General features: G+C 41.2%; 6 protein-coding genes across 14 annotated transcripts; 2 read left to right on the forward strand and 4 right to left on the reverse strand.

The window, feature by feature from the left end:
• Nucleotides 1–2,177: 2,177 nt before the first annotated feature.
• foxj3 (forkhead box J3) lies at nt 2,178–74,845 on the reverse strand. Of its 4 annotated transcripts, XM_069690830.1 has the most exons (13): nt 74,544–74,845; nt 52,566–52,678; nt 44,230–44,724; nt 21,650–21,724; nt 18,369–18,452; nt 16,769–16,870; nt 12,695–12,823; nt 10,442–10,616; nt 7,824–8,318; nt 7,132–7,233; nt 6,366–6,557; nt 5,687–5,785; nt 2,178–5,547 (listed from the first exon to the last, which is right to left on the reverse strand). In XM_069690830.1, exons 3-13 carry the CDS (start codon nt 44,548–44,550, stop codon nt 5,435–5,437), a joined length of 1,887 nt encoding a protein of 628 aa, XP_069546931.1. In that variant the 5' UTR covers nt 44,551–44,724; nt 52,566–52,678; nt 74,544–74,845; the 3' UTR covers nt 2,178–5,434. The 4 variants fall into 4 exon arrangements, with proteins under 4 accessions (XP_069546931.1, XP_069546930.1, XP_069546934.1 ...); XM_069690829.1 differs by lacking the exon at nt 52,566–52,678; XM_069690833.1 differs by lacking the exons at nt 12,695–12,823; nt 52,566–52,678.
• Nucleotides 73,597–82,062, forward strand: ppcs (phosphopantothenoylcysteine synthetase). 2 transcript variants are annotated; one of them, XM_069690836.1, is made up of 4 exons: nt 73,597–73,773; nt 79,790–80,327; nt 80,416–80,519; nt 81,089–82,062. In XM_069690836.1, the coding sequence occupies exons 2-4, from the start codon at nt 79,793–79,795 to the stop codon at nt 81,407–81,409; spliced, it is 960 nt and encodes a 319-aa protein (XP_069546937.1). In that variant the 5' UTR covers nt 73,597–73,773; nt 79,790–79,792; the 3' UTR covers nt 81,410–82,062. The 2 variants fall into 2 exon arrangements, with proteins under 2 accessions (XP_069546937.1, XP_069546936.1); XM_069690835.1 differs by lacking the exon at nt 73,597–73,773 and adding an exon at nt 77,809–77,888.
• Nucleotides 81,862–87,895, reverse strand: utp3 (UTP3 small subunit processome component). Its single transcript, XM_069690834.1, has 16 exons — nt 87,706–87,895; nt 87,329–87,416; nt 86,535–86,591; nt 86,390–86,446; nt 86,187–86,304; nt 86,032–86,100; nt 85,803–85,924; nt 85,527–85,682; nt 85,331–85,402; nt 83,836–83,876; nt 83,653–83,749; nt 83,252–83,389; nt 82,997–83,133; nt 82,852–82,918; nt 82,077–82,184; nt 81,862–81,951 (listed from the first exon to the last, which is right to left on the reverse strand). Exons 1-16 carry the CDS (start codon nt 87,720–87,722, stop codon nt 81,862–81,864), a joined length of 1,434 nt encoding a protein of 477 aa, XP_069546935.1. The 5' UTR covers nt 87,723–87,895.
• Nucleotides 87,896–89,197: 1,302 nt separating this feature from the next.
• fam83e (family with sequence similarity 83 member E) lies at nt 89,198–95,133 on the reverse strand. Of its 2 annotated transcripts, XM_069690582.1 has the most exons (10): nt 94,637–95,133; nt 93,921–94,067; nt 91,980–92,104; nt 91,764–91,900; nt 91,478–91,631; nt 91,106–91,165; nt 90,934–90,984; nt 90,614–90,839; nt 90,321–90,524; nt 89,198–89,636 (listed from the first exon to the last, which is right to left on the reverse strand). In XM_069690582.1, exons 1-10 carry the CDS (start codon nt 95,102–95,104, stop codon nt 89,454–89,456), a joined length of 1,755 nt encoding a protein of 584 aa, XP_069546683.1. In that variant the 5' UTR covers nt 95,105–95,133; the 3' UTR covers nt 89,198–89,453. The 2 variants fall into 2 exon arrangements, with proteins under 2 accessions (XP_069546683.1, XP_069546682.1); XM_069690581.1 differs by having other exon boundaries at nt 91,478–91,900.
• Nucleotides 95,134–96,342: 1,209 nt separating this feature from the next.
• Nucleotides 96,343–104,147, reverse strand: emp3a (epithelial membrane protein 3a (MAM blood group)). Its single transcript, XM_069690841.1, has 6 exons — nt 104,093–104,147; nt 100,487–100,585; nt 98,488–98,616; nt 98,084–98,186; nt 97,794–97,934; nt 96,343–96,958 (listed from the first exon to the last, which is right to left on the reverse strand). Exons 3-6 carry the CDS (start codon nt 98,563–98,565, stop codon nt 96,783–96,785), a joined length of 498 nt encoding a protein of 165 aa, XP_069546942.1. The 5' UTR covers nt 98,566–98,616; nt 100,487–100,585; nt 104,093–104,147; the 3' UTR covers nt 96,343–96,782.
• LOC138616495 (coiled-coil domain-containing protein 30) lies at nt 102,136–114,526 on the forward strand. Of its 4 annotated transcripts, XM_069690839.1 has the most exons (19): nt 102,136–102,567; nt 103,191–103,364; nt 103,463–103,583; nt 104,004–104,191; nt 104,410–104,505; nt 104,926–105,091; nt 105,419–105,490; nt 106,107–106,222; nt 107,563–107,670; nt 107,970–108,068; nt 108,820–108,921; nt 111,512–111,603; nt 111,703–111,829; nt 112,020–112,123; nt 112,366–112,507; nt 112,958–113,094; nt 113,275–113,392; nt 114,090–114,145; nt 114,237–114,526. In XM_069690839.1, exons 1-19 carry the CDS (start codon nt 102,553–102,555, stop codon nt 114,448–114,450), a joined length of 2,247 nt encoding a protein of 748 aa, XP_069546940.1. In that variant the 5' UTR covers nt 102,136–102,552; the 3' UTR covers nt 114,451–114,526. The 4 variants fall into 4 exon arrangements, with proteins under 4 accessions (XP_069546940.1, XP_069546938.1, XP_069546941.1 ...); XM_069690837.1 differs by having other exon boundaries at nt 103,191–103,583; XM_069690838.1 differs by lacking the exon at nt 102,136–102,567 and having other exon boundaries at nt 103,155–103,364.
• Nucleotides 114,527–115,471: the final 945 nt, after the last annotated feature.

Raw genomic sequence — 115,471 nt, forward strand, 5'->3', positions numbered from 1 at the left:
ACACACACACACACACACAGATGGACATAATGTAAAACTGTGGTTGTCATCCAGTCATTGTCTTCACCTTTTTTTTCTTCTTTTTTTTTTCCCTTTTAGCCACATCCATTTGCTCCAATCTTTTGTTTTCCCTGTGGGCTGATGTGCTCATACAGTAGCTTGTGTGTTCACGGCCTTCACCCGGAAGAGCCGAAATGCTTCACCTTCACACCAACCAAGGACTCGCAGGATGTTGTCTTATTTCAGGTCCATAGAGTCCTAATGAATACGCACGATTTTCCTTTTCGCTGCTGTCTTCAGTTGCAGTCCTTTGGCCCACACTCACCCAAAAGAGTCTCGATTTGGTTACCTCAGCTGACTAAGTATCCTGTCTGATTATGAAATCCTGGCAGTTGCATAAAACCTTTTAAAAAAAAAAAAAAAAAAAAAAAAGTAATTGTTGACATCCACAGGTGAGGCAATCTTCCACATACAGTGGACACTTGATAAACAGAGAGACAAAAACATGGCAAGAAAGAAGCAGAAGCGGACAAGTATGATTGGCAGGAAAAATTAAACAAAACTATTAGCTGAAAATATAAAAATGAACGGCAGTATCATCGGTTCAAAGAAGAGAACTTGACTTCTTCTGCACAGTGCAGCTCTGGACAGTTTAACACAAGGTTTACAGTATAAAACTGGGCTGGTTGAATAACTTCCACAATGTCCGATAAAACGACCGTGTGAGACTTGAAAGTGCCTTTTCTCAAAATAACACAACATTATTATGTAATATTATAAAATCATAAGAAAGAATCCATGATTGTCATCCAAATATGAAATAAAAACTACACCTACTAAAGCCCATAGAAGCTAAATTGTCTTCACGGAATTGTTTGAACTCTTGGGTTGGTATGAAATCTCTTTTGCTTCCTCGCTGAGAGTTGGATGAGAAAATTGAAGTTTCTTTCATGTCTTTAAGGTGAATGCGAAGCCACAGCTGGGAGAATGTTAGCTTAGCATAAGTGCTGAAATCTGTAGGGTAAAAATATTTCATGGAACAGCTGCAGCGAGGAACTGACAACATGTAGCTCACTTACGTTTTTTTTTTATTTTTTTTTTATTCAACAAATATAAATGGATACAGTCTTTTTTTTTTCCTTTCTTGAAGTTAGTTGTCGATGCGTAATAGAATTTATATTGTAAAAAGGGTCGGAAACAACAAACTGCAGCTTCAGCCGACTCTTTTTCTTTTTCAAGTCTTTCTTGCTTCTTACTTTACTGTTTTAGTAAACTCAACAAAAGATTTAATCACTGACCAATGGCGCCTACTCGCGGGAGACCCGGGAGAGGCCGAAGACGAATGGTCAGCGTGAAGGTTTGGTGGCGTGAGAGTGCACTGGACAACTGAAATGAAGGAGAAACTGATCGAACTGCGGCAGAAGAAATGTCTCCGCATCATGTCAGTGAACCTTCCACTGGAGGACTGATACGGAGGGATTTTTTTTTTTTTTTTTTTTTTTCCACCTCTCTTAGCGCAAATTGCACTGCATATAAACAGTGCAAGCTGGCCGTCGCCTTCCATGTTTGTTTTTGTACGAGAGCATGTGACAATTATGCCACAATACAAACCGAGCGTCAAGGCTTCACATAAATTGAGAATATATTGTGTTAATAGGGGAGCTGTTCAGGGTCTGCCGTGCAGGTTTTGGACACAGAAAGGCTCGTTGTTTCCGGTCTTTATGCTGAGCTGTGCTGACTGGCTGCTCGCCGCAGCTTCGCGTTCACCGTGCAGACATGAGAGTGGAATCAATTTCTCACTTAACGCCGTCTGAAAGCCAATATTTCCCAAAATGTTGAACTATTCCTTTAAACAAAGACGCACAGTGACGTAAAAGCAGCGCACTGTATACAGTTCAGCAATATTGCGGAGAGGAATCATGTTTATTGTCAACTGTGGCCAATGTTCCAGCTGTCAGATAGTTTGAGTGAAATGATGAATAAGTGAATAAATGACTGAATTAATGTGTGAGATTAGCTTTCTAGATCCAGGAGGTGCTTTGCATCTTAAGATGGGTAAGTAAACAAAAAGTGTGCAAAGGGCCTTTTTTTTGTGTGTGTGTGTGTGTTTTTTTGTTGTTTCAACAAAGTGTCTCTAAAGTTCAGCACCTGTCTGACTGAGGAGCCACTTGTTCCAGAACCACTGATCTCCCTGCTCTGTGCTTGAGAAACCCTTTCACGAAAACGCCCGTCTCGAATCGAGTCTTTAATCACTGTGTGCATCTGCTTTTGTGCTCATAGATAGCAAAGAGATGATTGCAGCCATCAATCATAGCCTTAAAATTACAATAAAACCAAAACACACACACACACACACACACACACACACACACATGTTCAACCAACACACATACACTCTTTATGTACTGTATAAGGAGTCACATTTCTCATTCTGTTGTGATTGTATAATAGCAAAATCTTACACTATAATGACAAAAAAACACATCGGGCAGTTAGAATCTGATCTCAATAATTTAAATGTCAGAAGTGATAATAAACTGCTGCGGCATCAAAAACGCACTTGGATGTATCTGGATGCAACTCACTCAAATCAGAGACACTTGTGCCTTCTTGACGGAACTAAAGTTCAATAAGTGTATGTATGTATTGTATATTCTATTGATCGTGAATCAGCATTAATTTGTATTAATTATCATGATTATGACTTTCTTATCTAGTTGCATTGTTTTAAAGTCAGTGAGATTTCAAACTGTTCCATATGGACTCTTTATATTTTACTTTATCAGAGTAATTGTTTAAAGGACTAGTTCCACAATCTGAGAGATTTGCGCTTTATTGCTAGAATTAGATCAGAAGATTGAAATGAAGTTACTCCCCCGCAGCTCGTTAGCTTAGCTTCAAATTAAGAGAATTAAAACAAGAGGAAGAGTTAACCTGTCTCTGTCCACAAGTAACAAAATCTATCTTTCTGCATCTGTAAAATTCACTGATTCACGTGTTACATTTCTAGAAAATCACTGTGTAGTAGTCTTGACACAAAACCCCTGTAAAAACAGAACTTGCTGTTTTTACAGCACAACCGTTAAACACATTAAATGAATGTTATGTAATGTGTTAATTATGGACGTTTAGAGGCTCAGGCAGGCAGATTCTGTTCCTTTAGGACAGAGCTGGGCAAACTTTTCTCTCTGTTTCTAGTCTTCGTGTTAAGATAAGCCAAGAGTTTCTGGTTGCAGGCTCTTATTTCCAATATTCTCAACTAAGTTGCAGCATCAAAGGAAGAAGCACATTTCCTAAAATGTCTTAACTATCCATTTATTAAAACAAACCTCACTGACTTAAACAAAGCCTCTGTTGCAAACTGGAGCCCAAACCAATGTTAGAGTTCTCAGGTCAATAATTAGCTTTTGTACTGATGTATTGTTTACATGAACAACATTAATGGATATTTCCCTCTTTTATTTGTTTATTAAAGAATTAAGATTATAAGATGCTGAACGGGACACTGGAGAGTTTATAATTTACCAATCAGTGACCTGTGGTCCAAAAACGGTGTAAAAGGTCAGGTTTCTTAATGATCCCAAACACGTCTTTAAAGCGGTATTTCAGATTGTTTGAAGTGCGGTTGCATAAGGTGCTTATCCAGTACCAGTACCTGCAGTAGATGAGGGTCGGCAAGTTCCCAGTTTGGAGAAGCATGCAGCTGTGCCGGCACAGAAGGTTCGACTTTGGCATTGGTTCGGATCCAAACTAACGTGGTGAAACACAACCAAAGTCACACAATAACACAGGACAAACTCATCGAGGCTGCAGTAGACCAGCGACTCCTGTGTTCTGCAAGGTAAAATAGCTGGTTTTGTCAAAGGAGTCTTGTGGCTTTGACGAGAGCATAGATGGATATACCAGCTCAAGTTCCTCGTCAGAAAAGGCTATCTGATAGCAAAAGTAAAACAGTGAAAGTGTTCTAAATATAACGTACACTTAAACTGATGGCTGATTTTTGTCAAGGTGAATTAAATATGTTTTGTTCCCGACCCCATCTACAGCAGTATATTGCTCAGCTTCTGTGTCAGTACTTCTACAAACTGGGGACGTGCCGACCCGCATCTACGGCAGGTATATACACTGACTGTGGATAAGTACCTCATACAACCCGACTTAAAACAAAATGAAGAATCAATTTAACATTCCAGTGCTGCAGCTTCCTGTTGCTGATTGGCCGACACATACGCCAATACCGATACCGATAATAATCGGTAATTAGCTATGATCAGCCAGTAATATCCTCTTGCCTATACATCGATCAGTCTCTGGCAGATTACTTTAATAATTTTGAAAGATGATGTCTTGTTTAATGATCAATAGGCTGTTTATCGAAAAATGATGAACTTTACCATTAAATGTGAATTTGTCTTTAACATTACAACAGCTTGTGATTGGTGGAGCAAGTATCGATCAACATGATGCACACAGAGGACCTGAACCTCACGTTACTTTGGGTTGAATGAATTTGAAAAAGATTCAAATGTCAGACTTCCCTACTTTCATCTTCTGATTACTCTCATCCAATTCATTCATCTTGAAGTGCTTGAGACAGAGAAATAGGAAAGAAAATCGCTGCACTCCCATAAGTACTCTATTGCAGTGAGCATGATCACATTGGTTGGCTATAATGACAGATCACGATACGTTCTGTGATCTCACTTTCTTTCTGTCTCCTGGTTTGTTTAATATCAAGCCTGCTTAAACATTTAACACCCTGTTCAAAACCTCAGTTTTTGTAAACCTAACTTTACCACCAATTCAGCCACAGTGGCGCCCACTTCCTCCCAAAAGTGACCAACGAGCACCATCACATTACTCACAGAGACGGCCTGTGTTTCTTAAAAACAAAAATGTCAGAAACAAACAAAACAAAGTTTAAAATAAAAAAAAAAAAAAAAAAAAAGAGAGAGAGAGAGATAAACTCATCCAAGAGGCAGCGGAGGCCAATGTCAACACGAGAAGAATTACAAGCTGAACACGTCGCTCAAATCACATAACAGTTACGGAGCAGGGGGTCGGGAGGGAGAGGGGTTCGGACTTTGGAAGGCTGCTCGCTAGGGACGGGGAGAGGGCTGTCTGAGGAGCTGAGGAGCATGTGGTTTAGACGTGAATGAGTTCTACTCGTCTCTGGACAAGTTTGTAAGCAATCACTTTAACATGTCCGACTAAATATGATTGTCTTCAAAGTAACATTTTTTTTAGCAACGTTTTGCTTCTGTAAAATTGTCAGGACTCTGAAGTCTGTGTTTCTCCAAAGCTTGTCAAATGTTCTTCCGCATCCCACCCACAGTGGCCTCCTCCACCTGCGGCCTTTCGGCTCAGCCCGGTTTCCTCTGGCTTCCACCTCCTCTCCTCGCTCCCGCCTGTTTGCAAAAAGGAGGCCTCGGGGCTAGACAATGGAGTCCCAATCAAAATCATCCTGGATGTCGTCGGCTGGCATGCGATGCATCTGGAAGTTTCTGGTAGGTATCATGTGCTGCTGGTTCATCTGTGCATGGTGTCCTGAAGAGAGACGGAGAGAAAGCAGAGGAGAGGGAGAAGACAAGAAGAATTTGGTGAGTGAGTGCATAAAAGAAATTGCACAAGAGTTGTCATTATGGTGATCGTTTTTAGTCATGTTTCTTCTGTGTCTACATGTCACCTGTCATTGTGGGTCCTGTGCCGCTCATGGGGGGCATGTGGGGATATCCTGGAGGACCCATCATGGACATGCTCTGTCTGGAGTCCATGTAGAGATTTCCTGATGAGAAAATCAAAGCTTCATTCAGCCATAATTAAACAATTACCTGTTCAGACGCAGTAAGTAAGTTATTCATCTAAACATAATTAGTCTTTAGAGGGAGGAGGACCTGCTGTGTAATTTAGTATGCAGTGTCACTTAACAGCAAAGAATCTGTTAAGTGTCTCAAACTGCCAAAAACAACATGTAAATTTAAACAGTTGCGATGTGTTTCAGGTCTGGGTACAGAAGTTTGTTCATTTTATAGCAAGACCGAATTGCTTCTCTACAATTTAGTACGTCTCGTTATTTAGATACCACATTTTTGATACCTGGACTCTGAAACCTCTCAGATAAACACATATCTGTTCGCAAACAAAAATACATCATGAACACACTGACATTTTACAATTTAACATTTATATATTTTACGACTACATAAAAAAGGAAACCAAACCAGACAACACGGCAACAGAGCCTTCATGCCAACAAATTTCCAGAGACATTACGTCGATGAATGTATTCCCAACAGAGGTAAAGATTTGAGTTCTGTCTCTTCATAATAATATATCACTTAAGTGATGAGAAGCGGCTGTTCTACCTGTGGTGAGGTGCTGGCTGGGTTTGTTGGTGTGCATGGAGCCGTGGCAGACAGAGGGCTGCACTGCCCCCTGTGGCTGGATTACACCGGTGCGGGCAAAAAACTGGTTGATGGACGAGCAGAGGTCCGCGATCTGGGTGGGTTCCAGAGACCAGTTGTTCAACTCCGCTTGTCTCATGCTCTCTCTCAATCCTTGGGAACATAAAACACACATTTAAGCATACAAACACCAGAGTAACGATGAGACGACTTCTCTGCTCTAAAATGCCTTTGTGACAATGAAATGTATGAAACTGCACCACGTAATATAAATTTAGTTAATGAGAAACTAATTTACAAACATGAAGCAAAAACTTGGCTGTAATATATATTCATTATGTCAGTAACCTTCAGTGTGATATTTAAAAAAACATCCTACCTTGCAATCCTAGACTGTAATTGGATAAACTGACCTGCTGAGCTCAGTGTTTTGGTAATTAAACTTGAAGGCAGTGTTATTTAATTGAAGAGCTCAGTTTAATTAAACTCGTAATCAACTCCACAGTGTCAACACTTCAGCACTCAATCAAAAGCTGGGGCAGTCCTGTACCATCAGCTCCCAGCTTTAAATGTTTGCTTCTTCTAATCGTATATGAGAAGACATGAAGTAAATCTGACAGACAAAGCTGGAATCTTGTAAAATCTTAATCTTAGATAAATACGATTATTTCAGTACAATTTCCAATTGCAAGTGCTATGAGATCTACTTGTAGTGTCCAAACCGCACCTTGGAAAGGTGAAAGGTCGACATCAGCCCAGTTATAGCTGCTAGCAATACGACAGCTTTCTTTCAGTGCATCCAGATTTGGGTACCAGTCAGACAGTAAACCTGCAACACACACACACAGCACACTATCGGTAACATTACAACATAAGAGATGAAACTCAGGTAATTTCGGTTCCAAGTTCATTTCTGGAGCAAATGCAGATTTAGTCCTAATTGCATCTTTCAATAACTACTTTAAGTGTTTTTTATTGTGGGAAAGGCTGTAAAGTCAGATGATTCCTTTTTTATTGTAGTCACAGTTTTATAGCTGTGCAGCCAGTCTTGCAGTGCCAAATGAATGAGAAGGTAACACCAAATAAAAAAAGAGTTTACAAGCAGTTAAAAGTACTGTGGTGTGGCCACTAGGAGGAGCCAGACGACTCTGTAAAGCCTGCAGGAGTCGCAGGCTTCGGCATTGCTTTGTTCTCAACAGCACAGATAATAAATCAGGTGCTGGTTTTCTGTTTGGCATCTAACACACTTCCTCGAAGCTTAATGTCTCCAAAAAAAATAGAGGAAACCAGATGATTCAGCAGTAAACAAGTTGTCTTTGCTCCAGCTGACATGCGTCTGTGTGATGAACAGGATGAAGAGAAACCGACAGGCGACAACGCTGGTTCACGTGAAGGCAGTGACAGACAAGAGGGTCTTACCTGTGTTGCAGGCCATCTGTTGCTGGGTAGGATGGGGCTGGTGGGAGAGGCTCTGGTGCTGCTGTCCGTGTTGAGAAGGGTGCTGGCTGTGCTGCGTGTGTTGGGAGGGGTGTGGCGTGTGTTGCTGCGGGTGCTGGGCGTGGGACGGGTGCTGCGATGGGTGCTGCCCGTGCTGGGAGTGCGCAGCGTGCTGGGGGTGCTGTTGGTGCTGTGGGTGCTGACTGTGTTGGCTGTGCTGGGCGTGTTGGCTGTGTTGGTTGTGGGGGCCACCGTGCTGCGAGAGGTGCTGTGCGTGGGGCGAGCCGTGGCCAGGGTGGGCTTGGGCAGGATGGGACAGGGGCACTTGGCCACTGTTGGCGGAGTGGCTGTTGGGGTGGCTGTTGGGTTGGTTGTTTGACAGGCTGTTTTGAGTGCTAATGGTGCCGCTGGGGGAGTGCTGATAGGAGCAGGAGGTGTGGGTCTGCTGGGAGGAATCTGACGGTATGCCCATCAAACCTACGAGACAAAACACATCAACACAAGGCCGTAAGAGAGCTGAGATGAAGAGTCAATCACGGATTCATCAGTCAACAAGTAATTAAGCAAAAATGTTTGATAGGGATACAAATTGTGATTATTGACATCAAATTATTCTACATATTATTTTCTCAATCAATCAATTATGTATTTGTTTATAAAACGTCAGAAAACATTTCCCAAAGCCCAGAGGGACATTATAAAAAGTTTAGTGTTGTCTAACCAACAGTTCAAACCACCAAATATTCAATACACAATCAAAGAGAAAAAAAGAAATCGGCAAATATTCACACTGAAAAGGCTGAAAGAAGGAAATGCTTTGGCTTGAAAAATAGCTTAAACAGTTAATTAATTGTCGAAATTAATTGTGAAATTTTATTTGAATAAACTTGTTCCCGTTTCTAAATTGTATTTGTTTCTATCCTCAGTTTCTTATTCATGTAAATTGAATATATTTGGGTTTTTGGAACATTAGTTATTACAGAACAATTAAATTATTGATGTCACCTACCTTGGGCCCCAAAAATTACTTAATCGAAAAAAATAATCAACAAATGAGTTGACAGTGAAAATATCTTTCACTGCAGCCCCAGCTGAATGAATGAAACCACTAATTCCAACACACGCACACAAACATGGTTTCTGAATGAGCTGAAAAAGTACAAAGCATTTCAGCAGAAACACAAGCATCATGTAAAAAAACAAGCTACTTAAGGCAATCTATCTTAACATCTTACAGTAATGGGATGTGGGCCTCACATGTTTAAGTAGTTCTACACTTGAGACCAACCAGCTGCCATTTTGTCATATCCGGGAATGACTCAGCATTGGTAGTGATTCTGACGTTCATAAGCTTGCGTTTACATCGTCTTTCTCTATGGCTGCAAAGCACTGGATTGTCTTTTACAAATTCATCGCGCTGCCGCACAGCTCTTGAACAGACATGACTGGAGCACGAACATCTGCACACCCAACTGCAATCATCTGAGAGGCGGGGAGTGGTCTTAAGAGGCACTGTCCTTCACAGCTTTGGCACAGTAAACCTATTTCACTGGAGTGCTTTTAGAGCTGACTGTGGCCCTGCACCTCAACAATCGCCACGTAACACTCACTGCAGGGGTGACAAAGGTGCATCTCTTATCGGCACAGAAAGCCCATTGTCCAACTAGGGAAATACAGAAAGCAATTAACGTGGCACCAGAATAATAATGCGAGCTCATTACCTATTATCAAAGCCAGTGAATTAGCTCACTGTCTACAGCGGCAGAGTGTGAAATCCTCTAGCTCGATTATTTACGCTTTTTAATTGCAAGAGCTTGTCTGACTAAGAGATTTCACTTTTATGCGCATAAAAAAAGGTAACAACTTTCAACTAATGAAACATAGATGATAGATTAAAGGAAAGGAACTCTTTGAAAACATTAGCATGAAATGCATTTGATTTGTAAAAGTAGGTTATGCACAGAAAGCTCAGTCTACTTTGCTCACCACTCACTTGTCAAGTGTTCTATGTTTATCAGTCAATCAGATTACGAGCAAAACCGCTTTTTGTTCTGCAGGGACTCAGCCTTTTGGAAAGCTGTGCTTTATCCACCAATATGTATTATATGATACAACTTCCCCCATTCATTATGACAAATGAACCTCAAATCCAACAGATTTACTGAGGACTTGGGCTGCCTGTAACCTCTTCCACCCTCCTGGTGAAACATTGCAGACACGAAAAAAAACCTTTCAGACGTGACAAGATGTCAATACGGTAACTTTCATGTAGTGTGAAAAATTATAAGTAGACTATTATCCATAAAATAAAGGCAGTAACATTTATTTACATCCTTCAATAAAATATTAAGACATGAACCGTTAGACTCCGTTTTTGAGTTTTAAATGGGGTCTTTTCTACATTTCTTAGGCAAAGATTATGAAAATACAAGTCAGCCTGTTAAATACCTGCTCACTTCTTAATGAACCTCATTAGCGCCAGCTGTTTAGAACAAACTGTAGAAAACAGTAGGAAAATCGTTCTGAGATCCCGGTCTGTGATAAGTGAAGCTTTGGCTCTCTATCAAGGCTCTACTTGATGCTCCGGCGAGGCCACTCACCTTGTTGGCTGAAGGACTGCTCAAAGACAGACTTGTAAAGGCTGCGGAAGGAGGCACTGAGATCTTCAAATTCTGAGAACAGGAGCTGCTTGTCCCTGTCTGGCATGTTGTACTGGGACTGGGGGGGCTGCTGGAGGCTCATAGACTGGGACACCGGCTCTGGGTGACTGGTCACCTGATGAAAGGAAGAGATAGACAACGCTAAAGAGTTAGCAAAGGGAGTGAAATGAGATCGTGTTTAATGTTTAATTTGTGAAAGACCACACTCGCTAAGGCTCTGCTACAAGTACAAGTACACCACAGACTACAAGGACTACCAATGCTAAAAGAAGCGCACTATAGTGTTTGAAAATACACATCAATTATGCATACTTTTCAAATGTACCTGCCGTGCTCGTCTGGTCATGGAGCCACAAAAACAGAAAGCAGAAAACCGCTAGAATATTTAGCGCAAAGCGGTTGTCAAACACAAGTCAAATATATTCGGGACGGTTTGATTCTTCTGAGGAGCAACTGTAACAGTGTTTACTTCTGTTTGAAGAGGTGTCAGTCACAAAACATATAAAGAACAATTACACAAACCCTATTAATCTAGGTCAGTGCTTACCGCCTTGGCTCACACGGCATTAAGAGAGCAACTCAAATGGACACAAAGCCAATACTCAGGTGGCTAAGCAAAATGTATTTAAAACAAAATCAATAGCAATACCTTGTACAAATAAGCAGCCGTTTTATCCATGTACTTGTGTGGGCAGTCAATGTTATGCACTGCCCCTGGGTGTAACACAGCAAGAAGTGTTCCCTCCAGCAACGAGCTTGTCTACGAGATTCACCACAGCAAGGGCAGCGATACAAAAACGTCGCTACTTCACAAAGTAGGACCTGACCTGTGCCCACTGTGGGAAAATATTACAAGAGAGGTCATGTGCAATTTTTGATCATCTTCTCTTTCCAATATGTGGGCAGGCTGATGAAGTGCATTGCTCACAGGCTGGCTTGGGTAAGAGTGAAGAGGTGATAATAAAGCCAGAGTGTTTACTGCGAGCCGCTTCTTTGGCTGTGTGCGTGAGAGAGCGAGAGAGAGCACATCCATCAGGCTGAGCCGATCGATGCCCAGCGCCTGGAGCAGGGAGCACTCTAGGATGCAGGAGGACCACACCAAAGAGGGGGCATCTCTGGTGGGAGGACATCAGAGGAAGCGCTTCTCTTTGTCTGGCTTCCAGGAGCGTGCACATTTTTCTCTGTGTCTCTTAACCCCCTTCCTGATGTTGTACTCAAGCTCATGTCCACCCTGAACCTCGGTCTATTGCTGTCTACAGCTGGCTCCTCTGAAGAAAGCCTCCTGGGGCTCTATGATCAGATGAAATATGGATACGGTTCACTTTCTGAGTCTGGCAGTGTCTCATTTTCATTCATTTTGTAACCGTGGCGCCCCCACAGCTTAGAAGATGTGGATAAAATGGGAATTCATCACTTGGCTTAAGTGTTTAGTGCTTAAAACAATATCAATAACACAAAATGTATATAAATATCCTGTTACAAATATCCAAGTAAGAAATGGTTATGAACTGGAACATCTCCAGAAACCAAAAATACTATCGCTGTATACTCTTTACTCTCAAACAGAACGGCAGGAGCCTCGGTTATTTGGCAACCAAGATGCTGCGCTGGCACCTGTGTTACTTTGTCTGATACAGATTAATAGGTGCAAATACACCAGAGCTGATCCATTCAGTTCAGCATAACCAAGACACAAGCCAGCACAAAGTTACATTCGGTTTAATGGGGTCAGTTAGGGCTCCATTGCTGCAGGTCTTAGGTCTTTGTGTCAGTGTGTCAGCTCTGATCGTGTGTAGCATCACAATCTCTGCAGAAGAATTTGATTTTTTTTTTTTTTATACGACAGAGTGTTTGACCGATACATATATTCCTCTGGTTTTTCCAACAACAAGCATCTGTTTGGCGACTCATTATGCTGCTGCAGGTGGACTGTAGGTGTTCTCCCTTGTTTTAGGTCTGTTTGAGTCGACCAGATCCTGTCTAATTATCCCTTGGTCTTTTTGGGCTGAGGCTCTGGGCCCTTCTGGATTGGGTGTTTTTCTTCAAAGCTAATTTATGCATGTGCGATTCATGGCTGATTTTCCAAGGGTACATTTCTTAAAAATTTCCAGGGTTTTGGAGCTGTGAAGACCTCTAAAATATACTCATCACTGTAGTATTACGTCCAATGAAAGATCTGTCTTTTATTCTTACCGGTGTATAGCTGTGCACACTGCCCACACTGTTGAGATTGACGGAGGCCAGACTCTGATCAGACAGGCTGTTGTTAAGGCTGCTTCTTGGACTATCGCTCCCTTCCTGGTCTGTGTTGTACAACGCCACCTGAAACACATACATGTGCATTAACTTTCATGTCTTGCATACACACACTAATTACTGTTATCAGTGTCACCTCAGCTCCTGTAGAAGGAAGGCGGAGCATGTCATCATTCCTGGGAGCCAATGGGTATAGAGGATAATGTTGGTGTATATTTAAACAATATAATTTCACATGGAAATGTAAAGGCTGAGGATGTGTACTGTATGTGCTGCATGCAATGACATGTCACGATAGCAAAGTACTATTTCATTTTATTGAGTGTCTGTGGGAGACACAGGGTGCTGCTCAACACCCTCCACAGTCACTAAGAGGTTCCATCTGATTGTGTAAAGATTTCTGGAGACAGCTGAGACATTCCCATCACTAAAGGTCACACTACTGGCGATGTCAGCCACATCTGCTCACCAAGCGCAAATCCGTTTGGGACAGCTAACAAAGGATTTTAGTGAAGCTGAGACACTGACCTTTCAATGTTGGAGCGAAACTAGCCGAAGCACTTCAGGACGACAATCTTAATTATCGTCTAACAAGGTTTAAGTCCTCCCATCATTCCACATAAAGTGCGCCGTCAGACAATTAGGACAATAGTAAGAAGAGCAATCCTGATAATGAATTTAATGATACCCACAGAGAATAGCCCACGTGCTGAGTTTTCTTTTGTGAGAGAGGAATGGCAGCAATGCACTGATGGTGTTTCAGTGGAAGAAGGCCTGTCATTCTAAGACTGGTGTGTGCTCATGTGTGTGTGTGTGTGTGTCCTTCCATGACTGAGTGCAGCATGGTGGCTCCTGCTCATCACCCTGAGTGGAACAGAGTGGGCTCTGTGCTCAGCACAATGAGACAGCAGTTGCAGTAGCCTTCAGGCAGGCAGACGGTCCCAGCCCTGCCCTGCCCAGCACCCTTCCTCTCAGCAGCAGTGGACTGAAGCCTCTTGTCTTTCTGCTGAGCCGCAGCATGCTACCACGGAGGCTGCAAGGAGGTGAGGAAACTCAGGCAGCCCTGACTGCTATCTCAGCTCTGACTGATTGGTCGGCTGACTAACATGCTGGTTTGAATCCAGGATACAGAGAGAGTACATCTGATCATATTAAGCCCTTAATATGGAGCCTGGCTCCTATACTGGGAGAATGAGATAGAAACACAGTGATCTTAAAAAAGTGAGAGCGCAAAACCCAAAACCAGGCAACATTGCTCAAGACAGAAGGGTGAGGTGAGGGGGGGATCAGGATGGTAGTAAGAGAAGCTCATTAGGCAACTCTAGCCTTCCTCCACTCAGTGTGGGCTTGGCTCCAGTGTTCATTAGCGTGAAGGGGAACTCATTGTGCAGCTAAGTTTGAAGGCTTAAGCATGTCTACAAAAGCACCTCTACAATGCTAATCAAAAACAGAAATATAAATGTTATGTGTAATGGAGTCATAAAACAGGCTTTTAGCATCAAGTCTCTCACCAAAATCTATTTTTACTCAACCGAGCCATAAAGAGTGATGATTTAAAAACCTTACTGCTCTGGTTTACCCAGACCCCCGAGTCCCCTGAGTGAAGACGCCCACTTGAACAGGCACAGTCACAGACTAACACCCAATCACATCTCACCCACATACACAGAAGCATGAGGCAACACTATACAAACACACACATTTCTACAGCTATGGATGTGTGCGCAGGTAGATTAACACACAGGAATACACACAGACAGTGGCAAGCATGCTCATACAGGCAGCAGCTCCACAGTAAATACTGCATGTGGCCAGCAGGCAAGCCAGTCAGAGTTCTATTCTTAGCAGTGAATTAAGTAAAAAGCCAGAGGTGTCTTTTACATGGGGGCCTAATCTGGAGCATGAGACATGGATTATGAAATCAAAGCAAGATTGGGCCAGGTGTCTCCAACAATGACAGCCAATGTTCAGCACAATCCCTGTATGCCGGATTGAAGAGACAGTGATAGAGAGAGGAAGGAGACAGAAGGGGTCTGAAAGACAGAGAACGAAGGAGACAAAAAAAAAAAAAAAAAAAAAAAGTCCAATGATTCATTAGCAAGCATAATTCCAACAATCCCTTCTTTCCCTCCATCATCACACTTAAATGCCAAAGTTTCATCACATTCAGGGCTGTGTCCAGGACTGCCTCAGAAAACAGCCTTTGGTGGGGGAGAGGACAAAAAGTCTGAGTCAATGTGAGAGAGAGAGAGAGAGAGAGAGAGAGAGAGAGAGAGAGAGAGAGAGAGAGAGAGAGAGAGAGAGAGAGAGAGAGAAAAGGAGAGGGGGACTACAATGAGGAATGTCTGACAGAAGAGAGAAAGAGAGAGTCTTGCTGGTTCAGTAGCCTTCCTGCCAGCTTCTCCCATTGGTCTATTGGAGAAGGCGGGAATGAGGGAGAGAGACTGGAATAGAAAGAGAGAGAGAGAGAAAAACAGAGAGAGGGAATTCCTGTGGCTTGGCACACTGCACCGAAAGAGGCGTGGCCTGTCCTGTGTTTACAGTGTAAGACAGTGAGAAACAAGCTCTCTCAGAGGAGTTAAGGCCTCAGATCTGTTGCTATCTCACTTTGTCTTCTGTTCACTTCAAGTCTCTTCCGAAACAGTTTTTGTCACAATCAAACGGAACAAAAAGAGACAAGTCAAAACTACCTTTCATCAGCTCTGAACTCACACAGTAGACACCTTTCGTGCTGTTTTAATGTTTTCTGCTTGTTGCTCTTCTGAGTTATTTGACTGGAGGTATTCGTTGGCAGGAGTCCAGATTTAACTGTCAGCTCTTAACATTAGGGCTTTATTATGCAGTCACTGTTGGTGGAGATTGGTGCTGTAGAAAGTGCTTGTTTGTAGCAATCAGAGAAAAAAGGGTCATCTTTCTCCACACTTAAAGCACATGAATCTGTCTGCCATAGAAACATGAAAAATTGCTGTTTCTGTTCCCCACAGAAACAGCCTCTAGCTATGTGTCACGGATACATTTGTCAAAACAAGCAGAAACACTCTGTAACATACTCTACCACACATGAGCACGCAAGTTATAACACAAGCAGACATATGCTGCTCAGACTTTTGCCTCATACTCAGAGCATAAGAGACCCCGTCTCTCTCTCTCTCTCACACACACACACACACACACACACACACACACACACACACACACACACACACACACACACACACACACACACACACACACAAACTCATCTTTCCTATGAACACCCCTGTTCACGGTAAACCGTTTTTGTAATGCTTGCGGCAAATGAATAAGCGACTCTTGTAGGCTTTTTAAAAGTACTCCTGAGAGCTGCCCCCACTGGGCCCAGAGGATGAGAGCTTAAGGTTAAAAAGCCTATTTAAATTTCAGAGTGAGCGGCACACTCACAGCTAACAGCTAGCAGTCCCTGTAGCTTTGCTCTATGATGTACAAGTGTTTCCAAGCTTTTACAGATATAAAAAAAATAAAAAAGTACTGAGAGCAGACGGAGCCAACAGCAGGGGCGGTCACCTGTAGTGTGACCACAGAATGAGAAACACGACTCTGGGCATCAACCTCTACTTCAGGTGTGGTACAGAAACCACATGCAGCATGTCTGGTATTCTATTGCAAGTGTTCAAAACACTGTGTAAGGTCTATCGGGTTGCCAATGCTAAGTATCAGTGTGAGCATCATATTTCCGCACTGAAGATAACAAAAGCCTGCTGCCTGTTGTTGTAGAGGAAAAAAGGTACAGCAGGGCAGATAGTTGTGTATTTTGGTGTGGGTTGCAATGAAGAGAAGCTTTAGGCACATGAGCATATGCTTGTGTGGTGTACGAGTGCTTGTATGTGTGTGCCTGTATCTCCCCTCAACAAGAGTGCTCCTCTCTCTGTGGGGAATAGTGCTGTAGGTGGTTGGAGAAGTGGGTGGGGTCAGGGTGCAGCCGTGTAGCCAGGTGTGTGTTGGAGCTGGAGGCTGGATGGCTGGCTGTAGTACCTTGTTAGTCACAGTGTTGATTGCCAGCGTTGGAGAGGCACTTCCAGAGATCATACACTCCATCCCCAAAGACTCTGACTCCAGGCTGTACGGCGTGGAAGCCTGTGGGGGTTGGGGGCGGGGTGTGGAGGCAGAACAACAACAACAACAAAAAGTCAACATAATCCAATTATTAAACACACGAGATCCCACTACTGCAGGTTGCATGGAACGACCTGTAGTGGGTTTCTGACAAATCTTCTGCATCATACCAAATACACATCCATCTGCAAGATCCCCCAAAATAAAGCCAAACTGCTGTCATATGGCAGAACAACACCTTTATTTAGGTCACATTTGAACTGTGCTTTCGGAAAAGATGGAGACAGCCCCATCCCCATCCTCACCTCCCACCCAAACACTCATACAGCAGGCGCACATGCATGCCCTCTTCTTGCAGTATAGGCACACTGTTGTGAGAGATAACTCTACCATGCCTGTCTCCCAAAACTGCTTACTGTAAGAGGATTGGCTGCCAACAATACCATTTTTAATTCATGATAAACATAAATGAGATTTCACAAACTCTCAATTTCAATGTCTGAGACTCTTAATGGAATGCCTTGCAGGCAGACAGAGTCTCAGGGGGGGAGGGGTTCAGCACGGAGCATGTGTCCTACAGACAACAGTGTCCTCACTTGGTGCTTTCTTTTGTGTCACACTCAAATCAACAGAGCCGCATCAGTAGAGCTTTAGTTAAAACTGCTGGTACAGCTGCTCAATAAAAACAATGCACTTTTCCTGTACCTCTACATTTGCTGTAGGTAAAATCTCACACCAGCAACGAAGCAGTTTGTTGAATGGATGTGATAGTATTTCGATGCTGTAGGGCGACTACAGTAACAGCATTAAGTTTCATGCCGTCTCTCTGTGCGCTGGTGTATGTGTGTGGTGGTAGAGACAATGGTGTGTGCTTTGCATGAGGGCACGAGTCTCCCTCGCCAGCTTAAGAGAATCTCTCCTCACCGTAGCCTCTGGTCAGCCACATTGTGGGGAAGGAGGAGACAAGAGCCCATTGTGTTGGGATGCCCAAGGGCCAGGTCAATCTGAGCGCCTCACTAAAAACCTGTGCCGCTGTACATAACGCTGGACGAAACTCATGCATAATTAAAGACAAAAGCTTCCCACTCAGAATAGCCGGCGCACACAGTTCTGCATTAATTGATGTTTGTTAAAAAAAAAAAAAGTGAGTGCAAAATGTAATGTATGTAATGGCTGCCTGGGGCATCGTTTATTAATAAGGAGCCCACTTCATGACAGGCTAGCGAAGCAGCATGGAGAGGCAGTTACATAAAGTCTGGATATGAACTCCTGCTGAGTCTGTGTGCGTGTGTTTGCATGAGTGTGTCTGCATGTGGTAGAGAAAGAGTAAAGGGAAAGTGGGAGAGAAAGGAGGGGAAAAAGGAAAATAAAACTGAGGCAGAAATAAATAGATGGAGATAGATAGGCAGTTACTTTATTAACCCCGCAAGGGGACATTTTTTCACTAGCGAGGTAAAGGCACAGAAAAAAAAATTCAGAACCAAGTAGAGATGAAGGTGGAAGCTTCGTCAAGACTCACCCGCTCTCCAGACCGCGGCCTCTTCTTTGGCCGCGTAGGCAAGGCGTCCTCCTTTGGGTTGGTGTCGATGGCCCAGTAAGAGCCCTGCAGACAGAAGAGAGACCTGTGAGCTGATAAGAAAAAAAGATTTCTCACATGACATCACTTGGAAGTTTGCGCTGGATCGTATTTGTTCCTGAATGGCTACAGCACATGACACATAACTGTAATTTCGATGGTTTGACTCCAGCCTGGGACCTCTGTTACATGTCCTCGCCCACCACCCCGCCTCCCTTTCTTTCCTGTTTGCTTATCAACTGTAAACTGTCCAATAAAGACAAGAAATTGGCAAATTCGAAATCCGGAGGAAAAAAAAAAAAAAAAAAAATCAGGATTGAAACATTTCCACCCTGATATCACCCGGACAAAAATCCCATCTTTCTTTGGCACTAACATATATCTGCAAGTAGAACATATTTAAAACTCAGGGGCCTCATCTGCTCTGCTGAAGTCTATCGTATCAGACAAAGCATTTATTTGAGTTGATAGCTGTGTTTAGAGTTTGTGTGATGTGTGGGTGGGCTTTGTTAGCAAGAAAGATTTGGCTCTTCCTCCTCTGCGGCTGCTCCTCAATGAGAGTCTGGTGAGGGCAGCTGGTGGTGGTGAAATGCTAAGCCTTTCCTGGAGCCTCAGGTACAGAAGTCAGAGCACTGTTGCCAAGGGTGAAGGATCCACAGTCTCAGCCCAGCAATCGAGGCAGCACTAGCCCTGCTGTGTTGCTTTCTTTCTAAGGTCTGCGCAAGGCTAATCGAGGAGAGAACAGTTGGGGCTGGCTCTGGGGCTGCAGCTCGTAATTCCACAGCCAGGCTGCATTATTTATCTTTGCATTCGGCCCCATTTAATTTATTTTTCAATGGTGTTCCTCCTCGAAGCCAACAGGAACGCAGCTTACAGTTGTTAAAAATGAGATTTTTTTTTTTTTTTTTACCCTAAGGCCCTGCAAGTTCTGAATTTATTTTTAATATTTCATATGACCCACGATAAAATCTCAATTGTCAAGAGAAAGTGAGATCAGGACCTTTAAAATTACTTCCTTAGCAGAGAGAATAATTGATATGTTCATAAGAAATTCTCTGAACAACTGGAGAGGCCGTAGAAAAAGCTGTATCTCAAGTATCTATACAATAACTGCTGCATACACAATGACCTGCTCTCGTTAAATGTAGGAAATCTGTTATTTTCACAGCTCTCATAAACCACTAAAGCAATTGTTACAATGAAAATCCAGGGTTGGCCTATATTCGTCAGGGGGTTATAAAATTATAACTTTTAATATGCGTGAGGCTTTGGGGTCAATTAACATTTTCCTCAGAGGGAGGAATAATTCACAGCACGCTCAACATAAGATGTTGAAACATCACATATTGATGTAGGCTACAGTCAAATGCAGCAGAAACCTCATTATATACCCATGTTTTCGATGCGCTTTCGCCCAAGAATATATGTAAAGGTGAGACACGTTGTCTCTACATGTGATCTACCTCCTTTAAATGCAGGGGGTAAATGCAGGGGTACAGATAGAGATGTTACAAAATGAAGTGTCACACAGACAAAGCCGGGCTGGGTGGTGTTTCTTTTAATTAGCGGGGGGAAGAACACTTTAAGCTAACTCTCATGGGATGGGAATTTCTGCATTTCCCTACACCCATCCCCAGAGATTTGGCAGGAAAAAAGAAAAACATATAAAGAGTCATTAAATTATTCACAAATATACTGCAACATAGTGAAGCAATGCCAGGCGCAGTGTATCCTTGGAGTCTGGAGCAACAACAGAGCAAAGCTACAATATTCTCTGCAGTCATAAAACAAAGGCCACGGTACAGAATTCTTAAAAAAAAAAAAAAAAAACAGATCCTGATAGCAGATATACACTACCTGCTCTCTTCCCCTAAATGACGCAGCTCATTTTAATACATCACCATAAATTATGTCATCTGCTTTCCCTTTTGTATGTAAATGTGGGGACGATAAACAAAAAAGTACAGCAGTTATCCTTGCAACGCCAGGCCGAGACATACGACCAATTAAAATGAAGATTATTAACAGTAGTCTTCACAGGCAGCATGTCCTGCCTCTGAGGTAGACAAGGTGTGTGTGTGTATGTGTGTGCACAATACCAACTGTCATCTCTTACACCATCTCGGAGAGAGAGACAGACAGAGAGCGACATGACTCCCCTATCTCATCCAACCAGCAGTTCTCATATTCCTGCCACATTACAATATTGATGCAACATATCAAGAGCGGCTAGCGCCTCTTTGAAGTTGTCTTCGGGGGGGAAGGGAGTGAGGAAAATTCCAAATTAAACATTAAGGATGCGAGCATGTTGGCCATGCATTTGGAATGGGATCCATACAGCAATAGATTATTTTGTATTTAGTGGAGCAGCTCCCAGGAGTGTCAATATCAGAGGATTACAGCAAAACATGAAATTAGCATTCAGTCCCCATCCTCTACACAGCTAGGCGTAGCTCTTCATGCATGTGTTGGTGTGTATATTCCTGTTTGTGTGTAATTATTTGTGCGGTTCCCTAAGCATATGTACCATGTGCTCTGACAGTGCCGTGATGATATGTGGGTGAGGCTACATATGGCCAGACCTATGCACACCATCAGAGTAAATATAGGCCAATATAGGCCCTTTCTTCATGAGCAACACGGGCCAACGGGGGGAGGCAGCTCATCAGGTTGATGTCGCTAGAGATCGGGAAGCAAATCGGGCTGAAGCAGCAAATGTAGGAGGTCCTACTGAGATTCAAATGTCAAATTAACATGCACTATACATCTTTTTACAGAGAAGAAAAATGGGAACTGAGCAGGAAGCAAATGAGGTCTGATTTTCGATTTAAATACTTCTGGGATGCCAGATTCTGGAAATGACCTGACATTTACCCGGTTATGGCCCCATCTCCAGTATTTCACTTTTTTTCCCCTTCAACCATATCTGCTGGTTCAGAAAACTAGTGTCTCCTACATTTGTGATGCAGTTTTGTGAGGGTGGGAGGTTCATAATAGATTACGAGCATTCCATGCATTTCCAGACTGTCGGAGTCCTGGCAGCCGTTCAAAAGTAACATTTTTCTACCAGAGATAGCATGACACTCACCACAAGAATGTTGTAACAGTGAACTCTGCCAGCTGAGGGTGCTTTAACATATTACATTAGTATTTTCCTTCTTTTTTTTTTTTTTTTTACAATTGCAAGCAAACTTATCTGCTTCAATGATGTTTTAAAGTCTCACCTTTCCTGGGTCATCTTTGGAGCGAGGCACTTTGAGAAAACACTTGTTCAATGACAGATTGTGCCGTATTGAGTTCTGTGGGAGAAAACGGAGAGAGAGAGAGAGAGAGAAAGGTGGCGACGTGAGTGAAAATATATTAAAAATCACATTACACAAACAAGTCTGTAACTCTGGAGAGCAACACTGCCAGCAGCGGCTCGGTCGCTCGACTTTTTGGCATGCAACATTTAGCCGCAGCTCCTGTCATATGGGTCAGCTTGTTTCACTGACATCAGGTCTTGCTTACAATTGTATTAAGATTTCACTCTGTGCACAAATATAGGAGCTTAATTTTTGTACAACGCCACCAGGAAGCAATATCTTTCATCAATGTCCAACAAACTGCATTCTGGTTGCACAACATATTGAATTCCACGGGTACCAAAAATAGGAGCCAGAAGGAATCCCACACTGGGATGGCTGCTGATAGCAGGGCCTGATATTAATTAATGCTTCAGCGGGCTCCTGTGAGGGCAGGAAATAAATTATGTAGATCATTCTGAAAGTTAACTCATTACAGTGTTACAAGCTACTCCACAGCAGTGAAGAGGGAGGTTCATCCAGCTGCCTGATAGGGGAGGCAGGGTGGGCTGAAGTAGCCACAAGGGGTGGAGAGCGATGCTCCAGGCCAGGGTTAACCAGCAACAGCAAGGCCCTCAGAACCAGCTGGAGCCAGACCAGCTGAGGGCTTAACAAGAGCCAATGGATGCACACATTTCTCCACTTCACTTTATGGAGTGGTATTGACAGATGGACACACTAAAAAGCAGCAGGATTCTCTGATGAGTTTAACGGATGCAAGAGGTAAGTAGAGACACAGAGTGAAAGACCCCCAAGTGCAAAAGATGGGAGCTCCTTGTTTAATATTTTAGACAATAATACCACAAGAGGGACGATAATAACAGCCTGGTTTTAGTGTTGTCAATCTGTCGGGTTGACTCATTCTAAAATACCAGTGCAATTCATAAGAAGTCAAACACTGTTCTCCAAAGAAAGTACACAGGAGGAAACTGGTGTCATGGCCAAAATAATTCTGTTCTTGTGCCAGAAGGGAACATTTTCAGAAAGTAAAAAAATCTTATGAGTATCAAGCAATATCAAGCAGCCTTTAAGGCAGGAAAGGCTGCTCCTTTCTACACAACCGGCACTCTCCAGCACATCCATTGCGTTCCTCCACCTCTGGACTATTGGCTGGTCCATCACTCCAATGACCCTGTGGTCACTCGTCTCGTCGTCACTCTCCTCAGATAAGGCTCTACACTTCCCTGACCCTGCACCGGTGGAATGAATTTCCCACTTAAGTCAAGACAGCAGGGTCAAAGCCCTTGTTCTGCCACAGGCTGAAAACTGAACTTCTCAGATAACACCTTGACAAGCCATGTTTGTATTCACTATTCGGTCATCTGAAGCGTTTGCGCTGCAGCATTGGAAATAGTTTTAGTTGTTTGTTTAAGTGGGTTGCACTTCAAATTTCTTGAAGAAATCTCATTCTTTCCCCTGTCAAGTATTTATTGTAAATGTAAATGTTTGGACAAAAGCATCTACGGAGCATGAATGTGACGTTTCCAGGTTAGAAAAAATATCCAGAGAAACGTCCTCACACCCGAATCAGCCTCCTCTACCCTGCTGTACCTCTGGATGTTCAGCATCATCTTAACAGTCATCGTTTCACCAACATACGGCTTAAGAGGTTCATTAAATGTCTTTCCTAAAACTGCAAAACTCTACATTCTTATTTATGAGGGTGACAATGGACGGCAGAAAATGTAATTTTGTAGCTGACATAAATTCAAGACAATAAACAGCTGCCCAGCGAGAGAGCAAGTTTGATGTGAAGATTTTGGGTGGAGTATCACCCAAATACCTGAACTGAGGAAACTGAATCCTTACTGACAAAAACAACTGCGCAGAGAATGGTAATAGGAGACATAGGTCATATGCAGGGAGGCAGTCTTACATAGAAGACGTTTATGAAAAATTTTCAAATAAAAAAACTCCCTAGTCTATTTTACTAATTACCATTTTCATCTTCCAGTAATCCATCCGTTATCATTTCTATGAACAAATTACTCTTTTTAATTTTTTTTTTTTAGATCTACCAAAAAAATTTCTAAAATAAAAACATCTTGATCCGAAAGCTCATAACCCAAAGATTCAAAATAATATAAAACACAGAGAAGAAAAAATGCTCACATTTTAGAAGCTGGAAACATAAAATATTTGCCATATTTGCCTGAATAATTGGGCAGGTAATTGAGTCAACGACCAACACTTTCAGTTAAAGTCTGGCTAATGTCAAGTCAGAGGGTTACATTTTTATTTTTTTTAAATAAACTATCAGCTGCTGTTACACATCAGAGCAAATTCATGGAAAAATGTAAAACCACAATATATTTTGGTCACACTTATCGGATCGTCAAAACTAGACACCAAAGCACTGAGGCTTCCAACTTTATGTGGTGTGAATGTGAACTAGCCATGACGGCCACTTTTCGTCCAAGTGAGAACGTACACTACTATGATGCAGAAAATCATAATCTGCAGAATCAGATCTGAGAAGTCACATAGACTTGACGTATGTACCAATGCATGCTCTGTGACAGTGATCTATTGGCCCGGGGGCAGCACGGGTTTAACTGCTTGACCCTAATGTTGCATGTTTAGAGATACTGTCTACTCTCAGGCAAAAAGGTGCTCTTTCCAGTCTGGCTTCTTTGCACAGGCTGCAAGTGACAAAATCATTATCCAAGCCTCATCCTTTTTTTTTTTTTGCTGCATTTTGTTCCTTGTTTTGTCATAGTTTCAACATTACTTCAGATGAATAAAAGAATGTGCATGCAGAGTGTGATCATGTATAGTGGATAGAGACAAACAGATAAGAGGCTCTCAATTTAGCCAGCCCTTGCTACTTTAAAACTCCCGAGACATGTCAAAAAGGGGAGAGTCTGAATGGAAGGAGTGTGTGATGCAAGAAGCTGTACAATGTCGCACACACTTCAGTACCATTTTTTTTCCCCTTCACAGCCTCTTTGTGCACATGTGTGTGCCACTTGATTCTAGGCGGACGGACGCAGTTAAACTTGCACAGAAAGGTGGCTCGCTCCATTAAGGACCTTCTGCTGGGCCTAAATCATTGATACAGTCAAGCAGCCAGGGCCTGCTGCTACATCAGAAGTTTACTTTTTAATGAACTCTGCCCGCCTGCTTTTTTGTCCTCCTGAAAGGCCCTGTGCCTGCGACATCCCATGTTGTGTCCTCTTTACACTGCTTTAGACACAGATATGGTGTGAAGCTAACAGGCTGTGGGTCATTTGTAGAAAAAGAGATGAACCGGTGCGAAAAGCCGGATGTTAAAATATTACAACAGAAGCAGAGGAAGGAAAATAAAAACACAAAAACAGTGACAGTCACTGCATTTAATACATCATAGTGTATTTGCTCAGTAGAAGAGAAAGCAGAGAACGAGACAAGAAAAGGCTGCTGAAAGATGAAGGCCAATTACTTTTGGTTAAATAAATAATATGTCAGTATTTGAGCAGCAGCTCCTAAGATTTACCATCCAGGTCATTGTGAATAGAAGTCGTAGCTTTGAGGCAATAAGTTAGTATAAGGGTGTAAGTGGATCTACAGTAGAGGGAAATGAAGTAGGTGGAAGAGGTCAGAGGGTGTTAACAGTTGTACACAAAGTGAGTCAGACAGAGCTCACTGCAGGGGTCCTGCCCAAGTGCTGCCCAGCATCTACCTGCAACCCCCACAGAGCACTTCATATCCAACCTCAGCACAAGCTTGCGTGTGTGTGTGTGTGTGTGTGTGTGCATGTACGTGGGATGCCTCCTACAGACCTAAAAAGAACACGCAGACACACACACACACACTGGAACGTGTCTCCGAACAAATGGCGGTGATTTAACACACCAGGACAGCAGTGGAGGCGTAAGCAGCTCCGCCCTCGCTGCCCCCCCTGCTGAGGAGTGCTAGAGCTCAGCAGAAGTGCCGCCAGGGGAAAGTAGGTCAGGCTGACCTCTGCGCTCGCTGTGTCAAACGTTCAGAGTGAGCTAAAGGGACAGGCCATGTCAGAGCCCTGTTCCTCACAGCTGGGGAGGAGGAGGCGCCCCGCGCACATGGTCAGGGACCCAAGGGAGCGAACGCGGCATGCTGGGACAGACATGTGTATGCACACATACCAGTTATGACATGGGGACGAACATCAGCAAGAGAGGGAGAGGAGGACTCCCACTGTGGTCCAACGTGAACAAATCAATGCTACTGAAGGTTCCGGACCTTCTCACTTTCTCACCGTCTTTATGCAACTTTATGCCTCTAGACAAAAAGAAAAATAAAGTGTGCGGGGGCTCGAACCAACCAACGCTCTGCCCACTCTTCTATTTCCCACAACTACCAAAAAGCAACAAAGAGGTATTAGTCCAGTTTTAAGTTTACCTGAAGCTGTTCCTCAGACCAAGTGAGAGTCTGAGATGGCCTAGAAGTGCTCTTAAAGTGTTTAGATTAAACTCCAATGGAGGGGAACTTAAATGCTGCTGGATTTTCTGCCTTGTGATCAAAGTGTTTTCCCTAGCACTGCAGTGTGTGGGAAAATAGGCGGGAGTAAACGGTGTCAGGAACCAGTGGTTAAAACATTACAGTGACCTCCACTACACTCCACTACAGGAGCTGCTCATGAAGGCAAACATTTAGAGGAAAAATTATTCCTTCACATTTATATTAAAAAAAAAAGAAAAAAAAAAGCAGGTCTCAGGAAAAATACAGCACCAAAGCAAGTTAAGATTAGTTTAGGTAACATTAGGTATAACCATTCACAGTATCTCCCTCCTGCTTCAAGTTTATCCTTTTTTGTATCAAAAAAAAAAAAATTCACATTAATAATCAAATAACAGACAGAATGCAGGGCTTTTAGAGTGGGAAAAACAGCGATGTAAAAATACATTCAGGACTGTTGCCACATCTAATAACTTGTGTGGAGTATCTTTACTCTTAGAAGAGGGGAGACTGACAAATCAGGCAAACCAAAGTAAACACTCCTGCATGGAAGATAAGACCTTAACCTCTGACTGACCTGTCAGCAAGTCTAAATGATGGGACTATAAAAGACTTGAGCTATTAGTGAGATAGATGATAGAGAGCTGTTCAGAAATACAGAATTGTAAATGAATGGTTAGGTAGGTTAGGTAGTTACTTTATTAATCCCCAAGGGGAAATTGTTTCGGGAATGGTGGATAGGAGAGGAATAACTGGTCAATCAGTGGATGAGTGAAAGAAACATCAGCCAGACAAATGGGGAGAGAGACAGACTGACAGGAAGACCTTACAGCCGGCTACTTAAAATTATACATGTTAATTGTGTTAATTAACATGTATAATTTTGACAATATAATGAGCTAGAGGTAGCGCTTAAAAGAGAGGCAAATGTCATGGTAGACAGTAGTGAAAAAGCAATATTTGCTCACTGTGTGAAAATTACTTAATGAAAGGGAAAAATATCATTATGTATTTCTTTCATTTCAGCATTTGCTGCACGTTAGAAGACTGCCGCATTTTTTATGTTTCCAATCAATATCATGCCAATAGCGCCGCGGTGTGCCATGTGTCGCGTGTCACGTCTTTGCCGTTACAGGAACCTAATTCTGCTGAAAAAAAGAAGTAATTAAAACCACATTTCAAACAAACAAAACAAAATATAATTTCTGAACAGAATTAGAAAACGCAAAACCTAACAAAAAAAAACCAAAATCTACACATTCAGCCAACAAAGCCAAAATTAAAGCTGCAAAGATGTTTCAATCACCAGAAAATGTATCTGAAAATATATTGATAATTCATAAAGATAGAAAGAAAGAACTGAGGGTAGAACAGAAGCTCACAATAAAAGAAACGGGAAGTGAATCAGTACAGATACAGTAGCATGCACGCGCAAACACACACACACACAGGTAGATTACTGTATTTTTAGGCCTTTGTTATTTCATATGGACCTGGTGACATGCCCACCAACACAGAACATACTCCTCAGCCTCGGGGATCTGCACCGAGGCCACGGAATGTAGCACCTTCGCTGTCTATTTGTAGTGGGTGTGGGAAGGCATGTGGGATGCCACAGCATTTGCTCAGCAAGGCGCTGCTTATGAAAAAAAACGTTTTAAAAAAAATAATAATAATAATAAAAAAAAAACCATGCTTGGCACACTCAGGTAGAGAAAGGTACATTTTTACAGGTGCAATCGGCAGATGATTTAGCTTCCTGTTAGAAGAGCTGTGACCCCTAAGGCAATCGGAACAAGGCTCTTCTGATCGATGGGATAAAAACCTCCTGTGTGACGCCAAAGCGAGACGCTTTTTTAAACACTTATAACCACTACCGCCTGCTGACTTTACCACACACCTTTACCACCTTTGCAGCTGGGTGAAAAAAATAATCACATCAAGAGCCTATTAAAGACATATTTAATACTATTTAGCACACATTAAAGTCTTACTGAGAACAGTGACCGCCCCCCCAAAACTGATACCACACCGTCAGACGCCAACACACACACACCGCCCAGCACACCGCAAAGCTCCCTCAAATCTCGCAAAGCTACAGAGACCTAAAGCCCACACTCAAATATCAATGAAGTCAACTATAACGATTTTCAACTTTAATTTTTTTCTTACCATCTTCAAAGGCATTTGATCTGCCTCCCTTGGCATCTCGTAGTAATGTGTTGGCATGCTGGGTTTTAAACCCCTTAGTCTCTGATCTTTACTCACTTGTATGTAGTTTTAATAAAACATGAACAGTTTGCTTGCCTGCTGCAGAAAAACACATGCCAAGGTGAAATCTGTCATAAATATAATAACCTGTTACTCCGTGCGAAGAGCGCTCTACGTCCATGTTCACAATGCAATGATAAAGGAAAACAGGCACAAGAAAATTGAAATAATGACTAACTTTTGCTATCTACACTCAGGTCATCTCGTGCAGCACACTGAGGTATTATAGTAATTAAAACTCTACTGCCACTTCTGCAGGAGATGACACTATGGGGAAATTGTATTTCCTCCCGCCCCCCTCAACAATGAGCATTTGGCTAAATTAAACTCATTTTTCATTGGTGGACTCATAAAATGAGGCCAATAGATGCAAGACAGAAATTAGCTTGATAAGCGATTCAATGTGTAGAGTTTAAAAAAAAAAAAAAAAAGACATGTTATCAGGAGTGGTAAGAACAGTGACAGCAACAAAATGCTTTCAGAACATGTGCAATGGTGACATGTTTGGACTTTAAGAGACCTACAGAGACCAATTAATGAAAGTAAAAATAATGGCGGGACAAAAGAAAAAAAGAATCAAAGCTGTCAAAATCTGATTGAAACTACAGGGGAAGCCAATTTAGATGAGAACACAGGCCACTTGTTTGCGTCAGCCTCCACAGGTGTATTGTTTCCAAAAGGCTAAAGCGCCATACATTCACTCTGCAGGAGAGGTAAAGTGTACAGACAGAGGAGGCTGCAGTCCAAAACGTTATTCATCGGCAGAAGAAAGCAGACAGATGTGTAAAGAGAGACATTTATTTGAGATAACCACAAACCAGCCAACAGATATCTACACAGCAACATTAGATTATTCCTGATAACCACAACCAGCCACACTGAACCGAGCTGCGTACGGATTAACTAACCACTGTCAGACCACACACGTTAACGAAAGAAATTTGCAAACACAGTAAAAGTGGACCCTAAGTCTACCTGCTCATTTTAATAGTATGAAAACCTCTATAATACGTAAGTAAGTAAAGCAAACCAACTTTATCTGGCAAGTAATTTTGTTGCGGTTGATTCAAGGATACTGCATCCTATAGAGCTCAGACAATAGGCTGAGCCATCACAAAACCCCCATAGTTCTCTGGTGGCATATAAGAAGTTTATGAATGCTGCACCAAGGATGTTCCCTTTTCAACAGAAGCAGCGGGGTTAGAGACCAAAAGCTCCAATATAAATGTTCTGAACTCAATCTCACTCAGGCACTTGCACCCACATTCCCTTTTCTAACTGTGTTTTTTTTTTTCCCTTTAAGGCTAACCCTGGAAAGAACCTGGAGAAATTAAAGTAAAAAAAAAACTAAAAAAAACAAACTTCTGCATTATTATCTAGGTGCACTTGAGGTTACAGCCCTGGCTTGAATGCTACATTTGAAATTCGAGCATTCCCCTTATAAATTGGGAGGCGGTCACCGCAGATTTGAAAAAATGTGGGGGGAAAATTCACTTAAGGCGGCACTGAATGGCAGGTCACACTATGACAAAAGCCCTGAGCCACTCATATGAGGCCTATTTGATCACAGCCCCTCAGAGAGCTATCTGTCTTTGTCTCTCTTTCGTTTTTTACTGATATTTGTACCTCTCCCACTCAGTCTCACTCGCTCGCTCGAAACTAAACTGCACACATTCAAAGCGCCTCGTACAACCTCTGGTGTTGGTACACTACTGCACAGTGCAGTGTGCAGAAATCTAGCATGATTCCATTAAGTGGATTATTTCAGAACATCTCTGACCTTCGACAGGGTTATCATTGGCAATGAACCAGGAAGAATTCAGACGAAATGATGATGGGCCAGAGCTCTTTGGAAATTGGCAGGATTGAGTGATAGCAAACACTATTCAACAGTAAACCAGTCAATACAACACAGTAGATTAGGCTGGGAGGCAAAGTTTCAGACATGGCAAGATTAGAAGATAGTCACAGAAATAAAAGTGTGACACAACTACTGCAGGAAATCAGGAGTCAGCCTCGTGTGGGGCAAAGCCAGGATTGTCAATTTTGTGTTTGATTACACTGAACAAATTGGAATGGTTTTTTTTCATACTACGAATGGGAAAATAAGGCGATCAAGAAAGTACATCTCTTTGTTTAGCCAAGGCTCAACTATGCCTCAGGCAATTATCTTAATCAGTATATTTTGCTTGAAGTTATCTCTAAATAATCCATCTGTATCTTGAAAACCACACCAATTTAAGGATTAGAACTACATTACTTTTATACTTAAAATGACCTTTTCACTGTTGTAATCATTGCATCCATTCATGTGTAATTATATTCAAAGGTAAAATCTTTTATAGTTGTCTGCTTATGGAAACTGCTGGTAAGTTAGCTCTGATAATTAAAGCTTAAGATAATACATAGATCTAAATTGACCCTCTGTCTCAATGGTTGGTAACAGACAACTGTTTTTGTATTATTACAAAATAAATACCAAAAGAAATCATAAAAACTAAAATTAGAGAAGCCTGCTAACAGCAGTAATCACGTCCTTGATTTTATGGGGGGATGCAGGAGAGCTGTAGTGATGGTATATTTTATATCACCGTCACAAAAGTGGGCTCTGGCTAAAATCCTGTGTGTCTATCTACTCTTGTCACACCCAGTGCCTAAAGTCATCACAAGTTATGTCAGCCTTGAGGAAACTAAAATAATTGACACGTTCTCTAACGGGGAAAAAGATGTAGCACATAACTGTATGCTTGGTCACTCGAGAGAAACTGGGAAACTGGTAGAGAACAGACTGACAGTATCGGCAAAGACAGCCGCCTTGCTCAGCGCTGTAAATTGAGCGTAGTTCTCTGAGCGACATCGGCTCGCGCTCTTCTCCTGTGCTGCACAGGGCTCTTTTTCTCTCCCCTTCCTCCTCCACTGCAGAGGCAGCACAAGGCCATGAAAGATTGGAGGCAAAGTGACGTCCTCCGGTTTATCCTCCCTGAAAGCCTTCGCATGCTCTCAGTTCCACATGAGGGATCTGATGAAAGCCGTTTGTCAGTACGCCACTTAATTATCAGCCAGAAGAAGGGCCTCTGATGCTATCCTCTGACAATGGCTCACAGCAGCCTGCTGACTACAGTGCCCACTAACAATGAAGAACTGACTGTAGCTACTAATGGTGACGGGGTAGTGCCAACTGTCCATTTAAGAGATAGACAAATTAAGCAACGGCACAGAAAGCCTTTTGGGCGCTTCAGTGTAGATTCTTTTCTTTGCAGGCTCAAGAAGAAAGGAGCACATTTTCCATCTGAGTACCAAGTCTGTAAAATGCGATGTTTGGAAGATGAAATGCAAAACAGAACAAGTCCTACTGAAACCACATTAGATCAAGCTGAGGAAAAAAAAATGGAGAGGTTTTGACCTTTTATTGTTCCTGCATGTGTACACAAACATGATAGAGTTTATGCTGCTGCTGCTGCTCAATATGCACATTATCATCAGACTGCAAATAAATAAAATGGTCACAAGAACTCCTTAACCTTATGTTTGCATCGTCAAATTCTTTTGACTATCGAGAAACAAAATCAACTGCAAATAAATACCACTATTAATTCAAACGCGGTCATTCCATTTTTAAAATATAGTTTAAATTAGAAACTCCTCCGAATAAAAGACTCATTTTATAACAGGCTGGCTCAACACTTTGCTTCTGAAGACTCCTTTTGCCTGGTATCAGAATCAGTTTCTCCTACAGAGCCAGCCACTGAGGACGACGCTATTAACCTCAGCCTCCACCACACCACGACACTTGAAATTGTCCAGCACCGATGCCAGCGCTCCAGTACTATCATCCCAGAAAGCCTTCTCTCTAAGCTGCTAAAGCTGCAGGTACCCCACCCCGTCTGCAAATGAATTACGGACTTCCTAACCGACAGGAAGGAACACGTGCAGTTTGGCATCCACCCGTCTTGCCCCTCTCACCCCAAACACAGGCGCTCCACATGGTTGCGTTCTCTTCCCATATCCGTGCAGCAAAAGAACAGCTCCTCCACCTACGCCTCCATCAAGCTGTCACATTTGCTGAGGACACCACAGTCCTAGGACTTATCAAGGACAATTACGACTTGGACTACACAAACACCGTGTCACAGTGTGGTGTACAGAAAACAACCTAATGTCAACTCAATGTCAATAAGATGGTGGCGATGGTCGTGGACTTCCAGAAACACCCACATGCAGTCCGACAGAGCCTCCATCGAGAGTGGCCTCCTCTCCTCCATCATCGCATTATGATTGCAAATAACTTGTATATATTTTTTCTTTATTATTCTTTTAAGGCTATTTTATTCTCGTGTTTTTTCCCCCACTATTCTCATGACTTAAACTTTGTGTGCTCTTTTTATGATTTCATTCTCCTATTTTCTTGCTCTGCTGCGCTGTATCATCAAGTACTATTCCTGTGTCCATTGTATGCCTGGCGAATGAAGTGATTCTGATTCTGATATGATTAGACTTGGCCTGAAGGCTACCACACACGCTGAGAATAAAGTAAACCATTCACCATGATCCATAATAATCTAACCTGATTCTTAGTTTTTAATTTGCAAAGTACATCACTGTACATGACATGTCCATGACAGACAAAGGCCGATGACTCAGTATAACCTTGGACTCCCCATAGTAACCGTCTGCATGGAGCAAATCACAAAAGAACGACGAGAAGCAAGGCCTCATTGTTAACCACTGCTCTGACTTACCGAATAAGCCGAAGAAAAGCTTTCCTTCTAATCTATGTATTAGATTTGATTTCCTTGTGAAAAGGAATCACATACCAACCCTACAGTCCATTAGCCAAGTTAATGCCGAGCTGCCAGACTTGCTGACCCATTAATAATACATCGCAGTGGTCAAAAGAGGCCAGACACCTCCGTGCACCCCTTCATCCCTCTACACGGCCACATTAATGGACTAATTCAGATGCAATTAACTGGTGGGGAGAGGCTGTGGCCTTGCGGCTAGTGGAGCACAGGCTGAAGGGCTTAGAGCCAGGGCTTGGATTATAATCACTGTGAGCACACACATGAACACACACACTCACAAAACAATTTACATACTACTAGAGAGAAGCCAACACAATTTGTAGCGAAACACAATGTAGCTTTTACCGTCAAATACCGGGGAAAAAAAGCGGCCTTTTACACAGCATGAGCCATTATTAATAGAAAAATATAATAGCCACTTTAAACACCAGGAACGCTTTTATTCTGGAAGGACCTTCCTTATGGCAAATTTGCATGAGGTGACAAAGTGTGAAATGCTTACACTGCCCTGTGTTGCAATTCCATTGGTTTCTTTTATATGTTTGTCCATTACAGCAAGTTCCATTCAATAATGTGGCTGCGGAAACCTGCTCTTTGAGATGTGACGTTGACAAATGAGCAATTACAGGAGCGATACTCACGAGTCACATTTGTGGCCAGCATGACCCACGATTAGCCCTGCTGATGCTGAATGTGAGATGCAAGAGCTGTGCCTGTCAATACGGGCGCCTCGGAAAGGCAGCGTGGCCCATTCTGGCATGTCATCCATCACTGGTTCCACTTGGCTGCCACAGCTGTGTCACTGTCCCCCTTCTCACAGACCGCTGACCCCACTGAGGACGCACCAGCAGGATGATCAAATATCGCTCAGGGATAAGAGACAGCCATCCTGCTCCAGTGACAAGGCAGAGGACCAAAAAAAAAGCAAAAAAACATTTCCTACATATTCTCTGCCAGTGACATCTTTATCAATAAGATGCCGTTAATGGCAGGCAGCGGAATCATGTAAAGACACATGGCTGCTCGCCTTTCAGTTTAAAAAAAAAAAAAAAAAAAAAAAAAAATCCGGGATTGGAAGGAGCAGAGTGAAGCCATTAGCTGCAGGAGACTGGCACAGAAGGTGACTTGGGTTAAATAATTGCTAGAGAAGAGAGAGGGTGGATGAAAACAAAGATGAAATGGAACAACATTGGCCAGACTTATTCCCACGATAATTACTTGCCATGCAGATTTTATCGACATGCCAATCATCTGGGCCAGTCTACTCCTTTTAAAATTCCTATCAGATGTGAATGACCTAGAGTCTGGATGTAAGACAGCATGGCTGAGCTCTCAGTCACTCTGAGCGGCTATTCATTGGAGGGCATACCTCAGTCAGGCTACAGACCTTTGACCATATCAGCAGTCTCACGTTGCTCTAGACCTTTTTAAAAGATCTTTCTCTAGCCTCTGCTAATTAGTCCTGTAGCCTCTTTCCCTTTCATTTAAAAAAAGGAAATGCTGTGCGCAAGCTACAGTGCAGGCAGATAAATTAGCTGCGAGCTTCACAGGAGGCAGCCGTTCTTCAGGGAGAGCAGGCTATCTTAATTATGAATATTATTAATTACATTAAAAAAAATGTTTTTTAAATTAAAAAAAAATATATATATATATATATCAATCATTCTTCCTAACACTAAAAGATAATTGTTAAAATATTGGTTCCCTGAATGAGTTGTGGAAATTGTCTTTTGTATACAGATGGAGCCAGTGGCTGCAGTGGCCGCTTTAACCCAGTTTAGATGAATTGAACAGGGCAGATTCTGTGTTGAAGGCGGATTTCAAGGACTGCGCTCTATTTACAGCATGCACAATTCATCAGCATATCCCTCTCCTTTTTACTCCTCCTTGTCGGGACACAAACCAGCGCGCATACAAGACGCTATGTTAAAAGGCACAATCTGGGACCCCAATGTAAACAAGAGGTAACCTGATATTCACCCTGATCAACCATTATTTCACTATGCCACTACTCAGTCTGACATTAACTTCTCATTAGTATTTTTCTATAAGGGATTTTTTTTTTTTTTTTTTTTACCCTAATCGATCACTAAACTAATGATTCCAGCTGTATGTACATGTTGCAAATTTATTGAAGGGCAGCATTTGATATCGAGAAATTGCTTCTAAAATATCACACACGGAAATGTATCCCGCTAGATGATAATAACAGCACACGTGAGGAGCATTATCACTGTTATAGCGTGGACTAATATCAAAGAAACGGCGTTTATTATCTTGAGACATGTTGCTAAGGCAGTTTATTGAAGTCTGTGCCGGCTCACCAAGCTTGTGTTTACTGGACCCTTTGAGCTACCAGAGAGCTGCTGCTGGCTCAAATTGGCCAACATATTTAGAGGAGTGATTATACCGTTAACATGCTATTCAAATAGTCCCATTTAATGTGTGGCTAAAACAGCGAATGTTACCAACTACAGACTCACCTGGTAATGATGTGATGTTTTTGTTGTGTCACTGCTATTTAAAAGACAATAGAGCAGACCTTTTCAAATCACCATGAAATAGTGCCTTTTTTTATGCAATCTTACAATATAATGACTTGAGGAAGTACAATACAAAACAAGCATTTCCTCAAAAAATTTAACATTTTCATATGTGAATACCTGTAATTAATTCAGTTATATTTACTAAATAACTGAATGGGGTTTTGATGTTCACCCTAACAGCACTCCCAAGAATAAACATAATTTAAACAAGGGTGAAAATACTGGCTATCCTGATTCATTTTCTGAAAATGATGCTGTGGAAATATTCATAAGGCTTTCCAGCAATATTAAGCTTTTACTGTAAATAAGTGCAGTAAAAACTGCACTCTGCATTGCACAAAGGCGACAGCCCACGAAGCAGATAGAGGGAAAAGTCCACTCACTGAGAAAATGAAATGCAGTTATTGTTGAAATCTTTCTGGCCACAGAAGGATGACTGAAAATTTTCTGAGCAGCTACCTATGGCCCTTCATCTTCCCCTCTGAAAAATCTACAAACTAGCTAATGATTTTTCCAGGTATGAGTTTTTCTGAAATGTGTTTCATATTCCTTGCAGTTCATAACTTTAACTGTGTCACTGGGGGTGATTTCCTAACCCAACAGCGTATCAGACTACAGATGTGTGACAAAGCAAGGCCAATGCCTGCTGTAGGTCCCCATCTCAAACACAACATAAATGGAAAGCTCTGAAAAAGGACATAAAAATCGAGATCCTAATTGTTTCCCCAGTTATTATACCATTTATGCCAATCAGCTAAATATGTCAGGCTACAAATCTCATATTCAAACCTCTATCCAACTGAGACAAAGGCCAAACCTTAACTAACTAGGGAATAACAGAAAAACTAGCTATCCAACAGACCAAAACTACAGAGAGATCGTGCTGCCTTGGCCTCTTATATTTCTCCATTAGAGCATGCTTCAACAATGCAAACTGATTAAGTGTTGGGTTCTTTTTAAAGCCTGGAGCTGTGACCGAAACTGCGTGTAGAGATCAACTTCTGTCATTGTCCAGTGCTATCTGCAATATGAATGACTCTGACACAACAACGTGTCCCTTTCTGTAAGTCAGGTATCGACTTCCATAGATCTCATTATCACAGAGGAGGAAGTTCACTGGATCAATTGATGACTTTTACAACTAGCTGTTGCATCACATCTCAGTGAGCGAAAAGAGCAGATGGGTGGGAGGTGTTAGGGTTAATGACGGTTTGAAATGATAACAGCAGTCAAATATATAGTGGATGAACTGGGCGACCATTGCCTTGCCTGTCAAAAAGACAGCTAAAGTTTCAAATAAAATTGAAGCCAACATCTCTACACAGGCCCGCAGGCCACATGAGGAAGCGATAGGAGCCTCAGGCCTTTTATGTTCTGCACTGCAGTCAGCACTTCACTCAGCGGAGTGTGGGGACAGCAGCTCCTGCCAAAATGTATCCATGCCAAGTCCTGCCAGCTTGCTCTCCCCGCCCACTCTAAGGGCCAGAGCGTGAGCGGTGGGGCGCCGGTAGGCGGGTGCAAGGTGAGGCTGGTGGGCGGGTGGCCAGGCTGGAGCTTCCTGACACGGGAACCCGCCTCACAGCAGGATCAAACTGGCTGCCGAGTGAATCACTACCCCTCCTACAGCCTGAAAAAGTCAGCGCTGGGCCAGCATGCAGCCACTTCTGCTGTCTCTACAATTAACAAGGAATTCAGAAAAAGACAGCGCAAAAAATACTGCAGCATAACCTCATCACTCATCAGACTGCGTCTTGGCCAAAGTTAATATGACACTGGACTAGAAAGGAAACATTTCTGAAGTGAAAAAAAAAAAAAAAAAAAGATAACTTTGGAATTTGGGTTTGCACATTACGAAATGAACAGAGTATAACTCTAAATATGTATCAGAGCTGCTGAAAAATTCAGTATCAGCAAAGCTCTTAAAATTTAAATGCTTGCTTTACGGTGTAATAATGATACAGGCTAAGAAAGTAAATGAAGTTATCGGAGTCTGGCACCGAAGCAATTTTACACTTTCAGATTTCAGGCCCTGCAAACCTAAGCTTGAGGTGCGAGATAGGGGCAGGAGGCACGAATGCTCATACCTGACCAATCTTATTTAAATAAGCAACAGGAGCAAGGATTTTGAGCTGTGGCTAGTAACTAGTCAGAACCAAGAACATTATCTCCAGAGTAAATAATGTCCTGGAGGACCAGTGGCTACCCAAATCACTTCTTTAAAAAATAGAAAACTGCTCCGGGCTGCTTTTATTAAGCCTCAGATCCAATGGGAAGTTGAACCTTTGATCTGTTTAGGGTGCTGTGTATTTGCATTTTATAATGAGATCAAAGCAAGGTCCAGGGCCCCTGCAGAAGGGAGCTCTGTGCCTCATCTCTGTACACAACGATTTACAGACCAAAGCTATATTTTCCTGTTAACAAGATCATGTAAGAGGTATGGACCTCAGTGAAAATGCAGTGGGATTTTCAATGTTTGTTAGGCAATCAACACTAGCCTACGTTCTGTTTCAACTAATTTTCTTTAGTTGTACACAGGTGTGAAAGAAAAGAAAAGAAAAGAAAAGAAAAGAAAATCATGCCAGTAGCAACAATCTCCTCAACAGTTAAAGTTCAAGAGCAAACATTTCAAGCATTTCTAAACTGGTTGAGAATTGCTCCCGATTTTCTTTGGCATTCTTCACCTGGAAGAAATGCAGAGGGGAATTTACACACTTTGCCTGAAGTGAGCCTGGAAGGAGCCGGGAGAAGGTTTGAGATGAGCATGGAGGTCAACATTTCAGGTGTTTTTTCTTCTCTTTTTTTTTTTTTTTAAAACAGAAAATATACCAGAAAAGAAATCAAACAAACTGTCACTCTGTCTCTGCCTAAGCTAAGGTGAGCAGAGTCTTATTTACTCAGACAGGCTGGAGTTGGAGCTGGGGATGGGACCTCACATAGACAGCGGTCTATATGCTTTATTCATTATATCATAATACCAAAATAATATATTAAATTAGTATATTTTAAATTGGAATTAAGTGCATTTACCAGTAAAAATGAGTTAAGTCAATATTAAAATGTAGAAAAGGGAACTAATTATTATAGCCAGTTAAATGTATTTTCAAAATTTTAGGTTTTCTTGCAACAGCAAGAGTTAGTGAATTTCATTTAAAACGAGTTTGCATCACATGACACGTCTTTATTCTGTAAAAGAAGAAAAAATCCACACCCATCCTTCTCATGAAAAGAAGTACCGTCTGCCTTTTAAAATAATGTTCAAGCAGTTACATTAAAATTTTCCTTTTTTTTTTGGCTAAAAGCAAGAAAGAAACATCTCATCATACTGTAATGAAAAAAAAAAGAAGCTTGTAATTTAATGTCGGAAAATAATACACACGGATCCCTTTTTGACACGGGTGAACCATCACTGAAATCCACTTAAGACTCTAAAATGTTAAAAAAGGGACCAATCTGGTGAATCAGCGCTTCAAGTAATTTGAATAAAATGTGGAAAATATTGTCGATATATTGTCGATTAAGAGTGTGCTGCTAGTGTTCTACCATACTGCCCACCACGATGCATGCAGGTAGATGTTGACTGGGGGGGAAATACCCACTCCTCTGCACCACCTCCTTCAAGTGTCTCGACAAGTTTGCAAATCATTTATGCAACATTTGCCCCACAAGCAGACGTAGCGAAAGTGAGAGCGTGCTGATTTGTCATTCATGACATGCAAGACAGCATCCGTGAAGAGAAGGAGCAGATTCGAGAACTTGCGACCACTGACTTGAAAACTATATTCAGTACCTGTTCCATTCAGTCAAATACTATTCACACCAAGACTCCACATTAAAAACAAACAAAAAAAATTCTCATTTACAATTTAAAGAAATTACATATTCACAAAAATCCAAATATATCAATATCAAATCCAAACCATGCACTGAATTTTCCTATTCTTAAATAATGAATGTCGCCCAAAGTCAAGTCTTTGAAATCCTACAAGTATCATCTTTGCTAAGCGTTGCTGACAGGGAGAAAGACACAGACTTCTGACCTTGTGGGTGAGGACTGCTCCCATTGACCTTTTAATCTCAGAGGAGTCATCTGGGCCGGCTTACATTGCCTGTAATGGCTTTGAAATCCAAGAGATTCGTCAACAAATATGCGTTATGACAAAAAAGACAGTATATTTCATTATAGAAAAGAACAGCACTGCAGGCGAGAATTTATAAATTTCTTGGAAATATGTGTTTAAGAATCCTGGTATGTGAAATATCTTGAAGCAATCTGGCAGATCTTCAAAAAGCAATGCTTTACATGCAAAGAACAGAAGGACAAGGAAGCTACAGTATACGAGCTGAATCATGCACAAGACTCCTTAGACAAACCTGCAAAACATGAAACAAAAGTGCCTCAGAGAGCCAGAGAGGGTGTTAAGAAAAGCACCAACTAATTGCTTGCTCATAGATGCCGAGCACATTTTCTGCACTCTCGAAGGCAGCGTTCACATTTTTTGACCTTGATGAATTATCTGCTTTTATTGACAGCACTTATTGATATTTTTTTAAAAGCGCAGGCTAATGGCGTTCTATTGAGATGATTAAATGAGTTGCTGGTGCCCAGATTAGCCAGGTCTCATCTCACAGGCACAGCTTGCATTATCATACTGAACAGACGCATGCGTGCGTTGAGTCCCAAATTCCTGCGACTGACATCTCCAGGGGAACAGAGGAGCGATGACTACATCCGACCTACATTCACCCCACCCCGGCATGCCTGCTTCCAACTAATTACACACACACAAACATGCCTACTCAGCCTCACTATAGGTGGATTCATTTCATAGTAATAGCCACAGTGCTGGGAGAATGTTGCTGCTCCATGCATATTAGAGAATCAAACAATTTCAATTAGGTATTATTCTTCTCCCAAATCTCTGAGTATCTCTGGATTTTAAAGCCAAAAAGCCCAAAAAACGGAACAAGCTCCAAGTGACCTCCTGATGATTGGGGGAGGAACCTTTCCTAAGGCTTGTGCACAGGCTTAGATGAAAATATCATTTGTGTGATGGGATGTGAAAATTCTCCAAGCACAAAAACATTAGGAACAAACCTAAGGCTATTGCAGCTTGTTCAAATGCCCCAGGTATGGAAACAGTAATATCGGATTTCATTTCAATGTCTTATACAATGACAAGATTTTATACCTATTGTATATTCATTATTTCAGTAGTTTAGATTCTCAGAAAATCTATGGCAGGGAAAACACCCTATTAACAAGAATCAAGGAACAAAAATAAATTGTGACGCAGGCTCCAAGTCCATGAGCACATCTTGAAACCGCTCTTTCAGTGTTTCCTGCGCTGTACAGCATCCTGGTTAGAGTGATGTGGTTTTTCACACTTTTGAATGTGAGGGTATTTCTACAGTTGCAACCCACATTTAGGCCAGAATCTGATGATCCGTGCAAGCTTTTACTAAACCAGAAAGTGCTTGAAGAGCGTCAGTCTCCACCGACGCTGACTAATTAAACTACTCTCGTACGAACGACATCATTCTAGTTACGTCAAATCTATATTACACCTGGCACTGAAAAAAAACCTTGCCTTTCCAACATGTTATATTTAGCGAGTTTTATGTGGTCGCTGAAAATAAATGATAAATCCCCCAAATTCCATGGTATCTAAAAGAAATAATAAAAAAGTAATTATGTATATACATATTGAATACTACGTATTATACTGTGTACTCAAGACTCACAATTCTAGCAAAGTGATTTTAAAACAAATAACCTCTTTGAGTACTGCTGAATAATCACACTAAACCTTTCAGAAACCTCTCTATACCAAGTTTTCACAACAACTATATTGCTGTAACATAACCTGCTGTATGATGCAAGATCTACAAACTCTGTGATATTGAGATTTTGTTTTCTGTGGACTGAATCTTGCATTTAAAATGTGGCTTTAGCCTTGCCTGCAGGCATTTTGTCCACAATCACAATCACTTTGGCTTTAGCCACATCTAAAAATCGTGTAATTCTAAAAACACTACATATGATACCTGCCCTTCTTTAAGTTTTTCAAATCTAAAAAAGCAACTGGAATTTCATAAAAATCTCTAAAAATGTCATGCTATTTATGATTGTTAGTCTTTTTAGAACAAGATTTTTTTTTTAAATTTTTATGACAACCGCATCCCTGTTTTTTTTTTTTCTTAAAGATGGGATAAACTCGCTCTTGACTACAAAAGAACTAAAAGACACAGTAACAGCAACACATTAAACAAGCTTTGGTGAGTTAATATCATTTCTTCCTCTCGGCTGTATCTGGTGGAACTGTAACTCAGTGGGTAGAGCAAAGCGTCAACCCTGCCAGCACCATCAGTTTTGATTCCCACTGAGGCCTCCCACTCTAAGATGTATAAAAAGTATATGCAATCACAGTGCTTTGGATAAGTGTTAACTAAATGCTCTGTCTTATCTACAGTTATTTTAGTTGAGCAAGTTAGTAACGCTCTCAAATATACGAGCCTGTGAACACGTATAGAGACCTGAATACACTCTCTGGCAGACGAGTACACGAAGAGCTGCAGACAAAATGGACACATCGATGTTTCTTGGACTTTATCAAGTTTGCCTACATGCACAGTAGACCAGTGTACACAGGAACATTTATTACTAAACCCTGGGCATTGTTGCCCATTTGATAGCCTTTGTACTGTTTTCAAGTTGAATTGTAGAGGCACAGGTAGAGACGGACCTTTGGTCTGCATGGCAACAACAAATTGGAGGTATGCGGATGTCCACACAGAGTCAACACCTCCGCGCGGACTCAAGCGGGCTCTAGAGGACTCTCGCGTACTCGCAGACGCGGAACTTATAATTCCAGCGTAACATTTCACCACTTCAGTCCCCCGAAATGATAATTTACTCAGAGCTGCTCTCTGGATAAAAATAAAAATGCGCAGTTTCTAAGCTTACCAGATACGGAGTGACCACGAATAGATTCGTTAACAAATCCAATAACAAAGACCTTGTACTAATACTAAAGAAGGAAGGTGGTATACAAAATGCAGAGCTGACATCAATGTTTGGAGACAATGCCTGTAACGTAATGCAGAAATACATGCAGAGTGACAGCACATATGCTGCTTTGCGGCTGACAACTAAATAAGGGATGCTGGAGGTAAAAGAAGAAACAAAGGTTGCAAAATAAAACAATTCATTTCCTCACTAAAGGCCTTGCCACAAAACCTCAAATCAATCCATTTATAATAACACATGCTTTCTCATCTCCAGCTCACCTACTCGCATACACACGCACACACACACACACACACCTCAAAACAGCCTGTACACACGCCAGATCTTGTCGCCCTAGGAAATGGGCTTCATACATCTTGTCTGACTGCAATAAAGCAGTGCCTAAGATTCTATTTCCAATAAACGTCGACTGATTGGAAAACTCATTCTAATATCAATTTCCATCTGGGCCCTTTAAAAGGCAATCAGCATAGCTTCATCTCTGTATATCATGGGCTCCTTGAGATGATGACACAGCACTGGCTCTCTCCTTCTGCATAATGGCCTTCTCCTATCAAGGCATCTGCAATGAATAATACCACCCATGAATGGGCTATTTAGACTGTGTTCGCACAGATAGGGGCCACTTCTCTGAATATTAATCCAGGGTTTTACACTTCATATGGTTCTCTCAGGGCTGCGCCATTTTTCATTCGGAGGAGTAAGGCACTTTGTGTGATTTGGCACACTCACAGTTTTCTCTCGGAGCTTTCTCAGAAGTGACAATGGCGATTACCAATGGCATCTCACTTTATTTATGATTCCCAGCCCCCGTAAAACAATCATTTGGGTCAGGGAATATAAATTTTAACGCTTCTACAAATGCTGACAAAAGCTTCTCACAAAATGTAAGGTCAGAGGAGGTATCAACATGTGAATACACAGAATACACAAACTGACAAAAGGTCAATCAATTAAAAATAATTTTCTATATTTTCTGACATCAAATCAGAGTGTCTGCTAAAGCATACCTTTTGTGATTTACAGTATTTTTCTTATTGCGAACAATTCCCAGAAAAAGACAAATAAACAACAATGAATTGTTCCTATTGACAGTACTTACTGTGCCCAAAGTCCGATTTAGCCGATTCACCCTGTGCCTTATCACTCCATTGTTGTTCAAACCGTATTAAAACACAACAAACTTGTGCCTTACAGGAACTATTTTCAATTGACTGAGAAAGCGATCACCATTACAAGTCTGTTTGTAAGTAAACTGCCATGTCCATTTTTTGTAACCAAGAAATATGTCACTAGCAGGTAAACTAAAAGCCCAGCTACAAACACAATCACTATGGCATTTTAATAAACATTTTCCACTTGCATAAATGAAGGCTATATGTCATTTTTTTCCCTCACCTTCCAGCCACTGCCCGCCTCCCTGTAGTAGGGAAAGTTATCACAGATCCACTGGTAGATCTCGCTCAGTGTCATCTTCTTCTTTGGCGAGCTGTTGATAGCAAACGTGATAAGACTGGCGTAGCTGTAGGGAGGCTTTCCATCCTTGTGCTGCTGCACCTCTTCCTGGTCCAACGTGGTGTTAGGATCCAGTAGGGTGCTCTTCTTGCCCATGCCTGGCCCGTGGGCATTTTGGGCATCAGCCTTGCGGATGGCGGCCTGCATGGTCAGCTGAGGAAGCCAATCCATGGAGGTCAGGCTGCTCTCCAGCTCCGACGTCATGGTGACGGCAGGCTGGGCAGGAGGGGGTGGGGAAAAGGTGGCGGTGGCTGCTGTTGGCGCTTGGTGACTGATGGAGAGCGGACCAGGTGGGGAATAACAAATGACGACGTGAGGGGATGAAGTCAGGGCTCCCTCAGCTCAGGGCATCAGCATAGCATCTTCTGTGGGACAACCCTAGAAAAACAAGAAACAGACATGTCTTTATTAGTCAACTAATCTTTGTTACAAGAAACAACCAAACATTAGATATAAAAGTTACGTATATCGGCAGTACAGCAGAGTACGAAAAAGAAATGCAAGTGACGAAGCAGCTCTGCGGAGTTTGCCCGACATGTAAAACCAAGTGTCGCTGTAAGTATGCTTATACTGGCTGTGCAGGAGATCACAAGCCCACCACTTTCTCCACCACTTGCTGCTCTCAAAGCTGACTCATAGCTGGGACTCCATCTGCACACAGAGTAAATGCCAGGCAATTGTTTTCACAACTGCCAGCCAAATGGGGGAACGGCTCAGGAGGAATTCCGACTCTCTTGAGGCTAGTAAACCCCGTCTCCTTTCTTCCCTGCCTGCCTGCTTCCCCTGGCTCCACTTCCTCCCCCAAACGGAGCCTCTGCCGTAAACAAGCCAGCTAGTGTCGTCTTGCAAACTGTTCTCAACGCTGTGTGTGTTGGCCTCGTTGTACGGAGCGCAGCCCGCAACAGCCTGTTTCTCTGTCCCTCTCGGCACACTGCCCTCCCAGTCTTAAAATAGACGAGCAGAGTAGAAAGGCCTTAAGTTACTAACGTAGGTGAACACGGGTATCGGTGAAGAAAAACAAAAAACAAAAACCCGAGCAGGATGACAATGCAATCTGGCTCGGGGTGGGGGGAATGAGAACAGTCGAGAGAATGAGGAATCCTCACCAAGTTGTGGGGTTTTTCTCTTGACTTGAGCATGCTCACACATGTGTGTGTGTGTGTGTGTGTGTGTGTGTGTGTGTGTGTGTGTGTGTGTGTGTGTGTGTGTGTGTGTGTGTGTGTGTGTGTGTGTATGTGTGTGTGAGCTCGAGTGTCAGGTTGGGCAGAAATACAGTCTTGACAGCACTCAATAGGTCAAATACTGTAACTTTCAAAAGAAGTATGAGAGTAATGTGGAATTGTACCAAACGGTTACCATTATTTAAACTATTCAAATGTATTGGAGAATAATTAGAAAATTTTGCTAAAAGTAATTTAGTAAATTGACACGTTTTTTTTTTTTTAAGATATTAAAAAATATCAAATCTATTGGTAGACAGTTTACATGGAACATTTGAAAAATTTGTTTTACATCTGTTTACTTTATCAGAAAGTAAAAAAAAAAAAATGTGTATGGGACACAGAAAAAAAGAACATAATTTTATGAACTTCTGATGTCGATATTAGATGCAACAGGAAGAGTAAGAAATTCCTAAATTGGGCAAACTGCTTTGGCGGCAGTTGGTCAGAAGCAGTTTATGGTTGTCCCTTTCAATTGATCTCTCACAGCGGGGGTTCGCTCGTGCACAGCAGCCAATTCAATATCTGCTATCAGTGTAGACAGGCAGAGCAGATGATGAAGGCATTTTCACACATCCAAACAGAAGTCAGAGAAGGGAAAAACCAAATCCATCTGCGGGAGATCATTATTTGAGGAAGGCATTGGTTCCAACTCTTCCCTTATAATCAGGGTAGGGTTCCATAAGGCACTGTTAAGTTTTTTTTTTTTAGCAAAACACATTTACATGGTTTTTTTCTTTTCAATTTCTTGTCTTTTTTTTAACGTGATACACTCCCTATAAAGAACGCTTTGAGTATCCAAGTTTTCCCCTTTCAGGCTTTAAGGCGTGGATGTGATGGAAAACAGCAGCTTGTGTCACCTTGAATTAATGTCAGGAACAAAACCTTTATGAAAAACTAAAGTTTGGAGTAAGCTTCTCAAATCACTCTTACCTTTGGCTGACTTTTAAAGCTTTGCGAAGCGAATTTAAAAAATCTGGTGTCGGGTGAGATACCCAGCAGGTTATCCACTTTCAACTGTGTTTTTGTAGTCTTCTTTCATTAACACTTGTGTCGTGATTGTTCCAAGCTCACAAGGCTAAATGAAAACAAAGAAGGTATGAACGTCACTCTCCCACCCTCTGCAGTCATGAGCACACCGATAAATAATCAGGCCTGCTGACTGACTGTACTGACAAGTGAGTCAGACTCATGGTAAAAAAAACAGTTCCTCATCACAAAATCAACAAATCATACACAAGGTGTCTCCACCCTGAAACAAAGGTGACTCACAAACTGATTTTCTTTTTTGAGTAGAAAACAACTGAAATATAAAACAAATGATTTTTTTTTTTTTTTAAATATGAATCTACATTAGGGATTGGTCATGATTTTCAAATCTTTTCAAGTCATAAAAATATAAAAAAAAATGGTACATACAACTACCATCCTTCCTTATTTCCCCCGTTTTTACCAGGTGGTGGAAATTCACCTAAAAGCTGTCTGCCGGCCGCCATTATAGAACATATGGAGAGGAAGAACACGTTACTGCCAGACTCCAGAACTTTGCCAGGCAAAGACTGTGTGGCGTTGCGAGATTAGATGCCACAGTGCGAACAAACGCACGGAGACGTGCAGAGACAACTGCAGCCATCAAAAGTTCTGTGAGACTGTGAAACTCCTTCAGCAAATGAATGAGGCTGTGGTGCAGTGCAAACTCTGCAGGTAGAGATAGCATATAAATCTACCACAGCTAAGCACCGGCATTAGAGTGAAGCGCCGAGCGGACGGTCCATCCATTGATCAATAACCCATGGCCAAGACGAAGTGAGGCTGATGTTGGGCGTGCTGTAATCTCAAAGATGAAGCTAAAGGCATGCTTCTTAACAGATTTGTCCAAAGGCGATCGTTTTCAAAGTTGGATGACATTTGTTGAGCCGGTGTTTATGTGGGGGGAGAGAGTCTCTCTTCCTCTTTTTGTGTGCATGCGTACGAACAGGTGAGGAATGCCCATCCCTACTATACATATTATTATCTATTTAAATAATTGCAGTATCATGCAAAAGCTTCATCAGCTCACTGGGCTTTCAGGACAGATTTTACATCAGTGTCATACAACCACCAAAAAGTACGAGCAGCCACACTGAAATAAGTTGCCCTGTAAATGTAATGCTGAGATCAATTCAGTTAATAGCCCATATCAGTAAAGGATCGCCCCGCCCTTTAGGTAGGGTTGTAACTATTATTTTAATCATCAATGAATATGCTGATTATTTTCTTGATTGATCGCAGGTTCTATAAACTATAGGAAAATGCAACGGTATAAAATTCCAGAAATAAAAGTTGTCATCTTATTTTAATTTTTTTGGGATATTCTGTTTACAATGATAAAACAGAAAAAGGCAGAAAATCCTAAAATGATATGCTAGAAGTGGATGATATTTCACATTATTGCTTTGAAGTTTTTTAAATAATAAATTTATATTCAAAACTGCAGATTATTTGTCTGTAGATCAACACATCAACTGTTGAGCGAGCATTAGTTCAATACAAATAATTTGGACGATTAAAGTTTGAAATACTCCAAATGTATTAAAGGAAACACAGATTTAGAGTTCCTCATTTTAAACTGTCTCCAAAACTAAAATAACTGTGAAAAAATGCTAAGCAACGTACAATGCATTATACGTTATCTACACATCTATTCCGTGAATTTGTGTAATTACAATTTTATTTTTGTTTGGTCCGAGACCAAATTGGTTACATCATGTGTAGTGTTTCTAAAATGTTGTCCACCCATGCATCTTCATTGTACTCTATACTGTATAATGCAATGCAATCAGAAAATACAGCAGGAGAACAGAATATAGGAAGCCACCACGTAATTGATTTAGGTAGGTGTAACTGATAAACCGGCAGCTCAGTATGTGTGCAAGTTAACAGTTGGAGGTCTTTATGTAAATTAAACCACAGTCACCAAATGCGCAATATAAAGGCTGGCTGGCAAAGAGGAAGCCTGCCGAGCTTTCTGGTGGCCGCCGGAGATAAGTAGACTGAGGCAAGGGTTGATGAAAGGCACTCCGCCCGATACATGGAGACACATGCCATTTGACCCTCCTCACTAATGATCCAGCTGCTACATAATCTGCAGGGCCAAGATGGTGTCTTAATTAGAGAACCTTGGCCTGTGGCAGCAATGATGAAGCACAACACAAGCAGGCAGTAAGACGGCCCCCCTGCTGCCTTCATTACCCGGGTTGTGGGACATTCAGAGCAGGGGCAAGCCCCAGCCTGCTTCTGCGTCAGGGAGGACTGTCTGAGTGTGTTCACTAACGGGTCTGGGGGTAGGCAGAGGTGTGCTCAGGAGGCAGCAGCAGTAGGAATGGGTGTGAATGGCACAATGTAGCTGGCGTCGGGCCCGGCAGGGAGTCGAAAATGCCGATGGTGTGCATCCGAGAGGTTTGAGAGGTCGAGCTCTATGATTACGAGCCCAAGGGAACAGACTGCGATACCACACACATGGAGCCGCTTTGATCTTTCTGTAGGAAAATGGGGTTCCGTCACTGTCATCACCGAAAAAAAGAAAACGTCTTTCTCCCTCGACTTTAATTTGTTTTCAGAATGGAGCGCTGGGAGTATTTTCGAGGGCTGAGAGGGAGAAATGGATGGTCAAATTCATTCTCTATTCAACACTCAAAGTTTCTTTGTCCTCCAGGGATTAATGGCAGATTTAGTTCTGAATGAGAAATTGAAAGCATTTTTTGAGACATCTTAATTTACCAAATTCTTGACAGGACTTATCAACAGTCCTGTTGCCCACTGAGCACTGACAGCAAATCAGTGATGGTGTTTTGTGTCTCAGCTACTAAGTCTGAAGTGGCTCAATCAAACTGACAGCATGGCTATTATACATGTGCCAGGCTCTCTTTTATTCAACAATCCCCGATGAGGCAACAAACGGAGTAACAACCAGGGATTACTCAACACAACAGAGCTCGTCAGCTTCATCATGTTAGGCAAGTGTGTACTGAGATGCAAGTCAGCAAGTGCGTCATAAAATCAGTGCTGTTCCCCATCTCCACTATTGCAAAATTGATGTCTGTACTTAGCAAGCCCTTAAAATTTTAGTACCCCTAACAATGCATGCCTAAGGTGGAATTAATATTTCAACTGTGATATTGCTGCAGTGAATGGCACTTAAATATCCTCTACATTTGATATAATGAGGAGTAGCCACCTATTTAATTCAAATTCAGAAATGACGGAAGATTGATAAATATATATACATACATACATATCTGTAATGTCATTAGCATACTCATACAAAAGGCTTGACGGATAGTCGAACAATGTCTCAAACCTTCCCTCTCTGACATCAGAATTGTGGAGATACATTTTTCACCTTTCCAGAAAAAGACCACATCCACCTCACGCAGCAGCTGGATGTGTGAAGGCAACATAATAAGCAGTGTTTGAGCTCGTTTCTCTCTTAATCTCTCGCTGATTGTAAATACAAACAAGAGCAACACAATGGAAGCTTTCAGTGTCAGAAAGTGTGCGCTGTTTGACCCATTTTCATGCCTCCGCCTCCTTTCTTTTATGGCAGGCTTTTCGCCTCACCTTCAACTGCAGCCTCTTGGATAACCTATGAACGGTTTAGCCTTTACATGTGGTCAGACAACACGTATGAATCAGTTCATTTGGACCATAAACTCGTGCAGATGTTTAACATAGCAACAAATGGGGTTTGGATATCGTTTTCTTACGCAACCAAGTTTTGCTGGTGATTTTGAACATTCAAAACCGTAATTAAATCATTTAAAGTTTCAGAAGGTCTTGGATAATAGGGTTGGGTAGGAAATTCTTATCGCCTCATATAATCACAAAATATAATTGTATCATAAAAAAAGGTGGGTTCATGGGGCCATGTCTATATATACACAAGGTGTAACTGAAAAGTGCGGAGACTGTTCCACTTGCATATGGATAGAGCGCAACACAGCAATGTGCCTGGAGCAGAGGGAGGAATATCTTTCATATTTATTCCGAGTTATATCAATTGATCATCAGCACCCGTGTTACACATGTTTCTGTGACCAGTGGTCTTTGGGCATTTTCAATTTTTGCTATGTACCTAAAGCTTGACCAGAGAGCACACATCCAATTTTGTATCAAACTCAGAAATTCTGCAACAGACACCCCTAAAAAGCTTCAGAAAACCCACTAAATGAAGCAATGAGCTGGGCAACGTATTTTGAGCATTTAATAAGGGGCAGAACGTCCCCGTCTAAGACCACAGAAGGCGTCTGAGAGCAAATGTATGGTGCAAACAACTTGAGCTTTGGTGCGACGGCAGATGGGTTCTCCAACATGACAACACGCCACCTGTTGAATGAGCACAACTTCAACAACACATTAGGTAGTGGTAGTTCATACGCGAGAACACTTTATCGCTTTTACTGGATTACTTTTAATTGGAAATTATTGTAAGTGTAAACCAGAACGTAGTATGTTGAATTTGGCGGCGTGTGGGATGAAATACTTGAAGGCAATATCTAGTGTTACTGTTATTATGGTGATCCCTTCCACGTAATTGTTAAGTTATTGTTAGGGATAGCGTATCATTTTCTTTCCCTACAGTTAGGGATGCGATGTGACTGGTTTTACAACTTGCTACAGGAAAAAAAAACTCATTGTAATTATACTGTTTCACATTTTAATTGTTTCATTGCATCTAATTTTTTCCTGTGACAAATCTGTTTTCTAACAGTCTCCCTAAATATAGTATGTAGGTAAGCTTTTCCCAAAGAATACAGGTTGTTCCTTACAGCTGTGTATTTTTCTGTATTCTATAATGCAATATGACAATCGCCCTGCAAAGACCAGACACCTGCCAAAGTAAGTTATTGATCTTATGTACCCAGTTTTGCTTTTGTCAAAATCACGTTATAATGCATACTAGTAGTTGAAAGCACAGTAAACATTTAGACCTTCAATCACTTGTGAAACCACGAAACCTAGAAAATCAAAATCAATGCTTTTAAATTGAGTATTTGATGTAAATAATAATGGCAGCTCCAATGCCTCAGATTTCAAAGAGCAAAAGGGAAAAATATCTGTCATTACTGAAAGACAAGCATCAATTCTCAAACCACTGGTTCAAGAATCGAGATAAACTATCCATAAAATATATATAATAACCTATAATGAGGTCACTTTACTATTGTCACATACAACCTCCACACTAATGAATGAAACTCACAGGCAAGACATTCTGTAAGAAGAGGGAACTATCCCGACTGAAGCAGAAGTACAGGAGGCACACTAAAGGGAAGTAGGTGAAGCAAAAGCTTTAAAAAAAAAAAAAAAAATGGTTTTACTACTTGAATTATAGTCCAATTCTTCTCAGTCAAGAGAAAAAACACATTAACAAAAAAATCAGGTTGCAGTGCATTCCCAGTGGGGAGCAGCCGTTAAAGACAAGACACGACACCCCACGGCAAATGTCAATCAAGGATAAATAGTCTCACTGAAACAAACATCATGCAAACTAAATGTTTGTAATCTGCCATTTCTGCTTAGTAATGTAAATTTAATAAACCTGAAAAAGATTCATGATCTAACAATACGTTTCAGTTTACCTTTATGCTGAGTGCGGATAGAGAAAATGGGCTTTCGCCATAGTTTCTGAGCACAACACACGGGCTTTTCTCCTCAACAGATATAAGGTATCATTTCCATATGGCTTAATTGGAAAGATGCTTGAACGTGACATTAAGTGTAAATTTACATCTTCTGGGTGAACAAGGCACTAAAGTCCTGGAATAGTGAAACAGTAGTTTGAATATTTGGAAAATATTTGCTATCTTTTTGAGGGATTGATGAGAAGATCCGTATCGAGCTAAATCGAAGGAGTAATTAACCTAGTTTAGCGTAACATCTGGAAGCAGGGGGGATAGCAAGCAAAAAAAAAAGAAAAAAAAGAAAAAAGAAGCCTGCATCCTAAGTTTGAGGTCTTGCCTGTGTCATTAGGAGTTGGGTTGGAGGAGTTACATTTCCCAAGACGTCAATCGATTGATTTGAAGTTTGCCTGAGAAAATCCTTGATCGTCCGGACTGCTCACCGCATGCAATCTGTGTAAAAACAACACAACACAACAAAAGGCACATTGCATTGGTTTGTAGGGACATGCAGGGAACTGCTGCTTCTAACCTAATGAACAGCAATAACTTAAGCATTTACACCAAGACCTTATGTTTGTTAAACATGGAACTACATGCGAGAGAGGTCGAACAGCTCTCAATATAAATCATTAAAACAGCATATTTACACTGCTATAGTATAGTTTTGATGCGAGTGTATTTAGTGGTGACACTTAACATCATGTAATATTCCAATCTGAGCAGGTCCCTTGGTCAGAACAGCGGTCTGATTGCACCCTGTGTTTAACGTAGAGATGTCACGAGAACCGCCGGTACTAAAAGTTCTGAAACGTGACACTAGTTATTCTTCTAGAGAATAATCGAAGGTACTGTAAAAGCCACAGGTACTGGAGATACTGTAAAATAACAACAACATGTGCAGCGACAGTTCCACTGCAACTTGTGGGGAAAAACACCGCAGGATTCATGTCCGGTGGTATTTTACGTGCCGGACAACCAAAAGCCAGTCTTTTGAAGAACAGTAAACACTTATTTAAGCAGCTGAAGGTCAGGCATCCTGATCTGTAAAAGAATTCAAGGTGAGCGACTTTCAGTTATTCACTATTTATTAACGTGTCGTCAAAATCTTCATGGTCTCAAATGTTACTGTTTGCAAACAGCTGAATCTGATGTAGCAATGCTCCACACAAAGTTCATAAAGGCTCACGTTAGCAGTGCTTATAAATGCAATTGAAAATATAATGTATGTGATTGTGCGTGTGTGTGTGTGTGTGTGTGTGTGTGTGTGTGTGTGTGTGTGTCTGTGAGTGTAATAATTTAAAGATTTTCACCAATGATGGATTAATTTCTTTACTATGTCTAATTAATTCAAAAATTCATCACACTTGAGTCAGTAAATGTTAACAAATACATGATTGTGTTTGGGATACATTGTAAACACACTGGTAATGTGATATTTCAGTCTCATTATTCATTCTTGCTAGATTTTGGTACCAATATTTCTTGAACTACATGATGAATACAATGGCAACATGTTCAGCCACTTCTACAAAAGAAAAGCATCCATCCATCCATCCATTATCTAAACCCCCTTTGTCCTGAACAGGGTCACGAGGGGGGACTGGAGGATGCAAACTCCACGCAGGAAGGTCCGCAGACCGGAATAGAACCCAGAACCTTCTCACTGCAAGGCGACAGTTTCCACCGCGGCACCACTGTATACTGCCAAAAAAAAAAAATTAGCATTTTTAATTTCTTATGCAAGTTGTGCTATGCCATTTTGACTTCAGTTTGCCGATTCATCTAGATGTATCACTGTATAAAAAAAATTACACAAATTGACAAAGATGTATTCATACTATTTTATAACAACACTCCACCACAGTTAGCCCATTTTATTTCCGACCTAGCACACCTATCTGCGTACTTGCAACAACTTCCATCCAAATACCTGTGCATTACTGTCATCATTTCCTGTCTGAGAAAAGAGTCAGCTATTCAGCTCACATTCTCTCTCCCACTTGCAGATAGAAGACTGTTGATAGGTACCAGACCAGTGCTCTCCTGCACTTATCTGCAATTTCCGCGATTAATCCCCTTTTACTGCAGTCATGCATCCGTCACGGGGAACACTCTAACAGCATGTGTCTGCTCAGCTACACAGACGCAACCATTAAGACTTGTGATGACTGTAGTGCCGTTGAGCTACTTCAGAGCTGCAGACGTGATGAATGCGGCATTAAAAACAATGTCACTTACAATCAAACAGACCACAATAAATATTTACAGCGCTGATTGGTAAATGCCGCCCAGACTCTGAGAGCGTGTGGACCGGAGGGGAGAGGGAGACACAAAGAGACGAAGCAGGGGAAAAGAGAGAGAGCTCATTATGGCAAGAGTCTTGCTGTAGTGTGATGGTAGCTTGGCAAAAGGGAGGGGAATCGCTAAGTGTGCTCCCTCTGTTATGCCTGAAGATTTGGCACACGCAGTCACAACAACAACAGTGATGTAACCTGGTAACAAGCCTTTGGCATGTGTACTCTCGACCGAAACCCGGGTCATACCTTCCATATCAACGGCCATATATCCAGCGTGGGAGAAGCCCTTGTTTTCCTAGAGATTGCAAGGGGGATAAACAGGGAGGGGTGGGAACTCTGCTTACCTGCCCTTCAATCAAAGAGAAGACTCCTCACTTTTTCCACCCCCTGAGGCAAAGGACTTAGAGAGTTATTTTTGAGGTCTCTCAAACTAAAATAACGGTGCGTCTGAGTATTGTGATTGCGCGTGAGCTCTGTAATAATGCAGCGAACAACCCTAAGCCTCATCTTCATTAAAAAACAAAAAGTAGGTAACAGCAATGCCAAGGCAACAGCTTTTAATGTCAGTCTTCCTTCTCAATTAAAGGCTTAATGGTTCCGCTGAAACCACCCCCAGGAAGAAAGCATTAATAACCCAGTCCTTACTTGCATTTTTAGGATGTGTCAATTATCGCTTCACCGCTCACGCGGCTGAGCACATTGTTCAGCCTACAGCGGAGCCGGCCGCCAGCCGGGGCCTCTCGCCGCTTACAGAATGTAACGAGTGTATAGGTGTCCATAAGTGTATATGTTTTGTAGTGCGACCGATGTGTCAGTGCTATTAGTAGGCTACGTTCTGTTAAAGTTAATTTTTAAGATGCAGGAAAGCAGCCCCTCTTTGCCGTGCTCGTGAAAAAGAGAAATGACATACACGCTCTTTCTGCTCCCCTACTCCCTCAAACGCACTTCGCCTGTGGTTGAACAAATCAAGTACGTAATTATTCTGCCAATCAATCGGGAGCGCAACTGTGACTGTGGGGCAGTTCAAACGCTGAGGAGCGAGAGTTGTCAAAAAAAAGCTAAGCTAAACCCTGAGATCCTTTAAAACCCACCGAACCTTAAAAAGGCAAGAGAGAGACACCTTTGTCTTATTTAGTCGGTGCCAAACAAAGGGACGTCTTTTAAATGTGTAGTAAAGAGAAAAAACATCCAGCTGCTGCGGACAAAAAAAAACAAAGCCACCCCTGCCCGGCCTGCCCGGCCTGGCGGAGGGACAGAGGATCAGAGTAGTCAAAGATCTGGGGATCAACTGAACTGCTTCAGGCTGTCTAAAGAGGCCACAAAGCCAGCGACAGGAATTGTAAACCCTGAATCCACACAGAGCCAAACCAAGGGAGAAATGTGAATAGATGTAGCAGTTTTACATATTAGGTAGATGCTCTCAGCAGTTAGCCACGTCCATGTTACGTGTGTGTGTGTGTGTGTGTGTGTGTGTGTGTGTGTGTGTGTGTGTGTGTGTGTGTGTGTGTGTGTGTGTGTGTGTGTGTGTGTGTGTGTGTGTGTGTGTGTGTGTGTGGTGGGCTGGATATGCAGTACATTCAGATAGAAAGACAGAGATCGGAGTAGATCAAGCACAAAGCCCCTCAGTGCAGGTCAATGCAACAAAAAAAAAAACACAAAAAAACCCGGACAACATTCCAGTAATTGAAAAAGTATTTTTGGTGAATCAGCGTACTCATCAGGAGGGGCTTGTCTCTCCGTCCTTAACAGCTTGCCTGGGAGGTGGCCTTTGTTTTGGAGGTGGAAGGGGTGTCCTGACACCAACCATGCGAACCCAATTACCCCAGTCCCACGGCCTGGGGGCCCGCATTAACACAGTCCCCCTGGGAGGTTGACTCCATGCCAGCCTGGCAGCCAGCAAGAAGCTGCTGCTGAATCACAAATAGACTACTTAAGGCATTGGCAGACCCAGCATTTGGAGCCAATCTTAAGGGCCTATCCTCATCTGCATTGGCTAGATCAAGTTCTATGTTGATATTAAATACTCAGTCGGCAGTGAAGGACAATGACCTTAGGTCTTCTGCATGGGATATGACAGCTATCCCTTTTCCACAGAAACCGTATTACCAGAAAAGTCTAGTTCCATCTAAGAGCACAATTTTTCTCTTGTCTCTAGTTGTTGAATAGACAAAAGAAATATAGTCTGAGCCGGGACTGAAACTTTTATCTTAATACATAACAAAAATAATATTCAAATGAATTAACAGTGGAAATTAACCCTGAGTGACAATTATGTGTTACACAGGAATTTGACATCTGCATTTAACCCATTCGTGACTAGTCAACACACACACACACACACACACACACACACACACACACACACACACACACACACACACACACACACACACACACACACACACACACAGAGAGTAGTGGGCAACTGCAGATGTGGCGCCTGTGAAGTTGGGAGTTAAGTGCCTTGCTGAAGGGAAGGGAAAAGGGCTCATTCACTGCCCCCCCGCTCTCTTTTTTTCTTCCATTGCTGGTCCAGTGAATCAAATTGGCGACCGTTACCTCTCAACCTCCCAACCACGATGACTATTGTGGCTATTTAATTCTGATCGGAATACTGTAATTTGTAAGAGAGATTTTCGTTGAACTGAGCAAGCGGCATGGTTTAATGTGTCCACATCGCTCCCCCTCACAAAAAAAAAAAAAAATCACGTATGAGCACATTATTAAGTCGGACACAGGCGTGTTAAAGAGAAACCAGGCTAGAATTAGCCAAGCATGATTTAAAGGAATTACCTGAGTGGGCAACGCTTGTTCTGAGGGTGCAACACGGAGCAGGAATCAGGTCATGAAATTCAAATTTAAAGACAGTGGATCAGCATTGGCAGCTCTAAAGCTGGAGCTGAGAGAAGGAGCTATGACAGCGGTTACACCGAGACGGAGCACTCGCTTTCAAACCCAGTAAGCACAAACCAAAAAAACCTAAATTCAAACAGAGCCGAAATAGTTTGAGGTTTTGGTTTGTTTGATGTTCTTCTCACGTAAACCTCAAAATCTTCTTCATTTAGGACGGCGCTGGAGCTGGAGTTATAATTAAACCCATTTTGCTTTTTAATCAATATTCAATCTCTCAGAAATAATTAACAGCATATTAAAGAGTTTACTGCCTGACGGAGCTGGATGCCTCTACATCATTAAGCTGTTGAAGCGCTGCTCTTTGACTCCTCATGTCCCATTTCACTGGTTTAGCGCGCCTCCATACAGGCTCTTTAAAATGCTCCTGGAGTCATACTGTACCTGCAGATAATAACACAGCCCAGTGATAACGTGCAGCATGTATACTCTCCCACTCTCACTGAAACATGGCTTTTCACATGTAACATGTAAACACTTTGAGCTACATTAGTGATTGTGTACGTGACAAACGTAAGGTGTATTATGCGGGTTTACTGAACGCCAAAGCTTCATAGGAAAAAACAAAATCACAATGATCGAGGTTTTTGGGGCATGTAGCGGAGAGGCTGCCACCTGCCATAAATCTGTGTCCCCCCCCCCCGAGTGATAATGCATGTCGCGTTGGAAGTTGCACAACAACATAGCTCAGAAAATATTAGCTGGATTAAAAGTCACGGTCGATAGTTTCTCATTTTCTTTGGCCCCTATCTTCAACATTACTAAGACATTGTAGCCACAAACAGACAGGAGGACGTGGACTCTGGAATTACAATGCCAAATAATACGCAGGTTAAACAAATCAACAGAGCATATGTACACGCAAACTCAAAGTCAAGTGAAGCCCGACCAATCAATATATTCACAGACAACCATAACAGAAACGGATTAAGCAGTGTTGCAGAAAATAGTATGAAAGTACTGCAATCAGCTGTTGAATTTAACCAACACGGTCTTACGTCACCAGGGCTTGTCTTTGTTTATACGAGCTAATACATTCCTTGGGCATTCTCCAGACGACTTCCATGGTAATTTGGGGGCAGCTTGGTTTTCGTCTACTGCTGATTAAGGAGAGAGCAGTGGAGTAAAACATGAAACTGAGGCTGTCTGCAGCCTGACCAGGAATGACTGACCCGGAATTTGTGTTCCTATGGAGCAGACAGCCGTTGGTGTCTATACCTGTTCGCTTCACCTTATTCCGTTCCAGATCATTTCAATTAATTTGGTTTCCTGGAGACAATGTTGCTATTTACCCGTGTGTGTGTGTGTGTGTGTGTGTGTGTGTGTGTGTGTGTGTGTGTGTGTGTGTGTGTGTGTGTGTGTGTGTGTGTGTGTGTGTGTGTGGATAAGAGGGGGAAGGGAGCAGCAGTCATTATTGGTTTAAGCTCTGCAGTCAAAATACCTTACTGGCAAAGAAATTGATTCATCACTTGTGAAGTTACTGGCTTACAAACGCCACAATAGGTCATTGCAAAACCAGAGGATTTACCATAATACACAGACACGTGAGTTAGGCCTGGAGTCAAAAGTTTTGGGCTTCCACTTCGATGGCAACTCAAACGTATTTGGCAGTTTGCCTCGGGTGCCATTGAATAAAAGCTTTTCGGCAAATAATGGTTTTACTACTCGAATTGTTTGAGCACAAGTCACAAATTGGCTAACAACAGTCAGATCCGACAGAGAACCAAGAATAAAGCAAAAACGCGACTTTTGTGATGTTTTTCCTTCTGAATGTTGTTGAACAAAAATAAAAACGACAACAAAAAAAGAATCAATATCGTTAAGCAAGAATTTACAGGAAATGACAAGACTGCTATAAAGTAGTACTTCTTAGAGAGGATGTTTTCGAGCAGCTGACTTAACGATACAGTATGAAGACAATGCCATCCTCAGCAAATGAATAACCCATATTGTATTACATATTACAAAAGTTTCAACACTAAACTCTCCAGAATTTACCATTTTAATCTGCATGTCACAAATCAGCCCAGATGTCAATATTTCAAAGTGAAACTAAAGCTTAAGCTCCACACAGCAAACATTTCAACTATAAGGAAGGGCAAAAGACAATTTATTTGTCAGTGAATAAAGGCCACAGCCACCTCAGACACCACGAGGAAGTCCGATGATGTTCCAACAGAGCTCAACAGATAGCCCAACCCCGAAGCAAAGAGCTCCCTTCAGCGTGAACAAGCGGTGTTGTCAGACGTGCAGCCGGAGACATTTGTTCTACGATTGTGAAATGTGGCGTTTCCAATGTAGAATTCTAATTTTAGAGGAGGAAGGGGAAGGAGCTGTGTGGGGTAGCCGACATTTATTCTTCGACTCTGCACTCTAGCACATTTTGGCAACGATGGGTTAACATCAGATACATCAGAGGAATAGTTGTTCAGCAACACTGACAAATCCATTGTTATGCCTGTCTATTGATTCCCTGTGTTCCATGTATAACACGCATTAACAAACCCAAAGATATTACCTGCGGTAAACCTGGTTCAGCTTCAGTCCCCGAAGAGTCTCTGCTCCCAAAGCATTACTTTCCAACCAAACGCTTGGAGTTCAACTGCAGCACTGACAGGACAGTAATTGCTTACCAGTCAAACAAAAGCCTCAGACTACAACAGCTGTGTATAGTACTCATTCTGACGGCAAAAACGCCCTGATTGCATCAATACATGTACAAGGGGAAATGTAATTCAATCTTAGTGATGCTTAAACAACAATGACTTGAACGTGGCTGACTTTCAACTATTTAAAAAAAAGAAAGAAAAAAAGCTCAATAAGCAGGTGAGCCAAAGAGAGCAAGTGAGAAAAATGAAAGTAAAACGCATTCATTTGCCAGTTTATTCAGTGTGATTACATTCTCACACTAAAAAATAATAACCAGAAAAAAACTGATGCCTTGCCTCACTTGACTTTCTTTTTTCACCTCTGCACATCACCTTTCCAACATGTTAGACAACCACGCATTACAAGGAACAAAACAACCACACGGTTCTCATCCAGACAAAGCCTTTTAATCCAGTATCTGCCTAATTTGCCTAATCTTCATGGCTCTTGAAATGTGGCAGAAAATGAATGAAAGGATCCTTTGTTTTCCGAGTTAGTTTTGGACTTTTAGAACCAGGATCTAGGATCATAACTAGTTACAGGGAGTTAGGACCCCATGACATGTTGTAGGTCTCATCGCATGTGAAGCGTCTGTTGGCCTCCAATTGATCTCCAGAGCTCATCAACAGTCTTGAGTGCTTTACATTATTGGAGGGAAAAAGGCTAAAGCACCCCAACATTGACTGGGGATTTAATTATTTACGAGTGAATGAAATTACACTCGCGCAGCTATTGGACAGACTAATGAGGTTTATGATACACTTCACAAACTGCAGCGACGATAACAGGTGAAATATTCCTCAACCGCCCTGTATTTACCTATCTTCATAAATCATTTGATGCAGTATCCAGTTCAGGGACGGTTAAACTATCAACAGAGGGTAAATTGATCATTTAAAGAATCTTCTCTAATTATTATTGGGTTTGTTTTTTAACAGTGAAACTGTTGGTGTAATTCTTCCTATCACAAAATACGTTCAATCAAAAGGTTTGTTGCCGTGATAAATTAACATGTTACATCATTGTTGTCAGCTGTAAAACTCCATAAACCTAAGAATTACATCAACAAAAGGCATTTTAGGATGCTACAGTTTCAGCAGCACACAAAAGCCTCATTTCATGTGCTAAAAGTAATGATGATGAAGCAGTTGTTGGTTTTTTTTTTTTCCATTTCACACCACATCTTGCTGGTGTAAAAGATAAGGCTAATTAACGTGACACCATTTGCATCTTTACCTCTGTGTTTCAACAGCTAAGGGAAGAGTGCAGCCACAGCAGGCTAATGAATGTTTGATTTGAGAGGGAAGACTTCCTGTCACTTCCAACACTCCCGACATAACCCCTCTCCTAAACCCCTTAAATTCTCGTAGCCTGCTATCTGGCAAGGAGTGTCTGCGTCTCACCTTTTTTCCTCCACCTTCCCTTTCTCCAGTTTAAATTCCTGAGTTCATCCCTCTCTCCTCCCCCCTCCCCCAATACCACCACCACCACCACACAGGCTGCGCTCATTACAGCGGATTTGCATGTCTGCTCCAGAGCAGTATGAGAGGAGATGAAACAGAACTCCCAGTGGCTGCCTCTGCAGAGCTTCACTCATCTGACAGAAAGGAGCTCCACTTTGGGCCCCAGACACAGCCAGCAAATAAAATGCAGGCTTCTTAAAGGGGCCATACACAGGCACGTACACGCAAACAAACACGGAGATATTCCCCTGGAAGAAAAAAAAAATGTACACTGCACAGTATTCAGTTTAAATATATCTATATGCAGGAAATAAATTGAAAAACACAAGGCTACCTTCCAGCGCATTGCTCCCCTCCTGCACATTACTGATCACGAGCTCAACCAGGAAGGATGAGGCTCGAGTCATGTTGCCGTGCTTATCAGCCTCCATTCCTGCCGAGCGATCGCACACCTCAGACTAATGTCACCTTTTTATGTGCTCGTCAAGATCTCCAAACCTGTCCATTGGATTTTACCACAATTCATTTGAGACAGTATGAATCTATTAAAATATTGATTTGCTACCAATTTTAGGATTTAGTATGTTGTATATTTGCGCTATAAATGACAAGTCTGTCATTTAATTAGTCATTCTACAGAGAATTGATTGCCAAATATTGTAAATGAAGGGTGATTCTTGTGAATGTCTGTTCTGCTGGTTCCACCTTTCAAAATTGGAGGATTTGCTGCCTTCATATCATTTTAAATGAAGTATCTTTGGGGTTTTCCAAAGCTGGTCAGAAAGATAAGCAATTCAAAGACATCACCTAGCACTTTCACCATTTTCACCACTTATTAATTCATATAAATTCATTTATAGAGAAAATATTGATTATTTGGAGCTCCAAGTGATGATGTTCCTTAATAATAATAGCACTTAAACTACTGGGATACACATTAGTTTAACTTCATATTGTGTGCTTATCTAAAAAATTATTGCGGTACTAATTTTGTTCATGACGCCCCACACTCCAAGTGGGTTGAGCAGTACTCGTAAAAAATAAAAGTTAAAAACAAAACACATTCGGATACCACGCACCGATCATTGCTGCAAAATCAACCATGAGCATGATTAGTATGCGAGTTTCTTGGCCAAGAGCAATGAGTAAATGTCACATGCTTTGCAAAAAAAAAAATTTCAAAACCACAAAAATAGGCAGAAATAAGTCCATGTTTCGTTTTTGGTCCTTTTCAAATTAGGTGCTGTTGTTCAGGATGACTCACTTGGTGAAAGTGGTGCATCATGTGCCACGCAACATGAGTCACTGTGAAAGAGAAGGGCAAAATGTCCTGCGCCATACCAACTCCTGATCTGACCTCGAGTGGTTCCCACTAACCACGGGCCGCACTTTAGTAAGGTAGACCGAGGCTCAATGGAGAATGAAGGCCATTCGAAAAAGAACTGTTCAAAGTTATTCACATCCTTCTACTTACAATTTTTTCGACAAACATGAACAGTTTGACACAATACATTTATTGCATCACATAGAATGACGGCGAAAAGGAAAATCCTACACAGTCTGCTCTGCGTCATAAGTATTGAGCTTACTAAGCAGATAGATAAAATAAGGAGAAATTACAAATGAGAACATAGACATTATTTATGTTTCAAGAGTTTCAGATCCATTTTCTTATTTGGACAAGAATAGATATGGGTGTAATAAGAGATAAACTGCTGGATTACTGTATTTAACATACGCAACGAGAGATTATTGCATTTAACACCTATTATTGTAACACAATCTTCTGACAAAAACTGTCCAAATTACTAAGGAAGGGTCTGCTGAGGCAAACCGAATTATTCCAATTAAATATAAATACCAATTATAAACTGGAGATTTTCTGACAGCAGACTGGTGGCACAATCTGTCACAGACAAATATATGAGGAGAAAAAGTGTTCACTGAGATTCAGTGTATTTCATAGAGTTGTTGTTTTTTTGCCGAGTTAGCACCGTCCCCAAGCCCATGGTGGACGGGACGGTGCTGGCATCTTAAAAACCCTACTGCCAACAAATAGCCCATGTAAAACCTGCTAATTCAAAGGAAACTTCATTCATATTTGCCATTCCTTTCTCATATGCTGGAAATGTAACTTTCTTATTAGGCTAGACATATTTACCCACAGTATTTTTCTGATAAGTATCACAAGAAAAACCTACTGTATGACTACAGGATTACAGTTTTAACTTTGTTGAAATATTAAATCCAATTCTAAACGTTTCTTAGCTCAATTAGCTATATATTTGTTGAATGAGCGAATCTGTTGACAACAAAAACAGAGTATCTGCATTTTAGCAAACAAATTGAAAACCACCGCAATCAATGAACAAAGTGGTCAGAATGGCGATCATAACTCCAGGGGACAAAAAGACATCAAATCTCTGCTTTATACTGATATGATAATAGACTTAGTGCAACCAAGAAAGTCAGTGGACCCACGAAGAAGACTGGAAATTAGCTGCCGGATTGTCATTTTATGAGCATCTCTACCATGTTCTGCACTACTTTGCTTACAGTCTCGAGAGTGATACACAAGACCACAACATCTATGCAAAAACTAGAAAGACAACGTTGAAAACTGTACTATAGTTGTGGCAAATCATGCTGTCACAGCCACAAGTTAAAGATAGATAAAATGAAGTGTACAATAAAATCCTACTGACATTATAGCCCTACAGTGGCTGCAATAAATGTGTCTCCAAGGCATGAAATAAACCTGGTCTCAAAGTCATATAGTCACTTGAAAAAAAAAAAAAAAGGGATGACACTGGTGGGGCTGCCCCAAAAACAGTCAACCAGATGATAGTCAATGAGAATAGTCTGGTTAGTTGAAGGGGGGAAAAAAGTGTTTTGGGTCATACTCACATTGTATCACCACCACAGGCAGTGGAGCAGCTAGAAGACGAGACATTATAAACACCAAAGAATAAATAGGCTTCCTGTCAAGTCTTTACTTGCAATAATGGCTTAGACTATGCATCTGTGCCCTACTGGGATAGACAATGAAAGAAAAACAATATAGACAGGAAAATGAATTTGCTGTTAAACCCTATTCTAACAGCTCAGTGAAATATCGGTCCATCCATCAACACTAACTCTCAAACCATTTCCTGATGCCCCAAAATAAATACTAAGTAATAAAATATATTATTTGTCGACTATTGATTTAAATGAACAACTGTTAGTCAACTATGAGAATACTTTGTGCAAGGCAGCCTTTGACTGTAGGCAATAGGTAAGACAGTAGTCACAGCCACTTGCCGATGTGTTCTAACAAGTTATTAACTCCTCAGTTTTGTTTGGAAAATAAAATGGGACACTAACTGTCGCTTTGTGTTCATTCTGCAGCACCGTGCGACCTCAATGACTTCTACTTGAAATGCATTCATGTTAATTCAAATTCATTCCAGCTTTAATGTTGATTTTGCATGTCCCAAAACGCATGTGTCAATGAACCACGCATTTGCTTTTCAGTCATCATATGTGTGGTTTAATGACAAATAATGTGCAGAGACAATGAATTGTTTTGAGTGTCCAGATTTTGTGCTGGAGTTAGTAGGAGAGAAAGGTGAACTGGCAACAGTAGCACTAGTGTAGCTCTATAACCCTGCTTCTTGGTACATGTGCAATATTCCAGCAAACCGCACAACCAGCAAATACAAGTACACGCTTTCGTAGCAGACCGAGTATATGCAATAGTAAGTACGCAACCGAGTAGGTGTGCTACTGGACTGAGAGATTTCAAGCTGGGGATTTATAAAGGCACCAGAGGATTTCATTGAGAGCAAAAGGTCTGATAAATCAAAACAATGAAATCAAAATGCCAGAGTGGCGGTTAAAGTGGTTCACCACTGGGACCTCTAAGAAAGAAGCAAATACATGCCAAAATTCATTGGAGGACAGACAAGATAAAAAGGTTTACTAAGGCAGTCATTTCAGATGACTAAACAGGGATTATCAGGCAAAAACCCAAGCAGCAATCAGCATTAACCAAAGACTTGATAATTTGTTCCTCTCCAATTATAGTCACTTTATTCAGAGCATGATTTTGACTTTCTGTGAGTGGACTGGCACAAAAAGGCAGAAATCAGAGTGGTGTGAGCTGCCTGCAGAACTTGGTTTGAGTGTGGCCCATACAGTGCACATTAAGTCATTAAAGTCGCCATGCTTACAGGCCCTCCCTAGCCCCCCACAATACACACCAGTGACTCCCCAGCACTAAGCCTTTCAGACCAAACGCTGCTCTGCCTTCTGCATCTTAATAAGAGGAGGGAAACCAGAAGGGAAGTGAAGGCATGGCAGTCTTTAGGAGGAAGCTGAATAAATGACTGAACACACACCCTGGGGCGGGCATGCTGGGGGTTTCCAGGAGGTCGGAGCAAGCGGGGCCAATCGTGTCAAAACGAAGGCGGCAGACTAAAACAAAACTGACATATCAAAGAAGCCAAGCCTTGTAGAAGGGAAAAGAGCAGCTAAGACAAGACATTCAGCTGCACAGCTTGTTTCTGCATCAATACGAGACAACACAACCAAAGAATGGCAATTAGCGATTAAAGTGGAAATTCCATCTGCTGGAAAGTGACATCTTTTTCCAATCAAAATCAAGCTAAAACCATGTCAGTGATCCTATGGCCATTGATCCCATCCTTCTTTTCTTTCCAGAGGTAAGTAAACTGCAAACCATGCATTAGACAGACTGCTTCTGTATCCAAACTTTAGCTTCTGTCCTAATCCATGTAACATATAATAGACACTGTTCAAACTTTACCTTGACAGTGCAGCCAAAACTCTATCATCACTAAAACAAATTGACTAGGCCTTGAGGCGGTTTTCACTGATTCAGCAGATACATGCTTCGTCTACTTGAAGAAACTAAAATCTCGGACAACCTGGATAAACTGGGAAATAGCAATATAAACCCACACCGGCATAGCAGCATCATGAGAGCATTTAAATGAGTTACATTTTTTAAATTGGTTTGATGAGAGCCAGTGTGGCCTTAAACTCAGTTTGCTTCTAAAGAGATATCAAAGCTCAACTGTTTACTATGAATCTTATTTGCTAGTGATAATAAAGGGAACTCTCTGAGGTGGGTGCTATGCTGACACAGCCTTCAGGTACTTAAATCCAAAAATGGGTGCATTAAGTGCATTTTAATTGATTTATATTTAACCAATGTATTGTCTTGCGCAAAAAAAAACGCACACAAAAAAAAAAAGTCTTCTGGCACACAGAAGACATAAAAAGTAGGTCACTCAGTCTCCTGTGAGTCATAGGTTTTGGCATGTGACCAAGAGGAGCAGGTATGGGAGAGACAGAGTTACAGCTGGGAGAGGCCTAATGGTATTCTGATCTTATTTCATCAGTTTAATAAAGATAATTAAGGTTACTTACAACCATGTGCATTTTGTGGTATAATATGATATTAAGCCAAATTGAATGCATATGTTTAGGGAATTTAAAAACAGAAAACTGGAGTCTTACACACTTCACTGTATCTGAAATTTATACACCAAAAATGATATTGCAGCTAGGCCTCCCGAGGAACATTTGAGCCCAGTGACTGCACGCAAACTCATCTACAGTCTTTTTCATTCCAGAATATAAATTTCCTTCGGTAAGACAGAGACAGATTTCTCAGATTGCAGGTGCAGTCTCATTTGTCTCCAGAGCCGAGGCCCCGGGCTCTCCTCCAGGGCCAGAGCACCTTGGCAGAGTGGCTGACTTGTGGGTTTCAGAGCTGGGCCTGAGATCTCTAAACAGCCACTTTCATTTTTTTTTTTTTTGAAGGCAGGGACCGAGTCTGGTCAAAGCAGTCAGTCACACTGCCTACCCGATGTACACGCTTTGAGCCCTGCAACCAACACACTGATACTTTCTTAATTACGTTGGGCAACTGGCAAAGATCACGTCGCCTCAGCCACCGAGCCCCTCCTCCAGCTAACCTCTCCACCCTCTCATTCATCCACCCTGAGGGAGAGGCATGCAGGCCAGAGGAAGCATGACTCATCTGAGTAACAAGATGCATTCTTCTGAATTCTCCACAGACGTGTTGTTTGCTAAGTGAGGAGCACAGGAGAGTGTGGCGCAGAGAAAGATAAAGAAAACGAAGGGAAGACACAAAAATGAAACAATTTCCAGCACACTGACTACGTGTGAGAGCAAGAGAGAGAGATGGGGTGGGAACGACGGGGCAAGAGCGAGTCATTACTTGTGTGGGTTTCCTGGTCCACACAGATCAACATTTCCTCCAACTCTACCGAGAGAATCCTTGGCTTCTGTCAGGGATTTTCTGAATCACAGAAGGAGACTCCAAGTACTACAAGTAAGGCTAATCCATCAGGTTTCACAGAGAAAAAGGCAACAAATGACGACAACAGAGAGAGGTTCTGACGTGCGGTCCCGCTGACCATGCAGAGGATAGCGAGGTGCGAACAAAAAGTGTTTGCCTTTACCATCGAATCTAACAGATCCACCATGGCGCTTTCAAACACATCTGCAAAACTTGGCACTCGCCCCTTCAGATCATGAGCCTCACACACACCACATCAGACAGTCTCCAACTTCTACATGAAGCTATTTATGGACCTGCCCACATTAACATTGTCTGAACTCACAAAATAAATAGAGGAGCTATACACAACTTACAGTCTGATCAAGCAGCATGAGACTGCTGAAATGCACTCAGTCTTGTGATTTCATGACAAATGATCTGTCTACCACCAGTTTAATGAGTATGAACTTGAGTGATGTGCAGTAAACTACGGCCTCAAGATTCCACTGTTCAACCTTACTAAGCAGGCTTAGGACTGTGGACTTAATTAAAGCTGACCTTTTCTGACTTTCCTCTCAGAGTCTGCAGATTGACATTCAAACATGTGATAAATTCTTCACTGTTAGTTTATTGCTCGGTGTGAGCACACTGCACAGAGTAAGACAATAAACCTACGAGGGCAGACACAATTGCAACTTGCAGAGGACACTTCCTTTACAGATATTAATCCTGTTGCAGTGAACCGGCAAGTACTGTTTACAGAAGAGATTATCCCACCAATCATTGCTGACCATTCTCAGCGGTTGAATTAAGTTTCTCTCGGAGAATGTGACGCACGTGGGCACCGGTTTGGCAACGCATCTTCGTTTTAAATCTGTAGCTGAGGAGACAAACTTTCCTGTCTTGTCAAATCAAGAATTGCACGTGCAACCTACAGTGTTTTACCTTTGCTGAACGAACCACTGCCTCGCCTCGCAGAGCACACATTATCATATTCAATCATGTCTGGTTCATGTGAAACTCTCTACACGTCATCGCCATGGTATCGCCGCGAAATTATCATGTCATGCATGCAGTCCACAGACAGTAGCTGAAGGTAACATCTGGGAATATCATGTTATTAAATTGTCATTTCTTGAAGAGATTTTAGTGCGGGAAATGTTTCCAACATTTGTTTGATCTGTCATAACAGCTCTGTGGCTGCTGATATGCAGACAAAATTGCATTATTTAGCCGCTTGTTGTTGGTATTTCGTTTTTAATTTTTCTGCTGGAAATTGAGAGCGGGCCCCGTCTATTCCATCATAAAACGGTCTCTAGGCATGCTGCCTTTTTACCTGAAAGTGAATTCTATATCTGCCACAGGAAGAAGTGGAATGATTAAAACGGATACCAAATACTATGATAAAAGCTCCACTCTTATTACTTAAGCTGTGTCAGCTCAGCAATTTCTTCTTGCACACAGCACGGAAGTCTCCTAAGAGTGTGAATTATATAAGCATATCAATTGCTACTACTGAATAAAGAAAAAAAAAAACTTACGCTGACACTGAAGGCCTATCAAAACTCAAGGACAAAGCATACAATATAATGAATCTTTAAATCCTTCATAGCATGGAAAATCGAGCCACTCTTATTCATTTAGGATTTGGCTATTCATTAGCACCTAAGTACAGTCAGTAAAATCTCAAATGACACAGCTATTACTTACTCTGACATCTTTTGTTTTATATGACATTAAGCAATGCATTAACCCCCTTTTAATGCGGTTGATTTCATTCACACATCTAGTACACCACAACTACACAACTTCTGTTCATGTAACTCCTCCAATTGCTACAATTAATGAACTTAATGCAAATATAAGATCAAACCAAACACTTTATAGCAGAATTGCCACAAAATGTACGAGTCTTTTCGTGACCACTTGGCTGGAATGAGTCACCGAAACCGCCATGCAGTACAGCAGTCGCCAACCCCCCACCCCCACCCCACCCCACCCTGTTCTCCCACACTTTCTAAACTTACCCAGCCAGCTCTACAGTGGATAGAAGCTCCCATGTAGAGAGATAGTCCCTGATTAGTCAGACTGGGGAAATAAACGGATAAACACTTTCAGATAGAACATGTATCTGAGCAAATGTGGCGATAATATTAGGCAGCGAGCCAGTTGAATTAAATATCACATGCTTGCCTCACTGATTCATGTCTACATCCAACTCCAAGCCAGGACATGAATTGGAGCATATAGGACTAGTTCACTGACAAATTCAACTCAATAGACTGGGTGGAGGTGGGATGAGGAGAACTAGGCAGTGTATTGCTGGATGAATAAAAAATGAAAGTGTATTGCTTCAGTAAATTCGTTCTCTCCATCCCGTGAGGAGGGTGGGTGGTGAAGGGGTGGGGGTGATGGTGGTGGAGTAGAGGCTTGTTTGAAAACTGAACCAGTGCTGCATTCCCACATCCACCCGTATCCAGCGAGGGGCTCTTTAAAAATTCATTAATTTACAGCAAAAATAGATTAAAGCACCCAGCTGAGCAAAACTAAAAATTTGGCTCCTGAATAACATTAATGATAAAACATCTCCCTCAACCCCAGGGGGTTTTGCCTGAAGAAACATTACTGGCTTTTTTCACCTTACAGCACCTTGAGAATAATTTATTTTCAATCATTACTAAAATAATGCATTGCTAATTGTCATTTTTAATTACGCTTTTCTGCGGATGAGAAAAAAAAGAGCTGAGCAAAAACCTGCAAAAACTAATTAAAATCCATCCAAGGATATGCCGTTCCCATGATGCCATGCCAATGCCATTCTATTCACGATTTGAAATCTCAGCTACAGAGACTCAATGACAGCTGCTCCAGGCCCCCAAAAACGCCTAGAACTGCAGTTACAGTAATTGCTCTGGCCAGCACTAAATGAGGTTCACTTAAGTGCAATTATCCCCCTCTGATCTCTCACATAAAGAGACTTCTTTAACATGGAGAAGTGGGCTCACACAATGTGACTGCAAACAAGATTCAAATTGGAATCAGGGAGGCATTTCCAGCAGATGAATGGCTTCATAGCTCATCTGCATTCTAGTGATGCACGGCGTTGCTAATGAAGACTGAGCCAGTCCCTCCTCACCAACACGGCTTCCATGAGAGCAGAACTTCATATTGGTTATAAGCCGAGTACGGGGAGCAATTTATAACAAAAACTGTCCAGTCATTTGGCCTGAGCCGCATTACGGGACAGCCTAGCTTCCACGCAGAGCAAACAGCTGCTGACACGAGAAGGAGGATCCTGTTTTTTCACCCTTCCAAGGAGAAAAACTCACTGAAGGACAAGATGATGGGCGATGAAGTGAGGAGAAAAAAACAACAACTCTGACCTAAGATGACTTCACATTCCAGAGCAGAGAGAAATTGAAACAAGCCAACTTTGGATTCAGACCAAAAAAAGTAATCGTAAATATACTAAACAAAGGCCTTTGACCCACAGCATCAGCAGCCCTCACGAATAAATTGCCATCTGCCAATCGCATAACACAATAGGTTTACAACCTGAGGGGTAAGATCTGACCGTCTAATAGGGGTGGCAACAGAGGGTACCTGTTGGGTGCTGTCCAACTACACAGGGTGGTGGTGGTGGTGGTGGTGATGGTGGAGGGGCTGTGATGGGCACTCATGTTGCCACAGGCTCTGCTGCACCAGGAGTCTGATAACTGCACCTCATGGATGGCCATTTGAATAATCACTTCAACAAGGGGAGAAACTAAAAAGCCTCTCGGTGATGCCGGCTCGACACAGGGCCACATACTGAATTCCAAATGAGGAGACTGTATTCAAAAACTAGAAACCTGATCTAAATTCCCTTTAATTTACTGGCTTCCTGACCCTTAACACGTATCCAGATTCGCCCCATACTGAGTCATTATTCTACCTAATCTATTAACAATACACTATAACCCACAAACTGAACATCATCTGTGAAACAGCGATGCCATATCAATATGTCTTTACATTTATTCAAAACTCCATGTTTTCTACAAATGAGGACAAAGTATGTTTTCTTTAGAAGCGATAGACGAATGCGCGCAGAACACCAGAAGACCTTGAAGAGGTCGGCGCTGTGCTTTTAAACCATGAAGCAAAAGACTTTTCAAAGACCACTGCGGGTTAAAACCACTATTTAAGAGAACCTGAATCAAATTCTCCCATTCGCATTCGAAAAGGGTAATGGAGAGAATCAAAAATAAATGTGTGATCTCTTACTTTCTTTAGTCCATCCCTCAGAAAACTGATTTCTAAAACTCACCAGCTTTTGCAAAGTTTGATGTGAAACAGCAAATAAAGTGCTTTCTTATTACGAAGCCTATAAACAGCCTGAATGCATACGCGGGAGCCCGTAGGGCTGAGCCTGCACAGCATCTTCCGTTGTGAACAGAAATGAATAATCTCATTGCTTATACACTAACAGAATCAAACGGATGCTATAAAACTGCTTTAAGGAAAAAAAAAAACTTCATAATGTGGATGCTGCGATTCATACTTTTGAAAGCAATCTGTAAAAAGCACTATTTAGTTGTACTTTAGGTCGTTTCTTTCATCAGACAGCGAACTGCAGCAAAACGTTACTTGTCAATTTAAATTTTTCCACTGCTGCTAATTTATATACAATTGTTTTTAATCGACATACTGCTGATAAAAACAACGCTGTTTGTAAAAAAAAGCTTTCTTTCGTAATGGACCCGATCGTAATGGATGTCATCATGGACCAAAATATGGGCAGCTCAGGAGCTGAAACGTCTTTCAGATTTGGACTGAGCTTGTACACGGCAGTGAAACAACGCTCAACATGAACTTTCCACGGAGCTTCTTGAAACTCCGAAAAACCGAAATGACACTGGCAGGATGAAGATGAAGCGACAAATAGACGCACTCATTTCGAGACAGTATGCTGAATGAAACTGACGTAGCTCCGCTTTACCTGGAAGGAGCAACGTGAAAACCAAAACACCATGTGTCCTCTACAGCTGCATGCACAGATAGCCTCGATCCAGACGGCTCTGTAGGCCTGCTATTTAAAGGATGGGTGATTAAGAAGCAAACCAGGTCTGACCTTTGATTGCGGGTGCCGACTAACGCTATGGGCATTTTGTTAGTTGAAGCATAAGGTCTGGCAGGGTTGGCAATTTACAGTGTTTAGCTTTAGTCATAAATTCAACCTTTTCATGGTGACTTTACGGCAAAATTGAGCACGAGGGTATACGATTATTAGACAATTATCAGCTCCTCATTGCCAGTCCATCATTAAAAATAACACCGTGACTTCATTGATTAAAAAAAAAAAAAAAAAAAACTGCACAAGTTGACAGCGGGGCAAATTAGGAGCTCAGTCATCCATCCTCTAATAAAAGGCCGTGAGGATAAGGCAAGGACACCGGTTTGTATACAGCTGCACTCAAATACCACAGCGTGATTAACTAATCAGTGTATGCACTGTGCGATCCCAAAACCTACTAGTAAAAAAAAAAAACCTCAAGGGGGGGGGGGAGGAGAGAAAAGCACGCCCCGGGAGATTTCTTGCACACAGGACCAAATATTTAACCAACACCGTCTGTGCCATCTCAGGACAAAAACCAACAACAGAGAGAGTCTGGAGATGGAAAAAATAAATAAATAAATAAATCAGCAGCGTGAAAATCCATCCGAGACATGTTGGGGGTTTTTTTTTGTTGGTTTTTTTGCACTTGTTGATCGTCCAGCCGCATGACAATCCCGCCATTCAGGTCGAGAGGTTTTACATACGAGGATCGTTATTTTATTTTTCTTTTTTTTTTCTTTCTTTCCCGGAGGAATTTAATAGCCGCCTGAGAAACAGACGATTGACAGACGAGAAAACACACTGCAACAGCTGTGAGTCAAATACCGCAAGAGCACGCAGGAAAAGCCAGATGACACTGTGGGGGCTTCACACACACACACACGCACGCACACACACACACACACACACACACACACACTTCACGCTTGGACACACAGCGTCTCACGTACCAAACAGCTAGCTAACGATAGCTGTTGGGAGGGCTTGGGATAGGTCATTATATCCACCTAACGCGAGGGGAAACACGCACACGCACACACACACACACACACACGCACACGCACGCTTTACTCTGGCCCCGGAAAAAGCGCCGACAACGCTTCTGCTAAAGTTAGCCGGCTACCAAAACTGGCTAGCTAGCTGTCAAAGTTGCCCTGTCAGTTGTCACCGGTTGCGCGGCGCTGCTAGCAGGCTAACGCAAAGAGCTGTCAACTTGGGGAGAGTTGCACCAACGCGGCCGGGGGTGTAACTAACGCCGACCGAGGCGGTGGGTGGGTGGTGGTGGTGGTGGTGGGGGGTGAGAGAGAGAGAGAGACACACACACACACCGACTTGGCTCTCTGAGGGAAAAAGAAAGAAAAAAAAAAAGAAAAAGAAAAGGTGTCCCGTCTCTCCCCTCCCCTACCCCCCCTCCACCTCCTCTCTCTGCACGCCCCGCCACGGCGAGCGGAAAAGCCGTGTCTCGGGGCCTTGTTCACCGGGATCAATCCCCGCAACTTCAGCGCAGCTCACTTCCCCGTTAAAGTCGTCCGTTTCGCGGGGGCCTTCGGTTCAACTTCCATGCCCCGCGTCGCTCACTTACTCTGGGTGAAAAGCTGCTGTGACGGCGCGGCTCCCTGTAATCCTCACGGTAGTTTCAGAGTAACTGTCTCCCACCCCTCCTTTTTCCTTCCACCTCCTCTTATTCTTCTTCGGATAGCGGTGTGTCGTCCCCCCTCCTCCTCCTCCTCCTCCTCCTCCTCCAACAGTGTCCTCTGCTCTTGACGTTATTGGTCCTGTGCAAAAAGAGCCGCCGTAGCCGTGTCTTCGCCGGTGTGCCTGCGGTGCCGTGGCGTCCCTCCTCAGCTTCTCTCCGCCTTCTCCCGTTCGCCTTTCTCTCGGCGGCCGAGCCAACATCCGGGACTCTCCCCCCCCCTTCCCTCCCCCTCCGTTTGGGTTAAGTGCCCGGAACTACTTTCACATACGACGACGCACATGAAGGCTTTTTTTTTTTTTTTTTTCCTTTCTGTTTCTCTCGCCACCCCTGCCGCCACAGAAACTAGCGCGCGGTCAAACGCATACGCCCGCAGTTGGAGATAGCGCCCACTCACCTCAAATGATAAACTAATCAATAAAATGGATCTATTTAGAGAGCGGTGTGTGTGTGTGTGTGTGGGGGGGGGTGTAACTCAGTAGGCAAGACATAGCCAAATAAAGACAGAAATGAGAGGACACAATATTATTGATATCACAGAATAAAAGTAGAAAAGGGGAATCTGATAAGATACATTTTTTTTAAAGGGTTTATAAGTCATTGCTAATAATTGTATAACTCTTTATTTGAAGGGTAATAAGTCATTTACTAATGACCTAGAATTACAAACCATTACAAAGAACAGGTTTCCAGGTTGTGCAACATCCATTAACCGTGTGTAGTCTATTCTTTTTTTTTTTTTTTTGGTTTGCAGTTATTCAGTCTGCAATCCATTCATATAGCTATTTTTGTGGAGTTTACACTTTCTAATGAGCCTTGAAGTCTGCAGTTAGCCTGCATGTTATTAAGTTGTTATTTAATGTTTAAATTCTCAGCAGATTATTCCAGAAGGTAAATCGTTTTAAAGACATTGTGTCCTGCTGCATGAGAAAAACCTACCAGATTATTATTTCAACAACCTGGAAGTTGTTTTTATTATCTACAGTTAAGTATTTATTAACCATTAATAAAGCCATTAACTTTCAAACCCTGTATAAAGGGTACCTTAAGTGAGACTTGCAAGAGAGACCCAAATGCTGATGAAAAAACATCAAAGATTCAGGTTCATAATTAAAATGTGTAGCTTTTAGGGGTGTATATTTTGAAGGAAGGATTTTATATTCTGTGTTAATAGAAGCATTATTACTTTTGACTCCACCAGAAACTTAAGAGGTTACTAAGGCTATTGCACAGTTTTAATTGTATAGACCATAGATGCAAAAAATATCCCTTATCAAAGCACTTTTAATGCAGCAGTATGTCCCTGACTTCCCAAAACCTGAGTCTAAATGCTGATAAAAAAAATATATATATATATACTGAATGGACTTTGATGTGTTAAGTGCCATGAAATAACCTCTGTTGAGATTTGGCGCTATATAAATAAAATTGAATTGAATTGAATTGAATTGAATTGAATTGAATTGAATTGAATTGAATTGAATTGAATTGAATTGAATTCATTCATCCTTAACCTATAGAGTTCAATTTAAATAGAACAAGTTTTAAAAGAGCATATTACCCATTATTTACCATCATGTCTAACTTTCCATTATGCAATGTAAATTGCACTTAAGGTTACTTAATAAATTCCAAGAGAAAAATGACCAAGGATATGTCCTCAATGTCCTCGGTGGTATTGTAGTAGTGAGTTCTTAAAGTCCTTGTCCAAATTTTCTATTCTTCTCTATAAACTATTTTTATAAGTTCTTATGCAAAAGTATTGTAACAGGCTACCATAAAGGCCAATATTTCTAAGAGTTTAAAATATGCAGGCCTATATTTGATTTTTGCCACCATAGGTCCTTTCATTCAACTCTTTCTGTGTGTCAGTTTAATAATTAGTATACCAGCTCATTAAAAACCTGGACAGACTCCTTTTTTTAATCTATTCAAACAAAAGGTAAGAAGGAGCTAGGAATTTGTCATTTCTTTTTTACTAACGTGAATTCAACACAGAGCTCTGAAAGTGATCAGGCTAATCAGTGCAATCAAACATTGCTGTAAAGGTAGCAACCACTCTGACTGTCTATTCAGCGGTGCAACAGCGCCTCTTATGGGTTGATCACTGGGACTGCTGCTAATACAGCCTCAAAATGTTTGGTAAAACAATCGATAATCTATAATCAAAACCTTTACAGTAACAATGACTGTGCCCCGCCCTTCAGCTGTAGCGTGCCCCCGTAGACCTAAACAGAGTTTCTATACAAAGATCACTGACGTTGATAAAAAAATAAATAAAAAAAAAAGCTTTATAATCTGACGGATATTTCACACAGATTTTCCGATGTGGCTTCTGCAAATGTTCCTCAAGTTTCACGTCGCTTTTGATCCCTTACAAAATATTTCATTTAGCAAAGCACTCACTGACTTATAATATAAGTTTGTCCTTCATTAACTTATAGCCAAAAGAAATAAATAGGAAATGAATAAACTGAAAAAAGAGAGTAATTTCAGTTTTGTACTGGCCTAGTTTATAAATCGAACAACAAACATGACTTTGTATGAAACAAGGGTTACAAGTAATAATGATGGAACACATGATCACATAGTCAGATATAACAGACAGTAATTTAGACGTATTCACCATTGTATTCTTTAATTTTATACCTGCAGGTTTAGATATAAATCTCAATGCATGAGAAATTAAAATAGATGAAGTTTTCTCCCCTCAGAAAACTTGTGGTTTAAATTTACCCGAAATTAGTTGTCCGAATGTGCATCCATATCCATTTCAAGCATTCTCGAGAAACGGAACTTTCAATTAATGCAGTTCCTAACCTTATAAAACCAGCCTATTTATAAAGATCAAAACGAGTCAGAAGATCAACATCAAACAATTCAAGTTGTGTCTTTGTCTCAACACGAGCTGACTCAGTGGGGCAATCCAGACAAAAGATAACCTTTTAGAGAAATGCCCCTTGTTCTCTTTGAGTATGACTGGTGATGTTAATGTGTCGCAGTTTCACACCTCATGAAAGTGAGAAATAATTGACTGCTTCAACCTGACTCAGGTACCGTGTTAATGGCAATACCGTCTGCGGCCACAGGTGGCGCTGACGGCTTTATACTGCGTTTATAAAAACCAAAGAGTTGAGCTCAGTGGTTTCAGGAAGTGAAGTTGTTGTTGTGGTGGAGAATCATTAAACAGAATCACCGCACAATCCCAAAGTTGGGCAGTTTGCAATTTTCTCTGTAAGTATAAAAGACGTCGTTTTTATTTCATTTAAGCTTCCAAGTCACGGCGGCAAATTATTGAACAAAATAACGTTAAACTGTTTGATGTTTTTGTTTTCCTTTTTGGACAAGAGTCTTACCTGCTCCGTTCCTCTCACATGTCTTATTACTAAACATAAAAAGGAAGTGTCCATCTTACTTTGTTGTGGATATACGGATCCGGGGTTTCCTGTAGCCTGTCCGCTAACCACAAGAGACTTTTGCTTTATTACCAATGTTAAGATCAGGGCTCAGGAAGTTCACTCCTGCACATCGCGAGGTTTCGGTTTAAAAGCATTTAAATTACTGTAATAACAAGTACTATAGACATAATGAGATTAAAAGATTTTTGATCTGAATCACTCGATTTTTAGTGAGGCAGATTCAGAGAGGTGTTGATTTGGTTTTGGAGGACGTAGTTTGTGTTGCTGTTGAACTGCACTGTGTTTTCCCATAAACAGGACATGGCACTATATCGACATTATATTGATATTGTGATATGAGACTAGATATTTTCAGTCTTAGAGTTTGGATATCGTAATATTAGAATATGGGATTTGTCTTGGTTTTAAAGGCTACATTAAAGTGATTATTTTCTGATTTCTATTTCTTTATCCATTTTTTTCCCACAGTATTGATGAATATTTATCAAAAATCTCATTGTTATATGTTGTGAAAGCACCAATAGTCATACCTTAAATATGACTGCAACATTGTTCCTGAGGTATTTGGTCAAATAATATCACATTTGATTTAATCCATATCATCTAGCCCTGAATGAAAAGTATTTCTGTTATGTAGTCTATCCTTACAGCAGCTGGAAGAAACATCTGTTAAAGGGTAAAGCTGGACAAATTGCAACGTTAGTATTTTAGAATAAAAAAAAAACGTAAACATGTAATGCATATTTTGATAAGGGCTCCTCAAAGATTTTGGACAGCCATATCTATTGATTCAGACATGTTAGAGTTATAGAAATAACTTCGTTGCATTCTGGTCAACAAACCTATGGAATCAGTTTCTTCTTCTAATATCTACTTTTAGCATTTCTGTATTGCCTTTTCGTTGAACTCGTCTGAAACATGCAGATTAGGGCTGCAAATAGAGTTTCTTTTCATTATCAAATTAATCTGTTGATTATTTTCTTGTTTATTCAGTTAGCTGTTTGGTCTTTAAAAAGTCATAAAATGATGAACAAATTTGAAGCAGTGTTTCCCAAAGCAGCAAAGAGCAGCAAAAATGACTTGTTTTCACCCGACAAACAGTATTCAACCAAACGATGTTAAGTTTTTGATCATGTAAGATGAAAGGAACCAGACAATATTCATATTTTAAAAAAAACCGATTAACTGAATTTCAAATTAGTTCGCAAATCTATCTGTTGATCAATTAATCAACTAATCATTCCCGCTCTAACGCAGATACTGTAGTATTGGCATTACATTACTATTGTTCCAATAATCTCCATTATAGTATTCTTATCATTATTGTTGATGATTATTGCACTTCCATAGTGTTAATGGACATGAGAGACAGAAAAAAAAAAAAAGATTGAATCTGGTGCACCAGATGAACATATCTAGATTTTCTTTGTCTCTAATGTTTATTTTGATTGCAGGATTTACAGGTGTCATATGTCAGCAGCTACGTCTGCTTTCTCCTGTATATCCCTTTTTCCATCATCATTATTTTCTTTGACTTTACAAAGCTCCCTTTAGATCAACAAAACACATTACAAACTGGTTTAACTGGTGAACTAATCTGTTGATCTGCAGAATGTGTGGATTTCCCCTTTTAAAAACAAATGTGACGGACGTCAAGTCTCCCATCACTCCTCTCCGGCACCGTTTTTCTTGATGACGTCCCTTCTCTCTCATCAGGTGATGGCTGAACCCAGAATATCTTCTATTGATGGGAAGTTAGCCGAAGAATTTGCTGTTCCCTCCCATGTTGAGGAGGTCAAAGAGAAGATGGCTGCTTTCGCCGGGTATCACGCAGCGGCAGGTCGCAGGGTGGTTCTCATCACGTCAGGAGGCACCAAAGTTCCCCTGGAGTCCCGCACTGTTCGCTTCCTTGATAACTTCAGCAGCGGCAGACGAGGAGCCTCCTCAGCAGAGTATTTCATAGATTCCGGCTATGCTGTCATTTTCCTACATCGGCATCGCTCCCTCTACCCCTACACGCGCATGTTCTTAACCATAAACATGCTGGATGCCCTTCAGTTCAGAGATACAGAGGGAGCATCTGGTAACACTGGGGAAGTTGTGGTTAATCAGCAGGTGCTTCCAAACATTGCCAAAGTGTTGAAGCGATACCACGAAGTGAAAGAGAGCAGACTTCTTCTTCCCATCGAGTTCAGCACTCTGTCAGAGTATCTGCATCTACTCAAAGGAGCAGCCCAGGCGCTCAGCACAATAGGTACACATTATCAATCATTTATTTACAGGTTGAAGTTGTGCTCCTGCTGGGTTCAAAATCAGTTCTGAAATGTTTATTCTACACATAGGATCAAAGGCCATGTTTTACTTGGCTGCAGCAGTGTCGGATTTCTACATCCCAGCCTCCGAGATGCCTGAACACAAAATCCAGTCTTCTAATGGACCCCTTCAAGTGAGTGAAATAGGAGAATAAGTAATGCTGTGCATGGAAAGATTCTTTTTTTTAACCGTGCTAATGGCTCTATGGACAGCAATGTCACGTGATTCACCACTTTAGTCAAAGCTGAAATATCTCAAAAAATGCCTCGATGAATTGGCATAAACAGATATTCCGGGGTCCCATGTGGACGAACCCCAATTATAATAATTCCATAAATATCAACAATAACATGTATTAGTTGCAACTTCTGAATGGATTGCAAGGAAATGTTGTACACAGTCATGTCCCAAATTGTTATCATGTTGGTATTCCCTTTTTATCAGCCACCTTTATCAGGTCTTCATTTTTATTTCTCCATTACTGTTGTGATTAAATACCTGGAGACCTTACATCAATCTTTAAAGCCTTAACTATACGTTGTGCTAATTGGAAAACACATCAAAAATGAAGATGGTGAACACACCAAAAATACTGCATAGCTGCATTTAAGCATGCTTTCGTTCTTGCTTTGCGGCCTCTCAGAGCTGCTAGTAGACTCCAAGTCTTATTATTATTAAGAATACTTTTTTTCCCCCCTTCAGCTCAGTATGAAGATGGTCCCTAAGATCCTGTCTCCCCTGGTGAAGGACTGGGCACCTCAAGCATTTGTCACATCCTTTAAGCTGGAGACAGATGCCGCCATCCTGCTGGACAAGGCTCGACGGGCTCTGGACACCTACAGGCACCAAGCAGTGGTGGCCAACGTGCTGGACTCTAGACGGGGTTATGTGGTAGTGGTGACCCAGGACACTCAGGCTGAGCTGATCCTCACTGAGGAGGACGTGAAGAATGAGGTGGAGATAGAGGAGAGGATAGTGAGCAACCTGACATCAGCACACAACAAGTTCATAACCCAACCATAAGGTTGACGGTATTTATCTGCTCGTCTGAGTCACCGATGGAGGCGTCAGTGGTTGTGTCCGTGCTCCGTCTCTGACCCTGGGCTTCAGTTTGACTTAAATTCCTACATGCCTGTTCTGCTGACCAGTTCCTGTATGTTCAGTATGTTGTATGGCTGCACAACCTGAGTAATAACTAGCTGTAAACACACCATGCCATCCATGTCTGTTTCACATGTTATAATACTCTTCAATGGGATAAGATGCAAATTGTGGACAGATTAAGATGTTTATTCAGTGCCTGGTAATCCCAAGCAGAAAAACATTGAGGTTATACAACAATGACTTACAGTTAAATAATTGGTGACATGCTTTACTATAAGGCTGACCTATAATAAAAACTTTAAATTACAGTCCGTCGGTATTTTATCAATCTCATGGCTTTGCTTGGCAGCATGTTTTGGACGCACCGATTGTTACTTAAGTTTGACGCTCTTCTTGACGCCAGCACGAATACCAGACTGCTCTCCGCTGTATCTGGTCTCCTCCTTACGAACCTCACGGACCTGGTGAATATCAACAACAGATTCATCTCAGCAATGTTTGACATACCTTTGATTAGAAGTCAAAGCTTTATGATATACTTCAACAGTGCAATAAATATTTTCTCCTCCTTGTGTGGAATACAAACCTGGCCCTTTCTGCGGATGTTAGCCCGTCTGAACTTCTCTCTGTGCTTGACTCTGGGATTACGGTCGATTTTCTTCCTCTTTGGTGTGAGCCCCTTGTTCTTGGCCATCTGTGGAATACAACATCATTAGAATAACTGTTCAAAAAAAACAAAAAACCAAAAAAAACACAAAGTCTGACACGGCATGCATTAATAGTGTCTTGGAGTGCTATACATTGAAGTGTATTTTGGAGACAAACATACACACACGTATATGTATAAACATACATATATATATATATATAGCAAATAATGATTATTTAAAAAGACACGTGAGCAAGGATGAGGAAAAATCTTTTTGAAAGCTCGCTCTGATGTACTTGTAGATTTCAAGAACATCAGGCAGACTTATGCAAATGATATATTTAAAGCCGTATTGTTGAAACAACTGCATATCCACTGTAATCCATATTCTTGACTACACAAACAGACCCAGCAGGTGGCACTCTCAAAGACCAAAACATTACAAGACAGTCCACATACAGTGAAGATAAAGGCTTCCGCAAGACTAAAAGCTGAAGTTAATCCTGTTTATAAAATGTAAGCCCGTATAAATGATCAATTCAGAGTTGTTTAATTCCCTTATGGCCAACTAATCAGCGGGAGGAAATACTGAATTTCTGCCAAATGTTTATTGTCAACTAGTCTGATTGGTGTTCTGTTATTGATCCAGTCAACACAAATTCCGGACTGAAAATACGAATGTTTCAGTGTGCGAGCGGTCGTCACTCAGTACCTGGTAAGTGATTCCTCTCTTAGCATCTGGGTCCAGCCCTTCCTCCTCATCAGCATTCTCCTCCAACCTGCAACAAATTTAGAATTTATCAGACCTGCAGTTGATTTTGTCAGAACTGCTGTTAGAAGACTCGAATTAGACTTACTCTTCAGCCTCTGGGTCGTTGCTCTTCCTCTTCAGTTTCAACCGCTCCTCCACATCTCTGTAGAAACGCAAAGCTGCTTCCTCGTCCAGGTCAGAATCGGACTCCTCTTCGACCGCAGGATTAGTTTCTCCAGAACCCTACGTCCAGTGTGGATTCATTAGTATTCAAGTTTTCTGTTAAACATTAGCAACAGCTTCAAAGTGAGGATGGCGATGCCCTAAAAAACAAACAAAAAAAACCCCTCAAATATCTCACCTTTTCCTTCTTACTGGAGACTCTGGTCTTCTTGCCCTCTGCTTGCTCGCTGGTGTCCTTTTCTTTCTTCTCACCAGCTAGTAGTTTGTGAAACTCTGGCGCAAGCCGAGCATCAACTGCACCGAGTTCGTTGATGAGCTGCAAGCAGGTAATAAAGAGTCTGTAAGACGGAGGATTGTTTTGTGATTTCCTTTTGTATGCGTGTCTGAAGACATTTCATGATCCCGTGTCCCATGACAATGCTATTTTTATATTACAATATTACAGTCAATGCGGCCGGGGTATGCAAAAAGTGTCACAAATAAAAGACTGCAAGGTTAATGACTATACACTCTTGACTACAGGGTTTGTTAAATGTGCTTTTGGAATAGCCCTGTGTTAATATCAGCGTGTGGACTTGCATTTCTGTAGGTGAGCAGTCTTTCGATCACGGGGTGGTGGTGAGCAGGGATTCGTTTTGCTTTCAGCACCAAGTAGAAACTGATGTTTGTGCAATAACTGTTGAAGAAGAGAGTCGGGAGTCATTCACTGACTGACTGTGACGTGACTGTGTCACATGTAATTACAATTTAAACACAACTTACTTGAGATAAAGTTGCTGTTTTGTCTTGAGGTAGTCGGCTCCCTTCAGAAAACAAAGTGTCAATTGTTCAGAGTTACATACTGGATTTCCCCAACTGCACAGCATCATCAACATCAACAACCGCATTTGCACTACATTGTACATATATATAAAGCCAGTTAAGCATCACTGTGGTGGTTGTCGTTTGTTTTATTGTTTTTATTGTAACGTATGTATTCTTTTCTTGTTTCATCTTTTTATTTTGCACACCGTGGGACTGTGAGAAACAATATTTCGATCTCTCTGTATGTCTTGTACATATATGGTGGATTGACAATAAAGTTGACTTTATCATGTTTCTTGCTTCCAACACATGTCCAAGTTACACAGCACCAAACATTTGTCCCTTATGTACTCTACAGCTACACAGAAAAAATATTACTAATTTTGATGATTCTGTACTAATACATCAACATACTACATTATAATAAAAAAATCTTAAAAAAAAAAAAAAAAAAAGAATCAAATATGACACCTCAGTCTTCAAGGAATCTGATCATGATCAGATTTCAGAGTGAATATACACAACAATGGCTCATACAGCCCCGTGTTGAGAGTTATGGGAACAATAATTTAGTGCTGATTATAAACAGGCGATAGATGGTATTGTCGTACAATACGATCCTGCTCATGCTTTTCGACTGAAGGGTCGACATTCATTCAGTCAGGGTTTGGTTGAAAACACCAACACCAAATGTCCTGAGTTGCCTTGTAACAATCTGATCTAGAAAATAGCATCTGTGTTTCTACCTCAGTGATTATAGAAGTGAAATCAGTCTCATGCTATTTTATGGCCTGTTCATCTATGATGAAAAATTAGAGACACCTATATCAAACTTCAAATTCACCATAATATTTTTAGGCCACTATGGGAAAGCAAAAAAACAAAACAAAGTGTGATAACAAAATTGACATATCACCATCAGTTAATGCAGCAAATGTTTTAATGTTTACGTATTTTCAAATCTACCAATTAAAAAGCAATATTTATCCTTCATGTGGAGTTTCTGGCCACATTGCAAATATAAGTCCAATATTCATTTTCATTTAAGATTTGGTCTCTACCAACCAAAACATCTTGCTCTCGAGGTGCTAAATGCTGAATGTTCAGCAGCTGGCCGCTCTCTGTGTCTGTCAGGTAGTGTACAGTGGATGTTAGTGCTTTTTCACTGAATACAGTTGCCTGTTGTGGCTGAAAGCGGCGCTGTGAGAGCGGTGGGAGGCGGATCAAAACAGCATAGTTGAAGCGGTACAGCCAAACAGTGAGCTAAAACTAACTTTGAAGCTCTACGTTGCTGAAGGGAGCTACAGACTCTGGGTTTATCACAACTAGTGATCTCTTCTACTTTGTCAAGTTGTTTGGGGACTTTTTTGTTGATAAATATACATATAAAAGCCTATATAATAATAAGTATGGCGACAAATTCACAGATAGAAACGTAGCCAAGTGCCCTCACCTTTCCTGGTGGGATCTTCCCGTCCTTGACCATTTGTACGAGGGGCTGCAGCTCATCCTTCAGTTCAGCAAGCTGCACACGTCACAGAAACAGAAGCATCTCATATAATTGACATGTTGATCCTGTGGCAACTCTGTAAACATCCAAAGGCTCTTTAAATTCAAAGTTGGTTGTGTGTTCTGCGTGCGTGTCTTACCTTTGCCTTGAAGTCCTGAATGAGTTCGAGCAGCTCAGGGGATTCCTTCTTCAAAAGCTTCATTTTTTCCTTCTGAGACATCTGCTTCAGGTCTTTCACAATCCTCTCTTCTTTTTCTACAGTCTTGCTTTCATCCTTCTCCTCCACAGCAAATTCCTGTATTTAGGCAGTCATGTCGCACAAAAATAATTCATTTAAAAAAAAAAAAAGTCATCATCATCATCACACAATGAGTTAACTGTATGTGCTCTTGGGAGAGCTATGAAAAAAAAATACCTGAAAAAAGTTTAAATCATAATCCTCCTCGCTCAGATTTTCAGCTAAACGTTTCTGGATATTTTTGGCCTCTTCTTCTTCCTCGTGCTCGTCAGCCTCCAGCTCCTCTTGTGATTTCCCTTCTGTAATAACATAATTAAAATGTCGCATGATCAAAAAATCTGCCTCACGGGCGAGAAAATAATCACAAATTGCCTCAAATATAAAGCTGGGGATGAAGGATGCTCACTGGTGGTCACGTAGTCCGAGTCATAGAACATCTTCTTCTTGGTGCCCCACGCCATTTCATTAGGAAGATCTGAGGAAGACGACATACCTTTAGTCAAACAGGCTATCTCAACAGTAGAGCAAGCACTCAACAAAAATGTATAATTTTATATTTACCTTCATCCTTTTTCCCCTCTAGATCACTTTCCATGTCTGTTCCCTCATCCTCAATTTCTCCTTCTTCCTCCTCCTCCTCCTCATCTGATTCAGAATCGTCCAGGGCCATCACTTCCTCCTGTGTAATTCAAATGAGCTTGGATTTGTTCATGAAGGGCATTCATTATCTGGGGTTAAATACAAGCAAACACATAAACCATCACCTCATCATCCAGGTCCTCTTCGTCGTTCTCCATTTGAACACCGCGCGCGAGAAGTTTCTGTGGCGAAAACACCCCAGCAGAGAAAGTTAAGAGAACATAACAGCAGCAGCGTTCACTCACAGAACAACGTACGAGATGAACTCACTGCAATCTTGTCATCATGAAACGCATCGATTGTGTCCTTCGTGTAATTTGACGATTTCTGAAAAAGAAGAAAGGAGATACTGTTAAAAATAATTACCTGAGAGTTGATGTGTTGACGGATGTTAAATGGTTAAAAGGGCTTTTTGATGCAGAATTGGCAGACCAAGTTGAATCATGGTCACGTTGGCCCTCAACGTTATTCATTTCACCCGTGACCGGTCATGATGTTTTGGTTCATCGTTGTACATATCGTCGAATAATAGTTTTTATAAGCAAGTAGCAGTTTTAAGCGGTGTAAATCCTGAACTCAATAACATGGAGAATCAACTTTAGCTAACTTTATTATTATTTAATTACTAAGGATTGTTTTTTTTTTTTATGTCACACGTGCACTCCTCGGTTGGTCCTGGTACACAGTGTTAACTGTAAATACTGCACACCAATGGTAAAAAAAAAAAAAAAAGTCAATACTTAAAAAGTTTAGGCAAACTAAATCTGAGGAAAATACAAAGGGAAAAATAATACATGAATACATTTTGAAATACATAAAACGACAACTAACAAGGAAAATGTTAAGAGAAGTAATTCAATGTAAATAAATACAAAAGCAAAACAAAACAGAAACATCCACTTATGTCACATTATCTCCATTACATGAATTGATGCCAACATTTATTCTTACTGTTGTTTTTAAAAAAAAACAACAACAACAACAACAACACGGACAGAGGCTGTAGGAGCCCATTCTCTCAGCGGAGTGAACTACACTAGCTCTGTAGACAGGAAACATCTGACCTTATCAGGGACAGGCATGTTCTTGTAGGCTTCAGGGTCATCTTCATCATATCGCTCCGTCTTTTTTGGCCTCTGGATTTGTTTACCCCTAAAAGTAACAGAGGGGAGACAGAGAAGGGATTTTATATATATATATATATATATATATCTTTGCATCTTTGCCCTGCAGCATTCAGAGATCAATGAGAAACGTGAGCGTCCTGGACCAAAACCTACGAACTTGCAAGGAGTACGGTAGGTAGAGGTTATTACAGCACGCTAACTGTTTATGACCTCCGAGAAAATACAGAAAAGGACTGTATTACAATTTAAAGTGGATAACAACAACATTAACGTCCACGCGCTGATGGATTTCAGCTGACTTTAGCCAAACTCACCGTTTTGCTCGAACCATGATGGAAATGAATTAAGCTGGCCTTGGTCAGCAAACAAAACCCCCAGAGCTATAAAGGTATCAAAGACGCCAGTGATTATGACTGCAGATTAAACGAAAAGAATACAGTCCAGGTTGCGATGAACACATTTGATTTCTACAGCGGTTACCATGTGCTTCCGTGATTTCGTCTACTTTTTCAGTGGAAACTGCGATCCGAGAGGAACCGTGAAGGACGCACACCGCCACCTGCTGTACTGGAGTGGGAACGTTACCACTATAAGTGCACAAGTTAGTTAGACTGTATATACAAATGACACTCTTGCAATTTAACAATATAGATGAACCAGAAAATTTACTCGGTGGCTGTTTTCCAAATGATTTGTAAAAAAAAAAAAAAAAAATGCTGTTTCTTTAAAAAAAAAAAAAAAATAGGAAGAAACTAGATTCTGTAGGCTATCTGATGATGATACGTGTTTGTGAGATGAAGATTGTTCATATACTTGTGGGTATTAAAATCTTTTTTTTTTCTACAGATGTCTGTATAAATTATAAATTACTTGAATCTTACTGCAACGTTTGTCTTTCGGTTTTATAAAATCAATAACAAATAACACATACAAATGTTTTTTTTATATTTTGTAATTTTGGGTATTTGTTATGTTAAAGCTAGTCTGTGGCCGTATTATAGTTTATTTGTTCTCCATTGTTCATTTCACAATGTGAGCCAAATACGCTCAATCAAAAAAAAAATAAACCAGAAGTTTTATTTACTGTGTGTAGACTGTATGTGTACACTGTACTAACACCAGAGGTGCAGGTATAAAGGTAGGAGGGTCACTGTTGTGGTCAGGTGTTTGACCCGGAAGGGCAATTGGATCTTTGACCGCTGTGGCGCTAAAGTTTGGATGTCGTGCTGTAAATTTTATTTTACGCAGTGTGGAAACAATAAAAAAGGGTCGTCACATTGCAAACGACGGAATGGCCTGCAGATTCCCCACTCAACCTCAACATAACGCACCACAACAAGTAGCTGACGTAACATCAAGGTAAGTCCAGCACATCTCACTAGCTTGAAGATACTTAATTACCACACAGCATTATGGTTTCTGAGGTTTTGTTTTTTTTTTCTCACTCTGCCAGGATTTATGGCAACTTTCATGTGTCTGCTGTGTTTTCTATTTATTTTCCTGAGCCTACAAAGTGTGACTTTAAAGGATGTAATTCTAAAAAAAAAACTTGTTGCACCTTTAAAAAAACAAAACAACACCATTCATTAAAGTGCCACTAATCCTTCAAAATGACATGACCTCTGTGTCCTCAATGTTGGCTACATCCCTGCTGTTTGTTTCTACAATAAACCTTTTACACACTGTCTATAATATGTCTACATGTCTATAATCTCTTCTTCTAGTTGAGAAACTACTGGATGGCATAACTCCAATTTTACAGCAGGCATTCAGAGATTAAAAACGGTTGACACTATTCATGGTGAGCAGCATCAGAAGTATTTCATTTATTTACAGCACACTGTTTAAGTGAAACGTGATCATAATCAGATTCAGTAGGACGTCAAATCAACAGTGAAAACTTGTATACATTATGTAACAATGGTCTTATTTTCAGAGTCACTGTCTGTTTTTGGTTTTTAGTTTTCAAGTAATTAACACTGCAGACGTCATGTTTATCCACCGCTGCTGGCAGCTGCCTTTCCTCAGTGACAGAAGATGTTGTTCAGATTTATGCCGCTCCTTATTCCTGTTCTCCTTCCCTCTCTGTTATCGACCTCCTCCAGTCCATGCCGGCAGCATGACTGGTGCTGCGGGGCCTCTCTCTGGCCAGAAAGGTTCTTGGAGTTCTGTACAATGCAGATTTCACCTCTTCGTTCCTCCTCTTCATCAGGGCTAAAGCAGGTGTCACGTAATATGGGTCCACCTGCCCAGGAAACACAGATTGACAATAACAGTATCAAATATTGTACAGTTTTGAGGGAATGGCACATTATTTGAACATTTAGAGCATCTACAACAATGAATTGCTTCTCAAAAAGTAACAGTTCATGCTTGTTATTCCTGACCAGGTAGTCGCAAGGTGATTAAACAGATTAAACACTTTTGGCCACTGCCTTATACATTTTATATAACCTGACAAAAAAGGATTTACTGCTACTCACAACTCATAATAGCTATGATGTGGGATAGAGAGTCACAAGTTGACACTGCTTCAGTTTAAGGGGCCACAAGTCAAAAAGGCAGAAAACCACTGCTTTTTTTGATTAATACTTCATAAAGTAATATCGACATTACTTTTGATTTAATAAATATAATTTATCAATATTGTGAACACCAACTCTGTTTTGTGCAGAGGTGGATATTTCCAAAAGTAAACAAATAAAAGCCACACTGTCCTGATACTTGTAGAAAAAAAAAAGAAGAACTATGTTTATTCATTTTCAAATGTTTGGGTGAAACGACCCTTTATGAGTGTTTCTTCTACTGAGATGCATTAAAAAAGTAAAATATCTCTAAGCACCAAAACCTTTCTTTTGGTAAGAACTGTCTTGTCCTCCATCACTTTTTCAGACATATAATTAAAACAGATCTACACACTCAGACTGACCTTAAACCTCGGCACTGGGGCTCTGCTCTCATCATGATTCGTATCTGTGTTGTGCACGCTCAGCTCCATCGCGGGCCGGGTCTGTTCCGACGCTGCGTTTGATCGTCTACCGTGCAGTCCTGGAGAACTACGCTGTATCCTCTTCATTATGTCACTCAGAGAGCTGTAGTTCTCCGACTGCGGCACCCTCAAGATCACAGGTCTCTGAGGGGAAAGAGATGCATCTCAGTTTCCCCGGGGGCTTCGTATTGAGATTAACACGAGTGTTTTGACAGCCAAGGTCAGTTACTTACTCTCGAAAATGGTGTGTTCTCCACTCTGGAGCTGTTTTCATCTGTTCTGCTCTCCTCTTCCAACACAGACTTCCTCACTGAGCGCTCTCTTGTCTCCGTGGAGGAAAGTTTGTGTGTCGGCTCTGTGGCTTTATCGTCACATGTTGTTGTATTTCTGTCATGTAAATTTGAGTTGTTTTCTTTGGAGAGTTGCCTGGAAATGGCTTTCTCTATCGTAAACTCCAACCTGCAGGAGAAAAAAGAATATTTTTTTATTTTATTTTGGATGACATTTTAGTATTAATTCATTCTGTGTGTCTCCTTTAGCTTTTTGATGTCACCTTTTCATTATCTCTGTAGTTGCCGGGTCTGCTGACACGGGCTCTTTGTTGCTGTGAAAATATTCAAAATCCCAATCAAAGATTGGATTAAAAGGAGAGAAGAAAAAAGAAACAAAGAGATCTAACTGTCTTTAATGAGAATTATGACAAAATTGGCGGTAACAATGCTCACTTGAAAGTTGTTGATCTATCTGAAACACCGGTTGTCGCTGGAAAGGCTGTTTCATGTAACCTGCCGTAAAAGAAAAAAAATGACCAAGGACGTGGAACCAACCTGCAGCACTAAATATTAAAACTACACTGCTCTCCACAGGGGAAATTACACAAACAATGACAATATTCTAAAAAGATGTTTTACTATTTTGGTTTAAGTTTTTGCAAGATGTGAATTGTAGTTGAAAACTAAAAAAAAACACTTTTCTTAAAGCATACAGCAAAGTTGCATTTGTGGAGATGGGAATTTTAAATATGTCCCCTCAATGCTGTATACAACTTTGAGGTATCACTAAGGATGTAAACTAACGTTTGGTTTAGTCAAGAGTACCTTCTCTCCAGCAGTTGGTTTCCATTGTTGGTGGGTCCTTCCATAATGGGTTTGTTTTCCTCAAACAGCATGTTGGGCTGCTGCGGCATTTCCTTGACCATGATTTCCTCGTGTTGCTCAACAGGGCTGCGGTTTCTCTGAACAACACCCATCGCTTCCCAGTCCAGGAGGAAATCAGCAGGTGGGGATGGAGGGTGAGTTATCTCAGGCTCCAGAGAGAGCTGTTTTTGGAACCTAATATCTGATAATTCCTTTAGCTGACAATGAGGCACATTTGCATGGGTACCTGTGACCTTCCACGTGTCAGGCACCGGGAGCGACGCTGCAAACAGGATTCTGAACTCCCGATCAAATGAGTCAATGACTGGTCCACTTAAAACAGTGATCAGCTGCCGGTGCAGGCGGGCGTCCGTCCATGTGAGGCTGCAGAGTGCAACAACAGCTTGTTATGTCAATCTGTGTCACGTGTAAATGAGAAGAGTTAAAAGGCAAGTGTGTTTACCTGTAGCTGCCATGAATCACTGTCTCTAAATCCACCAAGAGGAACTTGTCTTTCATTTCGCCGACCACTATTCTTCCTGCTCTCGAACAAAAGGTTTTCCCTCCAAGAACTCGGACACGCATGTTCTGTCAGATCACAGGTTCAAGTTGAAACTCAATATATTACACTGAAAATCGTTTAGCTGTGACAATATGGTCAGCTTGGAGTTGCATTTAATATCTTGCATCATACACAAGGATCATAAACTGGACCAATATCACGTGAGGCAGTACTAAAAGTAAAGCGGTATATCCCCTTATAGGATGTGTCTGTTATTGAAATGCAACCTGCTGCCATTTTTAGAATGTTGTCGAGCCTCTCTGAAGAAGCCGCTCATACTACTGTGATTAAAATGGACGTAGCTTTGTTGTGCTTCATTTTTGTGGATTTAAATTTGGCAGAGTTGCAGATAAGAGTTTTTAGAACCAATTCAATAACATTAGTACTGACTCATTGTTGTAAGATATTATTTACACCCACAAGCCATAACTTTAAAACCAACGTATAATACAATAGCCCAGCGATAAATCCTCCTTTCATAAAAATGATAATGATCAGTTGCTATTCAATTTGATTAAGAGGTACTGATCTTATTCATTGTTATTTTGAAGACTTAAATGTGTTATTATGTTGAACTGCTCTGATTTATACTGAGAGGAGTTCCTAATATTTTGTCCCTAAAATTTAAATGAATTGAGTTGACAGAATATTAGGAACACCTCTCAGTGTAATCGAGTACAGTCAGACAGCAACACATATCACAGTCTGACACACCTGTCTCACTCAGATTAAATAAAAAAAAATGAACATTATGATCTTCATGAATAGAGGATTTGTTGCTGGGCTGTTGTATTATGCATAATGCTTCACCTGTTAGTGGTTTTAATGTTTTTTTTCTGATTGTGTATTCTCTAATTTAAGGTTTATTATTAGGTGTAATTTTGTTTTAAATGTTTTGCTGAAATTTTTCAAATCTCCCTTTGGCCTGGTGGTGGGGAAAATCAGCCTCATTATATTTCAAATTTCTCCCGAGTGTCTCCTGTCCATGGAGCCCACAGTGGTTCGCTTTGGCCATGTTGTTGTGGAATTTAGGTATTGATATTTTTTCCACTTTTGTTTTCTATACTAGTTGGCACATGTTCATGAAACACATGTTCAGCTAAGTCTGATTTTAGTATCATTATTTTTTGCAGATGTGTAGTCTTAAACCGAACTGAAAATCTGATCCAGTTATAGAGCTAGAGGAGAGGTCAGGGGTTATCAGAGTTATTGGGCTACATCATCTGGGAACTATAAATGTCTGGACCAAATTTGATGCCAAAAGTGTGTGGGCTTCATCCTCTCAGGCCTATGAATCCATGTACACATTACATCCAACAGAGATATTTTGGTCTGAACCAAAGTGTTAGATCAGCCAACTCTGTCATCCCTCGAAGTCATGCTGAATTTTTTTTTTTTGCATCAGATTCTTTAAGATTGGCAAGCCAAAAAAGATTAAGAGGTTATTTTAGATAATTTGACACCTCAAAATTTGTACTTCCGCTCAGACATGCTTATCTAAGTCAAATATACACAGCGTTCATGAAAAGAGATTTGTTTTCCATTTTGTGCTCAACCTCAGGCGGGTTTTTCATCCCTGGCTGAATGCTGAGCAACCAGTATGTGCGGGTAAATTTGCATGTTACATTCCTAACATAAGCATGCCAAAGTTAAAAAAAAAAAAAAAAAGACACACTCGCGTTTTAAGAGATGCCTCTAAAGAGCATATATGCAGTGTGTCAAATTTTTAACGACTCTGATACATGTTTACTTCCACCCAGTTAAACAGAACCTAACCGCATAATGTGCTAATGTGTCATACTCAAATATCAGGTGTGTGCTGGTATGTAGGTGTTGACTCACCGGATGCCTCAGCCTGTTGAGCGTAAAATTCTCCTGAATGGACCTTTGGTTCAGGATAATGTAGACAGGGACACCCCGCGAGGCAGCGTAGTGTAAGTCACTGATTATTGCACCATCTGTCAATCTGTCTGTCACAATGGCAATCACCTGCACAGCACACCAAATGTCACTCAGCCTGTAATTGGTTGGTTACTGAGAAAGAGAGACACTTTTACAAATTTTAACCTGTAACTCTGAAACTAACTAAAATATCCTACTGATTATCTGATGGAAGAAAAGAAGAAGAAGAAGAAGAAGAAGAAGAAGAAGAAGAAAAAAAAGTGTCTGACAACCGTCCAGGTACTAAATAAGTACAATTGAAGAGGAGACTACAAAGATCATGATGTTTTAGTGCAAATTCTTATTCTGGGAAAAAAAAAAAAATGTCCTGCGTTAAAATGTATTACTTCACAGTTAAGCTGCATTTTAATGGAGCTGTGTAGGTTTCTTCATGTCTGACCACACTATATACTGTCAAAGAGTTAAAACTGAAGTAGCGCATTATATTTTGTTATTGGATTATACTTTTTTTTTTTAAAGCAAAATCTTAATTTGCAAACCAGTGACTAAATAAAACTAAACCGATGAAGCAAAAAGTAAATTTCCCTGTTTGGTGTATGAAGTCTCACTTAGCGCTCATGTACGTCACCTCTTCTCATATGAAATGATTTGCGTACTTGGCTGGCCTTTTGTAAGTGTCGTCTGATGATCTCTCTGACAGAAGGATCCCCCTCAGCTGGAGGACTGGTGTGGACTGTAACGTTTCCCGTTTGCACCCGTTTGGTGTCTCTTTCAGGCCATCCCAGGTCCAGGTCCGGGGTTGGCATGTCTGAGTGGCAAGGGAAGTAGGTGTCAGGGAAGTCCTCCATCTCTGAGCTGCTACCCGCTCCATTCTCCTGTTCCACCTGTGGCCGGTTATGACGATAGTTCTGAGCCCAGCTGGTTATCTGGCCGACCTCCTCAGCGGATAAGAAGCAGGCGGAGCGCTTGGTGCCGACGGAGCTGTTGAAGGCCTCCGGTCCGGCGCTCAGGAGTCTCTCCACTGCTTCCCGCTCCCTCTCACAATGGAGGAACTCTGCGCAGGACTCATCCACCGGCAGGAAAACAACATTCTCATCCAGACTCTGCTCTTGGGAGTTTGACATAACTTGTGCGTCTCTGGGAATAAGTGCAACCTTTCAAAGTCCCCGACACTGACAGCAGCTGTGTAACGACAAGACCGCCCCGGGCCAGCTGATGCCCCCTTTCAATCTAGCTGAAGTGATGATTTCATGCATTCCTTTGGAAAGACAGTCACGCTATTTCCATGTTAGAAAGAGCTGTCCAGGAACACATCCAATATCTTGACGTTGCCGACAGTCTGTTTTGACTTCACTCCTTACTTGGCCTTGGCCCCGAGAAAACAAAAAACAAAAAATTATGAGTTTAGATGATCAGGTTGTCTGTCAGCTTAAACAAACAAACAAAAAACAAAAAACCACACACAGGCAATCAACACATTGTGATACTCACCTCCTGGGCAGTTTAGTCTCTCAGTCAGTCTTTAGTCTTCCATGGAAGTTCTGAGACGCTGTGCTTCTTTCCGTGTCCGCTCCCCTGCCTGTCATCTAATTCGTTGTAGCCCTTCCACTCCTTACTGACATTGTTCTCAGATTCCAGACATTCTGTGCAGGTGACAGATCTCGTCCCGGCACGCGCGCGCGCACGCACGCACACACACACACACACACACACACACACACACACACACACACACACACACACAGAATACACCCACTCAGGACCAGGCTTTATCTCATTATTTCAATGCAGTATCTAAATGAAGCCACACACTCTTATATTTTGGTTTCAGTACCTACACCACCCTAAATGTGTGAGGTGTGTGCTGAGTAATATTTCCACGCATTCTTTATCGAACAGGCTGACATTTACCTGCCAGTTGTGTTTTTTGGACTGGTCCAGCCTGTCAGGTAACATCTGACATCATGTCTGTAGGCGTCAGGTGCAATCACGGCAGTTTGTTTTATGTGTCGGTGTAAATTCTTTTGAAAGCTGTTTACGCTTCTGCAGCAATGTTGCTTCTCTATTTTGTAGAGAGAAATGTGAGCAGACTGTAACAAAGTAAACAACGAATGCCAAATATTGATGAGGGATTAAAAGACAAAGGAGAGGCACCCTTTCGCAACCACCGTGTTATGCCGGAGGATTGCACCTGCTCCGTGTCACAGATAAAGCCCTCTAAGGCAAAACACAACAGTGGTTACACAGATTTAACCCCTTTAAATACAGAAATGATCTTCAGCACAGCTGACGTGTTTCACCATTTGGTGACAAAAGTTCATAACATTGTTCACAAAGTAGAGTTTAATTCTATTTTTTTTAATGAGCAGACATATAAACTGTATACAAAATACAAAAGCAAGTCATTTGAGCTCCACATAATAATCAAACCCATTGAATAAAAACAAGTTTCCACTAATCACCTGAAATTTCTGTCAGAATCCTTCATGTAACAAATTCATATGAGCTTTGCATCTCACTGCATGACTGGTTTAAAGTTATCATGATCTGTTTCCGTGTGACGGCGCTCACAGCACTGTGTTTCTGCCCGACATGCCGTCATGACGACTAAATGTCCAACATGCCGTGCAGCAGGCTCGGGTGGAAATTGAGTCAGAAAAAATACAGAACTGTGTCATTTAAAGAGTTATTTCATTCTCGCTTCTTGTTTCCTCGTGTGTGTTTACTGTCAATTGGAAAATAGTGGAAGAGAGAGAAGAGCATCACGCTCTTCATAAGAGGTCTCCATTTCTGTTTCTTGGCTCACTGCTTCTTGCGCAGGTGGACGTACAGTACTCCACTTACGAGGAGGAGAGGGACACATAGCCACGCCAGGATGAAGCAGTAGCCAAAACGTCCTTTGTTCAGATCCCTGGAGTCATTAAAGATCTCCTTCCGGTGGAAGGTGAAGATGAGGCAAGCGGCGAAGTCTGTAAATCCTGAAAAAGTCACAGGTAAAAAAAAAGGTTTCTGCTTAATGTATTTTTTAACGACACATAGACAATGCCCAACTAAATATTTAATAAAAAAAACAAAAACAGTGTTGAGTGTTGTTAGTCTACATGTTTCTCTTTCTTAACAAACTCCTAATGTGTTAGTCAGTTTCTCTGACTTTCTTTCTGCCTTCCCGACACTGTCTGTCACCCTCGGCCTCGAGCTGACCGTTTCCTACTGAAGATGTAAATCTAAAAATGAGCCACATATTTAAAGGCTTAATTCTCAAAGACAGAATGACATTGCAGCTTTTAGTCAAATGCTACTGAAAGAAGAGTTAACGTTGCACATGTTGAGGACTATTTTCAGCTGCAGTTTGACACACATTTGTCACTAGGCAGTATTTAGAGTAGCAGGAGGGCAACGCTTCAACAGGCTCATTGGTGTGCTTTTACTGTAATAGAGTTTGGAAATAAATTGATGTCTGTGGCCCCGTTTATTTCCAGTTTTGATATTTTCATGAGATTTGTCAACAATGAGAAAATGACTATCTGTTGAAACTCAAACCTCCATTTATACAGAAGGATATGGGCATGATTTAAAAAGAATATATAGCAAAGATCGAGAAAACAAGCTGTCATAATTCATCACATCACACCTAGTTGTGAACAACTAGTTAAATTGCCAAAAGAAAAACTGAAACAGCTGAGTTATCTTAGTAAAAAAAAATTTTTAAAAAAAGAAACTTTTATAGTCCTAAAGAAAGTGAAAATGTAAAATGCTGTCATGTTGTCCTTTTCACAGTTTTATTTGGATTAAAGGAATAAGCTTTGAAGAAACCTGCAAAGGCCTGACAGAGGCCTGTGAAGTAGAAGAGGCCTCCTCGGGACATGGTGAACAGCTGACCCAGAAAGACCAGGAAGGAGATGGAGGAGAAGACCACCGAGAGGACCATGAGGGCCTGGATAGACTGCAGCCAGTCTGGGAGAACAGCGCACAGAATGAGTGTCAAGACACTGCAATACAACTAAAAGCATCAGGCTGCAATATTCAGTCATGCAGACGTTCAACATATGAGAAAATCAACAAACATGTATCCAGAAAACGTGACAAATAATTCAATAATTTACCGCTGTCACTGGTAGCGGCGCACAACCAGGTTTTTGTGTCATTATCATGGAAGCAGTTATACCAGATGTCTGTGATTTCTGAGTCTGTCCATATCCACCAAGACTGCAGGGAGGAAAGTGGAAAGAGTACAGGAGAAAGATGATTTTGTTGTTGTTGTTGTTGTTGTTGTTGTTGTAGTTAAGCATGATTTAAAAATGAAAAAAATGCACGATTACTGATGCCTTAAAAGACGAAGGCACGACGATCAAAAGCAAAGTGAGTATGTTGACGTGCAGCATTTTTGTGTTTAGTTCTTCTTCGTATAAAGTAATACCACAGACTGCAATACACAGAATAACAGTGACATCTGCTGTAAGAAGTAGGGAAATATGAGTCAAAACATCGGTTTGCACTTGTATCTCACCTTCTCCAGGGTGGCGATGAGGAGCATGGCCAAGGTGACCAAATGGACCACGGTTAGGAATACGAGCAGGAAGACCATGGCTATTTTTTTAGACGTGAGGAAGAGCTGGTGTCCCGTGTACAAACAACCCTGTGATGTTTTTCAAGAAAGATAAAAGATTTTTTTTTTTTTTAATGATTAATAGATTTTTATAAATGAATCACTAAATAGACTGAACAGTGTTGCTGCCAGAACTTAAAAAGACCATCATTCACCGCTGCTAAACTTCCCTTCTTTGTCATTTCAAATGGCCAGCAGATTTCAGTGGCGTCGATCAGTGGGCTCTCTGCCTTGTGCGGAAACCCTGCCCATTAAACAAGCCACAAGCATGCCAGACAGAAGAGGGGGGATGGGGGGTTCACTGTATCTTCAGAGTCTGTCCAGTCTCCGAGGAATACATCAGGTCATCGGCACCCTGTAACCTCTATAAACAAACACGCGGGCCACCAACGGTCTGACTTACCGTTGTGTCCTATTTTCTAAATCTAGATACAACATATAGGATGACACTCTGTTATCACATTCAAGGTCAGAGGTAGAACGTGTTGTATTTAAGTACGTGTACTCATGTTCTGTGCTTGAATACAATTTGATTTCCCACTCATTTAAACAGCAGAGGGAAATTTTGTAGTTTTACTGCATTTACTGTATTTCATAGCTGTAATTACTAGTTACTTTTCAGATCAATATTTGATGTGTAAAATGTATGATCACTTTGTTATGCTTTGTTTTACATAGATTAGTCTATTCAACTGCACAAATTACCTCTATACCAGTAAAACATCAAAACTGCTCAAATGTACAAGTCAATGAAGTAATAAATATATATGATGAATATAACACTCTGAATTGGTACTTTTTGCATAGTGAGTACTTCTACTTTAGATCCTTGAAGTAAATGTTTCGTCTTTCACCACTGCTTAAGGTTCAGCAAGTATGAAAAAAATACACAAATGTATTCACTTTTCAAAAAGTTTTAAACACGTTCCCCGATTTTAAATTACAGAAGGCATTTCTGTGAAAAGGTTGCGAAGTGAAATGGCAAAAACTCTGATTAATACCAATGAATGACTCAGTATTAAAACCTAAGTTAAGACTTGAATGTACATTTTAAACAACAGTTAGAACAAATGAGTTGAAAATGACAACAACTGTTATAATTCTATCTCTTGAATGACTTTTTCCATTATAAATATTTGTGATGATGATGATGATGATGATGATGCCAGCACAAAGAGGAAGTCACATTATTAAGTACGACTCTGTAGTTTCAGTTCACTAAAGCACAACTGCTAAAAATGACTAAATACTGATTATTGAAAAATTGCTTAATTTAAAATATATATATATATATATTTGTTGCCTGTTTACAGAACAAAATATATAAGAAAAGAATTCTCCTAAAATATGTATTTCATTTTGACTGCTTTATTGTTTTGTAGCTAATTAGAAAGGGGGTTATGCACAAATAAAATATGTTTCTATAATCGAATCAAATGTTTTGACTAAAGTATGAAAACTGTTCATTTAAACCATTTTCAAACTGACATGCTCGATGTTCACTTTTACATTTTGTATGTCCCTGACTGTTTGGGAGTTTGTATTATTTGTCACCCACTTCTAGCCATAGAGGGAAGTTACTGTTGCTATTGACTATTCAACAAGGCATGCGTTGACCACATCTGTATTACATAACAGTTCGAGGTACTTGGCACACAGAACTAAAGTACAGATCACAGAAAATGCAAGCATATCACAATGGAAGAACACAAAAGCCTCCTCATTATTATTGAAACAAGACCATTAAGGAGTTGTTGTTGTTTTTTGTTTTTTTTTATCTCCTGTGTCACACAGATGCGTTAGTTCCATCTGACCGTAGCTGCATGTGTCAGAAAACTCAGGCATGTCGTTGCTGTGTAATCCAACATAACCAAGATTTGCTTTTGGATGGAATTCTTACCTCAAAGCCTTTGCATCTAAACCCTTGAGTGATCCTCTGATTTCTGTTTCCTTAGTTTGCTGCTCTTTCTCTGCTGTTAGAGACGTTTTACATCCAGAGCTTGGAGAGAAGGGGACAGAGGAGGAATGTGGAGTTAGACATAGGAGGAGTTCACTACACCCATTTCCTCAAAACCTTCCCTGCCCTCCCCCTCAAATGTGTGGTAAGGACCAGCTCAACACCAGAAATAGCATTCCTCCGGACCCGGACCAACACGACATATTCTCAAAAGCTGTTTTGCAGACACCCAATCTGCACTGATATGAAAAACAAAATACGACAAGACGGTCTGCATATTTCCATTAGAGGCTGTGTTAGGGAACAAAAAGAATCACACAACTGAAACATATTTATCAGAACAGTAGATGTGTGGGCTGGCAATGGCTGTATTTTATAAAGACACATTTTGCTTGCCGGTGCTGCACATGTACTCATGCTGTTCATCCAGCTTTGAAGTTTGGCATAAAGAACCACCAGACTACTCCCTACAAGGCAGGAAATCAGAGCTGATAACTGCCCACTTATGTCTGTAAACTGTAGGAAATCTCAGACCACCCAAGACACAGCACACAGAGTTTAGTCCTAAATTTAAGACGATATTAACTTGTATATAAAATCTCCTTCGTAAAATTACACTGGCTTTGCTAGAAATAAACTTTTTTTTGCCTTACGAGGGGAGGAAATTTGCCTCACCCTCAACGCAATATACACAGTAGAAGCAATACAATGCAATTAAAACATAAATACACAACATACTTCACAAATTATCAGCACTAAAGTTGTTTATGCGTAAATGTTGATGTGGTCGTTCTCAACTGAGTAACTTGTAAAGCTTTTTGTTCCTTTTGTTTTTTTTTATTGTTCTCAATAGCGTTACAGTATATGTTTGGATCCCAAATTTTTCTATAATGAGCATGCTTTATTACTGGCAGCTGCAGCAACAATGGATACCTATACCAAACTACAGACAAATATTAGATTATTTAACCTATAAATAGTGTTTGTGACAGTGTTTTAAGTAAAAGTAACAATACCACATTGTATTACAAGTAAAAGTCCAGCATTAAAATGTCACATACGTTTTATTTTCTTTGAGTAGCCTATTTCTGCTTTGTTTTGTTTAGTTCATCACAGGTCTGCTTGGCAATTGTTACATATTTTGTATTGAAGTACATTTTTGATTGATTGAGGTGGTGCTAATTTAAACTATTTTGTACTGTTGAGCCAGTGCAGTTTATTAAGCTCATCACTGAGCAAAAAGTCGCAAACATTTTTTTTTTTTATTAAATAAAAGTTCTATAACTGTCAACTAAATGTTGTGGTCTCAGAGGAGAACACTGCATTCAATTACAGTGGAGTTGAGAAGGGGTATAAAGTAGAAATTAAAATACTCAGTACCCCAAATTAGTAGCCTACTTTCAACAGTACTTGAGTAAAATCATCTACCACAGATTATTCAATGAATCAAAAAGTTCAAATGAAATGGTTTCTCACAAGAATGTCCGTGTTTACTGATGTTTCGGAGTGAACTTGAACTACACACGCTTTTAAAGGTCTCCCGTAACGCCTTCAGGGACCCAGGGACAACTCATAATCTCTGTGCGCAGTGAGTGTTTTTTTTTTTTTTTTTTTACAAGAACCACCAGCTGTCGAAGCCACAGGACGTGATAGGACGTTGTTTTGTACATCCCTGCAGTATTAAAGACGCGTTAGGTTTTACTCCTCTCACTGGTTTGGATATAAAGTTTGGAGTATCTTTTTTTTCTTTCTTTTTTTTTTTTAAACATAAAGTTTTTTTGGGGAGTGCAGTAAACGTGCCCATCTTTGTCACGTATCGTTATAACCATTGACCGCGAAAACAAACGGACTCGTTTTTTTTTACGGGGCTCTGTTTGCGACTGTTCTGTCTCGGTGAGAGTTGATGCTCTGAGTCCGTGTTGGACATTTCCACTGGAAAACGACAGAAGTCGGAGGCTTGAATGTGACTGTAAACCGCGGCCGAAAGCTCGTTTGTCACCGCTGGACAAATGGATCGAGCAGAGGTACAGAAAACACGTGAACTTTCCCTCGCAATAGCGAATTGATATTCAAACAGTGTGAGCCTATCATCATGTTCTTCTGTGGTTACACCAAAAAGAAAGACGTACAGTGGCTACACGTTGTTTCCTACTGAAACCTACACAGCGGGAACTTTAAAATAACATCCGTGGCTTTCAGAGAGTTTGGCTGCAGAGTTGAGGGGATTATTACCGTACATATAAGACAAAGTAAGTTATTATTATTATTATTATTTTTTTTTAGTTTGGTTGCTCAGTTGTTCCAGGTTTGAGACCACCACAGATGCACAAGGAAGGGGCGGTCGGACGGCGTTGTCAGCTGTCTTCGCAGAAAGAAACAGCTGCTGCCCCCAAAAATACGCAAACAACTTCAGCCAAGAGACGTGCCCGTTATCTCGAGAGTTGGGAGGCGCATTCACGCGGTGTAGAAAAACACTTGTTACTCGTTCATGTCTTCTGTTTCTCTGAAGTTGCAAAGAGTATCACCACTCTTAGAATGACAAAAAAACAAAAAACAAAAAAAATTCACATTTGGATGGAACTGATCATCCGTGTTTGACTTTGCCAGATCGATGATGGAACTGATCACCCGTACTTGTCACCGACAGGAGCTGCGGCAGGTGGCGTCATGGTGCAGCGGGGAAGGCCTTGCTCCCGGCTCTCCCCGGGAGGCTCAGCTGTGTTTGATGTGGCGAGCCCTCCAGCACACAAGGAGCCGTCTGAGCAGTGTCACGGGGGATCTGGAAGCCCACCGCTCTCAACACTTGACAGAGATGGCAGAGGTGAGTCGGGAATTGTAAAGACGAGCAAGAATAAGAGAGGGCCTGGGGTCTGTGTCTGTCAGGCACCAAGATATTGGCTTTTCTTTTCGGTCTGCGAGGTACGCAAGTCGTTGGAGCAGATCCGAATCTTCACAGAGCACAAAGATGTTTTGGCTCAGGATATTCAAGATGACAACGATCGGCTCATGGAGCAGCTGCGGCGTTTGGTGTCACTTCAAGGTTGGAAAGCTTTGCCTGTACACCACTCACAGATTTGAATAGTCCGAGGGTAGAGACAAACTTCTTTTCATGCAGATTTCTAAAATAATTGTATTTACCCATAAATGATACTTATTTAAAATAATAATAATAATAATAATAATAATAATAAAAATAATGGAGACGTTTTTGTCTCATTCACTCATACACACATCTGCTTCCTTCTTCTTTTATAATCCTCAAAACGATTTACTTAATTATGCTCAAATTTGACCAATAATACAAAATACATTTTTCAGGTCAGGTCAGTTTTTTGTGTGTTTTTTTTTTTTAGAATTGTCAATCCAAATACAGTATATTTCAATTTAACTGCCTTTTTTATAACAACAGTCACCAAATTTTCAGTAGTAAGCAGGACGTCTTCTTCCTTTATTGTGGCAGACGCCCAGATAAGCGAGGTGGCTAAAATGCTGTACCAGCAGGGTCTCACAGAGCTGGTTCACAGCAGCCCCAGTGAGCAGGTGGCTTACCTCCTCGTGGAGAGGGCTTCCCTGCTGGAGACGAGTGATGGAAACACAGCTGGCCTGATGGGGACAGAAGCACAATCGTTAAACACCAGTGCACGCCAGGTTAGAGGATGACTGTCCCACGATGGGGTCTTCTTCTTCTTCTTATAGCATCCATAATATGCTGGAGATTGATAAAATACACAAACAAAAAAGTGACTTTTAGCTTGTCACTATACCATAACTCAGTTTAATTTGGATAATGTATATATTTTAGTATGTTTCAGATTCGTTGGTTTTGTTGTGTCCGATTGTGATTGTCAACCGATGTTATTTCACAGTCTACCCACAAGGGGGCACCACGTCACGGGCAGGGCTCGTGGAAAAGACTCTTTGGACTCCACAAAGCTTCACAGAGCAAAACCACTTTTATTCCTGTATGTATGTATTGTTAGTGCACCGTGCATCCCATTAAGTACTAACATACACTAAAACTGCATTCAGAGCTGATGCTGACTTCAATTTTTGTACAATATATGACTTCCAGGTATCTTTTTGCATGTTTACTCCAAACCCTTGTTCAGCAGCACTCACATTAACCACATTAATCTATTTGATTTTTATGTTCCAGTGTTACTAAGCTCTGTACAAGCACAAGCTAGGGACCTTTGCATGGCAGAGGAAATTCAAGACACGACACCTCTGATGCGCCTTGATCCAGTGTGATTCTCAAGGTTTCCCGTCAGTTTCTGCACGACTTTCGGAACATTCTCGCTCAAATTCGTGCCGAGTTCCTTTGAGAGCATGTCACTCAATTTACTATCTGCCATTTTGTAAGTTGTTGCGTGTCCCTGTAGGAGGAGGCCAGACACTCGGCCGGCCAGGAAGGTACTTTAGTGAGGGAATGTTCCCGTCTGGAGCGGGACCTGGAGGAGGGCTCCCGCCGGCTGGCCATGGCCCACAACGAGATCCGGCGTTTGACCGACGAGCTGGAGTCTGCTCATCTGACGCAAAGAGCGTATGGTGAGAGATATGAATCAGCCACCAAAAACGAAAATTCTTAAAAGTGATTTCTCATGGTGATTACACACTAGCCTGCTTTCACAACTACCTCTGTTTTTCCTCTCGTTTACTTTATCCTTAAACCAATCAGCCATGATTGCAAGAAAAAAAACACAAAAAAAAACACCACTTTCAGCTCAATCCCTAAAAAAAAAATAATAAAAAAAAACACCTTACTGAAGTTCAGAAGTTATTTTAATGTCACAAAATGCCCAAACAGATTTAACAACTTTTGTGCAGAGAAAAGTGTGGAAGTGTGATTATTTTAGCATGTTTTTTTTTTTACAGAGCCTGAACTGCAATCCGCAGAGCAGGAGGTGGAACAACTCAGACAGGAAGTAGAAAAACTGAAGAAATATGGTGAGGATTATTTCTTTGATATGTATTCTACAAGCCGTTTTCAGAATGGTTGCCAGCATCGTTTTGGGGGCATGTACTGTTGAAAGGATATTGAGCTGTGTTACTATTTTGTATCCGGGCTCATCCTGATCAGGGTTCATTGTCCCAGCATGCACGGGGTGAGAGGGCGGGGTACGTCTCGCACATGTTGCCAGTGTTTTACAGTGAAGTTCCCTCCACTGCAGCTCTGCAAGGGAACACTGTTGGAGAAATACAAAGAGGAAATGTTGTACGAAAATGAGTGTAAAGAGCCTCACGTCAGCCTGAGATATACTTTGGAATGTAGTTTTGCACAGAACGGGTGCTGTGGATTTAGTTTCCTTTCACTGGAAGTATGCTCGTCAGGATCTTTTATTGGCAAGTATGACCGTGAGCAACGCTTACAGCAGATAGTCCAGACTTCAAAAGAGTGTGTACAGACCCGTGTGAATCATGTACAAAAATAAACCCTTCGACGTGTTTTGAAGTTAAAATACTCAAAATCGCTCTCACTGACAAGAATGCATGATAACACTGAACTCCTTAACATGTATTATTTATAATCTGATGAGTAAATGATCTGATTTCATCTCAAAAGAAATAGTGGAATTGCGAAAGGCCAAAGAGCTGAATGATGGTCTTGACCTTGAGATCAGAGCCTTGAGGAACAGGGTACGCTCACTGGATGCTGAGAAGAGCTCTGTGCAGCAGACGGTAAGATTCCCGCTGGAAGAAATTTGGTGAGAAAACAACACTGAAGAATTTTGATTTAAACTTTTTTTTTTTTTTTTTTTTTTTGCAGCAAACACTTTTGCGTTGAAATTGGAGAATAGGATTGAATTTATAATTTCTCCACATACAAAGCACACACTTCACTCAAATCTTTGCTTTTAGTTGGCAGGTACATAAATTATATGTAATTATTGCCATCATTTGTGCTAACGAAGGACAAAGTCAGACATTTCAGCCTACGTTGTTAAAGCATGTGGGCCCGTATTTAAAGTACTGGTAGATCGTACTTTTGGTGATTCTATTAGATCTGTGTGTTGCAAGGCTTATTTTTAGACCTAAACAAAGTTCACAATTATGTTTGTACTGTAGTTCTTTTTTACAGTAAAATGTTCATTATTTTGAGTCTGGAAATGTTACAGTATTAATTATAATTGTTACAAAAAAAGAATCTTAGTTTTTCCTCTATGCTTTTTTTTTTTCCCTTTATCTTTAATATCTGAGAATTTTTTTTAAATTTATTGTGGGTGAGCAGTGCATGGTGTTGATGTTTACACTTACACTAGTGTATAGCAACCAACCCATAATGCGGTTACCCACATGATTTAACTTTAAGGGGCGTGCCTACGACTGACACCTGTTATGAGCACAAAGAAGGACAATAACTATTGTCAGCAAGTGTCACTGTGTTAATCGTGTCCGTTATGACAACTAGACATTAACCAGGACAACAAAACCTGTTCCCAAACACATCAGTGATGTCTTAACACATTATGTCAATGCTTGAGCAGCGTTTTATCCTCCACAATTGGTTGAAAAATTGCAGATAATTTGTGTCACCACAGCCACGGTGCTGGATTCCCATCGCGATGAGTGAGCCATCGGGGACATCGTCCATCAGCCAAGCCCTACCTCCAGTAAACCACACGTGGAGGTTGGAGGGTGTGGTCTGTGCATAGAGAATTACAGGGGCTTTATTATTAATTCATGGCGTTTGGTTAGGCTTTATTTTCCTTCTTGTTTGTGGAGACAAAGTCTTCCATAAACATTCGTAGTGAAGCCGGCGACCGTGTCGGTGCAGTCGCTAATATTTACGTTTGCGGTTTTGACCGTCTCTCAGTTCAAGTGCGCAAAACAACGCTGTAGGACGGCGGCTGATTGGTCTGACTAACAAGTGATCTGTCCTACGGGCTGCAGATCTCCGTTTCAGTCTCTATATATCAGCGGGAGGAAGAGGATGGAGGAGTGATCTGATGTGGACTTGGCTCAAGCAAATGCAGTAATTGATACTTTTGATAATACGCGTTATTGTCTATTTTTCTCAGGTTGTATCGCTGCAGGAGAAGGCAGAGCGTCTGGAGTCAGCTCTGCAGCAGCAGCAGCAGCAGCAGCAGCTCCTCACTCTGCAAGTTCAGGCCAACGAATCAGCCAAAGTACGTCAACCTCAACAGATGTCTGAACATCTCATCTGACGCCGAAACAGTCGGCCCATCCCACATTCAGTCTTAAACTGGAGTTGAATGTAACTCCGCATCAAATGGCTCATGCAAATATCAGAGACATTATTTTCATTTTCATTTTCAACATTGATGGCAGTTTAACGCAGGGGAAAAATACACAGTGTAGACTGGTGACAGAAAGACTGATATTTCCTGCTAAATCATCGGTAGAAACCTCCTCGTTTTTGTACGTGTTGAAAATGCACCATCTTTTTTTACTAAACTCGTTTCAGGCTCAAACAGCAGATCAAGCACAGAATCACCACACCTGCAGAAATGTGCAAGACAAACTCACTGCACAGACAAGACACTTCCTGGAAAAAGAGGAAACTGTAAGTTATTACAAATAAAAACACACTCGACTGGGAAACTTTGGCTGGTTATCATAAAGAGTTTGTTCAGCTGTCAAACCTATACGGTAGCTATTTTACCATGGCTTCTTTATTTCAAACAAATAAATGTGTAAAGTTTGATTTGACAAATACTTCAAAGTGATGTGGCCTTGATGTATCAAATGATCTTGTCTTATGAGACAAGGGTTGAAGGAATCAGTTATTATCAGTCAGTCAATGTAAATAAAAGAATATCAGCGGTTAAACACTGTATATTAATTAAAATTAAAAGATTAATGGGCTTAAATTGAAAGTGCTTATAGACAAAACATTTATTGTTTTCAAATATTTACAGATATTATATATATAGTGCGCTTTCTGAAACCGTAAAAACAAGATGCCAAACAGGGTCTGATTGAATTGTGCAGACTAAGTTGTTTGGTAGCTGATGTGGGACAGTATATTTTGAAATAAATCATTTTTCAGTATATCCTATTCTTTGAAATTGGTTCTTTACTGTATATAAAATGTGTGTAAAAACCACACACTGAATTCCTTTAGTTTGAGCGCAGTCAGATTTAAAGATGTAAAGTATTTCCTAATAACCACCCAGTGAAAGTCGTCGTGCCCTTTTTGTCATCGCGCGATAGCTCCCAGTTAAACCTCCTAAAATAACTTTCGAATGTGGACCTTTGCCACCGCAGACGTTTGGTAGCTCCGTGAATCCTTGTTATGTCTTGAATCTCTGCAGAAGGAGGTGGAGCGGCTGGAGTCCTCCCCGCAGGAGGAGCAGCAGCAGCAGCAGCTCGTCACTGTGCAGCTTCAGGTTGACCGAGCCAACGAGTTAGCTGAAGTAAGTCCCGCTGCACAGATCCCCGAGCATTACAAGCGTTAGAAGTTCACAGCTGTCTTCAAACAGAGCAGAACATTTAAGTCCGTATCAAACAGTTTGGGTAATCTTCATGTGACCCGCGCAGGGTTAACAGAAGACTCAAATGTGCTCTCGATTCGTAAGGGAGGTTGTCAGGAGATAACGGACAATAATCACCTGGAGCCGTGGGGTTACGTTCAACTGCAATGTGTAGTAAACTTTAACAAACAATAAAACATTAAACTATTTACGCTCACATTTTAGGTTCAACATATGCACTTGGTGCATTTAAAAGTAACAATAACTGCTCAGCAGCTCGCAAACGTAACACTCATGAACTTGTTCTCAACATCACAGGTGATGAAAGAAAATTGTCTCTTTAGCGCAAAAAGTTTGGAGTTTCTTTGGATCCAAACGTTTAAGATGATGCCGTGTTGAGGTCGTAACAGTATTTTTTTTTTTAGTCAAGTCAGTTTAGTACAAAAGAGAGCTCTTACCACACTGGTGCACTCGGATGAAGGGACGGACGGTCTCCTCCGTAGAACAACAGGTGATCGTGGTCCGACTCCTCCGGGTTAAAGGAGGCTCGCCATCTCCTTCGTCAAGGAGAATCCAAACCTAAAATCTACAGGGTTTTCCAGGTAACTCAAAAACCTAGCCTGTATGTAAACAAGGCTGTTACGCTACGGGATCACTAAATTCAGTTCTCTAAGGCCTTACTGAAAATCGCATCCAAAGTAAGATGGCGCCGCGCTACCCGTACCCGGCTTCAGGACCGTTCGGGCGGACGGAGACGTTGTGCGGAGCGGCAAGAAGAACGGTGGAGGGATTGCAGCCTATGTGAACGAGAGGTGGTGCAATCCCTGCAGGACTGCTTTGAGTCCACGGACTGGGATGTGCTGTGTGGTCCACATGGGGAGGACATCAACAGCATGACGGACTGCATCACAGAATACATCAAATTCTGTGAACACACCGCCGTACCATCCCGGACTGTACGCCGCTTCCCCAACAACAAGCCCTGGATCACCAGTGACCTGAAGGTGCTTCTTAATCAGAAGAAAGCAGCCTTCAGGTCTGGGGACAGGGAGGAGCTCAGGAGAGTGCAGCGCCACCTGAAGGAGAAGATGAGGGAGTGCAAGGACTCCTACAGGAGGAAGCTGGAGGCCAAACTCCAGCAGAACAACGTGAGGGAGGTGTGGACCGGTATGAAGGAGATTACTGGGTTCAAGGGGAGAGAGAGACAACCAGGGGACTCCCTGGAGAGAGAGACAACCAGGGGACTCCCTGGAGAGGTCCAATGAGCTAAACTGTTTCTTCAACAGGTTTAGTTCACCACCCTCATCTGTCTCCTCCACACCTTACACCTCCCAAACACCTCTGCCCCCCCCCCACTCCCCCCCCCCCCCCCCCGGTGAGCTGCATCCAAAGGCCGTGTCTATTGGCAGCCGGGGTTGTCTTCCAAACATGCGTTCACATGGGGAGAAACCTGCGACGTCGTTCGGTAGTTTTAAAACAAACATTACATGTTATCATTGGCACGAGGAGTGCATGACGTCACAGTATGGCTGCGATATAAAATAGAGCAACACGAATTTAAACACAAACGCATAACACCGAAGGACAACTGAGCTATGAATCATACTTTTCCCACCGGGGATATCAATGCAGAATGGTGCTCAATTAACTGCAGCTTAAAGCTCTGACTAACACAACCGTAAATACAATACAACGCCAAGTTCACATATCGGCGAGGAGGACACCGACGGACAACGCCAGCTTCTACAGTTAGCCGCTGCAGCTTAACTTCGCTGAACTCACCGAGACGCTGCCAAACGAGGTTAACTCCTGGCACACCGGTGTTTGGACAACTCCCGTCTCTTCACAGAAACTCTCTCAAAAGGTCGACTTATTGTTCACGCAATTTTTTTTACTGTCCCGTGTTTAGCTGAAGAATATCGCGGTCTCCAGCTGCGCTCAGTCAGGCGGCTACCTGGAGGGGTGGGACTTAACCTACTCCTCCAATCAGAAACCTGCATTGCCAGATATAGCCAATGAGAACTACGTCTGAACAAAGTGGCTTTGATTGACACTGTGTTTGGCAAATAGACAACAACAAAGGAAACATACTATAACCCGCGCAGTTTTACGACTGGGTTACACCTACTGTCTACTATATCTGTCTGTAAAGGAAACCTGTTTTTTTGTGTGGTTTTTTTACTAAACACAACTGTATTGCTGATTCAGTCTTTAAAAAAATAATATACCTTTAAACTTTGTGTCATACACCTTAGCCGATATAACTCGTGAAATAATGCTGTGCTCAATACATTTCTTAATACTGTCATATAAATCCAGGGTAACTGAGGTGATACAGAGCAATCAGACCTGAAGAGATTTACAACATAAACTCAGTGTGACATACCTTTTGGAGAAGGAGTCACAAGTGAGTGAATCAGTGTTACAAAAGAATATGAAGAGGTTCCAGTTCATTACATTTATTGTATATTTCTAAGAGAAATGCATATGTTTCCTACTGCAAGATGTCAAATCTTTTTTCTTTTCTTTTCAGATACTTTCTCTTCAGCAGCAGTTGGGTAACTCCCACAACAATAACCTCATATCTAAAATATGCACTAAGCAAAACAACCTCCATGATCAAAAGTAGGATATCTACCCTTTTACCTTTCATGTATGTGCATGCCACCGCTCAAGTTTGCAGTAAGACATGCTGTAAGTGTGTGTCCATGTCTGGGTTTGAAGGCTGTGGCAGCAAAAAGAGGCAGATTCAAGGGCTTGGGAAAATACTCACTCTCAGCTGGAAGACTGCTTCAGGACAGAGGATAAAGAGCTGCACACACAGCTGTGCAACGAAAACACAACACATGGGGTAATTTCTTTTGTCAGGACAATGTCTGGTTACACATTAAAACTTATTTTTGTTTTTCAGTATGCCTATTTACATGTACTGGAGAGCAGAAACGGCTGCCTTCCATGTGTAAAAGCTGTGAATGAAGTTAAATGTGCCAGAGTCTATCGCAAATTTCTGCTCCTACTGAGGTTTTCATTTTGAATTGCAGGAGTGTCCTGATTATCAGGAAGTAATGAAGATCACCCAAGATGAGTGTGAGACACTGAAGAAGGAAATCTGTGAAACACTTCAATGTCTTGACAAAGAGCGAAGGTAACCATACCATAATGTCATATTATTATACTGCATATGTTGTATTCCAACTGTTCAGACACTAGAAAATACAGCATTCTTTTAAATTTAATGATTATATAAATGTGTACGTTTAAAAAAATACAAGACTTTTATTTACCTGTAATGTATAATATCTCATTGTTTTCTTTTGCCACAGTGAAATCCATTTTTTACGTCAAAAACAGATTTAATGAGTCATGTCTTTGTCCATCTGCTTACAGTAAATACCACGAGATGAAGGAAAAACACAAGGCAAAACTGTGTCGCGCCAAACAGAAACTTGATGATGAAACCACGTGGCGTGATGAAAAGATAAAAAGTCTAGAGAGGAAGTTATCTTTGTGTTCCCATTCACTAACAAAGGTGAATTTCCTCCTTAACGCAAAACAAATCAAGATGTTTAAAGTCGCATAACTGAATTTTAGTAATTTCAATTCCGTTTTCAAAATATATCTTGTCTTATTCCTTATGTTGTGTTTTCTAAATAACATGAGACAATTTACTTGTTTGGTTTTTGGATGCATTTGGTGGATCACTAATTGTTTCTACCAGATATCGGTTACAGCTTTTCTTCCCTTCTGCAACCAAAGTATGTTAATATTTTTGACCAATGAAACAGGCTGTTGACGACTTCTTTTTAAAGGTGACGATGCTCAATTACTAAAGCATCTATAAGGGAGGGTGCTGCTGACTTATAGGTGATTTGTAATTTCAGTACTGACACAAGTTTGATCCTACAGTTCGCTCTCAAGTGTGGTGATGGTAAATGATGGTGATATGATGAGTGTAATTCTCATTTTTATTCATTTCCAGGAGAAAGAGCTTGTTATCAGCATAACTGTGGAAAATGAGAAACTACTCTTTGAGAGGAGGAGGCTTCTACAACAGCTGAATGAGGAGGAGCACAACAAGAATGACAGTAATCTAGCAGCGTCTTTGTCCAAATTCAGGTACTGAAATTACTGACATTCAATGCAAGATAAAACACCTAGTCCACACATTATGCACATTATATTCAAGGTGAAAGTGTTAAAAAGGAAAAGTTGCTACCGAAGCTATATACTCAAATAATGTACATTTACGTAGTATGTCATAATTAACATAAATGAGACCTTTATTTTGTTTTGCAGGGTGGATTTTTTAGAGATGGAAAACAAGAAACTGGGAAACAAAATGTTCCATATGTCCAACCAGCTTTCTGTCCTGGAACGCAGCCTGCAGAACATGCAGTCGCTTCACTTGGCTGAGGTAACAGTTAAATCTTTATGCACATGCTGTGATGTGGAATTACTGCTTCTCCAGGTATTTTTGTCATCTTTCAGTAGATAGATAGATAAGACTTTATTCATCTCACAGTGGGGAAATTTAGTCATCACAGCAGCATAGAAACACAGTTATGAAAAAAGGTGCACACAATAAGAAAAAAAATTACAAATATGTATACAATAAAAAATAAGATAGATAAAAATAATTTATTTAGAAAAAGTAAGACTAATGAATAAATACACACACACATACACAAACTTATATACCACAAAAATAAATATAACTTGGGATGAAAAAAAAGTGCCAGGTGCTATGACATACAGTGCTACATTATTTTAGGCTGGTGTTGAACAGTCTGACAGCCGTTGGGACAAACGCCCTGCGGTAGTGCTCTTTCATACACTGAGGGTATGGCCAATATAAAGCTGATGTAACTCAACTGCCTTCCAAACTATCATATAAAGGACTAGGAAAAGTAGGTGGGCACGCTAGTACATGAGAAGCTGTATTGCCTTAAATACACAAGAAAACAATGGATTGATTGACAAACACTGACCGACCCACGCTGCTGTTTTTAGAGCGATGCCGTCTTCTTTACTTAACACACACAATAGAGAATGCCCCATTTATTTTCAAAATGATATAACATGAATGCCATGTTTTTATTATGTTTAATTAGGAGCTTCAGAAAATGTCAAATCACCAACAGGGTTTCACATCTCTCTCTGTGAAAAGGTAGGTCTGATCCTGATTCCGAACTTGATCAAAATGTGTTTGTTTGGTGAAATAAAACACCATCAAATCTGTGGGAACTTTTTGTCCCCAGCGCAATGTGTCCGGACCTGTCTGAAGTTAAGGCCTTATTGGACACTACACACAGCAAGCAGACTGATAAGCCTCCTTCCCCTCTCTACTGCATCTCTGGGCCCTTGTGTCGATCAGCGGAGATGGGCTACCTGAATCTGACCTCCATGCAGAGCCACCCGGACCGCTCAGGTCCTTCGACCGCGCTCAGCAACTCTGAAAGTATGAAGTCCTGATGTTTCCTCTCTGCAACTTGAATATACTGTACGGAAGCTACTTTATTAAATGAATAAATAACAGAATTTAATTAAACTGAGTTTGTAGTACATTAATACGAACCGACCAAACCCCATCAGAATGACTGCTCACAGGTAAATCTAATAGATTCTACATCTATTTGTCAGCTAAAGTTTCACACTTTCCTTTTATTTCAAATTGTAAAGTTACAGTTTTATTTTGTATAAAGAATGAGTAAATTAATGAAAACTGAGCTAACAGACATTTAAGAGATTGATGCTCAACTAAACAGCATCGGAAAAACAAGAGCTAAATAAATGGCTTGAGAATTGTTGCTGTTGTAGAGTCTTTGAAGTGCAGTGATGTCAAACCACAATGTGTTGCACAAAGCTAAAGGAACTTTTGCTTAACAACGTCCTTTAAGGAAATCAAACCACGTACTGCATGGTGGTCTGACCTTTATTCGATCGAAGCTTGCAGCATTCACCAGTCTTTTACATATTGTCAGAGTTTAATGATGGTTATGAATACCCTCACCAGTGTTAATAATTGCTTGTTTTTACAGAACTGTCATTGTTACAATCGATAAACTGAGTTGAATGTTCTTTTTAAAGGCACTGTCCCTAAAAAAAACCCCTCTCTGGAACAAGGTGGTTTTAGTACAGTATATTGTATTTTGCCTTGAAACAGTCTTACAAATGTACTTTTTTTGTATCATTCAAATTTAAAAACAAAAACAAGCACAGCAATCACTGTTGTAGAAAGGCATTCAATGTAGGCATGACAATGTATGAACCTGTCAAAATTGCTACTTGAAGCATCAATACATCAATACATGCATACATGCATACATTCAAGTAACTTGAAGCATCAAGCACCAAACATTTTCTTAAAAAGTTCTCACCAGTATATGAATACATATATATGTATGTATGTATGTATATACATATATATATGTGTATATATATATATAAAAATATGTGTGTATATATTTTTGCATGGCATGATTAGCATCTTTGC

The sequence above is a fragment of the Brachyistius frenatus genome, unplaced genomic scaffold, assembly GCF_029030835.1.
Source record: "Brachyistius frenatus isolate BFR_SWC_R1_liver_20210118 unplaced genomic scaffold, ASM2903083v1 Contig_10, whole genome shotgun sequence".
Classification (NCBI taxonomy): Eukaryota; Metazoa; Chordata; class Actinopteri; family Embiotocidae; genus Brachyistius; species Brachyistius frenatus.

Bases quoted from the DNA above. Each gene is read 5' to 3' on its own strand.
- foxj3 (XM_069690829.1), bottom strand. From the start codon at position 44,550: ATGACGTCGGAGCTGGAGAGCAGCCTGACCTCCATGGATTGGCTTCCT. The intron at 10,617-12,694 runs GTAAGAATAAAA...TCCTTTCATCAG, and splicing joins GTGTGCACAGCTATACACCG to GTGACCAGTCACCCAGAGCC. The intron at 5,786-6,365 runs GTAGAACAGCCG...TTTTCTCATCAG, and splicing joins CAGCCAGCACCTCACCACAG to GAAATCTCTACATGGACTCC.
- ppcs (XM_069690836.1), top strand. From the start codon at position 79,793: ATGGCTGAACCCAGAATATCTTCTATTGATGGGAAGTTAGCCGAAGAA. The intron at 80,328-80,415 runs GTACACATTATC...TTCTACACATAG, and splicing joins CCAGGCGCTCAGCACAATAG to GATCAAAGGCCATGTTTTAC. The intron at 80,520-81,088 runs GTGAGTGAAATA...TCCCCCCTTCAG, and splicing joins CTTCTAATGGACCCCTTCAA to CTCAGTATGAAGATGGTCCC.
- utp3 (XM_069690834.1), bottom strand. The intron at 85,683-85,802 runs GTATTTTTTTTT...GCCTAAATACAG, and splicing joins ATGATTTAAACTTTTTTCAG to GAATTTGCTGTGGAGGAGAA. The intron at 81,952-82,076 runs GTTTGTATTCCA...GATATTCACCAG, and splicing joins ACATCCGCAGAAAGGGCCAG to GTCCGTGAGGTTCGTAAGGA.
- fam83e (XM_069690581.1), bottom strand. From the start codon at position 95,104: ATGTCAAACTCCCAAGAGCAGAGTCTGGATGAGAATGTTGTTTTCCTG. The intron at 91,901-91,979 runs GTAAACACACTT...TGCACTCTGCAG, and splicing joins GTGATTCATGGCAGCTACAG to CCTCACATGGACGGACGCCC. The intron at 90,525-90,613 runs GTAAGTAACTGA...CTTTCCCCTCAG, and splicing joins AGAACACACCATTTTCGAGA to AGACCTGTGATCTTGAGGGT.
- emp3a (XM_069690841.1), bottom strand. From the start codon at position 98,565: ATGGTCTTCCTGCTCGTATTCCTAACCGTGGTCCATTTGGTCACCTTG. The intron at 98,187-98,487 runs GTGAGATACAAG...TCCTCCCTGCAG, and splicing joins TCATCGCCACCCTGGAGAAG to TCTTGGTGGATATGGACAGA. The intron at 96,959-97,793 runs GTTTCTTCAAAG...TGACTTTTTCAG, and splicing joins CCTCTGTCAGGCCTTTGCAG to GATTTACAGACTTCGCCGCT.
- LOC138616495 (XM_069690837.1), top strand. From the start codon at position 103,211: ATGGTGCAGCGGGGAAGGCCTTGCTCCCGGCTCTCCCCGGGAGGCTCA. The intron at 103,584-104,003 runs GTTGGAAAGCTT...TTATTGTGGCAG, and splicing joins GCGTTTGGTGTCACTTCAAG to ACGCCCAGATAAGCGAGGTG. The intron at 113,095-113,274 runs GTACTGAAATTA...TTTGTTTTGCAG, and splicing joins GCGTCTTTGTCCAAATTCAG to GGTGGATTTTTTAGAGATGG.